This window comes from Sphaeramia orbicularis, chromosome 5 (assembly GCF_902148855.1).
Source record: "Sphaeramia orbicularis chromosome 5, fSphaOr1.1, whole genome shotgun sequence".
NCBI classification, from domain to species: domain Eukaryota; kingdom Metazoa; phylum Chordata; class Actinopteri; order Kurtiformes; family Apogonidae; genus Sphaeramia; species Sphaeramia orbicularis.
Genome location: NC_043961.1, coordinates 43,316,053 through 43,460,231, shown reverse-complemented (window position 1 = coordinate 43,460,231; position 144,179 = coordinate 43,316,053). Strand labels below are relative to the sequence as shown.

Here is a 144,179-nt window from a genome sequence, read left to right as displayed (position 1 = left end):
GGTGTCATCGGAGTTAGTTATAGAAATCTTATTTTGAAAGGCATATTGTGAACTTCCTGTTGGAGTTAGGTCATAAGTGTCAGTATATCATTTGTAGTGCTTCATCCAACAAACATTTTGGCACTGGTTCCATGTTTGTATGACAAACCTACTGGCCACTAGGGCCGTTAACGTTTTTTTTGACATAGGTGGCGCTAGCGAGCCCATTTTGGCACCTATGGGGTTAATTTTTTCATTGTATCAAATTTTTCGCCAGGCCTGACATGTGTGCCAAATTTGGTGAGTTTTGGAGCATGTTTAGGGGGTCAAAATCCAGTTGAAAGAGACGGAAGTATAATAATAATAATTAAAGCTGCAAGCAGCATTGGGCGGGACCTCGCACCGGGCGATCCGCCTCCCCCGCGATCCGCCACCCGTGACTGTCGACGCCTCAGCTCCACTCACACCTGTCCGTCCCCATACCAGTTCCCATCCTTTAGTGTCTGTCCTCCTTACATGTGTACAGAACACCAGTGACCCTCTGCTGAAACCACCATCACCTTTAAAATGAGACTTTTATTTTGGAAACCCTACTGTGTGTATGTGCATTTGTTTTTAATGTGAGAGAAAGAATCAGTTTGAAAAATGAATTGAAATTGTATGAATAAGTGAGTATAAAAGTGATGATTTACCACATTTAAGGCTTTTATTTTGGAAAAACCCTATTGTGTGAGGATGTGTGTCTGTGAGAAAGAGTACTTTTGAATGAAGAAACATTGTACAAACAGTTGAGTGTTTGGTCATAAAAATGAAAAGAAGTTATGTAATAGACATTTTGTATTATTCTTAATTTTGGTTTTATTTTGAAAAAATGTACTCCGTGTACTTTTGAATGTGTGCAAAATTTCCAATATCCACAATACAATGCAGTAAAACCTGTTTTAAAATAAAATAAAAAAAAAAAAAAAATTTTTGGATTACCTGGGACTTGAACCAGGGTCTTTCGGCTCTATAGGCAGCTACATGAACCACTGCACTACAGAGAGACATGTGAAAATGTGCACCAGCAAGACTTTTATAGGGATTTTGCCATTTGGAAAAGTGAAACTAAACATAGTCTTCAAAAAATCGCTATAATTCCATAACCGTAGGTCGTATCTGAAAAATTCTTTCACTTTTGGATTCTGCAGACTTGTGGGAATTCAATGAGGTATAACTTTTATGTCAAAACTCTGAAATGAATAAGCAGTAATTGCAGAAACGTAGAGTAACTTTCAAAGGCAGATTGCCAACTTCCTGTTGGAGTTAGCTCATGAGTGTCAGTGTATGATTTGTCGGGCTCAATCAGACCAACATTTTGGCATTTGTTTCATGTTTCTGTGACATTCCTACTGGCTGCTAGGGCAGATTTTGTGTGTTTTTTAGTACATAGGTGGCGCTACAGAGTCCATTTTGGCACCCAAGGGGTTAATTTTTGATATTGTATGAAAGTGTTCACCAGCCATGACATACATGGCAAATTTGGTGAGTTTTGGAGCATGTTAAGGGGGTCAAATGGCAGTCTAAAGTGGAAAAAGTATGAAAATAAAAGAATTGTTATAAATCAACAACCGTACATCCTATCTCAAAAATTTTTGCATGTGAGCATTGTGCTGAGTCCCATGAATGTGTAGATATGTCACATGTCAGGAAAAACTGCAAAGTGAAAAATGAGTTCCAAACATCACAACTTTGCGGGCTTGTAAAAAAAAAACTAAGACAGTTCCGGAAAAAGTGAGAGATCACTTTTTTGAGGAGGTTTCACTCTATCTTTTGATGCTATTTAGAAGTCAATATGACAAACGGTGTCATCGGAGTTAGTTTTAGAAATTTTATTTTGAAAGGCATATTGCGAACTTCCTGTTGGAGTTAGGTCATAAGTGTCAGTGGATGATTTGTAGTGCTTCATCCAACAAGAATTTTGGCACTGGTTTCATGTCTGTACGACATTCCTAGTGGCCACTAGGGCTTTTCCCATTTTTTTCACATAGGTGGCGCTAGAGAGGCCATTTTGGCACCTATGGGGTTAATTTTTACATTTTATCAAATTTTTCGCCAGGCCTGACATGTGTGCCAAATTTGGTGAGTTTTTGAGCATGTTTAGGGGGGCAAATTCCAGTTTAAAGCGTCACGGAAAAATAATAATAATAATAATAATAATAATATAAAAACGAACGAAAAACAATAGGGCCTTGCTTGCAGGCAAGGCCTCTCACTGTGTGAGAGGGCCTTACCTTTCGGCTCGGTCCCTAATTAAAGCTGCAAGCAGCATTGGGCGGGACCTCGCACCGGGCGCTCCGCCTCCCCCGCGATCCGCCTCCCGTGACCGTCCACACCTCAGCTCCACTCACACCTCTCCGTCCCCATACCAGTTCCCACCCTTTAGTGTCTGTCCTCCTTACATCTGTACAGAACACCAGCGACCCTCTGCTGAAACCACCATCACCTATAAAATGAGACTTTTAATTTGGAAACCCTACTGTGTGTATGTGCATTTGTTTTGTATGTGAGAGAAAGAATCAGTTTGAAAAATGAATTGAAATTGTGTGAATAATTGAGCATTAAAGTGATGATTTGTCACATTTAAGGCTTCTATTTTGGAAAAACCCTGTTGTGTGAGCATGTGTGTCTGTGAGAAAGAGTACTTTTGAATGAAGAAACATTGTACAAACAGTTGAGCGTTTGGTCATAAAAATGAAAAGTAGTTATGTAATAGAAATTATGTATTATTTTTAATAGAGGTTTTATTTTTTAAAAAAATTTACTCTGTGTACTTTGTAATGTGTGCAAAATGTCCAATATCCACAATACAATGCAGAAAAAACAGTTTTAAAATGAAAAAGAAAAAAAAAAAAAAATTCTTGGAATGCCTGGGACTTGAACCAGGGTCCTCTTGTTCCATAGGCAGCTACATGAACCACTGCACTAAGGACAGACACATACAGCTGTGCACCAGGAAGATTTTTATAGGGAGTTTGCCATTGTGAAACGTGAAAGTAAACATAGTCTTCAAAAAATCGCCATAATTCCATAACCGTAGGTCGTATCTGAAAAATTCTTTCAGTTTTGGATTCTGCAGACTTTTGGAAATTTAACGAGGTATAAGTTTTTACTCAAAAGTCTGAAATGAATAAGCAGTAATTGCAGAAACGTAGAGTAACTTTCAAAGGCAGATTGCCAACTCCCTGTTGGAGTTAGCTCATGAGTGTCAGTGTATGATTTGTCGGGCTCAATCAGACCAACATTTTGGCATTTGTTTCATGTTTCTGTGACATTCCTACTGGCCGCTAGGGCACATTTTGTGTGTTTTTTAGTACATAGGTGGCGCTCCAGAGTCCATTTTGGCACCCAAGGGGTTAAATTTGATATTGTATGAAAGTGTTTACCAGCCATGACATACATGGCAAATTTGGTGAGTTTTGGAGCATGTTAAGGGGGTCAAATGGTAGTCTAAAGTGGAAAAAGTATGAAAATAAACAAATAGTCATAAATCAATAACCGTACATGCTATCTGAAAATTTTTTGCATGTGAGCGTTGTGCTGAGTCCCGTGAACGCGTAGATATGTCATATGTAGGGAAAAACTGCAAAGTGAAAAATGAGTTCCAAACATGGCAACTTTGCGGGCTTGTAAAAAAAAAAATAAGACAGTTAAGACTTAGCTACGAGATCACTTTTGTGAGGAGGGTTCACTCTATCTTTTGGTGCTATTTAGAAGTCAATACAACAAACGGTGTCATCCGAGTAAGTTTTAGAAATTTTATTTTGAAAGGCATATTGCGAACTTCCTGTTGGAGTTAGGTCATAAGTGTCAGTGGATGATTTTTAGTGCTTTTTGCAACCAACATTTTGTTACTGGTTCTATGTCTGTACGACATTCCTACTGGCCACTAGGACATTTGCCATTTTTTTCACATAGGTGGCGCTATAGAGCCCATTTTGGCACCTATGGGGTTAATTTTTTCATTTTATTAAATTTTTCGCCAGGCCTGACATGTGTGCCAAATTTGCTGAGTTTTTGAGCATGTTCAGGGGGTCAAAATCCAGTTTAAAGTGACGATAGTATAATAATAATAATAATAATAATAATAATAAAAAACGAACGAATAACAATAGGGCCTTGCTTGCAGGCAAGGCCTCTCACTGTGTGAGAGGGCCTTACCTTTCGGCTCGGTCCCTAATAATAATAATATAAAAACGAACGAATAACAATAGGGCCTTGCTTGCAGGCAAGGCCTCTCACTGTGTGAGAGGGCCTTACCTTTCGGCTCGGTCCCTAAAAACGAACGAATAACAATAGGGCCTTGCTTGCAGGCAAGGCCTCTCACTGTGTGAGAGGGCCTTACCTTTCGGCTCGGTCCCTAATAATATTAAAGCTGCAAGCAGCATTGGGCGGGACCTCGCACCGGGCGTTCCGCCTCCCCCGCGATCTGCGTCCCGGGAATGTCCACACCTCAGCTCCACTCACACCTCTCCGTCCCCATACCAGTTCCCACCCTTTAGTGTCTGTCCTCCTTACATCTGTACAGAACACCAGCGACCCTCTGCTGAAACCACCATCACCTTTAAAATGACACTTTTATTTTGGAAACCCTACTGTGTGCATGTGCATTTGTTTTGTATGTGAGAGAAAGAATCAGTTTGAAAAATGAATTGAAATTGTATAAATAATTGAGCATTAAAGTGATGATTTCTCACATTTAAGGCTTTTATTTTGGAAAAACCCTATTGTGTGAGCATGTGTGTTTGTGAGAAAGAGTACTTTTGAATGAAGAAACATTGTACAAACAGTTGAGCGTTTGGTCATAAAAATGAAAAGAAGTTATGTAATAGAAATTTTGTATTATTGGTAATTAGGGTTTTATTTAGAAAAAATGTACTCAGTGTACTTTTGAATGTGTGCAAAATTTCCAATATCCAAAATACAATCCAGTAAACCCTGTTTTAAAATGGAGAAAGAAGAAAAAAAAAAAAAAAAAAAAAATTGGATTGTCATGGCAAATTTGGTGAGTTTTGGAGCATGTTAAGGGGGTCAAATGGCAGTCTAAAGCCGAAAAATTATGAAAATAAACAAATTGTTATAAATCAATAACCATACATCCTATCTCAAAATGTTTTGCATGTGAGCATTGTGGTGAGTCCTGTGAACGTGTAGATATGTCACATGTGGGGAAAAACTGCAAAATGAAAAATGAGTTTCAAACATCGCAACTTTGCTGGCTTGTAAAAAAGAAACTAAGACAGTTATGGAAAAGGTGTGAAATCGTTGTATTAAGGAGGGATCACTCTATCTTTTGGCGCTATTTAGAAGTCAATACCAAAAACGGTGTCATCAGAGTTAGTTTTAGAAATTTTATATTGAAAGGCATATTGTGAAGTTCCTGTTGCAGATAGGTCATGAGTGTCAGTGGATGATTTGTAGAGCATGATCCAACAAAAATTTTGGCACTGGTTTCATGTCTGTACGACATTCCTACTGGCCACTAGGGCAGTTGCCGTTTTTTTTCACATAGGTGGCGCTAGAGAGCCCATTTTGGCACCTATGGGGTTAATTTTTTCATTTTATCAAATTTTTCGCCAGGCCTGACATGTGTGCCAAATTTGGTGAGTTTTCGTGCATGTTCAGGGGGTCAAAATCCAGGTCAAAGTGGTGTGTGAATAATAATAATAATAATAATAATATAAAAACGAACGAAAAACAATAGGGCCTTGCTTGCAGGCAAGGCCTCTCACTGCGTGAGAGGGCCTTACCTTTCGGCTCGGTCCCTAATAAAAAAAAATTAAAGCCGCAAGCGGCATCTAAAGGCCCTCACCACGGGCACATCCAGTAGAAGTATGTCCATCGTTCAGCAGGTGGCACTCTAGCACCAAATTTCAATGTCTTCTGATGAATGGGTGTAGGCCTGGGAGATTGACAACTGATTCAAATTTGAGGGAAATCATTGCTCGTATGTCCGAAGTAAGGAAATTTTTGTATAAGTAAATCTGTAGGGGGCGCTATGCAGCAAAAATTAAATTTCTTCAGTTGAATGGGTGTAGGCCTGCAAGATGTACCACTGAGTCAAATTTGAGCCAAATCAGTGGTCGTATGTCCGAACTGATGCATTTTTGCCAAGGTAAATTTGAAGGGGGCGCTATTGCGCAAAATGGCAATTTCCTTTGATAAATGGGTGTAGGCTTGGGAGATTGACAACTGATTCAAATTTGAGTCAAATCGGTGATCGTATGTCCGAATTGATGCAATTTTCATAAAGGTAAATTTGCAGGGGGCGCTACAGAGCGAAATGGCAATTTCTTTTGATAAATGGATGTAGGCTTGGGAGATTGACAACTGAGTCAAATTTGAGCCAAATCGGTGATCGTATGTCCGAACTAATGTCATTTTTGTAAAAGTATATTTGTAGGGGGCGCTAAAGTGCAAAATTTCAATTTCTTTTAATAAATGGGTTTAGGCCTGGGAGATGGACGTCTGAATCAAATTTGAGCCAAATTGGTGTTCGCATGTCTGAGCTGAAGCAAGTTTTGTAATGGTAAATTTTCGAAGAAACGTCATGAAGTTTGCGATATCATCACACAAAAACGGTGTGACCGATCCCAAAAATTCGGCTAACTTTGTGTGCCCCACTCCTCTAGATACTGTACACTGATTTTGAGCTCATTCGGCCAAACGGCCTAGGAGGAGATAGTTAAAATACGATGTCAGCTAAAATGCTGACTCTGCATTTTGGAAATTTCAATCCAATATGGCCGACTAAGGGTTGGTTTAGGGGCGTGGCCATAATAATATTTTTTGTTCGTCTCCTCATGATGAATCTGTGTACTGATTTTCGTGGCTCTACGACAAACTTTACATTGGACGTGCTCCCATTGGCGTAATGTATTTCCACTTTTCAAGGGGGCGCTGCAGCAACATTTCTTTACTGACATCTACGAAACCTATATGTAAATTAAATTTCTCGCACTTCTGAATTTTGGGCAAAATTTGGTGAGTTTTCGTAAATGTTCAGGGGGTCAAATTTGAGCTCAAAGAGCAGGAGAAGAAAAATAAATAAAAATTTTTAAAAAATTAAAGCCGCAAGCGGCATCTAAAGGCCCTCACCATGGGAACATCCAGTAGAAGTATGTCCATTGTTCAGCAGGTGGCACTCTAGCACCAAATTTCAATGTCTTCTGATGAATGGGTGTAGGCCTGGGAGATCGACAACTGATTCAAATTTGAGGCAAATCTTTGTTTGTATGTCCGAACTAAAGAAAGTTTTGTATAAGTAAATCTGTAGGGGGCGCTAATGAGCGAAGTGGCAATTTCTTTTGATAAATGGGTGTAGGCCTGGGAGACTGAACACTGATTCAAATTTGAGCCAAATTGGTATTCGTATGTCTAACGTAAAGTAATTTTAGTGAAAGAAAAATTGTAGGGGGCGCTATGGCACCGAATTTCAAATATTTCTGATAAATGGGTGTAGGCCTGGGAGATAGACATCTGAGTCAAATTTGAGCTAAATCGGTGTTCGTATGTCCGAACTGAAGAAATTTTAATAAAAAATATTAAAAATTTGTTGTAGGGGGGCGCTGGAGTGCAAAATTTCAGTTTCTTTTGACAACTAGGTGTAGGCCGGGGAGACAGATGTCTGAGTCAAATTTGAGCCAAATTGGTGCTCGTATGTCCGAACTGATTTCTTTTTTATAAATGTACATTTGTAGGGGGCGCTATAGTGCGAAATTTCAATTTCTTTTAATAAATGGGTGTAGGCCAGGTAGATAGATGTCTGAGTCAAATTTCAGCCACATCGGTGTTCGTATGTCTGAGCTGAAGAAATTTTTGTAATGGTAAATTCACGAAGAAACTTTGAAAAGTTTGCGACGTCGTCACACAAAAACGGTGACACCTATCCAAAAAATTTGGCTAACTTTTGATGCCCCACTTCTCTAGATACTGTACACCGATTTTGAGCTCATTCGGCAAAACGGCCAAGGAGGAGATAGTTAAAATACGACGTCAGCGAAAACGCTGACTCAGCATTTTGGAAAATTCAGTCCAATATGGCCGACTGAGGGTGGGTTTAGGGGCGTGGCCACAATAATATTTTTTGTTTGTCTCCTCATGATGAATCTGTGTACCGATTTTCGTGGTTCTACGACAAACTTTATGTTGGACATGCTCCCATTGACATAATGCATTTCCACTTTTCAAGGGGGTGCTGCAGCAACATTTCTTTACCGACATCTACGAAACCTATATGTAAATTCAATTTTGCACATTTCTGAATTTTGTGCAAAATTTGGTGAGTTTTCATAAATGTTCAGGGGGTTAAATTGAGGTCTAAGCGCAGGAGAAAGAAAAATAAATAAATTAATAAATAAAAATAATAATTAAAGCCGTAAGCGGCATCTAAAGGCCCTCGCCAAGGGCACGTCCAGTAGAAGTATGCTCATCATTCAGCAGGTGGCGCTCTAGCACCAAATTTCAATGTCTTCTGATGAATGGGTGTAGGCCTGGGAGATTGACAATTGACTCAAATTTGAGACAAATCACTGTTTATAAGTCCGAACTGAACAAATTTTTATATAAATAAATCTGTAGGGGGCGCTGTGGAGCCAGAATTCAATTTGTTCCATTGAATGGGTGTAGGCCTGCAAGATGTACCACTGAGTCAAATTTGAGCCAAATTGGTGTTCGTATGTCAGAACTGTTACAATTTTCGTCAAGATAAATTTGTAGGGGGCGCTATTGTCTGAATTTTCAGTGTCTTCTGACAAATGGGTGTAGGCCTAGGAGATTGACAATTGATTTGAGACAAATCAGTGTTCGTATGTCCGAACTGAAAAAAAATTTTGTATAAACAAATCTGTAGGGGGCACTTTGAGCCAAAATTCAATTTGTTCCATTGAATGGGTGTAGGCCTGTGAGATGTACCACTTAGTGAAATTTGAGCCAAATCGGTGTTCGTATGTCTGAACTGATGCAATTTTCGTGAAGGTAAATTTGTAGGGGGCGCTACTGAGCGAAGTGGCAATTTCTTTTGATAAATGGGTGTAGGCCTGGGAGATTGACAACTGATTCAAATTTGAGCCAAATTGGTGTTTGCATGTCTAACTTGAAGTAATTTTCGTAAAGGTAACATTGTAGGGGGCGCTATGGTGCCGAATTTCAAATTTTTCTGATAAATGGGTGTAAGCCTGGGATATAGACGTCTGAGTCAAATTTGAGCCAAATTGGTGTTCGTATGTCTGAACTGAAGCTATTTTAATAAAAAATATTGAAAATTTTTGTAGGGGGCGCTGTAGTGCAAAATTTCAGTTTCTTTTGATAAATAGGTGTAGGCCTTTGAGACAGATGTCTGAGTCAAATTTGAGCCAAATCGGTGTTTGTATGTCCGAACTGATGTCATTTTTGTAAATGTACATTTGTAGGGGGCGCTATAGTGCGAAATTTCAATTTATTTTAATGAATGGGTGAAGGCCTGGGAGATAGATGTCTGAGTCAAATTTCAGCCAAATCAGTGTTTGTATGTCTGAGCTGAAGCAATTTTTGTGATGGTAAATTTTCGAAAAAACTTCGCAAAGTTTGCAACCTCGTCACACAAAAACGGTGATGCCGATTCAAAAAAATTCAGCTAACTTTTGATGCCCCACTTCTCTAGATACTGTACACCGATTTTGAGCTCATTCGGCCAAACGGCTTAGTAGGAGATAGTTAAAATACGATGTCAGCTAAAACGCTGACTCTGCATTTTGGAAATTTCAATCCAATATGGCCGATAAAAGGGTTGGTTTAGGGGCGTGGCCAAAATAATATTTTTTGTTTGTCTCCTCATGATGAATCTGTCTACCGATTTTCGTGGCTCTACGACAAACTTTATGTTTGACACACTCCCATTGGCGCAATGCATTTCCACTTTTCAAGGGGGCGCTGCCGCAACATTTCTTTACCGACATCTACGAAACCTATATGTAAATTCAATTTCTCGCACTTCTGAATTTTAGGCAAAATTTGGTGAGTTTTCGTAAATGTTCAGAGGGTCAAAACTGAGCTCAAAGCGCAGGAGAAAGAAAAATAAGACAAAAAAAAAAAAAAAAAAAAAAAAAAAAAATTAAAGCCGCAAGCAGCATCTAAAGGCCCTCGCCAAGGGCACGTCCAGTGGAAGTATGCTCATCGTTCAGCAGGTGGCACTGTAGCCCCAAATTTTGTGTCTTCTAATGAATGGGTGTAGGCCTGGGACATTGACAATTGATTTGAGACAAATCAGTGTTCGTATGTCCGAACTGAACAAAATTTTGTATATATAAATCTGTAGGGGGCGCTATGAGCAAAAATTCAATTTGTTCCATTGAATGGGTGTAGGCCTGTGAGATGTACCACTGAGTCAAATTTGAGGCAAATCGGTGTTCGTATGTCTGAACTGATGCAATTTTCGTGAAGGTAAATTTGTAGGGGGCGCTACTGAGCGAAGTGGCAATTTCTTTTGATAAATGGGTGTAGGCCTGGGAGATTGACAACTGATTCAAATTTGAGCCAAATTGGTGTTCGCATGTCTAACGTGAAGTAATTTTCGTAAAGGTAACATTGTAGGGGGCGCTATGGCGCCGAATTTAAAATTTTTCTGATAAATGGGTGTAGGCCTGGGATATAGACGCCTGAGTCAAATTTGAGCCAAATTGGTGTTCGTATGTCCTAACTGAAGAAATTTTAATAAAAAATATTAAAAATTTTTGAAGGGGGCGCTGTAGTGCAAAATTTCAGTTTCTTTTGATAAATAGGTGTAGGCCTTTGAGACAGATGTCTGAGTCAAATTTGAGCCAAATCGGTGTTCGTATGTCCGACCTGATGTCATTTTTGTAAATGTACATTTGTAGGGGGCGCTATAGTGCGAAATTTCAATTTCTTTTAATAAATGGGTGTAGGCCTGGGAGATGGACGTCTGAGTCAAATTTCAGCCAAATCGCAGTTCGTATGTCTGAGCTGAAGCAATTTTTATGATGGTAAATTTTCGAAAAAACTTCGCAAAGTTTGCAACCTTGTCACACAAAAACGGTGATGCCGATTCACAAAATTCGGCTAACTTTTGATGCCCCACTTCTCTAGATACTGTACACCGATTTTGAGCTTATTTGGCCAAACGGCTTAGTAGGAGATAGTTAAAATACAACTTCAGCGAAAACGCTGACTCAACATTTTGGAAATTTCAATCCAATATGGCCGACTAAGGGTTGGTTTAGGGGCGTGGCCATAATAATATTTTTTGTTTGTCTCCTCATGATGAATCTGTCTACTAATTTTCGTGGCTCTACGACAAACTTCATGTTGGACGCGCTCCCATTGGCGCAATGTATTTCCACTTTTCAAGGGGGCGCTGCTGCAACATTTCTTTACCGGCATCTACGAACCCTATATGTAAATTCAATTTCTCACACTTCTGAATTTTAGGCAAAATTTGGTGAGTTTTGGTAAATTTTCAGAGGGTCAAAATTGAGCTCAAAGCGCAGGAGAAAGAAAAATAAGACCAAAAAAAATAAATAATTAAAGCCGCAAGCGGCATCTAAAGGCCCTCGCCAAGGGCACGTCCAGTGGAAGTATGCTCATCGTTCAGCAGGTGGCGCTGTAGCCCCAGATTTTGTGTCTTCTAATGAATGGGTTTAGGCCTGGGACATTGACAATTGATTTGAGACAAATCAGTGTTCGTATGTCCGAACTGAACAAAATTTTATATATATAAATCTGTAGGGGGCGCTATGAGCAAAATTTCAATTTGTTCCATTGAATGGGTGTAGGCCTGTGAGATGTACCACTGAGTCAAATTTGAGCCAAATCGGTGTTCGTATGTCTGAACTGATGCAATTTTCGTGAAGGTAAATTTGTAGGGGGCGCTACTGAGCGAAGTGGCAATTTCTTTTGATAAATGAGTGTAGGCCGGGGAGATTGACAACTGATTCAAATTTGAAACAAATTGATGTTCGCATGTCTAACGTGAACTAATTTTCGTAAAGGTAACATTGTAGGGGGCGCTAGGGCGCCGAATTTAAAATTTTTCTGATAAATGGGTGTAGGCCTTGGATATAGACGTCTGAGTCAAATTTGAGCCAAATTGGTGTTCGTATTTCTGAACTGAAGCAATTTTAATAAAAAATATTAAAAATTTTTGTAGGGGGCGCTGTAGTGCAAAATTTCAGTTTCTTTTGATAAATAGGTGTAGGCCTTTGAGACAGATGTCTGAGTCAAATTTGAGCCAAATCGGTGTTCATATGTCCGAACTGATGTCATTTTTGTAAATGTACATTTGTAGGGGGCGCCATAGTGCAAAATTTCAATTTCTTTTAATAAATGGGTGTAGGCCTTGGAGATAGACGTCTGAGTCAAATTTCAGCCAAATCGCTGTTCGTATGTCTGAGCTGAAGCAATTTTTATGATGGTAAATTTTCGAAAAAACTTCGCAAAGTTTGCAACCTTGTCACACAAAAACGGTGATGCCGATTCACAAAATTCGGCTAACTTTTGATTCCCCACTTCTCTAGATACTGTACACCAATTTTGAGGTCATTCGGCCAAACGGCTTAGTAGAAGATAGTTAAAATAATACTTCGGCGAAAACGCTGACTCAGCATTTTGGAAATTTTAATCCAATATGGCCGACTAAGGGTTGGTTTAGGGGCGTGGCCATAATAATATTTTTTGTTTTTCTCCTCATGATGAATCTGTCTACCGATTTTCGTGGCTCTACGACAAACTTTATGTTGGACGCGCTCCCATTGGCGCAATGCATTTCCAATTTTCAAGGGGGCGCTGCCGCAACATTTCTTTACCGACATCTACGAAACCTATATGTAAATTCAATTTCTCTCACTTCTGAATTTTAGGCAAAATTTGGTGAGTTTTCGTAAATGTTCAGAGGGTCAAAATTGAGCTCAAAGCGCAGGAGAAAGAAAAATAAGACAAAAAAAAAAAAAAAAATTAAAGCCGCAAGCGGCATCTAAAGGCCCTCACCGAGGGCACGTCCAGTGGAAGTATGCTCATCGTTCAGCAGGTGGCGCTGTAGCCCCAAATTTTGTGTCTTCTAATGAATGGGTTTAGGCCTGGGACATTGACAATTGATTTGAGACAAATCAGTGTTCGTATGTCCGAACTGAACAAAATTTTGTATATATAAATCTGTAGGGGGCGCTATGAGCAAAAATTCAATTTGTTCCATTGAATGGGTGTAGGCCTGTGAGATGTACCACTGAGTCAAATTTGAGCCAAATCGGTGTTCGTATGTCTGAACTGATGCAATTTTCGTGAAGGTAAATTTGTAGGGGGCGCTAATGAGCGGAGTGGCAATTTCATTTGATAAATGGGTGTAGGCCTGGGAGATTGAAAACTGATTCAAATTTGAGCCAAATTGGTGTTCGCATGTCTAACGTGAAGTAATTTTCGTAAAGGTAACATTGTAGGGGGCGCTATGGTGCTGAATTTCAAATATTTCTGATAAATGGGTGTAGGCCTGGGAGATAGACGTCTGAGTCAAATTTGAGCCAAATTGGTGTTCGTATGTCCGAACTGAAGCAATTTTAATAAAAAATATTAAAAATTTTTGTAGGGGGCGCTGTAGTGCAAAATTTCAGTTTCTTTTGATAATTAGGTGTAGGCCTGGGAGACAGATGTCTGAGTCAAATTTGAGCCAAATCGGTGTTCGTATGTCCGAACTGATGTCATTTTTGTAAATGTACATTTGTAAGGGGCGCTATAGTGCGAAATTTCAATTTCTTTTAATAAATGGGTGTAGGCCTTGGAGATGGACGTCTGAGTCAAATTTCAGCCAAATCGCTGTTCGTATGTCTTAGCTGAAGCAATTTTTATGATGGTAAATTTTCGAAAAAACTTTGCAAAGTTTGCAACCTTGTCACACAAAAACGGTGATGCCGATTCAAAAAATTTGGCTAACTTTTCATGCCCCACTTCTCTAGATACTGTACACCGATTTTGAGCTCATTCGGCCAAACGGCTTAGTAGGAGATAGTTAAAATACAACTTCAGCGAAAACGCTGACTCAGCATTTTGGAAATTTCAATCCAATATGGCCGACTAAGGGTTGGTTTTGGGGCGTAGCCATAATAATATTTTTTGTTTGTCTCCTCATGTTGAATCTGTCTTCCGATTTTCGTGGCTCTACGACAAACTTTATTTTGGACGCGCTCCCATTGGCGCAATGCATTTCCACTTTTCAAGGGGGCGCTGCCGCAACATTTCTTTACCGACATCTACGAAACCTATATGTAAATTCAATTTCTCACACATCTGAATTTTAGGCAAAATTTGGTGAGTTTTTGTAAATGTTCAGGGGGTCAAATTTGAGCTCAAAGCGCAGGAGAAAGAAAAAAAAAAAAAAAATAATAATAATAATAATTAAAGTCGCAAGCGGCATCTAAAGGCCCTCGCCACGGGCACATCCAGTAGAAGTATGTCTATCGTTCAGAAGGTGGCGCTCTTGCACCAAATTTCAATGTCTTCTGATGAATGGGTGTAGGCCTGGGAGATTGACAACTGATTCAAATTTGAGGCACATCTTTGTTCGTATGTCCAAACTAAAGAAATTTTTGTATGAGTAAATCTGTAGGGGGCGCTATGAAGCTAACATTAAATTTCTTCCATTGAATGGGTGTAGGCCTGCGAGATGTACCACTGAGTCAAATTTGAGCCAAATCGGTGTTCGTATGTCCGAATTAATGCAATTTTCGTGAAGGTAAATTTGTAGGGGGCGCTACTGAGTGAAGTGGCAATTTCTTTTGATAAATGGGTGTAGGCCTGGGAGATTGAAAATGATTCAAATTTGAGCCAAATTGGTGTTCGCATGTCTAACGTGAAGTAATTTTCGTAAGGGAAAATTGTAGGGGGCGCTATGGCACCGAATTTAAATTTTTTCTGATTAATGGGTGTAGGCCTGAGAGATAGACGTCTGAGTCAAATTTGAGCCAAATCGGTGTTCGTATGTCCGAACTGAAGCAATTTTAATGAAAAAATATATATATATTAAAAATTTTTGTAGGGGGCGCTGTGGTGCAAAATTTCAGTTTCTTTTGACAAATAGGTGTAGGCCTGGGAAACAGATGTCTGAGTCAAATTTGAGCCAAATCGGTGTTCATATGTCCGAACTAATGTCATTTTTGTAAATGTACATTTGTAGGGGGCGCTATAGTGCGAAATTTCAATTTCTTTTAATAAATGGGTGTAGGCCTGGGCGATGGACGTCTGAGTCAAATTTCGGCCAAATCGGTGTTTTTATGTCTGAGCTGAAGCAATTTTTGTGATTGTAAATTTTCGAAAAAACTTCGCAAAGTTTGCAACCTCGTCGCACAAAAACGGTGACACCGATTCAAAAAATTCGGCTAACTTTTGATGCCTCTCTTCTCTAGATACTGTACTCCGATTTTGAGCTCATTTGGCCAAACAGCCAAGGAGAAGATAGTTAAAATACAACGTCAGCGAAAACGCTGACTCAGCATTTTGGAAATTTCAATCCAATATGGCCAACTAAGGGTTGGTTTTGGGGCGTGGCCATAATTATATATTTTTTTTGGCTCCTCACGGTGAATCTGTCTACCGATTTTCGTGGCTCTACAACAAACTTTATGTTGGACGTGCTCCCATGGCGCAATGCATTTCCACTTTTCAAGGGGGCGCTGCCGCAACATTTCTTTACCGACATCTACGAAACCTATATGTAAATTAAATTTTGCACATTTCTGAATTTTGTGCAAAATTTGGTGAGTTTTCGTAAATGTTCAGGGGGTCAAAATTGAGCTCAAAGCGCAGGAGAAAGAAAAATAATTTAAAAAAATAATAATAATAATCTGAGAAAGAACAATATAGCCGTTTCTATGGCAACCACATATTTGGCGTTATTTGAAAGCTCTCGAGCTCCCCCACATGTCTGTGGGGTCAGATGTCACCTGTCGTGCACTTACACCCACATGACTGACCCCGAGTGGGCGTGTCACATTGACTCCCATTCATTCTGAGCAGGTGTAAATATGCGATTTGTGCACATGTCATGTACATCGTCGGAAAGGTCTCAGTGCCGTGAATGTGAATATGTGTGAGAGTGGCAACAGTGGCGAAAGGCGACCGCGTCACTGGCGATTTCGCCCCCATGCGCCCACTGCAGACTCAATAGGCCCTGCGCCGGCTTTACTCGGCTCGGGCCTAATGATAATCTGAGCAAGAACAATATAGCCGTTTCTATGGCAACCACATATTTGGCCTTTTTTTGAAAGTTCTCGAGGTCCCCCACATGTGTGTGGGGTCAGATGTCACCTGTCGTGCACTTACACACATGTGACTGACCCCGAGTGGGCGTGTTCCATTGACTCCCATTCATTCTGAGCAGGTGTAAATATGCGATTTTCGCACATGTCATATACATCATCGGAAAGGTCTTAGTGCCGTGAATGTGAATATGTGTGAGAGTGGCGACAGTGGCGAAAGGCGACCGCGTCACTGGCGATTTCGTCCCCATGCGCCCACTGCAGACTCAATAGGCCCTGCGCCGGCTTTACTCGGCTCGGGCCTAAAAATTAAAGCCGCAAGCGGCATCTAAAGGCCCTCGCCACGGGCACGTCAAGTTGAAGTATGTCCATCGTTCAGCAGGTGGCACTCTAGCACCAAATTTCAATGTCTTCTGATGAATGGGTGTAGGCCTGGGAGATCGACAACTGATTCAAATTTGAGGCAAATCTTTGTTTGTATGTCCGAAATAAAGAAAGTTTTCGATAAGTAAATCTGTAGGGGGCGCTATGCAGCTAAAAATAAATTTCTACCATTGAATGGGTGTAGGTTTGCGAGATGTACCACTGAGTCAAATTTGAGCTAAATCAGTGTTCGTATGTCCGAATTGATGCAATTTTCGTGAAGGTAAATTTGTAGGGGGCGCTACTGAGTGAAGTTGAAATTTCTTTTGAAAAATAGGTGTAGGCTTGGGAGACTGACAACTCATTCAAATTTGAGCCAAATTGGTATTCGTATGTCTAACGAGAAGTAATTTATGTAAAGGTAAAATGGTAGGGGGCGCTATGGCACCGAATTTCAAATATTTCTGATAAATGGGTGTAGGCCTGGGAGATAGACGTCTGAGTCAAATTTGAGCCAAATCGGTGTTCGTATGTCCGAACTGAAGAAATTTTAATAAAAAAATATTAAATATTTTTGAAGGGGGCGCTGTAGTGCAAAATTTCAGTTTCTTTTCACAAATAGGTGTAGGCCGGGGAGACAGATGTCTTAGTCAAATTTGAACCAAATTGGTGCTCGTATGTCCGAACTGATTTCATTTTTGTAAATGTACATTTGTATGGGGCGCTATAGTGCGAAATTTCAATTTCTTTTAATAAATGGGTGTAGGCCTTGGAGATAGACGTCTGAGTCAAATTTCAGCCAAATCGGTGTTCGTATGTCTGAGCTGAAGCAATTTTTGTAATGGTAAATTCACGAAGAAACTTTGCAAAGTTTGCGACGTTGTCACACAAAAATGGTGACACCTATCCAAACAATTAGGCTAACTTTTGATGCCCCACTTCTCTAGATACTGTACACCGATTTTGAGCTCATTAGGCAAAACGGCCAAGGAGGAGATAGTTAAAGTACGACTCAGCATTTTGGAAATTTCAATCAAATATGGCCGACTAAGGGTTGGTTTTGGGGCGTGGCCATAATAAAATTTTTATTTTGTCTCATCATGATGAATCTGTGTACCGATTTTCGTGGCTCTACAACAAACTTTACGTTGGACATGCTCCCATTGGCGTAATGCATTTCCACTTTTCAAGGGGGCGCTGCGGTAACATTTCTTTACTGACATCTACGAAACCTATATGTAAATTTAATTTCTCGCACTTCTGAATTTTAGGTAAAATTTGGTGAGTTTTCGTAAATGTTCAGGGGGTCAAATATGAGCTCAAATAGCAGGAGAAGAAAAAAAAAATTAAAGCCGCAAGCGGCATCTAAAGGCCCTCGCCAAGGGCACGTCCAGTGGAAGTATGCACATCATTGAGCAGGTGGCGCTCTAGCACCAAATTTCAGTGTCTTATGATGAATGGGTGTCGGCCAGGGAGATTGACAACTGATTCAAATTTGAGGGAAATAATTGCTTGTATTTCTGAACTTAGGAAATTTTTGTATAAGTAAATCTGTAGGGGGCGCTATGCAGCTAAAATTAAATTTCTTCAATTGAATAGGTGTAGGCCTGCAAGATGTTCCACTGAGTCTAATTTGAGCCAAATCGGTGTTCATAATTCCCAGGTGATGCAATTTTCGTGAAGGTGAATTTTTAGGGGGCGTTAGTGAGCGAAATGGATATTTCTTTTGATAAATGGGTGTAGGCCTGGGAGATTGAAAACTGATTCAAATTTGAGCCAAACTGGTGTTCGTTTGTCTGAAGTGAAGTAATTTTCGTAAAGGTAAAATTGTAGGGCGCCCTACAGCTCCAAATTTCAAATTTTTCTTATAAATGGGTGTAGGCCTGAGAGATAGACGTCTGAGTCAAATTTGAGCCAAATTGGTGGTCGTATGTCCGAACTGAAGCAATTTTAATTTAAAAAAAAAAAAAACTTGTAGGGGGCGCTGTAGTGTGAAATTTCACTTTCTTTTGACAAGTAGATGTAGGCCTGGGAGACAGATGTCTGAGTCAAATTTGAGCCAAATCGGTGTTCGTATCTCCAAACTGATGTCATTTTTGTAAATGTACATTTGTAGGGGGCGCTCTAGAGCGAAATTTCAAATTCTTTTAATAAATGGGTGTAGGCCTGGGAGATGGACGTCTGAGTGTAATTTGAGCCAAATCGGTGTTCGTGTGTCTGAGCTGCAGCAATTTTTGTAATGGTAAATTCTCGAAGAAACTTTTCAAAGTTTGCGACGTGTTCACACAAAAATGGTGACACCAATCCAAAAAATTCGGCTAACTTTTGATGCCCCACTTCTCTTGATACTGTACCCCAATTTTGAGCTCATCTGGCCAAATCACCAAGGAGGAGATAGTTAAAATACGACGTCAGTGAAAACGCTGACTCAGCATTTTGGAAATTTCAATCAGATATGTCCGACTTCCGGTTGGTTAAGGGGCGATGGTAAATTTTCGAAAAAACTTTGCAAAGTTTGCAACCTCGTCGCACAAAAACGGTGACACCGATTCAAAAAATTCGGCTAACTTTTGATGCCCCACTTGTCTAGATACTGTACACCGATTTTGAGCTCATTCGGCCAAACGGCTTAGTAGGAGATAGTTTAAATACAACTGCAGTGAAAACGCTGACTCAGCATTTTGGAAATTTCAATCCAATATGGCCGACTAAGGGTTGGTTTAGGGGCATGGCCATAATAATATTTTTTGTTTGTCTCCTCATGATGAATCTGTCTACCGATTTTCGTGGCTCTACGACAAACTTTATGTTGGACGTGCTCCCATTTGCGCAATGCATTTCCACTTTTCAAGGGGGCGCTGCCGCAACATTTCTTTACCGACATCTACGAAACCTATATGTAAATTCAATTTCTCACACTTCTGAATTTTAGGCAAAATTTGGTGAGTTTTCATAAATGTTCAGGGGGTCAAACTTGAGCTCAAAGAGCAGGAGAAGAAAAAAAAAAAAAAAAATTAAAGCCACAAGCGGCATCTAAAGGTCCTCGCCACGGGCACGTCCAGTAGAAGTATGTCCATTGTTCAGCAGGTGGCGGTCTAGAACCAAATTTCAATGTCTTCTAATGAATGGGTGTAGGCCTGGGAGATTGACAACTGATTCAAATGTGAGGAAGATCTTTGTTCGTATGTTCAAACGAAAGACATTTTTTTATAAGTAAATTTGTAGGGGGTGCTATGCAGCTAAAATAGAATTTCTTCCTTTGAATGGGTGTATACCTGCGAGATGTACCACTGAGTCAAATTCGAGCCAAATCAGTGTTCGTATGTCTGAAGTAATGCAATTTTCGTGAAGGTAAATTTGTAGGGGGCGCTATTGAGCGAAATGTCATTTTCTTTTGATAAATGGGTTTAGGCCTGGGAGATTGACAACTGATTAAAATTTGAGCGAAATTGGTGTTTGTATGTCTAACGTGAAGTAATTTTCGTAAAGGTAAAATTGTAGGGGGCGCTATGGCACCGAATTTAAAATTTTTCTGATAAATGGGTTTAGGCCTTGGAGATAGACATCTGAGTCAAATTTGAGCCAAATCGGTGTTCGTATGTCCGAACTGAAACAATTTTAATAAAAAATATTAAAAATTTTTGTAGGGGGCGCTGTAGTGCAAAATTTCAGTTTCTTTTGAAAAATAGGTGTAGGCCTGGGAGACAGATGTCTGAGTCAAATTTAAGTTAAATCGGTGTTCGTATGTCCGAACTGATGTCATTTTTGTAAATGTACATTTGTAGGGGGCGCTATAGTGCGAAATTTCAATTTCTTTTAATAAATGGGTGTAGGCCTGGGAGATGGACGTCTGAGTCAAATTTCAGCCAAATCGCTGTTCGTATGTCTGAGCTGAAGTAATTTTTATGATGGTAAATTTTCAAAAAAACTTCGCAAAGTTTGCAACCTCGTCACACAAAAACGGTGATGCTGATTCAAAAATTTCGGCTAACTTTTGATGCCCCACTTCTCTAGATACTGTACACCGATTTTGAGCTCATTCGGCCAAACGGCTTAGTAGGAGATAGTTTAAATACAACTTCAGTGAAAACACTGACTCAGCATTTTGGAAATTTCAATCCAATATGGCCGACTAAGGGTTGGTTTAGGGGCGTGGCCATAATAATATTTTTTGTTTCTCTCCTCATGATGAATCTGTCTACCGATTTTCGTGGCTCTACGACAAACTTTATGTTGGACGTGCTCCCATTGGCGCAATGCATTTCCACTTTTCAAGGGGGCGCTGCCGCAACATTTCTTTACCGACATCTACAAAACCTATATGTAAATTCAATTTCTCACACTTCTGAATTTTAGGCAAAATTTGGTGAGTTTTCGTAAATGTTCAGAGGGTCAAAATTGAGCTCAAAGCGCAGGAGAAAGAAAAATAAGACAAAAATAAAATAAAATAAAATAAAAATAATAATCTGAGCAAGAACAATATAGCCGTTTCTATGGCAACCACGTATTTGCCCTTTTTTGAAAGTTCTCGAGGCCCCCCACATGTGTGTGGGGTCAGATGTCACCTGTCGTGCACTTACACACATGTGACTGACCCCGAGTGGGCGTGTCCCATTGACTCCCATTCATTCTGAGCAGGTGTAAATATGCGATTTGTGCACATGTCATATACATCGTCGGAAAGGTCTCAGTGCCATGAATGTGAATATGTGTGAGAGTGGCGACAGTGGCGAAAGGCGACCGCGTCACTGGCGATTTTGTCCCCATGCGCCCACTGCAGACTCAATAGGCCCTGCGCCGGCTTTACTCGGCTCGGGCCTAAAAATAAAAAAATAATAATCTGAGCAAGAACAATATAGCCGTTTCTATGGCAACCACATATTTGCCCTTTTTTGAAAGTTCTCGAGGTCCCCCACATGTCTGTGGGGTCAGATGTCACGTGTCGTGCACTTACACCCATGTGACTAACCCGAGTGCGCGTGTCCCATTGACTCCCATTCATTCTGAGCAGGTGTAAATATGCGATTTGTGCACATGTCATATACATTGTCGGAAAGGTCTCAGTGCCGTGAATGTGAATATGTGTGAGAGTGGCGACAATGGCGAAAGGCGACCGCATCACTGGCAATTTCGTCCCCATGCGCCCACTGCAGACTCAATAGGCCCTGCGCCGGTTTTACTTGGCTCGGGCCTAATAAAAAAAAAATTAAAGCCGCAAGCGGCATCTAAAGACCCTCGCCAAGGGCACGTGCAGTAGAAGTATGCTCATCATTCAGCAGGTGGCGCTCTAGCACCAAATTTCAATGTCTTCTGATGAATGGGTGAAGGCCTTGGAGACTGACAACTGACTGAAATTTGAGACAAATCACTGTTTATAAATCCGAACTGAACAAATGTCAGATGGTCACGTGTCGTGCACTTACACCCATGTGACTGACCCCGAGTGCCCTTTTCCCATTGACTCCCATTCATTCTGAGCAGGTGTAAATATGCGATTTGTGCACATGTCATATACATCGTCGGAAAGGTCTCAGCGCCGTGAATGTGAATATGTGTGAGAGTGGCGAAAGGCGACCGCGTCACTGGCGATTTTGTCCCCATGCGCCCACTCCAGACTCAATAGGCCCTGCGCCGGCTTTACTCGGCTCGGGCCTAAAAATAAAAATAATATAATAATCTCAGGACAAGAACAATATAGCCGTTTCTATGGCAACCACATATTTGGCCTTATTTGAAAGCTGTTGAGGTCCCCCACATGTCTGTGGGGTCAGATGTCACGTGTCGTGCACTTACACCCACATGACTGACTGCGACCGGGCGTGTCCCATTGACTCCCATTGATTCTGAGCAGGTGTAAATATGCGATGTGTGCACATGTCATATACATCGTCGGAAAGGTCTCAGTGCCGTGAATGTGAATATGTGTGAGAGTGGTGACAGTGGCGAAAGGCGAACGCGTCATTGGCGATTTCATCCCCATGCGCCCACTGCAGTCTCAATAGGCCCTGCGCCGGCTTTACTCGGCTCGGGCCTAATAAAAAAAAAATAATAATAATAATCTGAGCAAGAACAATATAGCCGTTTCCGTGGCAACCATGTATTTGTCCTTATTTGAAAGCTCTCGAGCTCCCCCACATGTCTGATGGGTCAGATGTCACGTGTCGTGCACTTACATCCATGTGACTGACCCCGAGTGGGCATGTCCCATTGACTCCCATTCATTCTGAGCAGGTGTAAATATGCGATTTGTGCACATGTCATATACATCTTCGGAAAGGTCTCAGTGCCGTGAATGTGAATATGTGTGAGAGTGGCGACAGTGGTGAAAGGCGACCGTGTCACTGGCGATTTCGTCCCCATGCGCCCACTGCAGACTCAATAGGCCCTGCGCCGGCTTTACTCGGCTCGGGCCTAATAATAAGAATCTGAGCATGAACAATATAGCCGTTTCTATGGCAACCACATATTTGGCCTTATTTGAAAGCTCTCGAGCTCCCCCACATGTCTTTGGGGTCGGAGATCACGTGTCGGGCACTTACACCCACGTCACTGATCCCGACTCGGCGTGGCCCATTGACTCCATTTCATTATGAGCAGGTGTAAACATGCGACTTGTGCACATGTCATGTACATCTTCGGAAAGGTCTCAGTGCCGTGAATGTGAATATGTGTGAGTGTGGCGACAGTGGCGAAAGGCGACCGCGTCACTGGCAAATTCGTCCCCATGCGCCCACTGCAGACTCAATAGGCCCTGCGCTGGCTTTACTCGGCTTGGGTCTAATAAAAAAAATAATAATACTAATCTGAACAAGAACAATATAGCCGTTTCTATGGCAACCACATATTTGTCCTTATTTGAAAGCTCTCGAGGTCCCCCACTTGTCTGTGAGGTCAGATGTCACCTGTCGTGCACTTACACACATGTGACTGACCACGAGTGGGCGTGTCCCATTGACTCCCATTCATTCTGAGCAGGTGTAAATATGAGATTTGTGCACATGTCATATACATCTTCGGAAAGGTCTGAGTGCTGTGAATGTGAATATGTGTGAGAGTGGCGACAGTGGCGAAAGGCGACCACGTCACTGGCGATTTCGTCCCCATGCGCCCACTGCAGACTCAATAGTCCCTGCGCCTGCTTTACTCGGCTCGGGCCTAATAAGAATCTGAGGAAGAACAATATAGCCGTTCCTATGGAAACCACATATCTGGCCTTATTTGAAAGCTCTCGAGCTCCCCCACATGTCTGTGGGGTCAGATGTCACGTGTCGTGCACTTACACACACGTGACTGACCCCGACTGGGCGTGGCCCATTGACTCCCATTCATTCTGAGCAGGTGTAAATATGCGATTTGTGCACATGTCATGCACATCTTCGGAAAGGTCTCAGTGCCGTGAATGTGAATATGTCTGAGAGTGGTGACAGTGGCGAAAGGCGACCGCGTCACTGGCGATTTCGTCCCCATGCACCCACTGCAGACTCAGTAGGCCCTGCGCCGGCTTTACACGGCTCGGGTCTAAATAATCTGAGCAAGAACAATATAGCCGTTTCTTTGGTAACCACGTATTTGACTTTATTTGAAAGCTCTCAAGCTCCCCCACATGTCTGTGGGGTCACATGTCACGTGTCGTGCACTTACACCCACGTGATTGACCCCGAGTGGGCGTGTCCCATTGACTCCCATTCATTATGAGCAGGTGTAAATATGCGATTTGTGCACATGTCATGTACATCTTCGGAAAGGTCTCAGTGCCGTGAATGTGAATGTGTGTGAGAGTGGCGACAGTGGCGAAAGGCAACCGCGTCACTGGCGATTTCGTCCCCATGCGCCCACTGCAGACTCAATAGGCCCTGCGCCGGCTTTACTCGGCTCGGGCCTAATTAAAGCTGTAAGCGGCATCTAAAGGCCCTCGCCAAGCGCACGTCCAGTGGAAGTATGCCCATCGTTCAGCAGGTGGCGCTCTAGCACCAAATTTCAGTTTCTTCTTATGAATGGGTGTAGGCCTTGGAGATTGACAACTGATTCAAATTTGAGGGAAATCATTGCTCGTATGTCCGAAGTAAGGAAATTTTTGAATAAGTATATCTGTTAAGGGGCGCTATGCAGCTAAAATTAAAATTCTTCAATTGAATGGGTGTAGGCCTGCAAGATGTAACACTGAGTGAAATTTGAGCCAAATCGGTGGTCGTATGTCCGAAGTAATGCAATTTTCGTGAAGGTAAATTTGTAGGGGGCGCTAGTGAGCGAAATGTCATTTTCTTTTGATAAATGGGTGTAGGCCTGGGAGATTGACAACTGATTCAAATTTGAGCCAAATTGGTGTTTGTATGTCTAACGTGAAGTAATTTTCGTAAAGGTAAAATTGTAGTGGGCGCTATGGCACCGAATTTCAAATGTTTCTGATAAATGGGTGTAGGCCTGAGAGATAGACGTCTGAGTCAAATTTTAGCCAAATCGGTGTTCATATGTCCGAAGTGAAGCAATTTCAATTAAAAAATAAAATAAAAAATTTGTAGGGGGCGCTGTAGTGCATCATTTCAGTTTCTTTTGACAAATAGGTGTAGGCCGGGGAGACAGATGTCTGAGTCAAATTTAAGCCAAATCGGTGTTCGTATGTCCGAACTGAATTCATTTTTGTAAATGTACATTTGTAGGGGGCGCTATAGTGTGAAATTTCAATTTCTTTCAATAAATGGGTGTAGGCCTGGGAGATAGACGTCTGAGTCAAATTTCAGCCAAATCGGTGTTTGTATGTCTGAGCTGAAGCAATTTTTGTGATGGAAAATTTTTGATAAAACTTTGCAAAGTTTGTAACCTCGTTGCACAAAAACGGTGACACCGATTCAAAAAAGTCGGCTAACTTTTTATATCCCACTTCTCTAGATACTGTACACCGATTTTGAGCTCATTCGGCCAAACGGCTTAGTAGGAGATAGTTAAAATACGTCAGCCAAAACGCTGACTCAGCATTTTGGAAATTTCAATCCAATATGGCCGACTAAGGGTTGGTTTAGGGGCGTGGCCATAATAATATTTTTTGTTTGTCTCCTCATGATGAATCTGTGTACCGATTTTCGTGGCTCTACGACAAACTTTATGTTGGACGATCTCCCATTGGCGCAATGCATTTCCACTTTTCAAGGGGGCGCTGCTGCAACATTTCTTTACCGACCTCTACGAAACCTATATGTAAATTCAATTTCTCGCAAATCTGAATTTTAGGCAAAATTTGGTGAGTTTTCGTAAATTTTCAGAGGGTCGAAATTGAGCTCAATGAGCAGGAGAAAAATAAGAATCTGAGCAAGAACAATATAACCGTTTCTATGGCAACCACATATTTGGCCTTATTTGAAAGCTCTTGAGCTCCCCCACATGTCTGTCTCAGTGCCGTGAATGTGAATATGTGTGAGAGTGGCAACAGTGGCGAAAAGCAACCGCGTCACTGGCGATTTTGTCCCCATGCGCCCACTGCAGACTCAATAGGCCCTTCGCCGGCTTTACTCGGCTCGGGCCTAATAAATAAAAAATAAAGAAAGAAGGAAAAAAATACTACGAATCTGAGCAAGAACAATATAGCTGTTTCTATGGCAACCACATATTTGGCCTTATGTGAAAGCTCTCAAGGTCCCCCACATGTATGTGGGGTCAGATGTCACGTGTCGTGCACTTACACCCACATGACTAACCCCGAGTGGGCGTGTCCCATTGACTCCCATTCATTCTGAGCAGGTGTAAATGTGCGACTTGTGCACATGTCATGTACATCTTCGGAAAGGTCTCAGTGCCGTGAATGTGAATATGTGTGAGAGTGGCGACAGTGGAGAAAGGCGACCGCGTCACTGGCGATTTCGTCCCCATGCACCCACTGCAGACTCAATGGGCCCTGCGCCGGCTTTACTCGGCGTGGGCCTAAAAAAGGGATTGATTTCCGGCAGATTAAGAGCAACAGTACTTTTTACTCTAGCAGCAGGGTGCCGCCATCTTAGATCCCACACCGTCTCGCGGTAGTTCCTCACAGCAGCATGTTACGCCTCCTCATCAGCCCATGGGTTACATTTCCTTCAGGAAATGTGTGGAAGTCTGTATGGACTGTAATGATGGTGGAGGGCCATCAGTCTCTTCATTCCAGGTTGACATCATATTTGTTGTGGGGTTTTTTTACCCTATGACAGCTGCTATTTCGTATTTCGGGTAAATGTGCACTCCTTCAATATGTCCGTGTGGAACTTGTACAAATTTAAAGTTCTGCATTGACCAACATCTTGTGTTCCTTTTTAGCTTACTGGCTGAGAGACTGTAAGCTATTGTCGTCATTTGGCGTCCGGCGCCGTTGTCTGTTGTTGTCTGTCGTCCGTTACAAAACTTTCAATCGTCTTCTTCTCTGAAACTACAATTCCGATTGACTTCAAACTTCGTATACAGCTTCTTTATGATGATGTCAACAAAAGTTAGTCAAATTATTTAGATCCGGCTCTGATTTTGGATTTGTTGCGACTTTGAAAAATTTCTCCATTATAAGACATAGGAAGTGGATCCATGCAGTAACTGAGTAAATATAAATCATATCAAGTTGGTAGGCAACAGGGCCATTGGTCATTACACTACCCTAGCGTAAACCTTTATTTTTATTTCAGTTAAATAATCTTTCCTTTTTTTTTTTTTTTTTTTTTTAAATCCCCACCCTGCTTTCATATGATGCAGATTTGTTTGGACTGCTTATATGAACACATAACTGTTCCCTGAATATAAAAACGACATTAATATTCACAGTGACACACTTTACTGACTTATACTGAAACTTAAAAACTACTTTAATTATGAAAAAAAAAGAGGGGGGGGGGGACACATAGAAAACATACACATATTTAAGTTCCATCATCCTCTGCTCCTGGTCAAAAGTTCCATTGAAATGTTGATATTGCAGAGCAATGTTTCATGAATGTTGTCTGCTGTTTTCTGATTAAAACAGCAGACAACATCAGAAAACATCAGCACAAATGACAAATCCAATCATTCTGAGGCTCATCCAGGTCTCACACACTGAAAACACACATCCAGACCAGAATCAGGCTGGAGAAGGAAAACATGAATTGAACAAACAAACTTCAATGGAAAACTGGAGAACTCTTTATTTTCCTCAACACAAACATTTCCTGTCACACAGACATGAGTTATTCATGTAACACATTCACTACAGACTTTATGTATAAATGAAACATTTCATTCACAAACTGAAACATCATGAAGTATCCAGCAGTCCATTGAACCTGGAATCACACACACACACACACACACAGACATTGTGTGTGTGTCTGTATAACATGTGTAAGTGTGGATCCTGTATATAAGGCACTATGGTGGGCCCCAGTGGGCTCCACAGGGTAGCTCCATGGGGGAGGTCCATGGTGGACTCCACTGTGGACAGTCTGAGTGGCGGAAAGCTTCTGATCATCATGGGTCCATCATCGTCTTTACTCAGCCTTGTCTTTCCTCTTTGAGGTAAACGGGACTTTACTGGCAACAGTCGAACCCACTGTGGAGACGCTGCCCGCCATAGCTGACACGCTCCCCTTCACCAGCTCCACCCCCACTGACGGCACTGTGGTCACAGCAGACTTGGTGATTTCCAAGCTCTTTCCACCCATCCAGGCTACACCACCCACTGCTGCACCCACCACGCCTTTAGTGACATTGAAGAGGCCTCCGGTCACCCTCCACACCACGCTGGGTGGGGGGGCCACATGGTCTTTCCCAGAGTCTGAGAACAAATCAAACAGACACACAAGAAAAGGTAAAGCAAGATAAGATGAGGTGATTAACAAAAATGTCACACAAATGTAGGAACATTCAAAGACAAAATGTCCTATAAATGTAGAAAAAGTGTCAGGCATTTTCAAAAAATTTGAATGAATTCACTGGATGGACACTGAGTGATTGGTTAAGTTGTCATTTTCACTAGCTAAAGACTGATGAATAACGGCCAATGGATAAAGGCTACAGACTGATGGATAAAAGCTAATAGATAAAGGCTAAAGGCTAATGGATGAAGGCTAATGACTAAAGGCTGATGGCTAACGGTTAATGGGTGACTGCTAACAGCTAATGGTTAAAGGCTAAAGGAGAATGGATAAAGGCTAAAGTCTAATGGCCAAAGGCTAAAGGGTGATTGCTAATGGCTAAATTAATCTTAGGTTTCCTGCCATTCCAAAATAAAATCTAATATGCTTAATTGATCAATTTAATATAGTAGGAATTTAAATTCACAAATACCACAGATGTGGTATATAATATTTTAGGAAGGACTGTCATCTTGATCAAATTAATTCAAACATACACTACTGGTCAAAAGTTTTAGAACACCCCAATTTTTCCAGTTTTGTATTGAAATTCAAGCAGTTCAAGTCCAATGAGCAGCTTGAAATGGAACAAAGATAAGCAGTGAACTACCAGAGGTTAAAAAAATGGTAAGGTTAAATAAAACTGAAAAATAATGTACATTTCAGAATTATACCAAAAGGCGAACAAGAAATGGGTTAACAACTTAAAGCAGTTCTGCAGCAATGGAGGTTGATCAAGCCTCGAAAGTTGGTGCTACCAATTCCTACAGGTGTCCCAATGTTTCTTAATTACTTACAACCCCCTCTGTCTGCATGAAAGTAGTGTTGGAACACACTTTGGTACCATACCATTGTGAGCATTATTTGAACAGTATTGTACTGCAGAAAGTAGTGTGTTACCATAAAAATGGCGAGGAAAAGGCAATTAACGATAGAAGAGACAGACCATCATAACACTTAAAAATGTAGGTCTTTCCTACAGAGAAATTGCCAAGAAAGTCAAGGTGTCAATAAGTCCAGTTTCCTTCACCATCAAAAGGCACTCAGAAACTGGGGGAAATGCTACCAGGAAGAGGTCTGGCAGACCCAAAGCCACAACAGAATCAGAAGACAAGTTTCTGAGAGTCAACAGCTTGCGTGATAGGCGACTCACAGGACAACAGCTTCAAGCACAGCTCAATAGTGGTCGTAGTAAGCAAGTCTCAGTTTCAACTGTGAAGAGAAGACTTCAGGTTGCAGGTTTGATCAGTCCACAACGCCTTCTTCCAGTCTTCAGTAGTCCACTGGCGTTGTTTCATGGCTGAGGCGAGCCTCTTTTTCTTATTTTGAAGTCTCAGCAATGGCTTTCTTGCTGCAACTTGACCCATCAAACCCATTGTTAACCCATTTCTTGTTCACCTTTTTGTATAATTCTGAAATGTACATTATTTTTCAGTTTTGTTTAACCTTACCTTTTTTTTTTCTTTAACTTTTTTTTTTTTTTTTTTTTTTTTACCTCTGGCAGTTCACCGCTTACCTTTGTACCATTTCAAGCTGTTCATTGGACTTGAACGGCTTGAATTTCAATACAAAACTGGAAAAATTGGGGTGTTCTAAAACTTTTGACCGGTAGTGTATATTCCCACTCAATTCTATCAAATGCCTTTTCAGTATCCATAGAAACAATAACACCAGGCTTTTTTTTCAAAATTAAGGTGATGAATAATATGAAAAAAGCGTCTTGTATTGTGATAAGAATTTCGACCCTTAATAAATCCTGTTTGATCTGTCTCTACAATTGAGGTCACCACTCTCTGTAGCCTAAGAGCAAGTATCTTTGATAGCATTTTGTTATCAACATTCAGGAGGCTAACAGGGCAGAAGGACGAACAAAGTTCTGGGTTCCTATTTTTCCTTGCAATTAAGGTTATATTGATTCTATACAAAGAGTCAGGTAGTCTAAAGTCCTCAAATGATTTATTGAAAACCCTTAGCAGGAGGTCATTAATCTTCCCCTTCACTGACTTAAAAAACTCAACCGGGAAGCCATCTTTTCCAGGACATTCCCCTGATTGAAGTGTGGAGATAGCTTGATCTATTTCTAATATGGAGATAGGGGATTTCAGTGAGTTTGACTGATCCTGTGGCAATTGTGGAATATGCAGATGATTCAAAAACCACCTGCCCTAAGATTCTTTATATCAATCTCCGAGCTGTACAAATTGGCAAAGAATCTTTTAAAATGGTCATTAATTTGATGATTATTAATCTGTGTTTGGTTGTTCTCATCCAATACAGCTGATATATGAGATTTAATGGGGGCATTCCTTACTAGCCATGAAAGCAGACGATTTGGTTTATTAGCTAATTCAAAAAATTTCTGTTTAGTGAATAAAGTATCAATTTCTGCCTTTCTCTTGATCATGTTATATAGTGGTGTTATAGTTGATTTTAGTTCAATAACAGCTGCATCTGATTTTGTTGTATAGAACATTTCCTCTAATTGCTTTTTTTTTTCAATTTCGACTTGTTTGGCAGCTTGCTCTTTTTTCCGCTAGCTTGTATACGATATAATCATACCCCTCATATAAACTTTGTAAGTATCCTACACTATTTTTGGATCAGCTCTATTTTTGTCATTTGTTTCTAAAAATAAATCTGTTTGGTCTGTCAGGTATTTTATGAATTTGTCATTTGTTAACAAAGTTGTATTCATTCTCCAGGAGAATAAACGATCATTGGGTCTTAAAAGTTGCATTCCCATGATTACAGGAGCGTGGTCTGAGAGGGTGATGTGTCCAATATCTGCAAGTGTGACAGACATCAGGAGACAAAAATATAATCAGTGCATGAAGCAGAGTGATAGGGGTGAGAATGAAAAGTATATTGTTTTGAAGTTGGACTATAATGCCTCCAAATGTCTCTAAGATCAAATTCTTTGTTGATATTTAAAACCGCCTTGGCATTTTTGGACTTGCTCGTTTGAGAAGGAAGTCTATTCATCACTGAGCATAAAGCACAGTTAAAGTCATCCCCAATTATCATGTTTGGGGAGTCCATATTAGCCAATTGACTAAACAGAGATGCATAGAATGCTTCATCCTGAATATTAGGAGCATAAACATTACCTAAAATAATATTTTCACCATGTAGAATCTCTTTAACCAGGACATATCTACCTTCAGTATCTTTAAAAGAGGCTGTGGCAGTAAATGGAAGGTTTTTATGCAAATGAATTATCAAATCTCTTTTACTTGTTGAATGTGAGGAGAAAAAAATGTGACCAACCCACTCCCTACAATATTTTTTGTGCTCCTCTACATTTAAATGTGTCTCCTGGAGATAGGCTATTTGAATCTTGTTTCTTTTAAGAGAATTTATGACAGATTTTCTCTTTGCCATGTTATTAGAGCTCTGAAAATTCCATATACTTATCTTAATAGTCAACGTCAAAATTTATTTTAAATTGTCTACCACAATCAGACTTGTTTGTTTTACATGAGATGGACCAGTCTGTAGCCTTCAATGTAAAGTAAACTTTGTAAATGTTAAAAAAATGTGAGCAAAACCTAAACAAGCCCGGAAACACTGCTAACATTGGAACATAAAAACAGAGCATTGCAAATGCGCACGCTCATTCACAAAATTCTATTCAAAATTTACCTTGTTGTACTATTAACTCCTAATAAGTACAGCTATGAGGATCAGAACAGAGAAGCACACTTCCCCATGCTGGATTGCAACTGTAAGATAAAAACCAGCGTGTTATAATAGAACAGAAAGAAAAAGATACAAAACTTTAAGCAGGAGGCCTGTATATGAGAGCGCAATGTTTCACATGGACACATTATTTTCAGACTATTATTCATTTAACAGTCATACCTGGAGCTGTCCTCATATGTTTTGTCTACATGGGCAAACGATTATTTTGATGCAATCATTTTGTGAACATAGTCACTGATTTCCTTGGTGGTGGTGAATGAGGAGCAGGTGCCATTGGGATGAAAGACTTTGAATGACAGAGTACAGAAAAGAGTACCTATTTCAGGGGTTTCAGTAATTTTCAGAGTAGCTGGTTATTTGTTAAAAGTAGGTTGCTCTTCCCAGATGGCAGGGGTGGGGTCCAGGGGCAAAGCCCTGGTATACACGTATACGCTGAAGCCTCCCTATGCCACATTAAAGCAAAATGACTGTTTTACATACCTCATTTTTACCTAATTTTATGACCAGTTTTAAAGCTGAAAAGAGAACTATGCCTGTATTGCAAAAGGCAGTGTAGACTTCATAACAGGTAAAGACTAAAAAAAAGAGTGACCTTGCTCCAAACTATGTCTAGTGATCTCCATTTACATTATTCTTTGTTCATTTATTATTCACATATATTTGTACATTTAATATTTGTTGAAGGTCAAATCAACTTTAAAATGAGTCATTTGATGAAAAGACACATGCTCCTCGATCTTGTATAAATCTGATGGTCAAATTAATTCAGACTGGGAGATCTGATCACCAAATGGGCCCTGGAAGATTGGAGAAAGTGTCTGTTGCAAATGAAAATGTAAAATTATGCTGATAACTACTACTCCAGACATATAGGTTTAATAAGGGGTACTAGCTGGTTTTGGATTTTTGCCAGTCCATGTATAAATTTGCAATAAAGTTTCCTGAAGCTGGTTTGTTCTGTTTAAATGTGAGTATTTCATATTCTATTTCCAACCACCATCATTCATTACGTATTTTGGTAAATTTTTTTACATAGAAACTATTAGTTTACACCTTACAAAGATCTGTTATAATTTACAAAATCCATATTTTGCTCCCCCCCCCCATTCTCCTCGCATGAGATCTTGTCTATGAAGGTGAAGGATCTCTGCTCCCGCTCGTGCGCAAGGCACTAATTTTAGTCGAACGACAGACATATTCCGAGGCAAATGAAAACTACAATTATAAAGCCAATGGATCATATATAGAACGCACACTGACAACATTCATTTTAAATAAAATGGTTAGAAATAATATAATTGTCTGTTTGTTACCTCCGCCAGGAGGTATTGTGATCACTTTGCTTTGTGTGCATGCGTGCGTATTTGTTTGTTAGCAAAATAACTCAAAAAGTTATGGACGGATTTTCATGAAATTTTCAGGAAATGTTGATACTGGCACAAGGAAGAAATTATTAAATTTTGGTGGTGATCAGGGGGGGCAGATCTGTCTTGGCGGAGGTCTGCGCTCTCCGAGTGCTTTTCTTGTTTTTCAAATGTTGCAAAACTCGGGGAACTACATTGCGGCACGTTATCAGTGACGTGGTGGTGTAAATGTATACAAACAATAGCACATGCCACACAGTTTATGCATGTGTTGGGTAAATGGGCACGATTCTGGGGTCCCAGGTGACGTCAAGGTGCATGTGCTCAGCCATGTTTGTATTAGGACATTAGTGACTTCAGATTTTTTCAGATCGACTTATTTGTCAATAAAGTCGAAGTTGAGTTGACTGGTCGTGTGATGACGTCATCACATTGACAACGGAGGAACAACACAGACACACAGCCATTCAACAACGAGCAACTTGTACTAACGTTCACTGTAACATTAATAATGTACAGTAAAGAGCAGAATAAAAAACTTGCTATATACAAGCATCAACAGTCCTTCTCAGACATTTTAACCAAAACAAAACATAGATTGACACCTTGAATTTTCTTTTAAATTTAAGTGAACAACATAAGTGGCAAAAGGTTAAGACTGCGGCAGTCAAGACACACAGCATGTCAGAGAAAATAGTGCATTGTCTTTATGAAATAAATGAACAGAATAATTCAAACACAATGGCTGTCCAAATTATTATTCAATATTAGTCGTGCTTGCGTGGTTCAGAGATCATTACTTGCTGGGCTGGGCCGGATCTGATGCTGGGCCGAATCTACTAAGATCCCAATTTGCGTGTACTAATTTGCGTGGGCAATCTAGAATTTTGCGTGTGGAGTTGAACCGCGGTTTGCAGGTGAGCAACTAAGATTGTTTCCACAAATGTCAACAAGTGCAAAGTCTTGCAGACCGCCCTATTTAAATGAGGATTTTGCATGTGCTAAACTGCTCTGGGATCCACGAGCACTAATGGTAACAGTGCGCCGAATGATCCAGACACACGGAAATGTAACGTTGGAGGAGTTTAGTCATAGAAGGTATTGCATGACTCATTCATTCATTTATTTTCATTTTAAAGGTGTGTGTGTGTGTGTGTGTGTGTGGGGGGGGGTGGTCACTCCAAAAATGTTCACACGAGGGTGAAAAATATGTTCTCTGCATCTCGTTTCATCATTCCAATGTCTCCTAACCTCTTCCATGTGTGCACAATTACGCATCCAACCTCCTCCTTTTGAGACGTGTTAAATATAGACGCAGTTTCTAGGAGCAAAATTTCTTTCGGGTTTGATAAATCACTTTGTGTCTGCTAAAATAATATATTCTCCTCCCACCACATGCACAACTACGTGTAAATGCCCCATATTTCATATTCATTGTGCCAAATGTACTAACTGGATCAGACGCGCTCTTTTGCACCTTTGAAAGACACAACTCTTAGTGCGCACTGTTAGTAAATCAGTTTGTACATTTTTTGCGTGTACAATGAGTTTGCACATGCAAACCTTTAGTAGATCCGGCCCATTCTTTAGTAGATCATAATCAATTTAATAATCCTACTCTGAGTCGTCTTCTTCCTTCAGTCTTGGCCTTGTACTAGTGATGCACCGGTCGTTTTTTTTTTTTCCCCAACGGCTTTGTGGAATTATTTCACCCGCCCCACAGATAAAGTGACATTTTTTGGACCCGCACCAACCTGACCTGGGGCCGCAGATCTGCGCATCACTACCTTGTGCGCCATGTTTTCATGTAGAAAAATTAGAGTATTGACATGCACTGCATGAAGGCTCATGCGCTGTCGGGTGATGGAAGGGAAAGAGAGAATAACACATGACTAGTCGACTCCTCCAAAGTAACATCAACTTGTGCCACAGACGTCATTGCGTCGACAAACTGGTTTTTTGTTAATGCCCTAGTTTGTATACAGTGGGTGCCCCAGCAATCCAGGTCAAACCCGCTGTAGTTCAGTGTCGTCCGCACAGGGGATTGCAGGGTCACATTCATTGGCTCAACAGACCTTTGACCCTGTACAGAGGTTGACATTTCCCTGTGTGAACGAATGACGATATATCCGGCAGGGGTCACTAGTAATAGTAATCTGGTAATACAAGTAAAGCCCCGCGATCCATACGTAAATACATTTATTTTTTTTCACGATCAAGCGGGAGGTTTCTAATCTTGTGCTGGGTGGCAGAAAAGACCTGACCTGGGCTCCGGAGCGGAAAGTAGCCGGCGAAACATATTAAAATAGCCAGTGGTTATTGAAACCCCTGCTTATTCCAGCTTCTCTCAGTTGTTTTTGGGCATTTGCCAACTCCATCCTGTTTCTCACAAGCTCCATGGAGAAATCTTGGTAGAATGAGACATTGCTACCCTCGATGTTTAGTGCGCCTCTATTTCTGGCTGCTTGCAGGATTTTCTGTTTGTCGGTGTAATCATGCATCCTTACCAGGATGGCTCTTGATCCCTCTCTGTCGGTGAGTCTTGTTGATGGTCCTGTACTGCGGGCTCTGTCAAGCTTAATATGATCAGTTTGAATATTCAGAACTTCTGCAATCCACTTTTCATAGAAGGCCACTGGTGACTTGCCCTCCGTACCTTCTTTAAGACAAACAATTCTCCCATTTTGGCATCAACTTTGGTTTTTGAAGCTGTCCAGTCGATCTGTTACCGTTTGTAGTTGACCTTCCAGGGCTTTCACCCGGGGGGCTGTTGCTGCCGACTCATCCTCATGGTCTGAGACCCACTGTTCAACTTGTCCCCAGTCTTTGAATCAAGTTGTCGAGTTTCTCCGAGACTTTGTCAACTGGTTTAATTATGTTTGCTAGTTTGTTGTCCAGCATCCTCTGGATGTTTGCAGTAACACAAACAACAAAGTGTTTATCTCATTGTTCACTTAGCTCTCCAATGTTGGCAACGTCAGTCATATATTCTGCATCATCTTCCATTTCAAGCTCATTGTTTTGGCTAGCATTAGCCTTCATAGCATTAGCTTTACTCTCCTTCTTTTTACTCGAGCCAGGGTGCGCAAAAAAAGCATCCAGTGACATGATGAATCAAATGTGCATCCGCCAAGGTTTTCCACTGGTAGAAAATTAGTTTAAAAAAATAACGTTTCTACCAATACAGCCGGGAGCTGGCACTACCATGTCTACTCAGGTCGGTGCATCACATGATCCCCCCTACATTCATCATTTTGATAATAGTTTTGAGTCATTTTTCATGTAAAAATTCCAAAATGTCATGTATCCCCCTTTATTAAATGTTCTTCTTTCAGTCCTGATGTTCATTTGAAGGTTCTTTCATTGGACAAACCCTGACCTTATCCATGTGTTAGATTAATCTGTGTATGGGATAACGATTCATGATATAAAACAATTCAATGTCTTTGCACATTATGGGACATGGTTTAAAAATATTTGATGTCATTCCACCTGAGCTTTTACAGTTTTTTTAGAAAGTATTTATTGATTCTTTTCAGTTCTATAATGGCCCAAGGCTGTAATTTAAAGATGGAGTGTCCATCTGTGTTAAATAATCAGTATTTAATTTTTTAAACCATATTAACTGAATGTCAGTATTAGTATTAAAGGTCCAGATTAAGGAGGATTTAAGGTGGTCATTGGAAAAATAAACACAAAGTCTGTCTCATGACAATAATAATTAATTAGTGACATTGAGAGTCTGTTTAAAAATATGCATGTGAAATGATGTTTTTTTTTTCTGATTTACATTTTTACTTTTTAAATGTTATCTTAAGTTTGTATTCTGAAATGAGCAATATTCAACCAAACATGGACACTCACATTTCAACACTGCCCACAACAGTCACAATAAGATTAATTTTTAAAACACAAGTATTGAACTAGCTATACTTGTTTTATATCACTAGTTTAATTGTGTTTTAATGTAGTTTTCTTGTGATTTTTGGTATTTTTCATCCATCAATCACCTGTGTGTGTTTATTCTCATTTGGGTTTAATTTTAATTTAAAGATGTTTTCTGGTGCCTGTGTGAGAATTTATTCTCATTAACAGGTATATTATGTGACCTGTGTGAGGGTGTATTCTCATCTACAGGTGTTTTCTGTGACCTGTGTGAGGGTGCATTCTCATTTACAGGTGTTTTCTGTTACCTGGTGAGGGTTTAATCTCATTTACAGGTGTTTTCTGTTACCTGTGTGAGGATTTATTCTCATTTACAGGTATATTCTGTGACCTGTGTGAGGGTGTATTCTCATTTACAGGTGTTTTATGTTACTTGTGTGTGGGTTTATTCTCATTAACAGGTGTTTTCTGTTGCCCGTATGAGGGTTTATTTTCATTTACAGGTGTACTCTGTTACCTGTGTGTGGGTTTATTCTCATTTACAGGTGTTTTCTGTTACCTGTGTGTGGGTTTATTCTCATTTACAGGTGTTTTCTGTTACCTGTGTGTGGGTTTATTCTCATTTACAGGTGTTTTCTGTTAACTGTGTGTGGATTTATTCTCATGTACAGGTGCTTTCTGTTTCCTGTATATAGGTTTATTCTCATTTACAGGTGTTTTCTGTTACCTGCGTGTTGTTTTATTCTCATTTACAGGTGTTTTCTGTTAACTGTGTGTGGATTTATTCTCATGTACAGGTGCTTTCTGTTTCCTGTATATAGGTTTATTCTCATTTACAGGTGTTTTCTGTGACCTGTGCGTGGGTTTATTCTAATGTACAGGTGTACTTGGACTGTTACCTGTGTCTAATACAAACACCCATATTCCCCAGACAAAGTTGGCGGTTCTGAAATAGCAGAACGTAACATGTGAGCAGAGATTGCAGCATGTTCCCAGGTGGCGAAGGCTTACCCTCGGCTGACAGACTCAAGGGTTGGGCTTGGTCTGAGGATGCTGCAGCGCCCAGCAGGGACTCGGCGTTAACACTGTTCACATTCTGGAAAAGACAAAAAAAAAACAGATAAAGACACGTACTAATTACATGCATCACCTGGACAAAAAGACATACAGCAAGAAATCAGTCAGTCAAAAAAACCAAATAAACTAATAAATAAATAATTAAATAAATATCCCATCTGGGTTTCACTAAACAGACAGTTCATTACTTCTATTGGACAATTGATGTTTCAGCTAAACAAACATTAATGACAACTCACACACTGGACACACTCTGAACTGTTACCATCAAATGATAAATAACAATAAAGATGAGGACAAACAGATTTAAGAAAAGTTTTTACCAGTCCATAAATACACATGTGGAACATGTTCTTTAATAGATCCGTGTAATAACTGAACACTGTTTATCTGTGTGCCAGTGATAGGTTTCTGCTTGTGTTTTTCAAGTTTTACCTATTTATTTGACCCTAACCTTTAATTTAGCTGCTTTTATTATTATTATTATTATTATTATTATTATTTATTTTTATTTTTTGGGAGTTTTATACATGATAAACAGATTGTATGGCACTTTAATTTCATTGTAGGCGTTACAATGACAAATAACGATATTCTATTCTATTCTGTTCTATTCTATTCTGTTCTATTCTATTCTATATCCCGCGGTTGTGGAGAAGACGTAACTCTCCATCCAGCAAAACGATTAAGGAGAAAAGTGACCAAAACAAAACAAAAAATAAGAATTAAAAATATTTCCCAATCAGCAGCTGCTCCTGTGAAGTCAGAAGTTCAAACGTCTGCAGATGAAACTGAAATGACCCAAATCCTTGTAAAGTATGTTTTAATGACAGCGAATACAGTGGTGATCCTGAATGCTCATATCATTAGTTCGCGTTAGTGTTTCCAGATCATGTGGACGGTTCATCATTTCTGCCCTGTTGTTGTTGGTCTTACCTTCACCATTGTTCCACTGGTTCCACACCTGAGTCCGTGGATCTGCCTCCCGATAGATGATAACCTACTTTATCCCTGAGAGTCTTAGGGGGTGGGGGGTGGGCTCGGTTCTGTTCAGTCAGGTCCACGCAGATCCACGCAAGACTTGCTTCAACCGCAGCATCTGCCGACGTGGCGCCTTTAGTCCGACATCAAAGCACCGTCCACGGACACGCGCGGCACATCCGCCATGGACCTGCAAAATAAAACCACTTACTGTTGTTGTACTGCCCTGATCCGGAAATCACAATAACTCACATCCTGTGACTAAAGTTTGTGTCGCTGATGGTTCAGTGATGAAGAGTCGTATTCTGATCTCTGAATTTATACAGTAAATATAAATATTTACTGTCAAACATTTACCTTCTACTTTCTCTGCCTTCCCCTCCCTGCGACTTGCACCCTCTACTGGTCACTGATGGTATTACAGCTAAATCAACATGTTTTAACATACAGAAATGATATTGATGTTCTAACCATAAAAACTCACAATTTTCAACATAACCCTAGGCCCTAAAATAGTCATTCCTTGGGTTAGGGTAATTGATTGGGTTAGGGTCATTCATTTGGTTAGGGTCATTTATAGGGTTAGGGTTGTCCCCTCCCTGGAACATCCACCATCTACTGGCCACTGATGGTATTACAGCTGAATCAACACATGCTTTAGCGTGCAGAAATTATATTGATGTCCTAAACATAAAACTTCACATTTTAAACATAACCTTATCCCCTAAAATAGTCATTCATTGGGTTAGGGTCACTGATTGGGTTAGGGTCATTCACAGGGTTGGGGTCATTGATTGGGTTATGGTTAGGGTCATTGATTGGGTTAGGGTCATTGATTGGGTTAGGGTCATTGACTGGGTTAGGGTCATTCATAGGGTTAGGGTCATTTGTAGGGTTAGGGTCATTCATTGGGTTAGGATCCCCAGTCCTCTGTCCTCCTGTCCCTATCCTCTGTCCTTTGTCCTGTGTTCTCCTGTCCTCTGTCCTCCCCTCCTGTCCTCTGTCCTCCTTTCCCTATCCTGTGTCCTCTGTCCTTTAGAAATATTTTGATATGTGTTACTTATCCATAATGTATAGAAACACGTTCTGATAGTGGTTGTAATGAAATCCCTTAAACTGTAGTCTATAATTGTTGTCATTTTAGTCCAACATTTAGTGGAAAGTATCATTTCCATCATATCTATCTATCTATCTATCTATCTATCTATCTATCTATCTATCTATCTATCTATCTATCTATCTATCTATCTATGCATTAGTTAAAATGACTGATGATTGGCTAATAGGAATTGATAATTGTTTGCTATCGGGAGCGATTTTATTAGATTTTACCTGGCTTTTGACCTTATAGACCATAAGTTGTTGATTGATGAACTGAGGTGTTATGGTTTTGGTTCTATGGCTGTCTCATGGCTTAAGAGCTATTTATCTGACAGAACTCAATCTGTATATCTAAATGGTACACTAACAGCAAAAGTTTAACCTGTGGGATGCCACAAGGCAGTTGTTTGGGACCACTTTTATTTTCTATTTTCACAAATGATCTTTTTCTTGTGTCCCAAAAATCCAGTTTGATAATGTATGCTGATAACACCACATATTATTATTCTGCATCCAAAATTGGAGAACTTCACTCTGTCCTCTCAAAGGACATGGATGCAGTGTTTAAATGGGCTGCAAGCAATAGACTGGTGTTACTGGGAACTGATGCGGTTGCAAATATACAAACGTTTCCAAAAAAAAAAAAAAAAAAAAAAAATCTGTAAATTTCCATTTTATAGTGTGTGATGGAAATGACAGTGACCTTTAGGGACAGGTGTTCTTTTTATGAAAAATACATGCAATACTAATATATCTTTAAACACATGCATTTCATTAAGATCAGAAATTTATGTGTCATTTGTTCACAAACTTATTATTAAAGCAAAATTAAATCAGTATTATGAGGGTTGAATTTCCAAAATCTGAGCCAGGGACGAAGGAAATATAGCAAAACCAGTTACAAAAAGCATGTTTTGTGTTCTAAAAATAATACATGAGCTATGATTTAATTTTTCAGTGTTCATCTCAGTGCCAAGTATAAGTGGCTATATATATTATAATATATATATATATATATATATATATATATATATATATATATATATATATATATATACATATGTACATATATATACAGGGTTGGACAAAATAATGGAAACACCTTAAAAAATCACAAAATATATTTAATATGGTGTAGGTCCGCCTTTGCGGCAATTACAGCTCAATTCTCTGAGGTATTGATTCATACAACTTGTGAATTGTTTCCAAAGGAATTTTAAGCCATTCTTCAGTTAGAATACCCTCCAACTCTTTTAGAGACGATGGCGGTGGAAATCAACGTCTTACTTGAATCTCTAAAACTGACCATAAATGCTCAATAATGTTGAGGTCTGGGGACTGTACCGGCCATACAAGATGCTCAACTTCATTAGAATGTTCCTCATGCCATTCTTTAACAATTCTAGCTGTATGGATTGGGGCATTATCATCTTGAGGTGAAGGTGTTTCCATTATTTTGTCCAACCCCTGTATGTGTGTGTGTGTGTGTGTGTGTGTGTGTGTGTGTGTGTGTATTTGTTTTTCTTATTTTCTGCCTGGGACACAAACTCTTCAGTAGTTGGAGAATCACCCACATACATACTTTTATTTATTTACTGTATGTTTCCGAACATGCACATTGTACACATATAAATAAGGCGTCGGATTGTATTTCAGTCAGGCGCTCTGGAGCGCCACAGTTTGGGGTCCTCACAAGAGGCTCGGCGGCGCCAGGCTCCGGTTGGGTGAAGTCGATAAAGGGAATTTATTGAGCTGCAATATTAAGTGAAATTGGCTCGTTAAACAGCTTTGGATTAGCACAACTACCACAATGAATCTGGAGTTGCTCGGTAGGTCCTGAAATATATTCCTCTTTGTGCTTAAATGAAGACAGCAGCTCATCGGCGGGGATAGCATTTGCAGTTAGCCTAGCATGCTAACAAACAATTCAAAAATGAATGTTTCTCAGAAAGTGAAGTTCTGTTAAACTTCAAATTTTTAGCTGGTTTATAATATATTGTCTGAATCACACAGATGTTATATCCATGTATTTTTACAGACAGAAAACGAGGCGTCAGTTAACTTTAGCTTTGCTGTTTTTCACCATCGATGCAATAATACGAATAAAGTCTATTTTATTAAAGTTACATATTTATCAAAATAATACTTCATCGCAGCTCTAATGGTTTGTTATGTCTTCGTGCGGATAAAACTACATACTAGGTCAGGCTGTCATTCTGGAAAAAAATACTGAAGAGTAGATGAATAAAGGTATGTATAAACGAACGTAAACGTCTCTATGATGAAAGATGAGGTTTGATCAAATATATGCATTTGTCCAAGATTCTCTGAGGTTAACAAAGTCTTATTTAGAGTTTAAGTTAGGGCAATAGAACATACTAAAGCCAAGTGGTCCCACAAGGAAAAATTAAGTACACTTCATATAGGACGTAAATGTACTTAGACGTACAAAGCTGCTGAATACTATTAAATAATTCAGCAGTATTACACAAGGTGCATCTGGTAAATACAGAGGTAAAGCAGGTTTACAATAAGTTCACCTTTTGGTAAGTTCACCACTTATATATTAATATAATCAAAGACAGCCAGAACCTTCTACTTCGATTTGCTTCAGTCAGAACATAGTTTGAACAAATCCAAATGTTACTGGACAAAGTCGCATGCATTTGATTAGTATTAGGCTAATTACCAACACTGATGTGCCAATCATTTCTTATTGAGGTTAAACAGGTTAAAAGCCCCCGATGACCCCCCAGCACCCCAAACAAACCTACAGATTAGTTATTTAACCAACCAATAGGGATGGGTATCTTTTTGAGATTTCATCGATATTACTACTCTTTTCAATAGTGCTTATTGATCCAGTGCTCTAATTGTATTCTCATCGGTTCTTTTTTAAATTTTTAAATTTTATTTTTTTTTAGATTAGGGTTACAATGTCAATTGTGATCAGAATTATTTGCTATTTTCTAATGTGTAGTATATGCTTGTGTAGCTATATATTAGGAAAATGCAAAAGCATTGCTTTGTTTTCTAATCACTATTATATGTTCAGCTTTTTTTCATGATAGTGTGGAACAAATATCGTATATAATGATTTAGTGCAGAAGGAAACAGTCTTCCGTTCATCATGTGCAAGTATTAAGCTGAATACAGGTTTATTAGTATTTTGACTGTGATGGTTTTCCTGCAGTAACATTGCAGTCCCGGTTTGACAGTTGAATTAATAATGAATCTGTGTTTGCCCACCAGAGTCGTTTGGGCAGAACTATCCAGAGGTAATTATGTTCACAGATGACTATTCACTATTAGACACTGCATCACATCCACTGTGTGTTGACAGTGTGTGTGTGTTTTCTAGGAGGCAGATGGAACTCTGGACTGCATCAGCATGGCCCTCACCTGCACCTTTAACCGCTGGGGCACCCTGCTGGCTGTGGGCTGTAACGATGGGCGCATTGTCATCTGGGACTTCCTGACCAGAGGCATCGCCAAGATCATCAGTGCACACATCCACCCAGTCTGTTCATTATGGTGAGGACCAGTATCACTGCAAGAGGATGGAATTAAAGATCTGAAAAATAAGGTTACAAAATGGAAACAAAATAACTCTTATTCAATGATGTTTTAATAACTGATCGCTATGTTTGCCTTGAATTTACCAAAAAATGTAGCTACATGATACTGTCACCTATTTTTCCTTTTCAATCAATCAAGTCAATCAAATTTTATTTATATAGTGCCAAATCATAACAAAAGTTATCTTATGACACTTTACATATCTAGTCGAAACCAGACTCTCAGGCCAATTTATAGAAACCCAACAGAATCCTGCAGGAGCAAGCACTTTTGACTGGTGACAGTGGCGAGGAAAAACTTCCTTTTAACAAGCAGGAACCTCGAGCAGACCCTGACTCCTGGAGGATTGCTGTCTGCCTTGACCAGTAGGGTGAAAGAGAGAGGATAAAGGAGGGGAAAAAGAGAGAGAGGCTGGGGGAGAAGGGGGGAAGTAGGGGGAGACACATGGATTTCTCCTCTCCTCGTGAATTTAGTCAATTATAAAGGAATTTAAAATCCTTATGGAACAACTGAAATGTTCACCTCAGTACCTTTTGGACCATCCTGCATGTTTCCCTGATTTAAATCCAACTGAGAACATTTAGGGATGGATGGCAAGGGAAGTTAACAAAAATGGATATCAGTTCTAGACAGTAGATTCAAAATGACTGTCTTACTGCGTCCAACCTCCGCACCAATGGTGTGTTGCGAGAGGCTTTGCTTATGCAGCTCAACAAACTGACCACATTCAAAGAGAGAAAGCCTTTTTTTTGCCTTTGCCATCAGGAGGTCATGACAGTATGAATACCTGACAGAAAATGACATTGGGCCTCATTCACAAACAATGCGTTTGCACTATGGATGGGAAGATTATCTGGTACGTATCGATATGCCGATACGCACCTGCATGATCCGAGTGCACCGATGGAGAAGCTGCGAGTGAATGAAAAGTTTGGAATGATATTGCGATGCATCGGTTACTGAATCTTTGAATTGATAAAATGTTCAATAGAATATATTTTTACTAGCATTTAAAAGTGTTACTATTTATTTGGGTAAACTTTTTCTTTTCTTCAGACCCACGTTAACGTGCGCCGCATGCACACACCCGTATGAGCTCCGCAGATGCACTATGGCACGAGCTCCATGGATGAATCCTGTAATGTCTGTATCTGAATCTGACAAGACTGAGAAGGGAGGTGACGATGTGTACTTTTTTACTATATCAGCTATATTGAATACTGTCATAAATACTGGAGATACTTCCCTAAACAGTGACATATCTAACGATGCATCCCAGAATACCTTGCGCAGGTGTCTCTTAAAGTGACAGAACCTTTTTCTGTATTACCTACATTACAAATTGATTTGGTGAGGGAGCAAGAAGTTGAGTGTGAGAAACATGCCGAGAAATGACTTTGGAAACAAAGTCCAAAATCCACTTTGTGAAAAGTCATGGTCTTATATGATAAATAAATAATCAAGCTCATTGAATTGTACTCCATATTTTTTTTACCAGAATGAATGTGTTGAATCAGAATGTGCTCTGTATTGTGATTTGGATGTGAATCGTATCGCATTGTGAGGTGCCACACATGTATCTTTAATATATTGGATCGGAGATACTGTATTGAGATGCACGTCGTATCGGCCTTACAACTAAGATTCCCATCCCTAGTATGCACAAATCTGTGCTTACACACTGTGTATGATTATTTGATGCACAAATCCGGGATTCATCAATATTTTCTTACCCAAATGTTTTCTTACTCCATGAGCAAATTTAGAACTGCCTCAGACCCTGTGTACGCACAAATGAGAAAGGCAGAACTGACTTAGAAAATGCAAACGCATACCTTTTAAGTACATGCAGATCATATAAAACCGCATGCATTAAAAAGATTTCATTAACATTTTTTAATATCATTTATTTACTAAGATATTGGCCAAATGTATTAATCAATCATGAAACTGACACACTTTCATCATTGTGACAATTAAAATATTCAATGTTAATAACAGTTCTAGTTTACAAAGGAATATATGAGAATGTAAATTTCAAAATGTAGGCCTAACAGTTTTGGCTTTCATTTAATTGTTTTGGCCTATAATGATCACCCACTCCCAACAATTTCTTGTGCCATGAAATTCTGATTTACCTGAGCAAGGGTTAAGATGGCATATCTAGCCTTGCTAGAGGATATTGCAGCACGTGCCCTGTGGAGGGAGCACGTATTCAAGTTTTGACTACCCTCACGTAACCGCTTCCTTTATTCACAAATCTACTCTAGGCAAGCAGCTTCCTTATATGGCGAAATGGAGTCGTGGTAGTAAGCTAATCACAGAGTGCGAGCATACGCCTGTCAATGTAGAATGATTTTGATTGACACATGTTACCAAGGTGGTGAGAACAAAATTGGCTGGTGTGCAGGTGTCATGAATCCCACGGTGATTTTGTGTATTCGCTTATTTTGTGTGCAAAGTAAAAACATTTCCACGCACATATAGTGAATGAGGCCCATTGAAATCAAATTTTTGCACAGATTTTGGCTTTTAAAGGCTGTGGTCTTAAACTTTGGTCAGCTGATGAACAGCCTATTTCAGTTTAATTGTTTTCAAAAACTGCTTACTCAGTTTTTTTTCTGTCTCACTCCCATTTCTTTTTTTGCATTTTGAAACTACTTTGAACCTTCTTAAGATCCAACTGTGCAAAATGTAAATTCTTGCAATTTTTCAACTGGTCTTAAAATTTTGATCAGGAGTGTAGTAGTTTTAAGTGGTTTCATATATAAATGCAGTGGAGCAGAGGAGTCTAGGCCATGATTGTTTTTATGATGATGGACTGGACCCCATAGACCCAATACTGGACACAATTGACCCAGTACTGGACCCCATGGTCCCAATACTCGACTCCATATACCCAGTAATTCACCTCAGTTTGTACTCATGATTGTCAGGGTCTAGGACTGTGTGTAACAACAGGGAGTAGTTTATGTCAGTCACATCTACGTCAGTAGTAAATATTTAACATGAATTGAAAGTGACCAGTTTAAAAATGAAATATGTTTTCCTTATACTTTATATAATGAAAATTAGAGGTTGACCGGTTATCGGCCAGGCCGATTATCGACGCAGATATTTGGAAATTTGACGTATATCGGTATCGGCCTTTTTTAATCCGACGGGCCGATATTAAGAAATCAATTTAAAACTGGGTTATTTCCGCTCAGATGCAGCCGCGCCCCTCTCTCTCTCTCTCTCTCTCTCTCTCTCTCTCTCGCTCTCTCTCTCTCGCTCGCTCGCTCGGTCTCTCTCTCATCTCATCTCACACATCAGGAGGTAATATGAGTTAGCAGAGCTGCTGCTAATGTTAACTCTGCTCTGACGTTATTCTGAAACATTTGTTGTGAGATGTAGTGCACAGGGATGTTTATTAGTTTCAGAAGAGTTTTCTGCATTTACCTTTGACATGTGTTTTCTCTCCAGAGCTTCTCACACGAGAAAACTTTCCCTCTCCGCGGTGGGTACCCCTTCCGCGTTGGATTTTGACGTGGAAGGGGTATCCCCTGCGTCAAATAGTGCCTCTATGGGGCTCTGACCGCATGCGTTGATTTCTGACTATTTGGGGTGAGACTGTGTTGGTATGTAATGTAATAGTGTGTGTTTGCGTTCAAGTCACGTGAAGAACTGTACAACTCACAACTACTAATGTTGCTGTGCGCTAACACTAGAAAAGTCCTATGATCTGAAAATTAAAGTGAAGATGAGAGAGAGTAAAATTCAGAAGTGATTTATCTGAACATGGTGGAACATTTTAAATCCTGTGTGAGCTCATTAAAGCCCTAAAGGCTGTTTGTGTTCTGTCAGGAGTTTAATTACACTCATAGCAACTATTAGACTTTTTTATGTAGCTTTTGTCATATTAATCATTAATAATGTAGCAACATAGTTTTGAGTGACAGGGTCCCTGCTATCGCATGGTAAAATATAAAATTCAATAATGAAATCAACGTAAGGCCTCCCAAATGCTGTAATAAATTAAGCATGATGAGTTGAGCATATGTCAAGCATGTGGCCCAAGAGTTTACAAGAGTCTCCCTGTATTTTTGTTGTGTTTGAACTTAAAACAAAGATAAGTCATTATAGTTATATTTAAATTTTACTTTATTTACTGTGGAAAAATTCCAGGGAGCTATTTATTTAAGCTTTTATTCAACTTTATAACAGATGCTTCTGAGTCTAGGAAATCCATGCACTTCTGAAGCTATTATTTTCTATTTGTTTGATTAAATAAACATGCTTTAGGCATTTAAACAAAGTTCAGTGTTTGCATTATTCAAAATTTTTCACACCAATTTTTACACTTTTACTGCAAATGAATATCGGCTCCAAATGTCGGTTATCGGCCTCCTCTAACTACTAATAATCGGTATCGGCCCTGAAAAACCCATATCGGTCGATCTCTAATGAAAATGTACAGTATCCTAATTGTCAGTACATTCTATGATGTCCAGGAACAGGTGAAGTTCAATTCACAATACATCAAATAAATGAAAAAACAAACAAACATTGAAAATCTAATGTTCAAAAGCTTTTATCTTTTTTGGTCCAGGAATCCTATTCGTATCCCATTTAAAATCCTTTTTTTTTTTTTTTTTTTTTTTTTAAACTTCTTTGACTGACATTAAACAATAAGAATGTGTGTTTTAATGATAAACCCCTGTGTTAATGTGTCCTCTTCTGTAAATCCTGTAGTAGGTTTTGTTGTGTTTTTCCTGAATGACCTGAAAACTTGTTGCAATCATTTGCTTGCATGTTTTTGTGCACTTGTGGTTTTCTGTTCAGTTGGAGTAGAGATGGCACAAACTAGTGAGCGCATCCACAGATAACATTGTGTCTCAGTGGGACGTCCTCACCGGGGACTGTGACCAGAGGTTTCGCTTCCCGTCCCCCATCCTGAAGCTGCAATACCACCCCCGAGACATGTGAGTGAAGGGGCTAGCCATCAATTCCCAGTCTACACACTTAAAGATAATCAGCTGATTTATGTTCTCTGGTCGTTTTAGGGACAAGGTTCTGGTTTGTCCCATGAAATCAGCCCCCGTCTTATTAACTCTGTCAGACTCCAAACATGTGGTCCTTCCTGTGGATGACGACTCTGACTTAAATGTGGTGGCAGCGTTTGACAGGCGGGGCGAGTACATCTACACTGGTAACGCCAAAGGAAAGGTCAGTTCATTGATAATAATCTGCAACAGAATTTCATTATGAACTCAATATAAATTCAAAGGTTCTCTGCATTATTGTTATTTAAAATCATTTAAATTGGCATTTAATGCGTGTCGCAACAAAATTCTGAAGATGCCCGACTTGCCTACATGCTCTCTTTGTAAACAAATGGTTTGTTTATGGTGGAATACACTTCGAAATTGTTCACCGTGAGGCAAGAGATTCAGGTGAGTAATCAGGGAAAGGCTTACCGATCTGTGATACTTAGGCTATGACTCGGGTTTTCCAGATTTTTTTTTTTTTTGCAGTCTTTTTTTTTTTTTTTTTTTTTTTTTATGCAGAGACTCTACAGACACTGTGTTACAGACATGAATCAATACAAACAAGAACAGTCCCCACCCCCCGCTTCCCACCCATGCTCCAGCAGAACCCCACCCCTAACAAAATTTTTTTTTTATAAATTTGATGAAAAATTGGTGATGAAAGTCTCCTGCAGCTTAACATGGACACCCATGTCTCTTCACAGGTCGTTAGTGGTTATCAGGTGCATTTGCCATGTTTCTCCTCCCCTAGCAACCCTGTAGAGTCCATAGCAACTGTGTGTGTGTGTGTGTGTGTGTGTGTGTGTGTGTGAGAAACTACTACTACTGTTACTGATCCGACCTGTATGATAGAAAAAAATGATTGAAACTCTTTCTCTCTGTCTCACTCACTCACTAATACACACACACACACACACACACACACACACACACACGGAGAGCATTATTACCACGTTAACGCGTTCATTAAATAACGCTGACAATTTTTTTTAAATCTCCCGTTAATGCCGTTCTACCTTTAAAGCAAGTCTTAGTTCATTTATACATATGGACTCTTATTTTGAAACTCATGCTTTTATTTTGGTGCTCCACACGCTGGTGCTCTGTGTGAACTGTGCACGTAGCTGAGAGGAGATAAGTGAGGACCTTTTCCGAGTAATGCTGAATCAAACTTTGTGTCACTCCTACAGAAGCAACGCCTGTATGTATCAATCATTCTGTTGTTTGCTAAATAATTTCACATGCAAACGTGCCGTTAGAAACATGTTTATGACGTTATTTTATATATATATATATATATATATATATATATATATATATATATATATATATATACAGTGAACCCTTATTTTTCGCGGTTAATGGGGACCAGCGCCCCCCGTGAAAATCGAAAATCCGCGAACTGGAGCCGGAGACCCCCGAGCCTATCCTTGACCTAGGTACATGTATGTATGTATCTATGAATGGTATATAAGTACTGCAAATGTAATAATTATGAAATAAATGAGATATATATAAAAGAAAACAATAATTAGTACATGCATATATATAGATCGGATACATGTACATGTACGTACTGTAAAACATCTGAAAGAAAAGAATGTAGAAAGTAAACAAAACACACACACGTGCATACGTACTAACAGCTGATACGTACTCTCTCCTCTCTTCATTCGTGACGCTCATCCATCGTATACGTACACACGAACACACGCACATCTACTCCCAGCTCTCTTTTCCTCTCATACACACAAGAAATGAATCAGTTCTCTCTCTCTCTCTCTCTCTCTTTGGTCTCGAGCATCAACACACACAAACACACGTACATGGGCATGCATGAACTGACATTTCTAGATTTTCTCTCTCTCTCTCTCTCTCGCTCGGGGTAAGCGGTTGCTGGGCCGTCTGCGTTTCTCGTGTTGCTTACAGGAGGCTGTGAGTCATCGATTGACGTTTCGCTGGCAGCTGTGGCCTCTCGTCTGCTGTGGGGTGGATTTTCGCGGAATTTCCGCAATTTTTTCTTGATTTTTTTTATTTTTTGATGAATATTTCTGAAAAATCCGCGAATAACTAAAACCGCGGAACTTAAAGCACGAATTGGCAAGGGATCACTGTATGTATATGTATATATATATATATATGCACATATACATATATACCTACATGACTGCCGAAAAAACAAGAACGGGAGGAGGGATGGGCAGAGGGATGGGAGGCGGAACCAGCCCAGAGCACAAGCTCCCAACAAATGCTGCTTGCAGTTTTAGTTATTATTATTTATGATAACTTATTATTTACTCAGAATTTACAAAAACCTCAGCACATTTGCACCAAAATTTCCTCAAAAAACCTTCCTTCAACCCCCCTCAAAAGTTCCTTAACACTTTCAGTGCCATGGGCCGATTAAATCGGCTCTACGAAAACAACCTGTAAAGTGCCACGGGCCGATCAGATCGGCTTTGGAGAACACGCCACATTTGTGTACAAACAAACCATCCACCCCCATTTCTTTCTCACATTTCGATGACGTTCTTTCCGTGTCCCCCTTTTGAGACCAAGCAGACGGGAATTTGAGGTCACGCGACCGAATAATATTTTTATATCTTTTTAATGTTTCTTATTCTCCGGTGTTTCATCAGAGGGAGCCCTCCATGCCGGGGGGCGGCTGTGGACTCCGGGGGCTGTGGCGGCACCTTCTCTCACTGGGGTCCGCTCCTTTCTGGTGGGTGGGGGTCCCAGTTGGCCCTCTCCCACTAGTTGGGATGCGGGGCTGTGTTGCTGGTGCCTGGTCGCCGGGGTCGGCGGCTGCATCCTGGTGCGGATGGCTCCCTGAGACAGCGCCTCCTAAATTGATGTTTTACTTTTACTTGTACATTTTTGTTCTGGTCTACCCGTGCTCAGTCAGTCTTCTTAAGTATGTGTGAGCTTGTGGGTTTGCATGTTTATGTGGGTTTGCATGTATATGTGTGTGCGGGTGAGTGGGTGGGTGTGGGTGGGGGGCGGTACTGATTTTTAAACTGATATGTAAAGCACTTTGTGCTACAGTTTTTAATGTATGAAAAGTGCTATATAAATAAAGATTATTATTATTATTATTATTATTATAAATTATGCAAATTACGATCAATAATGATTCGGCTGCGTCCGGTGCGTTTTGGATCTAATCAGCAATCGGTCGGATGTTACCGAGCGGTTTCCTGCAGGATTCTTCAAATATTATGAAAACGACGCGAAATACTGAAAAACGGCCAAATTCTGTGGCACTTTTAAGGCTTATTATCCCCTTAACTGTCTGGCACTTAAAGAGTTAAAGGGGACTTTACAGATTCACTGGAATTCTTGGGGGTGGGGAAGTGTGTTGAACAATGTTGATTGGCAGAACACACTTGCATCAAACTTCTTTCTTTAATTTCTACGAGCTTCACGTCTTTTGGGATTAGATCATTTGGGTCTGTTATTCTACTTTTTTTTTTTAATGAGTCCAGGGCTGGAGGTTCAGGGTTTAGTCTGTCGGGGGGGTTTTTTGTGAATCACTCCTGTAACCATTCAAAATCCATGAGTTCTGTTTTATTTCTTGTTTAGATTCTGGTGTTGAACACAAACACTCAGGAGCTGGTGGCTTCGTTCAGAGTGACCACTGGAACCAGTAACACCACTGCCATCAAATCCATCGAATTTGCACGCAAGGGCAGGTGAGAGGACGCTGGAGGTGTGCTATATGTTTAAAACCTGCACTTCCTCCAGTTTACAACGGAATGAACATCATGTAAAGCATTGTGGAAACCAAGGGCATTAATATTAACCTAATCCATCCATGTCTCTAAGGCAGTGTTTCCCAACCAGTGTGCCGCGGCACATTAGTGTGCCGTAAAAAATCATCAGGTGTGCCGTGGAAGATGATCCAGTTTGACCTGACTGGTACTGGAAGAACAGCGTGATATAGATACATACGAGTGGACGCACTAATGATCCACTCAACCACAACAGTCTCCTGTTTGCCTTTCTAAAAATAAAAATAAAAGTGAAAGTGAACCAGCCCCGATGCGGTGCGTTCTGCAGATAAAGCCACCCCTCACTAGTGACGCACGGATTAGCGAGTAACCCCCAAACCCCAGGTATCAGGCTGGGGCAGGGGGGATATCCCTCCCATACTATTACACATCGGACTTCAATCCAGAGGTTCCTCTGAGGGGTCGCTGACGAACCGCTCTCAGCTTTCTTGTTCCAAACACTCCGTGACAATGTGCCCCGATGTGCCCTGCCCCCCCCCCCCCCCCCCCCCCCCCCCCGAAAAAAGAGAGAGACTCAGAGCTGTTGAGGAGTATTTGTGTGTGTCTTTCTTCAATTCCTGCAGGAATATGAGCTTTGTGTTCAACTGAACAGGTCCAGGTTTCACACCCAGTAAGTACATTGAGATTAGATTTGTATAATATTTCAGTAAATACACTTTTTGTGACATTTTTGTTTGGTGGTGTGCCTTGTGATTTTTCTAAAGTAAAATATGTGCCATGGCTCAAAAAAGGTTGGGAAACACTGCTCTAAGGCACAATTTCTTTGACTTGTTGACATGAGAACATAAAGACAAACGCAAGCATTCGGTCTTAAAATGGTCAAAATGGTTGTTGAATCCAATCTAGTGAAGTGTCTAAGAACAACTTATTAACTAAGAAGACTTATTCTGAAAAGTCTGTAAAGGTTTTCTGATGGTCCTTTAAATGTGCTTTACAGACTTTCTGCATGATCTTGAGAAAGTCTAATTTTTATATATATGCCTGATCGTAGTCCGCAATTTAAAATGAGATTATCAGCACCAAAATAGGTTATTTTGAAATGCTATTTCCAGCTTCCCTGGTTGGGTTGGACAAGACTAGACTGATTTATGACAGACTTGCGTCACTATGACAACATCATACCGACTGGCAGAGATTGACAGTAAGAAGGAAGGAGTGAGGAGTGAGATCTGTCCTTTTTCCTAAAGAAAGGGATTTCTTGGATTTATTTTGTTGTAATGGTGGACACTAAACTGGAGCTGGACTGGCAGAAAGAAAAAGAAAAAAATTAAACAGGAGAGTGATAGAGCATGGGCTAAAACACCGGTAAACCTCTGCATTGCTTTTAACCGATAGAGAGAACTAAGGGAGTTACAAGGAATGATAACAGACCTGGAGTTGGCCCTCTTCCTTCTAGACAGGTATAGAATGCTTCTGTTCTGTATACATATGCGTTTCAACATTGTATTTGATTATAGTGGCTGTTGGTAGCTCAGTCAAACACTTAGTAAAAGCTTCTGCATTAGCTGCACAGCTAACTCTTTGACATCGGTAGTATGTTTTATTTGGAGCATTGTTTCAGTCACAAACTAAGAGCTTTGTAAGGTGAGACTGAAATGGTTCTGTATGGAATTTAACGTTCATGCCAGGGCCTTGATACTAAACTGCCCTTCGGGAACATGACAGTTATAAAAGTAGAATACTGTGATGCAGAGGGCTGAAGCAGCTAGCGCTGAACTGCTAATGCAGAATGATGAAGATGTTGAATGACTGAAGTAATTTCTGAAAGTGCTTCAAAACTTTGTGGAAAAGCTGGTGCAAATGTATATTAAAGCCGCAAGCGGCATCTAAAGGCCCTCGCCAAGGGCACGTCCAGTGGAAGTATGCTCATCGTTCAGCAGGTGGCGCTGTAGCCCCAAATTTTGTGTCTTCTAATGAATGGGTTTAGGCCTGGGACATTGACAATTGATTTGAGACAAATCAGTGTTCGTATGTCCGAACTGAACAAAATTTTGTATAAATAAATCTGTAGGGGGCGCTATGAGCAAAAATTCAATTTGTTCCATTGAATGGGTGTAGACCTGCTAGATGTACCACTGAGTCAAATTTGAGCCAAATCGGTGTTCGTATGTCTGAACTGATGCAATTTTCGTGAAGGTAAATTTGTAGGGGGCGCTACTGAGTGAAGTGGCAATTTCTTTTGATAAATGGGTGTAGGCCTGGGAGATTGACAACTGATTCAAATTTGAGCCAAATTGGTGTTCGCATGTCTAACGTGAAGTAATTTTCGTAAAAGTAGCATTGTAGGGGGCGCTATGGCGCCGAATTTAAAATTTTTCTGATAAATGGGTGTAGGCCTGGGATATAGACGTCTGAGTCAAATTTGAGCCAAATTGGTGTTCGTATGTCAGAACTGATGTCATTTTTGTAAATGTACATTTGTAGGGGGCGCTATAGTGCGAAATTTCAATTTATTTTAATAAATGGGTGTAGGCCTGGGAGATGGACGTCTGAGTCAAATTTCAGCCAAATCGGTGTTCGTATGTCTGAGCTGAAGCAATTTTTATGATGGTAAATTTTCGAAAAAACTTCGCAAAGTTTGCAACCTTGTCACACAAAAACGGTGATGCCGATTCACAAAATTCGGCTAACTTTTGATTCCCCACTTCTCTAGATACTGTACACCGATTTTGAGCTCATTCGGCCAAACGGCTTAGTAGGAGATAGTTAAAATATGTCAGCAAAAACGCTGACTCAGCATTTTGGAAATTTCAATCCAATATGGCCGACTAAGGGTTGGTTTAGGGGCGTGGCCATAATAATATTTTTTGTTTGTCTCCTCATGATGAATCTGTCTACCGATTTTCGTGGCTCTACGACAAACTTTATGTTGGACGCGCTCCCATTGGCGCAATGCATTTCCACTTTTCAAGGGGGCGCTGCCGCAACATTTCTTTACCGACATCTACGAAACCTATATGTAAATTCAATTTCTCACACTTCTGAATTTTAGGCAAAATTTGGTGAGTTTTCGTAAATGTTCAGAGGGTCAAAATTGAGCTCAAAGCGCAGGAGAAAGAAAAATAAGACAAAAAAATAAAAAATAAAAATAAAAATAATTAAAGCCGCAAGCAGCATCTAAAGGCCCTCGCTAAGGGCATGTCCAGTGGAAGTATGCTCATCGTTCAGCAGGTGGCGCTGTAGCCCCAAATTTTGTGTCTTCTAATGAATGGGTTTAGGCCTGGGACATTGACAATTGATTTGAGACAAATCAGTGTTCGTATGTCCGAACTGAACAAAATTTTGTATAAATAAATCTGTAGGGGGCGCTATGAGCAAAAATTCAATTTGTTCCATTGAATGGGTGTAGGCCTGTGAGATGTACCACTGAGTCAAATTTGAGCCAAATCGGTGTTCGTATGTCTGAACTGATGCAATTTTCGTGAAGGTAAATTTGTAGGGGGCGCTACTGAGCGAAGTGGCAATTTCTTTTGATAAATGAATGTAGGCCTGGGAGATTGACAACTGATTCAAATTTGAAACAAATTGGTGTTCGCATGTCTAACGTGAACTAATTTTCGTAAAGGTAACATTGTAGGGGGCGCTATGGCGCCGAATTTAAAATTTTTCTGATAAATGGGTGTAGGCCTGGGAGATGTACCACTGAGTCAAATTTGAGCCAAATTGGTGTTCGTATGTCTGAACTGAAGCAATTTTAATAAAAAATATTAAAAATTTTTGTAGGGGGCGCTGTAGTGCAAAATTTCAGTTTCTTCTGATAAATAGGTGTAGGCCTTTGAGACAGATGTCTGAGTCAAATTTGAGCCAAATCGGTGTTCGTATGTCCGAACTGATGTCATTTTTGTAAATGTACATTTGTAGGGGGCGCTATAGTGCGAAATTTCAATTTCTTTTAATAAATGGGTGTAGGCCTGGGAGATGGACGTCTGAGTCAAATTTCAGCCAAATCGCTGTTCGTATGTCTGAGCTGAAGCAATTTTTATGATGGTAAATTTTCGAAAAAACTTCGCAAAGTTTGCAACCTTGTCACACAAAAACGGTGATGCCGATTCAAAAATTTCGGCTAACTTTTGATGCCCCACTTCTCTAGATACTGTACACCGATTTTGAGCTCATTCGGCCAAACGGCTTAGTAGGAGATAGTTAAAATACAACTTCAGCGAAAACGCTGACTCAGCATTTTGGAAATTTCAATCTAATATGGCCGACTAAGGGTTGGTTTAGGGGCGTGGCCATAATAATATTTTTTGTTTGTCTCCTCATGATGAATCTGTCTACCGATTTTCGTGGCTCTACGACAAACTTTATGTTGGACGCGCTCCCATTGGCGCAGTGCATTTCCAATTTTCAAGGGGGCGCTGCCGCAACCTTTCTTTACCGACATCTACGAAACCTATATGTAAATTCAATTTCTCACACTTCTGAATTTTAGGCAAAATTTGGTGAGTTTTCGTAAATGTTCAGAGGGTCAAAATTGAGCTCAAAGCGCAGGAGAAAGAAAAATAAGACAAAAAAAAAAAAAATAATAATAATCTGAGCAAGAACAATATAGCCGTTTCTATGGCAACCACGTATTTGCCTTTTTTTGAAAGTTCTCGAGGTCCCCCACATGTGTGTGGGGTCAGATGTCACCTGTCGTGCACTTACACACATGTGACTGACCCCGAGTGGGCGTGTCCCATTGACTCCCATTCATTCTGAGCAGGTGTAAATATGCGATTTGCGCACATGTCATATACATCGTCGGAAAGGTCTTAGTGCCGTGAATGTGAATATGTGTGAGAGTGGCGACAGTGGCGAAAGGCGACCGCGTCACTGGCGATTTCGTCCCCATGCGCCCACTGCAGACTCAATAGGCCCTGCGCCGGCTTTACTCGGCTCGGGCCTAATTATTGGGACACATCTTAGAGCACTGGTCTGTGAGTAACACTGCGGAGCCCTGAAGTAAAGGAGACATAGGAGGAGGAGTTGGACTTCCAAAGTTAGGTTTCATTTTCGTTTTCACGCCAGTTACTAAACTACACTACAAACAGACTTTATGAAGTTTGCTTGTTGTCTCATTTCAAACGTCACTTTGCACTCTGCAATTTGCTCTCTTGAAAAAAAAAAAATGCAGAGATGTAAAGAGGATGGCTTCAAATCAAATGCAGCCTTGGCCAGAGTTATGCCCTTACGACAGTAGGTGTTAGTGCTCATGGGAAGTGGAGTCTTTGTCCCTTAACTCTTTAAGTGCCAGACAGTTAAGGGGTTAATAAGCCTTAAAAGTGCCACAGAATTTGGCCGTTTTTCAGTATTTCACGTCGTTTTTATAATATTTGAAGAATCCTGCAGGAAACCGCTCGGTAACATCCGACCGATTGCTAATTAGATTCAAAACGCACCGGACGCCGATTCATTATTGATCGTAATTTGCATAATTCATAATAATAATAATAATAATAATCTTTATTTATATAGCACTTTTCATACATTAAAAACACAAGCAGCACAAAGTGTTTTACATATCAGTTTAAAAATCAGTACCGCCCCCCACCCACACCCACCCACTCACCCGCGCACACACACACACACACACACACATATACATGCAAACCCACAAGCTCACACATACTTAAGAAGACTGACTGAGCACGGGTAGACCAGAACAAAAATGTACAAGTAAAAGTAAAACATCAATTTAGGAGGCGCTGTCTCAGGGAGCCATCCGCACCAGGAGGCAGCCGCCGACCCCGGCGACCAGGCACCAGCAACACAGCCCCGCATCCCAACTAGTGGGAGAGGGCCAACTGGGACCCCCACCCACCAGAAAGGAGCGGACCCCGGTGAGAGAAGGCGCCACAGCCCCCGGAGTCCACAGCCGCCCCCCGGCATGGAGGGCTCCCTCTGATGAAACACTGGAGAATAAGAAACATTAAAAAGATATAAAAATATTATTCGGTCGTGTGACCTCAAATTCCCGTCTGCTTGGTCTCAAAAGGGGGACACGGAAAGAACGTCATCGAAATGTGAGAAAGAAATGGGGGTGGATGGTTTGTTTGTGCACAAATATGGCGTGTTCTCCAAAGCCGATCTGATCGGCCCGTGGCACTTTACAGGTCGTTTTCGTAAAGCCGATTTAATCGGCCCATGGCACTGAAAGTGTTAAAAACACCATTGATTCCGGCTGAAGTTGTTGCAATCCACTTAAAACGAATTATCTGTACAGGACCTTTGAAAAAAAAAAAAGCCTTAAAATGTTCAAGATCAAATAATCTGAAGTTGATACTTGTACATTTTAATAGCGTTTCTCTTAATGCTACTTTGATCTGATGTGGATTTTCGTTCATTTACTTGGTTCTGGTGTGATGTGGTGTGGCTGGGAGGGGAGTGAATTAGTGGGATTTAGAGAGAGATAGACAGTGATGCATATAGACACGTAACTGGGAGTTGATGGAGAGCCTTACTCAGAACTGGATCTGAGGTCCGAGGGGCTCTGCCCAGTTGTGAGCTGCTGGCCAGGGCTGTGCCAGTCTGCGTTCTTGGGGGGGGGGCGGGGTGCCCCCCTAATACAATTGTAGGGGAAACACTGATTTATTCACAGCTGTATTGCTCTTAGATATGGAACTATTGAGTTGCAGTTGTACAAGTGTTTAAAAACTCCTTAATTTAAATTAAACTTTAACCCAACGGGTTGATAATGCATTTATAGTACAGACCCACTCCATTAAGTATCCTCAGTTCTCTTCTTGTTTCTTTCATTCTTTTTTCTTTCTTTGTATTTTTAAATGTTTTTCTGTGTTTCTGCAGCTGTTTCCTCATAAACACTGCAGATCGGATTATTAGGGTTTATGATGGCAGAGAGATACTGACCTGTGGCCGAGACGGTGAACCTGAGCCCATGCAGAAACTACAGGACTTGGTCAACAGGTACACACAACACACAGCTGAGACGGAGAACCTGAATGCATGCAGAAACTACAGGACCTGCATAAAACTAGGATAAGGGATTAAGGGTTATACTGGTCATCCTGGCTCAACTTATTTGTGATCGGGTTGCACAAAAGCAGTATAGTGGAAAGCGGGATATGTTGTGACATAAGTTACCATGGAGTCATTCCATCCAAAATCAACCAGATTTCAGAAAGTGCCCGCTTGACCCCTCAGAAAATTCTGAAAAAATTCGCACTTGTTCACCAACCAGATAAACGAACATATCCAAAATTTTAATGTCATATCTGTAATAGTTTAGGAGATACAGCCCTTTGAAAATTAATGGGGTTTTTTTCTTAATTTTGCAAATTTGCTTTCGGCCAACTTTGAGGAGCTATATCTCCTTAGGTATTCAAGCCACACTGCTGAAACTTACTGTCTGGGGTGAAAACCCCTGAAAAGACCATATTTTCCATCAAAATAATTGCAGGTGCCTTCATGTTTGGTCCTTGAGGCCTTGAAATCTGGCGAAAAGGATAATTCTTCAAAATGTCCTCTCTCTTCAGGCTTGCACTGTGCCATAATGGATGAATGTAGAGACCTAATTTTTTTTTGCATGGATTCTTATGGTCAAGATCCAACAATATACTGCAAAAAGACTACATTTCAATGAAAAGTGTTGCTGTGAGGCAATGAATAAAATGGGTCGATTTCAGTTTTTCACAAAAATACTCTTTACTTCAGCACCCAAATTACTATGTGGCCAGTTAATGAAAATTTTGAAATTTTTACCGTGTCTTCATATATGTTTCAAGATGTTGTGCACAAAATTTTAGCTTTGGGATAGAACTGGTTATATTTTTAATATTTTTTTTTTTTACTGGATGACTATATTTTCTTCAAATTGTATACAAACGTAGGTGTAAATGGCATTTTTAACAGTATAATGTCATTGATTATTGCACAAGTTATGATAATACTTTAGATATTTGAACTAGGGTGTGGAACTGCATGATGGTTCAGATAGAATAATTATAGATTTCCCAGAACTGGCTCAGGTTGATACCTGTAGTAGAGACTTCTTGGAATTGGATGGAGCTGGTCAGTTGGCCCAGTTTCACCAGGGTCAATGACATAAATGTAGCAAAGATTTCCCAAAATTTTTATGATGCTGGCCAGCCCTCTAAGTCAGACTGAGTGGCAAAAACCAACCTGCTCAACATGACGGAGTATAGCCATAAACACAGCGAGACCGGGAAAATGTGAAATATGAAATTAAATTAAGGACAGTTGGACTGGACATGGATCCGTACCTGTTACCAAAGACCAAGTGGTCCACGAACATTGACATGTGGCCCAAAATCGCGTATCCTGACATCGAGGGTGTAGCGGATCATCGCTATTTTTACCTGAAACAAATATACATGGTTTCATCAGTATTGACAACCAGGGTCCAAAACTAGGCAGAGAATCAACTGATCCAAAGTCCATTTACAGTAGACAGTGTACTGATCCCAGTGAATATATGCATAATCTACTGGTACTGAGGATATTTACGTCTAGTTAATATCAAGTACTTTATACAACACAGATACTACTGCTTTGTACGAGCAGGGTACGACATTATTCTTCTAAATTATGATATTTTTCCCACCTGTTTTAAATTACGACATTATTCTTGTAATATTATGGCTTTATTGTTGGAATATGACGACTTTAATCTCATGAACAAATGATATTTTTTTTTAATTATGAGTTTTTTTCATAACTACGACTTTATTCTCATAACATTGGGATTCTTTTTGCATTCCACTTTATTATCATAAAATTATGGGTTCCCCTCTGTCTGCATAAAAGTAGTGTTGAAACGCACTTTGTTACCATACCGTTGTGAGCATTATTTCAACAGTATTGTATTGCAGAAAGTAGTGTGTTACCATAAAAATGGCGAGGAAAAGGCAATTAACGATAGAAGAGAGACAGACCATCATCATCATAACACTTAAAAATGTAGGTCTTTCCTACAGAGAAATTGCCAAGAAAGTCAGTACGTCCAGTTTCCTTCACCATCGAAAGGCACTCAGAAACTGGGGGAAATGCTGACAGGAAGAAGTCTGGCAGACCCAACGCCACAACAGAATCAGAAGACAAGTTTCTGAGTGTCAACCGCTTGCGTGATGGGCGACTCACAGGACAACAGCTTCTAGCACAGCTCAGTAGTGGTCGTAGTAATCAAGTCTCAGTTTCACCTGTGAAGAGAAGACTTCGAGTTGGAGGTTTGATCAGTCCATAACACCTTCTTCCAGTCTTCAGTAGTACACTGGCGGTGTTTCATGGCTCAGGCAAGCCTCTTTTTCTTATTCTGAAGTCTCAGCAATAGCTTTCTTGCTGCAACTCGACCCATCAAACCTGCAACTCAAAGTCTTCTCTTCACAGTTGAAACTGAGACTTGCTTACTTACATATAGGGTGTCCCAAAAGAATTATACACACTTAATTAAAACACTTAATTTAAATTCATTTAATTTTCAAAATGTAATAGAATTTACAAACATAATTTTTGTCACCGCCTGCTCTCAAACTGACATCTGTTCTGGTCCAGACACTGCTGACAACACGGAACAGTGGAATTGCGCACATCACGAAACAATTCCCTTGGTATTTGCATGCATTCATGTTCAATGGCTGCTCTCAATTCAGCAACTGTTGCAGGTCTCATAGCGTAGACTATATCTTTTAGGTATCCCCATAAAAAAAAGTCTAGTGGTGTGAGGTTTGGTGAACGCAGAGCGTATTCAGCAAAACCCCTCTATCCATTCCACCTGTCTGGCAAGTTCACCAGACCTCACACCACTAGACTTCCAGTGTCTGGACTCTAAATAACTTTAGTGTAATTTTTGCACTTTCCAAATTCATACTGTAGGACAAATTAGAAACTTTGGAGGGCCGTATTTGGCCAGCGGGCCATATGTTTACCACTGCTTTAGCCAGTCTATGGAAAGGGCCATCCAGGTATTATATGGGGGTGCCTTCTATTATATGTATGTTAGTAATGCGCACATCAGTGGGTTACTCACAGGTCGGGTTGGGGCAGGTCAAAAGAATGTCAGTTTATTTGCGGAGCAGGTTGGGTCGGGTCAAACAATTCCACAAAAGCCCCACGGGTTAAAAAAAACCTTGACTCACACTTCACATTGAAGTGAAAGTGAAACCTATAGACGTTTTACTAATTCCTCTAAACCTCCTGCTATTGTGCAGCTAATTTTCCTTTTCCCTCCCTTCAGAAACATTAATGTGAGGGAGCAGAACGTGTGTTTTCCCCCGCCCCAGAACCGGATCCGGATGGGCCTGGTCTTGTAACTAAATCCGATCCAATCTTCTAAAAAATGCCAGATCGGCAGTCGATACCAATCTGTAGATCAGATTGGGTCATCCCTACAAGGAATGGTACTGGACAAGTGTGACGGTCAGAGAAAGAATCTGCACTGCAATTTTAGCATGTTTTCAGGCCAAGGGGGGTCCTGCTCTGCTCTGGTTCATATTAACATCCATTGAATCATTTTGTCTGAAAGATGCCACATAAAATCCTTGGATTAACCCCCAGCCTGTTGATGTGGTCCCTGTTCAGGACTCCATGGAAGCGCTGCTGTTTCTCTGGTGATGGCGAATACATCGTGGCTGGATCGGCCCGGCAGCATGCGCTCTACATCTGGGAGAAGAGCATCGGAAATCTGGTCAAGATCCTGCATGGTACCAGAGGAGAGCTGCTGCTGGATGTTGCTGTAAGAAAACTCTCAGATTTGTGTCTGTTTTAATGTTCCATGAGATCGTCTGCTCACTGGACATGTCCTCCCTCTAGTGGCATCCTGTCCGTCCCATCATCGCCTCCATCTCCAGTGGGGTTGTGTCCATCTGGGCTCAGAACCAAGTGGTGAGTTAACACTTTTCAGCTCATTCTTGAATGTCCCGAGCAAATAAAGATGACCAGACAAAACATGTTAGACTTAGTGTTCATACTATCTACAGTGAAACGCAAGGTAAAGAGCATTTACCACTTTTAAACTGCAGTTTTAATATTTTCCCAAAAAAAACTAAACTTTCTAAATTTTGTTGGAAATGAGGCCAACACATCTTTTAGTGCAGTTATTAATGTTTCTTATTGATCTGGTAAGCCTACATTGAACATGTTTTTGAACGTTTAAAAATCATGCCAGTCACATGTGTTCTTTGTAATGTTGTGTCCTCTGTATAATGTCAACATGTGGACATAAGTCATCCACACGGAGTTCTACAACCAGTCTCAGAAACTGTACTGTTGACACACCAGTTCTGACAAACCACTTCTCCTTGTCTTTGGCACAGTGCACTGACTGAGCAGTAGGGGTGTCCAATCCTGGTCCTCGATATCTACTACCCTGCATATTTTAGATGTATCCCTCTTCCAACACGCCTGATTCAAATTATAAGCCTATTATCAAGCTCTGCAGAAGCCTGATAACAACTGTCAGGTGTGCTGGAAGAGAGAAACATCTAAAACATGCAGGAAAGTAGCTCTCGAGGACCAGGATTGAACACCCCTGCTCAACAGTAAATGTCTGGTACCTAACAGTCCCAGACAGTACCAAGTCTAAAGTGGACGTCTGTAACGTCAGTGGCTACAGGACAGTTGGTCTGACAACAACAGACATATGAGGACAGACTGATCCTAAAGCATGTTTAGATGCACTTCCACTGCAGATCTGTTCCCACACCTGGACTCCACGCAACAGCTCCACCTACAACTGCTCTGTGCACCTGTGTGTGCAGTTCAGCTTATAACACAAATACAATCTGTAAATTCTCCCATGATGCAACAGCGTTGGGATGGATTGCCGGTGGAGATGAGTGTACTCACAGTGCCTAGATAGTCCAGATGTTGGAAGGGCTGATGACAACCTGAACAACTCTTCTATTCCAGAAGACGTGGTATTTTAATCTGTCTGTCCTCAGAGTTCTTGTCCACTTTGTTCTCGGTCTGTTTGAATCAGCCTTGGCCCAGAGAAGACAACGGCAGATCATGTCCACATACTGTTTTTCCTTAGTATAATAGAGGTTTAACCTGCAACTGTGCATGGAATGTCCAACTGTTCAAAGACGGCAATCTGTAAAACTGTCTCCATGACACAATCATGTGTAGTTTTACTGCAGCTCTACCCACCTATCCCTAACCCACCTTACTCTTACTCTAACCCGAACCCACCTTACTCCAACCCTAACCCACCTAACCCTAACCCACGTTACTCTAACCCTAACCTATCCTGTTCTAACTCTATTCCTAACCCACCTTACTCTAACCCTGACCCACATGGACCTTACACACAGATCTATTCAGGTTCACAATCTATTGATAATATCATGTACTGTAGTTAATGAGATTCACAATCTTCAGTTTTACATGAAGAAACAGTATTCTGACATCTTTACACAGTTCATAAATGTAGTTTGTCACGTTGAATACCTGCCCATCTTTACCTCTGACAGACTCCGCCTCCTTGACATCCTCTTTTTATACACATTCATGTTACTGATCTGTTGCTAAATAACTTGAAAAGTTATGAAATTTATCTCCAGCTGTTTATCTTTAATCACGCATACTTTTCCAGTGTTTTGTTACCCCTACCCTAAACAACATCATTGCATTATGTATATACTTGCACTACCAGTCAAAAGTTTGGACTCGCCTTCTCATTTAACTCTTTCAGTGCCATGGGCCGATTAAATCGGCTTTACGAATACAACCTTTAAAGTGCCACGGGCCGATCAGATCGGCTTTGGAGAACACACCACATTTGTGTACAAACAAACCATCCACCCCCATTCCTTTCTCACATTTCGATGACGTTCTTTCTGTGTGACCAATCAGACGGGAATTTGAGGTCACGCGACCGAATAATATTTTTATATCTTTTTAATGTTTCTTATTCTCTGGTGTTTCATCAGAGGGAGCCCTCCATGCCGGGGGGCGGCTGTGGACTCCGGGGGCTGTGGCGCCTTCTCTCACTGGGGTCCGCTCCTTTCTGGTGGGTGGGGGTCCCAGTTGGCCCTCTCCCACTAGTTGGGATGCGGGGCTGTGTTGCTGGTGCCTGGTCGCCGGGGTCGGCGGCTGCCTCCTGGTGCGGATGGCTCCCTGAGACAGCGCCTCCTAAATTGATGTTTTACTTTTACTTGTACATTTTTGTTCTGGTCTACCCGTGCTCAGTCAGTCTTCTTAAGTATGTGTGAGCTTGTGGGTTTGCGCGTGTGTGTGTGTGTGTGTGCACGGGTGAGTGGGTGGGTGTGGGTGGGGGGCGGTACTGATTTTTAAACTGATATGTAAAGCACTTTGTGCTACAGTTTTTAATGTATGAAAAGTGCTATATAAATAAAGATTATTATTATATTATTATTATTATTATTATTATTAATATTATGAATTATGCAAATTACGATCAATAATGAATCGGCTGCGTCCGGTGCGTTTTGAATCTAATTAGCAATCGGTCGGATGTTACCGAGCGGTTTCCTGCAGGATTCTTCAAATATTATAAAAACGACGCGAAATACTGAAAAACGGCCAAAATCTGTGGCACTTTTAAGGCTTATTAGCCCCTTAACTGTCTGGCACCGAAAGAGTTAAATGGCATGAGATGGACTGCAGATGGCCAACAAGTGTTCAGCATCACTGGGAACTCCTTCAAGAATGTTGGAAAACATTTCAGGTGACTGCCTCATGAAGCTCACCGAGACAATGCCAAGAATGTGCAAAGCAGTAATAAAAGCAAAATGTGGCTATTTTGAAGAATCTAAAATATAAAACGTGCTTTGAGTTATGTTACACTTTTTTTAACTACACAATTCCATATGTGTTCATTCATAGTTTTGATGCTTTCAGTGAGAATCTACAATGTAAATAGTTATGAAAATAAAGAAAAACCAGGTGAGTCCAAACTTTTGACTTGTAGTGCAGATTGGACATACTGTCCCACATATACAGTGTAAGTTTCCACTGGACAGGTGGGAGACCACATTAGACGCTGCCTATCACAGAGGCTGAGACCTACAATGAACTACCAGAAACCATCACTATGTGGATCATGATGTTACTGGGCTCTGAGTTTGTTGGATGAACTCCTTTCTGAAACAGGGACGTAGGGGTTTTGATGTTCTCATGCGATGGATGTTTGTTTCTCTGCAGGAAAACTGGAGTGCTTTTGCTCCAGACTTCAAAGAGCTAGATGAGAATGTGGAATACGAAGAGCGAGAGTCTGAGTTTGACATTGAGGACGAGGATAAAAGTGAACCTGAGCAGACAGGTAGGCGTCACGTACCGCTGACACACCAATAACACACCGTTGACACATTGGTGACACTCTGATATAACCACTGGGTTAAGGTTACCAGTAGGGTTAAGCATAGGGTTAGTGTTAGTTTTATGATTGCCAGTGGGGTTAGGGTTAGGGTTACCAGTAGGGTTGGGTTTACCAGTAAGGATAGGGTTAGGATTACCAGTAGGGTTAGGGTTTGGATTAGGTTTACCAGTAGGGTTAGGGTCCGTGTTAGTACACCTGACGGTCGTTATCAGGCTTCTGCAGAGCTTGATGATAGGCTTATCATTTGAGTCAGGTGTGTTGGAAGAGGGATAAATCTAAAACATGCAAGATTGTGGCTCTCCAGGACCAGGGTTGGCCACCCCTGGGTTAGGGTTACTAGCAGGCTTTGTTGTTTTTTTTTTTGTTGTTGTTGTTTTTTTTTTAATATATTTTTATGTTTTATACTTGTTGTGACGCACATTGAGTCTGCCTTGTGCATGAAATGTGCTCTATAAATAAAGTTGAATTGAATTGGTTGGGGTTACTAGTAGGGTTTGGGTTAGGGTTACCAGTAGGATGGAAATCGAGAACTGATTCTTTTTGAGAACCGGATTCCAGTAGCTCGATTCCTTGGAATCGTTTATCTGCCTGCTTAATGATTCTGCTTATCGATTCCGCCTTCGTTGCACATGCACAATGATGTCACGCATACGCTGCCTTGTTTTGGTCAGAACGTAGCCAACATGGTGTTGAGGCAGAAACGGTCTAAAAAGACCACACCAGGTCCACTTGGAACACTTGCAAAGCTTCCATGTCTTCAAAAGGGTGGAATCCCTCCAATATGCTCAAACATTTGTCCACAGCATGTGATTCATTTACAGGAATGTCATGTATTTGATACACTACTTAGCGACGCTTGTGAATGTAGCAGCAGAGTGAACGCCGGGCCCAGTTCCAGGTCTGGTGTTGGCAACAAACGTCGTACCCTGTCAAATACGCGTTTCCGAAGGTAGGGGAAAGGAATTGAGGTGCACAACAACAGGAGCCGACCCGAGCCAAACTGGCAGTATGTGGCAATAGAGGAATTAGTAGTGTCTTAAGTTGCACTTTCACTCCACCCCCCACCCCCCGAACCGGGCCTGGCGTCATCCGTTACTATTTGTACATACTGTATATGGTATATTTTCTGTGCAGAGATGGAAATATAAAAGACAGTTAATACAAACACACCCCTTTGTACTCTTTTATTCCTTCACCCAATGAGAATCAATAAGAGAATCAATAAGGAATCGGATCAATAAGCAAAATCAATATTTGAATTGGAATCGTTAAATTCTTATCGATTCCCATCCCTAGTTACCAGTAGGGTTAGAGTTAGATTTACCAGTAGGGTAAAGTTTAGGGTTTGGGTTAGGGTTACAAGTAGAGTAAGATTTAGGGTTGGGGTTAGGGTTACAAGTAGGGCAAGGTTTGGGTTAGGGTTACCAGTAGGGTAAGGTTTAGGGTTTGGGTTTAGGTTAGGGTTAAGTCAGCTTATCTCAACCATATGGCGACACCATACGTTTTCAACAGCAGGCTGATGTGAACTGCAGTGTTCAAACTGCTGCAGCCTCGATACCATATACAGTCAGGTCCATAACTATTGGGACATCAACACAATTCTCGTCTTTTTGGTTGTAAACACCACCACAATGGATTTGAAATGAAATGAACAAGATGTGCTTTAACTGCAGACTTTCAGCTTTAATTTGAGGGTATTTACATCCAAATCAGGTGAATGGTGTGGGAATTACAACAGTTTGTATATGTGCCACCCACTTTTTAAGGGACCAAAAGTAATGGGACAAATTAACAATCATATGTCAAACCTTCACTTTTTAATACTTGGTTGCAAATCCTTTGCAGTCAATTACAACCTAAAGTCTGGAATGCATAGACATCACCAGACGCTGGGTTTCATCCCTGGTGATGCCCTGCCAGGCCTCTACTGCAACTGCCTTCAGTTCCTGCTTTTTCTTGGGGCATTTTCCCTTCAGTTTTGTCTTCAGGAAGTGAAATGCATGCTCAATCAGGTTCAGGTCAGGTGATTGACTTGGCCATTGCTAGGGATGTCCCGATCCGATCACGTGATCGGAAATCGGGGTCGATCACGTGATTTTCAAATGATCGGAATCGGGTGAAAATAATCGGATTTAACCTTATAAAACAACAAGCATGGCCATGTTCACGTTTTAAATTCATCCTGAGGTACAAAGAGATTGCCAAACGGAATGACAATGGCTTAGTTTTAATTTTGATAAGTTTCACAATATCAATGTCAGGCGGGGAATTCAGACAACGTAATAGTCGTGAGCCGGTAGTTAGTAGGCTAATGCAGGGCAAGTGTGTCACCTCGGGACAGAGAAAATGTCTGCAGTTTGGAGGTATTTTAAACTGGACAGCGAAGGCAGTGCAACAGCCACTTGTAATGTGTGCAAATTGGGCATTTCGCGTGGTGGAAAGGACAGAGCTGCATTCAACACTACGAATATGATACGCCACCTGAAAAACAAACATCCTGCCCAATACTCCAAGTTCACTGTGGCAACTCAGACAAAGACTCTGAACCAGCCGACACTGAAAGAGACGTTGAAAAATAAAGAGAAATTGCCTGCGGACAGCGAAAAGGCTAAAAAGATCACAGCCAAGATAGCTGAATTTATTGCGTTGGATGACCATCAGCTGTCTGTGGTTACAAACGTCAGATTTCGCAGTCTCCTGGAGCACCTGGAGCCACGGTATGAGCTGCCTTCTCGTCACTACTTTACCAACACAGCTCTGCCGGCCATTCATCGGATCGGGACTCTGTATCGGCAGATACTCAAAATCAAATGACTCGGACTCGGGGGCAAAAAAAATGTGATCGGGACATCCCTAGCCATTGCATAACATTCCACTTCTTTGCCTAAAAAAAAACTCTTTGGTTGCTTTCACAGTATGCTTTGGGTGATTGTCTATCTGCACTGTGAAGCACCGTCCAATGAGTTCTGAAGCATTTGGCTGAATATGAGCAGATAATTGCCTGAAACACTTCAGAATTCATCTTGCTGCTTTTGTCAGCAGTCACATTATCAATGAATACAAGGGAACCAGTTCCATTGGCAGCCATACATGCCCATGCCATGACACTACCACCACCATGCTTCACTGATGAGGTGGTATGTTTTGGATCATGAGCAGTTCCTTTCCTTCTCCATACTCTTCTCTTCCCATCACTCTAGTACAAGTTGATCTTTGTCTCATCTTTCCATAGGATGTAGAAATATTATTTTAATTTAGATAGTTGAATTCTTAAGTTTAATCACATATTAGTCAGTATTAGTTAGGATTCCTTTGTGTCACTAGATTTTTTTATCACTGGTTAGTGTTAAAGTTCTTAGGATAGGTCACATCTCAGGGCTCGTGACTGCGACTGAATTACGGTCGCATGTGCCTGAGAATTTCGGTAGTGCGACTGTTTTTGAGATTACGATCGCACGGTGCGCCAATAAAAAAATGAGCGAAAATTAATACGTGCGCCTAGAATAATGGCTGCAGAAGTAACTCGTCAGCTGAAAATAAACAAGCTCCACGCCCCGCTGACTGAAGCGGAAAATCTAGTCCCCGCCCCCTCGCGTGCGCAGGCGGCATAAACAAAGGGATCAAATAACTCCACCGACGTTTGAAACAATCTCCCGCCAAACCCGGTTAGTAGCGCTGGCGTTGTTCCAAGTATTTTCCCATGACGTAATGTATCCTGCAAGTCAGATGATCATGTTGCGCGAATCAACTTGCTACACGATTAGCTGACCATAACCAGCGAATCGAGGGGCTAATGAATAAACAACAAGCGGTATCCAGACGTGTACATGATTCGTCAAAAGTTTACTAAGGGGCACCAGGTCAAGGAGACCTGACTTCAGGCGTGGTGTAGACCACAGTGACTAAGGGCCTTTAGGCCATGAAATAAAAAAGTTGGTTGTTGCAAATAATGGTGTGATTCGTCTTTCTTCTCCAAGAACCAACTAAAGTATATACCACACATTGACAATTGTTTTGCACCTGTGTCAATGTAAGCTTTTTCTTTCATACTCTATTCAAATACTTTATTCTAGGTTGTTAACATTGCTTAAATACATATAGGAATATTACTTGGTATGGCCAAGAGTTTTGCTTGTTCTCCAAATTTTTTATATAATAGTGGTGCGCCTAGATTTTAGCCTGTGCTCCTAACTTTTTAGGGTTAGGAGCACAGTGCTCCTAGGTCAAAAAGTTAATTTTGAGCCCTGCATCTTGGTCACATACTAAACTGACAGATTTATGACCACAGGACTTAGGTTTTACCTTAGGCACACTTTTAAATACACATGCCCACAGACAATTGTAAACAACAACGGATAAGAGGTAAACACTGTCAAGATGGGGTTTTACATATAGTTGAGGTATCACATCTGCCTGACTTTAGAGTCAGATGACACCAGTCCATTTTCTGTGACCCAGCCCACCTAAGCACAAGGGGTTCAGCCCATAGTTTGGAGATCAGTTTACAAGGATTATAAAAGTGATGTGCATTGGAATGTCTGGATCAGTTTCCCTGCTTGGGGTGTGGATCCTCAGCTGAGTTCTATTTTGTTTGTGATCAGATCAAGTTAATAATTAAATTTATAAAAATGAGACCAAAAAGAATCCGGACTTATTTTTGGAGCTTCCAACAAAAGAACACGTCAACATGATGAAGCCTCTGTATTCACTCTGGTGAAGTTTTCTCTTGATTGCTGACTCTGACACACACCCACCTCCTGGAGAGTGTTCTTGATCTGGCCACCTGTTGTGAAAGGGTTTTTCTTCACCAGGCAAAGAACTCTGCTGTCATTTACCACAGTAGTTTTACATGGTCTTCCGGGTCTTTTGGTGTTGCTGAGCTCACCGGTGTGTTCTTTCTGTTTAAGAATGTTCCAAACAGTTGATGTGGCCACACCTAATGTTCTTGCCATATCTCTGATGGGTTTATTTTGATTTTTCAGCCTAATGATGGCTTGTTTCACTGAAAGTAACAGCTCTTTGGATCTCATCTTGAGTGTTGACAGCAACAGGTTCCAAATGCAAATAGCACACTTGTAATGAGCTGTAGTCTTTTTATCTGTGCCTTGTAAATGGGATAATGAGGGAATAACACACCTGGCCATGGAACAGCTGAGCAGCCAATTGTCCCATTACTTTTGGTCCCTTTAAAAAGTGGGAGGCACATATACAAACTGCTGTAATTCCTACACAGTTTACCTGATTTGGATGTAAAGACCCTCAAATTAAAGCTGAAAGTCTGCAGCTAAAGCACATCTTGTTCGTTTAATTTCAAATCCATTGTGGTGGTGTTTGCAGCCAAAAAGATGAGAATTGTGTCAATGTCCCAATAGTTATGGACCTGACTGTAGATTAGCCTTAAAACCAGGGGATAAACCAGATTGTGACTGAAGCATGATCACTGCCTTGTCTTTAGTTTGTGTTCAGTGGTTTCACTGGTGCTCTGTGAATGTCTTCATTATGCAGGTGCTGATGCTGCTGAGGACGAGGAGGTTGATGTTACCACTGTTGACCCCATAGTTGCTTTTTGCAGCAGGTAACAAAACAAGAGGATTTTATGTGTTGTGTTAAAATGTGTTAAAAGTGGCTGAAATGACCTATATGCAAGACTATGAAAAGCTATGTGAGCTCTAATTATATAATCTTTGGTCTGAATTGTTTTTTTTAAAAGTGACAGTGTCCTGTTTTTGGTGACGTGGTCCTGAATCTGTTCTATTTGCACTATTCTGTCATTTGGCCTCTGTTCACCACCACTGGATTTGAAAAGAACAAATCAAGATGTGATTGAAATGTGGAATTTTAGCTTTAATTCAAGAGGTTTAACAAAAGTACAGGGTGGGGAAGCAAAATTTACAATGAACATTTAGTTGTTTTTTCTCAGCAGGCACTACGTCAATTGTTTTGAAACCAAACATATATTGATGTCATAATCATACCTAACACTATTATCCATACCTTTTCAGAAACTTTTGCCCATATGAGTAATCAGGAAAGCAAACGTCAAAGAGTGTGTGATTTGCTGAATGCACTTGTCACACCAAAGGAGATTTCAAAAATAATTGGAGTGTCCATAAAGACTGTTTATAATGTAAAGAAGAGAATGACTATGAGCAAAACTATTACGAGAAAGTCTGGAAGATACTATTAAAGAAGAATGGGAGAAGTTGTCACCCAAATATTTGAGGAACACTTGCGCAAGTTTCAGGAAGCGTGTGAGGGCAGTTATTGAGAAAGAAGGAGGACACATAGAATAAAAACATTTTCTATTATGTAAATTTTCTTGTGGCAAATAAATTCTCATGACTTTCAATAAACTAATTGGTCATACACTGTCTTTCAATCCCTGCCTCAAAATATTGTACATTTTGCTTCCCCACCCTGTATTACATTAACTGACCCAGCAACAATTAATAATTTTCTGTCTTGTCTTGATTTGCTATCCAGAGGAACAGAATACTGCACTAAGACATTAACAGTGGAATAACTCATAAAAAAAATTTCAGAGCTGAAAGGGAATAAGACACAGGGTACAGACACTCATCTGTCTGGATTGTGCAGGTGCTGTAGACCTCTAATAATCCCATTATTTAAAGAATGCTTTAACCAAGTTCTAGATGGTGAGTAATCCCCAAACCAGGTGAAGATCAATCAATCAACCAATCAAATTTTATTTATATAGCACCAAATCATAACAAAAGTTATCTCATGACACTTTACATATAGAGCAGGTCCAACACCAGACTGTCAAGCCAATTTACAGAACCCAACAGAATCCTCCAGGAGCCAACACTTCTGACTGGTGACAGTGGTGAGGAAAAACTTCCTTCAAACTGGCAGAAACCTCGAGCAGACCCTGACTCCTGGAGGATGGTCTTCTGCCTTGACCAGTTGGGGTTTGAGAGAGAGGGAGAGAAGGGGGTAAGTAGGGGGAGAAACATGGATGCCCACCAAACTGAACCTGAACTGTTAAAAAATGGAAGTACACCTGACAGTCATTATCTGGCTTCTGCAGAACTTGATGACTGGCTTATCATGTGAATCAGGTGTGTTAAGGCTGGTTTATGCTTGCCGCACGAACGTGACGTGTGGAAAATAGATGTGGGGAGTCGGCACGAGAGTACGTGTGATACTTTTATACTCCGGGCAGCTCCGCGCGGCGTCTTTTCCCAAACTGCAGGGGGCAGGGTGCCACAAACGCACGTCTATCACAGTAAAAAACTAAAGAAGAAAATTATCAATAAACGTACCTCCTCCGGAGGGAAATTTGTGTCTGTTTCCCTGTGTTTAATAAAATTCAAGAGCCAGCTCAACTCTATCACAAGCTGTGGGACGTTTGGGCTCCCCCCTGGGTCTCCACTTCTCCCTTTGGCGTTCTTTTTTGCCTTCACATATCTGTCCTGAATGTTTTTCCAGTTTGTTTTTTTTTTTTTTTACCCATTCCTCTTTGCCGACTGTAGCTGCAATTTCCCTCCATGAATTGTTCACCACTCGGCTGTCGCGGTGGTCCCGGTGTGACGAATCATACAAGTGCCTGTACTTCTGTACTTCTACCACCAGGAGGTCCTGAATGTCGGCCATGTTGTCCGTGTGTCTCTTACAAATTTTCTGAGGTGCGCAACACGGAAAGTTTCCGCTTGAGATGAGCCACGCAAAGGGGCGTGGCTGTGAAAATGACGTCAATTGACTGCGTGAAGCCACGTGGAGCTCGCTGTCGCGGTAAGCATAAATCAGCCTTAAGAAGAGGGATACATTTAAAACGTGCAGGATACCGGCCCTTGAGGACCAGAATTGGACACCCCTGATTTAGATGAAGAGACTATTGAAATTAGCTGACTGATCTCTATGGGTGAAAAGCTATCCATTAAACCAAATGGTTCAATAGTCAACTCTGTAGTTTCTGGGTCTGAAGGATTTAAAGGTGGACTAGAGTTTGTGGAGGACAGGAGGAAATTAATTTTATCTTTAATGAGCCAAATCTTATCATTGAAGAAGTTCATAGAACTATTGCTATGAAGGGTTGCAGGAATACTATGCTCATATGCACTGTGGTTCTTTGTCAGTCTGGCTACAGTACTGAAAAGAAACCTGTGATTGTTCTTATTTTCCTCTATTAATGATGAACAATAAGCTGCTCTAGTAGAACGAAGTGCCTTCCTGTATTTATTTAGACTGTCCTGCTAGGCTGAATGGTGTTCTATCAGTTTAGTAGAACGCCACTTTCTCTCAAATTTTTGGGTATGCTACTTAAGTTGGTGAGTATGAGAATTAGGGCTGCAACTAACGATAATTTTGATAATCCATTAATCTGTAGATTATTTTAATAACTAATCGATTCATCTGATAAACACAAAAGACTCAATTCTCAACAATCGGTATTTAACCCAAAGCAATACAGGCTGCAGACAAGTCACTAATGATAACGTCTCCGCAATGGCTTTGGGTATAGTTAGCAAGCACCAGCCCACTACCTAGACTTGTTATGGCTAGAGACCATGTATAAAGTGTGCGTATGCACAAAAACGTGGTGTACGCCCTTTTCCACTCTCACGTTCAGATGTATAAAGAATGAAATGACCGTGGAAATCTGCGGTCCTTTCACACCAAGTCCATAGCTGACATACGCACATTTCTAGTGCTTTTGAACTGTTGGCGACACTTAGAGGTGATACTGGGAAACTGTTAGTAATGTGAAAAAAAGAGTGTTCCTCTGTCTGTATTATAATGGTCTATATTTGGTTTGGAGAAGGCATGGCTTTACTACCCATATAAATGGATGACTCCACTTCAGCATGGATTAAATAGATGCTTGTTTGTCCAATATGGTGTTATTATAAAGGGGTTGTCAGCAGGGATGTCCCTGGAGAACACTTAAGTATCACTGGAACATATTTACCATCAGTGAAACCACTTAACATCTGTGTCCTGAGGACATTCTCCAATGCTGGAATGTTAGTCGACCTACGCTAATGTCTAAGCTGAAATAATTTGGCTCACATTCGGGGAACTTGTTCAATCTACATAAAACTCAAATCCTCTCATTTAGGTGTGACACATCTAACAACATTTAAAGGAAGTGGAAGAACAATAGTATTAACTATCTAAGGGTACAAATAGATAAAGATTTACCTTATCTTTATGAACACAGCTACAACCTCTAACCTGAGCTGCAGGTCACTACTACAACAAAACTGACATAAAATGACCCTGACTCCTTTACCTGGGTCAATACAGGTTGTTCCATTCAATGAATGGAACTGGACCATTTCAACCTTTATGTGGGGGAAGAAAAACACCAAGAAAGCCATTTGAGACATTACAGCTGTAAAGGTGGTTAGGGTCAGGGTTCTACTGTGCTGAGGAAATGAGTGGAGGTCTACACAACTATGAATTTGAATTGGTTGTTCCATCCATCCAATGTGTGAGGCAGAATGTAAACAGATTAAACCTACTGTGAAACATGTCCTCATCAGGGCTGAGACATGAACATGTCCTGCAGAGACTTCAAACACAGCCTTACTACTGTATGACTTAACATCTGCCCCAAGTCCACACTTCAGTCACATCTTAACAGCTTCATTTTAGATCCACGGTGGTAGTGAACCGAGGCAAAATACACAAAATGCTTAAATACTGACAGACCTGATGGTGTGAGTTGTTGGTTTTGTCCCATATCTACATATGAATGAGATTATTTCATCACCACTGTTGTGACAGATTTTGGTCTGGTTTTGTGATTTGATTGTTGTCTGTGGTCAGTGATGAGGAGTTGGAGGACTACAAAGCCCTGCTGTACCTGCCCATCGCCCCAGAGGTAGAGGACCCAGAGGAAAACCCCTTTGGCCCCCCTCCAGACGCCTCGGCCCAGGCGGGGGCTCTGGAGGATGCAGCAGGTGGCGGAGACAAAAAGCAGAGGCAGCCATCATCTGAAGGAGGCCCTGCCAAGAAGAAGGCCCGCACTACCACTATTGAACTGCAGGGGGTGCCGAGTGATGGTGAGGCACCAACACACTGTGGATGCATCTGCTTTTATGGGATGGGGGGTCTGTTTACCAGTCATGCCACATTCTCCGTTCCACTTGTGAACTCAGAAGTTCAAACCATTCTGTCCTGTTTTAGAAAATGAATTAAATCAATGTGTTAAATGAAAACCTGCTCTAAAATCTCTGAAAAAGGATTTAGACATGATTTCAAATGTGACATTAATGTTAAAATGGTAAAAATATATTCCTTATCAGCACTGAAACTGCAGTTTTTACTTCAACAATACTTTGATCTAAAAATCATCACCCAGTGTTGTTCTGTATTTATATCAGGTACGTTAGAGAAATCCAAGTCGTAATGGTCATAAATATAAAAGTCCTGGTGTCAGATTTAACTTAACACCTGCAGAAACTCAGGTTTTTCGACAGAGTGATATCAGCAGTGAAATGAGTCATTAGGCCCGAGCTGAGTAAAGCCGGCGCAGGGCCTATTGAGTCTGCAGTGGGCGCATGGGGATGAAATTGCCAGTGACGCGGTCACCTTTCGCCACTGTCGCGACTCTCACTCATATTCACATTCACGGAACTGAGACCTTTCCGAAGATGTACATGACATGTGCACAAATCGCATATTTACACCTGCTCAGAATGAATGGGAGTCAATGGGCCACGCCCAGTCGGGGTCAGTCATGTGAGTGTAAGTGCACAACACGTGACCTCTGACCCAAAAGACATGTGGGGGACCTCGAGAGCTTTGAAATAAGGCCAAATATGTGGTTGCCATAGAAACGGCTATATTGTTCTTGCTCAGATTATTATTATTAGGCCCGAGCCCAGTAAAGCCGGTGCAGGGCCTATTGAGTCTGCAGTGGGTGCATGGGGATGAAATCACCAGTGACGCAGTCGCCTTTCGCCACTGTCGCCACTCTCACACATATTCACGGCACTGAGACCTTTCTGAAGATGTATATGACGTGCAAAAATCGCATATTTACACCTGCTCTGAATGAATGGGAGTCAATGGGACACACCCACTCGGGGTGAGTCATGTGAGTGTAAGTGCACAACACGTGACATCTGACCCCACAGACATGTGTGGGAGCTCGACAGCTTTCAAATAAGGCCAAATACGTGGTTGCCACGAAAACGGCTATATTGTTCTTGCTCAGATTATTAGTATTATTGTTTTAAAATTTATTTGTTTTTTAGGCCTGAGCCGAGTAAAGCCGGCGCAGGGCCTATTGAGTCTGCAGTGGGCGCATGGGGACGAAATTGCCAGTGACGCGGTCGCCTTTCGCCGCTGTCGCCACTCTCACACATATTCACATTCACGGCACGAGAAGTGCACGACACGTGACATCTGACCTCACAGACATGTGGGGGAGCTCGAGAACTTTCAAATAAGGTCAAATATGTGATTGCCATAGAAACGGCTATATTGTTCTTGCTCAGTTTATTTATTTATTTATTTTTTATTAGGCCCGAGCCGAGTAAAGCCGGTGCAGGGCCTATTGAGTCTGCAGTGGGTGCATGGGGACAAAATCGCCAGTGACGCGGTTGCCTTTCGCCACTGTTGCCACTCTCACACATATTCACATTCACGGCACTGAGACCTTTCCGAAGATGTATATAACGTGCACAAATCGCATATTTACACCTGCTCGGAATGAATGGGAGTCAATGGGCCACGCCCACTCGGGGTCAGTCACGTGTGTAAGTGCACGACACGTGACATCTGACCCCACAGACATGTGGGGGAGCTCGAGAGCTTTCAAATAAGGCCAAATATGTGGTTGCCATGGAAACGGCTATATTGTTCTTGCTCAGATTCTTATTAGGCCAGAGCTGGGTAAAGCCGGCGCAGGGCCTATTGAGTCTGCAGTGAAGCCGGCGCAGGGCCTACTGAGTCTGCAGTGGGCGCATGGGGACAAAATCGCCAGTGACGCGGTCGCCTTTCGCCACTGTCGCCACTCTCACACATATTCACATTCACGGCACTGAGACCTTTCCGAAGATGTACATGACGTGCACAAATCGCATATTTACACCTGCTCTGAATGAATGGGAGTCAATAAGACACGCCCACTCGGGGTCAGTCACGTGGGTGTAAGTGCACGACACGTGACATCTGACCCCATAGACATGTGGGGGACCTCGAGAGCTTTCAAACAGGGCCAAATACGTGGTTGCCACGGAAACGACTATGTTGTTCTTGCTCAGATTATTATTTTTATTTTTTTATTTTTTATTAGGCCTGAGCCGAGTAAAGCCGGCACAGGGCCTATTGAGTCTGCAGTGGGCGCATGGGGACGAAATCGCCAGTGACGCGGTCGCCTTTCGCCACTGTCGCCACTCTCACACATATTCACATTCACAGCACTGAGACCTTTCCGATGATGTACATGACATGTGCACAAGTCGCATATTTACACCCACTCAGAATGAATGGGAGTCAATGGGACACGCACACTCGGGGTTAGTCACATGTGTGTAAGTGCACGACACATGACATCTGACCCCACAGACATGTGGGGGAGCTCGAGAGCTTTCAAATAAGGCCAAATATGTGGTTGCCATAGAAACGGCTATATTGTTCTTGCTCAGATTATTATTATTTTTATTTATTTTATTTATTTATTTTTTTGGTCTTATTTTTCTTTCTCCTGTGCTTTCAGCTCAATTTTGACCCTCTGAACATTTACGAAAACTCACCAAATTTTGCCTAAAATTCAGAAGTGCGAGAAATTGAATTTACATACAGGTTTCGTAGATGTTGGTAAAGAAATGTTGCCACAGCGCCCCCTTGAAAAGTGGAAATGCATTGCGCCAATGGGAGCGCGTCCATCATAAAGTTTTTTGTAGAGCCACGAAAATCGGTACACAGATTCATCATGAGGAGACAAAAAATATTACTATGGCCACGCCCCAAAACCAACCCTTAGTCGGCCATATTGGATTGAAATTTCCAAAATGCTGAGTCAGCGTTTTCGCTGACGTCGTATTTTAACTATCTCCTCCTTGGCCGTTTGGCCGAATGAGCTCAAAATCGGTGTACAGTATCTAGAGAAGTGGGGCATCAAAAGTTAGCCGAATTTTTTGAATAGGTGTCACCGTTTTTGTATGACGATGTCGCAAACATTGCAAAGTTTCTTCGTGAATTTACCATTACAAAAATTGCTTCAGCTCAGATATACGAACACCGATTTGGCTCAAATTTGACTCAGACGTCTATCTCCAAGGCCTACACCCATTTATTAAAAGAAATTGAAATTTTGCACTATAGCGCCCCCTCCAAATGTACGTTTACAAAAATGAAATCAGTTTGGAGATACGAACACCGATTTGGCTCAAATTTTACTCAGACATCTGTCTCCGAGGCCTACACCTACTTGTCAAAAGAAACTTAAATTTCACACTACAGCTCCCCCTACACGTTTTTTTTTTATTTTTTTTTTTATTAAAATTGCTTCAGTTCGGACATAAGAACACCAATATGGCTCAAATTTGACTCAGACATCTATCTCTCAGGCCTACACCCATTTATCAGAAAAATTTGAAATTTGGAGCTGTAGCGCCCCCTACAATTTTACCTTTACGAAAATTACTTCACTTCCGACATAAGATCACCAATTTGGCTCAAATTTGAATCAGTTGTCAATCTCCCAGGCCTACACCCATTTATCAAAAGGAATTGCCATTTCGCTCACTAGCTCCCCCTACAAATTCACCTTCACGAAAATTGCATCACCTCGGACATATTGAACACCGATTTGGTTCAAAATTGACTCAGTGGTACATCTTGCAGGCCTACACTCATTCAATTGAAGAAATTTTATTTCAGCTGCATAGCGCCCCCTACAGATTTACTTAAACAAAAATTTCCTTAGTTTGGACATACGAGCAATGATTACCCTCAAATTTGAATCAGTTGTCAATCTCCCAGGCCTACACCCATTAATCAGAAGAAAGTGAAATTTGGTGCTAGACCGCCACCTTCTGAACGATGTGCATACTTCCACTGGACGTGCCCTTGGCGAGGGCCTTTAGATGCTGCTATCGGCTTTAATTAGGCCCGTGTAAGTGCACGACACGTGATATCTGACCCCACAGACATATGGGGGAGCTCCAGAGCTTTCAAATAAGGCAAAATACGTGGTTGCCACGGAAACTGTTATATTGTTCTTGTTGCTCAGATTGTTATTGTTTTTTTTTATTTGTTTTTTTTTGTCTCATTAGGCCTGAACTTTGTAAAGCCGGCGCAGGGCCTATTGAGTCTGCAGTGGGCGCATGGGGACAAAATCGCCAGTGACGCGTTCGCCTTTCGCCACTGTCGCCACTCTCACACATATTCACATTCACGGCACTGAGACCTTTCTGAAGATGTACATGACATGTGCACAAATCGCATATTTACACCTGCTAAGAATGAATGAGAGTCAATGGGACACGCCCACTCGGGGTCAGTCACGTGGGTGTAAGTGCACAACACGTGACCTCTGACCCCACAGACATGTGGGGGAGTTCGAGAACTTTCAAATAAGGCCAAATACGTGGTTGCCACGGAAACGGCTATATTGTTCTTGCTCAGATTATTATTATCTCGAGTCTGCAGTGGTCGCATGGGGACGAAATCGCCAGTGACGCGGTCGCCTTTCGCCACTGTCGCCACTCTCACATATATTCACATTCACGGCACTGAGACCTTTCCGAAGATGTACATGACATGTGCACAAATCGCATATTTACACCTGCTCAGAATGAATGGGAGTCAAAGGGACACACCCACTCGGGGTCAGTCACATGTGTTTAAGTGCACGACACGTGACATCTGACCCCACAGACATGTGGGGGAGCTCGACAACTTTCAAATAAGGTCAAATACGTGGTTGCCAAAGAAACGGCTATATTGTTCTTGCTCAGATTATTATTATTATTATTTTTTTATTTTTATTTTTTAATTTAATGTTTATTTTTCTTTCTCCTGCGCTTTGAGCTCAAATTTGACCCCTAAACATTTACGAAAACTCACCAAATTTTGCCTAAAATTCAGAAATGTGCAAAATTGAATTTACATATAGGTTTCGTAGATGTTGGTAAAGAAATGTTGCTGCAGCGCCTCCTTGAAAAGTGGAAATGCATTGCGCCAATGGGAGCGTGTCCAACATAAAGTTTGTCGTAGAGCCACGAAAATCAGTACACACATTCATCATGAGGAGACAAACAAAAAATATTATTATGGCCACGCCCCTAAACCAACCCTTAGTCAGCCATATTGGATTGAAATTTCCAAAATGCTGAGTCAGCGTTTTTGCTGACGTCGTATTTTAAATATCTCCTACTCAGCCGTATGGCCAAATGAGCTCAAAATCGGTATACAGTATCTAGAGAAGTGGGGCATCAAAAGTTAGCCAAATTTTTTGAATCAGTGTCAACTTTTTTGTGCGACGAGGTTGCAAACGTTGCGAAGATTTTTCGAAAATTTGGCATGACAAAAATTGCTTCAGCTAAGACATACAAACACCGATTTTGCTCAAATTTGACTCAGACGTCTATCTCGCAGGCCTACACCCATTTATTAAAAGAAACTAAAATTTCGCACTACAGCGCCTCCTACAAATGTACATTTACAAAAATGACATCAGTTCGGACATACGAACACCGATTTGGCTTAAATTTGACTCAGACATCTGTCTCCCAGGCCTACACCTATTTGTCAAAAGAAACTGAAATTTTGTGCTACAGCGCCCCCTACAAGTTTTTTAAAAAATTCTTATTAAAATTTCTTCAGTTCGGACATACGAACACCAATTTGGCTCAAATTTGACTCAGATGTTTATCTCTCAGGCCTACACCCATTTATCAGAAAAAATTGAAATTTGGCGCTATAGCGCCCCCTCTAATTTTACCTTTACGAAAATTACTTTACTTCAGACATACGAACACAAATTTGGCTCAAATTTGAAGCAGCTGCCAGTCTCCCAGGCCAACACCCATTCAGCTAAAGAAATTGCCATTTCGCTCAGTGGCGCCCCCTACAAATTTATCTTCACAATAATTGCATCAATTCGGACTTACGAACACCGATTTGGCTCAAATTTGAATCATTTGTCAATCTCCCAGGCCTACACCCATTTATCAAAAGAAAATGCCATTTTGCAAAATAGCACCCCCTATAAATTTACCTTCACGAAAATTTCATCAAAACATCAAAAGTTAGCCGAATTTTTTTGATCGGTGTCACCGTTTTTGTGTGACGATGTCGCAAACTTTGCAAAGTTTCTTGGGTAATTTACCATTACAAAAATTGCTTCAGCTTAGACATACAAACACTGATTTGGCTCAAATTTGAAGGAGTCATCTATCTCCCAGGCCTACACCCATTTATTAAAAGAAATTGAAATTTTGCACTATAGCGCCCCCTACAAATGTACATTTACAAAAATGACATCAGTTCGGACATACGAACACCGATTTTCCTCAAATTTGACTCAGACATCAGTCTCCCAGGCCTACAACTATTTGTAAAAAGAAACTGAAATTTCGCACTACAGCACCCCCTACAAGTTTATTGTATATTGTATATATTGTAATAGTTTGGAAATATGAACACTAATTTGGCTCAAATTTGACTCAGACGTCTATCGCCCAGACCTACACCCATTTATCAGAAAAATGTTACATTTGGTGCTATAGCGCCCCCTACAACTTTACCTTTACGATAATTGCTTCAGTTTGGACATACGAACACCAATTTGGATCAAATTTGAATCAGTTGTCAATCTCCCAGGCCTCCACCCATTTATCAAAAGAAAATGACATTTCGCTCAATAGCGCCCCCTGCAAATGTACCTTCACGAAAATTACATTAATTCAGACATACGACCACCGATTTGGCTCAAATTTGACTCAGATGTCTATCTCTCAGGCCTACACCCATATATAAGAAAAAATTGAAATTTGGAGCTATAGCGCCCCCTACAATTTTACCTTTACAAAAATTACTTTACTTCAGATATTTGAACACCAATTTGGCTCAAATTTGAATCAGTTTTCAATCTCCCAGGCCTACACCCATTTATCATAAGAAAATTCCATTTCATGCAATAGTGCCCCCTACAAATTTACCTTCAAAAAAATTGCATCAGTTCGGACATACGAACACCGATTTGGCTCAAATTTGACTCAGTGGTACTCAGTGGTGGAGTAAATTGTCAATCTCCCAGGCCTACACCCATTCATTAGAAGACATTTAAATTTTGTGCTAGAGCGCCACCTGCTGAACGATGAGCATACTTGTACTGGGCATGCCCTTGGCGAGGGCCTTTAGATAACGCTTGCGGCTTTAATTTTTATATTTATTTTTTCTTTTATTTTGTCTTATTTTTCCTTCTCCTGCGCTTTGAGCTCAATTTTGACCCTCTGAACATTTACGAAAACTCACCAAATTTTGCCTAAAATTCAGATTTGCTAGAAATTGAATTAACATATAGGTTTCATAGATGTCGGTAAAGAAATGTTGCGGCAGCGCCCCCTTGAAAAGTGGAAATGCATTGCGCCAATGGGAGCGCGTCCAACATAAAGTTTGTGGTAGAGCCACGAAAATCGGTACACACATTCATCATTAGGAGACAAACAAAAAATATTATGGCCACGCCCCAAAACCAACCCTTAGTCGGCCATATTGGATTGAAATTTCCAAAATGCTGAGTCAGCATTTTAGCTGACGTTGTATTTGAACTATCTCCTCCTTGGCTGTTTGGCCAAATGAGCTCAAAATCGGTGTACAGTATCTAGAGACATGGGGCATCAAAAGTTAGCCAAATTCTTGGGATCGGTGTCACCGTTTTTGTGTGACGACATCGCAAACTTTGCAAAGTTTCTTCGGGAATTTACCATTACAAAAATTGCTTCAGCTCAGACATTCGAACACCGATTTTGCTCAAATTTGACTCAGACGTCCATCTCCCAGGTCTACACCCATTAATTAAAAGAAATTGAAATTTTGCACAATAACGCCCCCTACAAATGTACATTTACAAAAATGACATCAGTTCGGACATACAAACACCGATTTTCCTCAAATTTGACTCAGATATCTGTCTCCCAGGCCTACACCTATTTGTTAAAAGAAACTTAAATTTTACACTACAGAGCCCCCTACAAGTTTTTTTTATACATTTTTTTTATTAAAATTGCTTCAGTTCGGACATACGAACACCAATTTGGCTCAAATTTTACTCAGACGTCTATCTTTCAAGCCTACACCCATTTATCAGAAAAAAATTAAATTTGGCACTATAGCGCCCCCTACAATTTTACTTTTTGTAAAATGACTTTACTCCAGACGTATGACCACCAGTTTGGCTCAAATTTTAAGCACTTTTCAATCTCCCAGGCCTACTGCCATTTATCAAAATAAATTGCCATTTCGCTCAGTAGCGCCCCCTACAAATTTACCTTCACGAAAATTGCATCAATTTGGACGTCCCAACACCGATTTGGCTCAAATTTGAATCAGTTGTCAATCTCCCAGGCCTACACCCATTTATCAATAGGAATTGCCATTTCACTCAGTAGCGCCCCCTACAAATTCACCATCATGAAAATTGCATCAGTTCGGACATACGAACACCGATTCTCCTCAAATTTGACTCAGTTGTACATCTCGCAGGCCTACACCCATTCAATGGAAGAAATTTAATTTTGCTTCCTTCGTGCCCCCTACAGATTCATTTATACAAAATTTTGTTCAGTTTAGACATGCGAACACTGATTTGTCTCAAATTTGAGTCAATTGTCAATCTCCCAAGCCTACAACCATTCATCAGAAGAAACAAAATTTGGGGCTAGAGCGCCACCAGCTGAACGATGAGCATACTTCTACTGGACGTTCCCTTGGCGAGGGCCTTTAGATGCCGCTTGCGGCTTTAATTTTTATTTATTTTTCCTCTCCTGCTCTTTGAGCTCAAATTTGACCCCCTGAACATGAAACTCACCAAATTTTGCCCAAAATTCAGAAGTGTGAGAAATTGAATTTACATATAGGTTTCGTAGATGTCGGTAAAGAAATGTTGCGGCAGCGCCCCCTTGAAAAGTGGAAATGCATTACACCAATGGGGGCGCGTCCAACAAAGTTTATCGTAGAGCCACGAAAATCGGTACACAGATTCATCATGAGGAGACAAACAAAAAATATTATTATGGCCATGCCCCAAAACCAATCCTTAATCGGCCATATTGGATTGAAATTTTCAAAAATCTGAGTCAGCGTTTCTGCTGACGTCGTATTTTAACTATCTCCTCCTTGGGCATTTGGCTGAATGAGCTCAAAATTGGTGTACAGTATCTAGAGATGTGGGGCATCAAAAGTTAGCCGAATTTTTTGAATCGGTGTCACCGTTTTTTTTGCGACGAGGTTTCAAACTTTGTGAAGTTTTTTCGAAAATTTACCATCACAAAAATTGCTTCAGCTCATACATAGAAACATTGATTTGGCTTAAATTTCAATCAGACTTCTATCTCCTAGGCCTACACCCATTTATTAAAAGAAATTGAAATTTTGCACTAGAGCGCCCCCTACAATGTACACTTACAAAAAAGACATCAGTTTGGACATACGAACACCGATTTGGGTCAAATTTTACTCAGACGTCTATCACCCAGACCTACACCCATTTATCAGAAAAATTTTACATTTGGTGCTATAGCGCCCCCTACAAATTTACCTTCACAAAAATTGCATCACCTCGGACATACGAACACTGATTTGGCTCAAATTTCACTCAGTGGTACATCTCGCAGGCCTACACCTATTCAATGGGAGAAATTTTATTTTAGCTGCCTAGCGCCCCCTACACATTTACTTGTACAAAAATGTCTTTAGTTTGGACATACGAACACAGATCTGCCTCAATTTTGAATCAGTTGTCAATCTCCCAGGTCTACACCCATTCATCAGAAGACATTGAAATTTTGTGCTAGAGGGCCACCTGCTGAACGATGGACATACTTCTACTGGACGTGCCCGTGGCGAGGGCCTTTAGATTCTGCTTGCGGCTTTAATTTGTATTTATTTTCTTCTCCTGCTCTTTGAGCTCAAATTTGACCCCCTGAACATTTACGAAAACTCACCAAATTTTTCCCAAAATTCAGAAGTGCAAGAAATTGAATTTACATATAGGTTTCGTAGATGGTGGTAAAGACATGCTGCGGCAGCTCCCCCTTGAAAAGTGGAAATACATTACGCCAATGGGAGCACGTTCGACGTAAAGTTTGTCGTAGAGCCACGAAAATCGGTACGCAGATTCATCATGAGGAGACAAACAAAAAATGTTATTATGGCCATGCCCCTAAACCATCTCTTAGTCGGCCATATTGGATTGAAATTTACAAAATACTGAGTCAGCATTTTTTCTGACGTCGTATTTTAACTATCTCCTCCTATGGCGTTTTTCCAAATGAGCTCAAAATTGGTGTACAGTATCTTGAAAAATGGGGCATCAAAAGTTAGCCAAATTTTTGGGATCAGTTTTACTTTTTTTGTGCAAGGAGGTCGCAAAATTTGCTATGTTTTTTCAGAAATTTGCCTTTACCAATCTTGCTTCAGTTTGGTCATACAATCACCAATTTGGCTCAAATTTTAATCATTAGTCGACCTCCCCAGTCTACAGCCATTGATTGGAAGATATTAAAATTTTGCACTGTAGCGCCCCCTACAAATGTGCGTGTACAAAAATGACATCTGTTTAGACATATGAACCCCGATTTGGCTCAAATTTGACTCAGACATCTGTCTTCCAGGCCTACGCCCATTTATCAGAAAAATTTTTAATTTGGTGCTATAGCGCCCCCTACAAATTTAATTTTTCCAGAAGTGGTTCAGTTTGGACATACGATCACCTATTTTTCTCAAATTTGAATCAGTTGTCAATCTTCCACGCCTACACCCATTTACCAGAAGACATTTAAAATTCACACAATAGCGCCCCCTACAATTTACCTTTACAAAAATTGCATCAATTTGGACATACAAACACCGATTTGTCTCAAATTTGACTGAGGGGTACATCTCCCAGGCCTACACCTATTCAATGGAAGAAATTGAATTTTGGCTGCATAGCGCCCCCTACAGATTTACTTATACAAGAATGTCTTTAGTTCATTCATATGAATACTGATTTACCTCAAATTTGAGTCAATATTCAATCTCCCAGGCCTACACCCATTCATCAGAAGACATTAAAATTTCGTGCTAGAGCGCCACCTGCTGAACGATGGACATGCTTGTACTGGATGTGCCCATGGGAAGGGCCTTTAGATGCCGCTTGCGGCTTTAATTTTCAGTTGGTCTTTGAATACTGCTGTGTTGTTACTGACCTTTGACCTTTGCCCTATGTGTTGTGTCTTCAGAGGTACACCCCCTGCTGGGCGTGAAGGGGGACGGAAAATCCAAGAAGAAGACAGCGGGGCGGCCCAAAGGCTCCAAAGGTAAAGACAAAGACTTCCCCTTCAGGCCTAAGCCCTACATGGGCGACCGGCCCCCCTTTCCCATGGACACCCTGGGCAGCTCAGGCCCAGGAGGAGGAGGAGGAGGAGGAGGAGGAGGAGGAGGGATGAAGGCCAGGGCAGAGGGGGGCCTGGCCACAGGTAAGAACGCCACCAGCCCTGCTGTCTGACTGACATCTCAGCTCCCCTGGCTTGTGCTGTACCACCCCACCCCACCCCACCCCCCACCCCCAATCAGCCCACTGTCAGACAGGGATGGCCACAGTCTGGACTGACGTCACACCCTTGGGGGGGGGGTGGGCGGGGGACTTCACTCCCACCAATTACACTTTGTATTGAGATCAGAATACTAAAACATGCTTATACAACACCAGTATATTTATTATTTAAGGCATCTAAGGTCCATTATCTCACACTTGCATCCCAATATAAAATTAAAAGAATGAATCAACAATATAGACGAGTTTCAATGTTTACTAACAACAGTGATGCACGCACACCTCGGAGGCAAAAACACCAATACCAGCTACCAGCTGACTCACATACACCTCTAGGCTCTCCCCCGGAACTCGTGAACAAGCGAATATGTTAACTCAAAAACTGTCCATTAACTGTTTCTGTCCAAAAGCCAATCCCATCTTCTCTTTCACGGCCGCATGATGCAGCATGATGCAGCATGATGCAGCAGCTGTAGTTGCTGCTGGCTGATAAACCAATGTGGTATCACAACTCGCATAATTATATACACCACTTTTAATTGGTGTGTTATCTGTAGACATTCTAAGCTTTCCTTATGTATGTTTATGCAGTGTCAACACCATGCACTGAGGGTTAGGGTTCAGGTTATGTGAACCACAGATCTGGGCACAAACTGACTTGCCATAACACATGAAAAGTAGAAAATGCGTACATATAACACACCAAATGCCATAAGAACTGGCATATGACTTGCTTGTCCGTCATCCTTCACCACATCAGTCCCTCTTTTTTCATCGCGTTTGTCAATGCCATCATATTTACTGGGCTTTCTAAAATAACTAAGGAGACTCGGCTGTCTTCACAGTTTGCGCTAGCAAAGTAGCATCTAATTTTGGCTAAAGTTAGCTTAACAACAATTAACCTCAGTATTTTAATCTGTCAAAATGATGGACGGCCTTCAGAATTTTCCGTCATTTAAAAAAAAAACAAAAAAAACTGTCAATGGCGGAATATTTCCGGTTAACGCGACCTCTGTATGGTAGATTTCCAGTACTTACCAGATCTGAAGTGTGACCAGCATTCTGAATTCCCTCCTCAGACCAGTTCTTGCGTCTTAATGCCTGCAACCATAACTTTCGCCGATTTTTCTGGAAAGGATGTTTGCTTGCAGGAATTCTGTAGAAGGTTAAATCCTTCTGTGTGTTCTTTCTGTTCTGACAACCCACGGCACAGTAAGACTGCATTATTCACAATTACAGTCAGTGTTTTGGTACGTACTTGGTGTGTTTTCTGCCTCCAAGGTGCGCGAGCAGCATACGTCCTACATCATCATGAAACTGATCTATTAACATTTACTTTTGACAATATTTCATTGTAGGGTTTAGGTTATGAGTGCTAAATCAGGTATAATTAGGTTAATTAACCTGTCAGTGTCTTTGACCACAGTACTGATGATCTGGACTTGATCTGAGCACCTTTTTAATGGTGTTAATTAGCAAGGCAAGGCAAGTTTATTTGCATAGCACATTTCAGCAACAAGGCAATTCAAGGTGCTTCACACAGGACATTGAAATAAAAGAAACAAAAAGAAACACATTTAAAACATTATAAAAGAAACATATAAAAGGTGATTAAAAACAGCAAGTAAGAAAACAACACATAAAATCAAAAAAAAATAAAAAATAGAATAAAATAAAATAAAAATAAAAAGACACACATATAAAAGTTGCAGTGCAGAGTTTCAAAGAGAATATAAAATTTAAAAAGTCAAAAGCCTTTTAGTCAAAGGCAGCAGTGAACAGGTTAGTCTTTAACCTGGACTTAAAAGAACTCAGACTCTCAGCAGACCTGATATTTTCTGGTAGTTTGTTCCAGATATATGGAGCATAGAAACTGAACGCTGATTCTCCATGTTTAGTTCTGACTTTGGGAACACAGAGCAGACCTGTACCAGATGACCTGAGTGGTCTGGATAGTTCATACTGGACTAGAAGGTCTCTAATGTATTTTGGGCCTAAACCGTTCAGTGCTTTATATGCTAGTAAGAGAATTTTGAAGTCTATTCTCTGAGAGACAGGGAGCCAGTGTAGAGACCTCAGAACTGGGCTGATGTGGTCCACTCTCTTGGTCTTAGTGAGGACTCGAGCAGCAGCATTCTGGATCAGTTGCAGTCGTCGAATAGACTTTTTAGGCAGACCACAGAAGATGCTGTTACAGTAGTCAACTCGACTAAAGATGAATGCATGGACAAGTTTTTCAAGGTCCTGCTGCGACATCAGTCCTTTAATCCTAGAAATGTTCTTGAGGTGATAGTAAGCTGACTTTGTAATTGTTTGTATGTGGTTTTAGGCATTAGCTAATGCTAATCATAAACACTAATAGACATTGTGTCTGTTCAGATGGGGAGAGGCTGAATTTCCCTGTGGCAACAGTACAGTAAGTTAAGCTTTAACTTTGACCTTATTACTAAAAGAGGAAACTACAGGAAATGTAGCCAGGTCATGACTACAACTCATCTGTAGCAGAATGGGATGGACTCATGGGAAAAAAATCTACCAAACACTACCTGTCCATTGGTAACAGTTTACAAACTGATCAGACTAAATGGATCAGAGTCCTCCATGTTTGGACTAGACTTGTCATTCCATTCATCTGTCCACAGTCAAAGTGATCAGATCTGAGTAAATGCATAATTTTACCCATAGCTTCCACATGACTCTGCCCCTCATGACTCTTATTAATTCACTGGTCCACATACAGCAGCTGCATATTCTCTGGGATTTAGTGACTTGTGTAAAATCGTATGTCAGAATTTGTTTAACTATCTACCAGGCCTACACAATATGAGCCAAATCTGATGAGAGGAATATCCAGTGAACCAGTAAATCCAACCATAGCCAATGAGTGCCTGGGCTGATGCTGGTTGAATATATAAAAAAGACTGATCAAATCAAAATGATTTCAAAGTACTTATTTTAGGAACAGCTGTGCTGAAACATTCTGCCATAATTGCACCAATATGTCCCAGATAAGTCAGGTAATGGCTGCACAAATGTTCAAAGGACAGTTTCACTGCTGTCATTGCTTTGGACACTAACATGAGTAAAGAACTGGTTGTGTTTTATCCAGACTGTGGTTTTCTGTCTGACTCTTTCTCTGCTCACCTCATCCTCATGCTGTTAATGACATTGGGGTCAGCAGACATGTGGATGTAGCTGTGGGTTAGCTAATAGTGGGATGGTGGATGTAGCTGTGGGTTAGTTAACAGTGGGAGGGTGGGTGTAGCTTTGGGTTAGCTAACAGTGGAATGGTGGGTGTAGCCATGGGTTAGCTAACAGTGGAATGGTGGGTGTAGCCATGGGTTAGCTAACAGTGGGATAGTGGGTGTAGCCGTGGGTTAGCTAACACTGGGATGGGACGTGCTCCATCTACTTCCTGCTTGGCCTTTGACCCTCCTGCTGCCCCTACTCCTGCCTCGCTCCTTGGTCTTGTCATGTGACATGAATATTCGTCTATGGCGGCGCTGCTCAGGTCCTGTCTTCACTGTGTTTATATGGAACTGCTGGAAAAAAGCCATCATATGTGTCACTTCTAAGAACTATTCATGAGTATGATTGGCTGAAAAAGTCCAGAAGTGGTTTGTGATGGAATAAACAGGTTAAGGCAGTTTATTAGTGCTAAAGGAAAACTATGGCATCAAGATGAGGCCAGATAACATTGTAAACATATGTGAAGTATTGTAAGCACAAGTGAAGTTTTGTTAATCAAAAATATATATTTCTTTTAAAAATGCTCCTACAAAACTTATTTTGCTTCTACACACCTGTTTTTTTGCTTTTACAAAACGCTTTCTGTGTTTACAAAGCTTTTCTGTGCGATCACAAAACTTTTTTACATTTACAAAACATTGTGGGCTGTTGAGCTGCATTATGTAATAAATTCCCATTATGTAATAAAAGCTCAAAATGTAATAAGAATGTCACATCATCTTGTAATAAAGCCGCATTATGTAATAAGCTGACGCATTTTGTAATAAACTAAGTCAACTCATTATATAGTACATTTTTTCACATTATGTAGTAAGTTATTACAATTTGAGAAATTTATTACAAAATGCACTTGACACATTTTATTTTAAAAAATGTAATAACATGGTTCATTATGTAATAACAATCCAAATTAATATAATTTCAGATCAATTTAGAAGAAATTAGTCACAGGAGCTACAGGTAATGTAATGAGAACTTTAACCACACAGTTTAAAGATTAATTTAGCACATTGTTATTATATTGCCATGTCAGTTGTGTCTGATACAGTATCTTATGATCTTGGAAAAATGTTCCTTGACACCCTCAGATTGAACAGCAAACATTTATTGTGTGTTTTATCGATTTATGTCACATAGAAAAGCTCCAATCCATACGTGAATGGTCTTCCCCGTCTCTCTGCGCCTTCCAAAAATGTACTACATAACGCATTGAGGTAGTTTATTACATAGTGCAGCTTTATTACAAGATGACGTGACATTCTTATTACATTTTGAACTTTTATAATGGGAATTTATTACATAATGCAGCTCAACATAGCCTCTTTTTGAGGTGGGGCAATATTAGTGATGATGGAAAGACATCACCTCATTCACTACAATAGAGCGATTCCCAAGTACAAGCGTACTGTGTCTATTTCACCTTCAATAACATCACTAATTATTATTTGGCAGAGTGAAGTTGGTTCCATTGTCAAAACCTGTGCTGCCCGGCTTGCAGCCGTGCTACAAGCCCCAGTCACATTAAACATAACTGGGACTTACGTGCACAGTACTGCTGCAGCTCCGTTTTCTGTAACTGGGAGCTAATGGAGAGCCTTACTCGGAACTGGATCTGAGGTGCGTTTCAGTCAAACGGGTGCCATGCGCACAGCCGGGTTCTGCGTCCGGCTCACAGTCGTAGCTGTGGCTGACTGCGAGCTGGGGCTTGGAGCATAGCTTAGTTTCAAGTTCTGTAAACAAAACTGGTTTGATTTACAAATCTCGGAACTGGTTTTGAGAACGGAACCAACTTCACTCTGCCGGATAATAAGTGGTGTTATTTAAAGGTACTGTACATACTTTCTGCATGATCTTGAAATTTTTATATATATGCCTGGTCGTAGTCTGCGATTTAAAATGAGATTATCAGTACCAAAATAGGTTATTTGCAAATGCTATTTCTAGCTACCCTGGTTGGGTTGGACAAGACTGGATTGATTTACGGCAGACTTAGGTCACTTTGACAACACCATACCAATAGAATAGAATAGTCTTTATTTTCATTGTAACATGAAACACGTACAACGAAATTTAAAAAGTGTCAACCGGTCAGTGCATGATAAAAACAACAACACAGACACAAACATCACAATAGTAAATAAATAATTATAAAAACAAACACACACAGCCATTCATTCTATTATTGCACGGTCTCCATCACTGTATATATGTGTTGTGTTAAACATTGCTTTTTATGGCATTGAGGGTGGTTATTGCTGTTGGATAAAAGCTGTTTTTGACTAGTTATTCGTGATCTGATTGTCCTGTATCATCTGCCTGATGGCAGCAATTGGAATTTGGAGTGTCCAGGGTGAGAGGTGTCCTTCATGATGCTCTGCACTCTTTTGACACAGCGGGTACTGTGAAGGTCATCCAGTGAGGGGCGGGGGCAACCGATGATCTTCTGTGCTGTGTTAATGACCCTCTGGAGCACTTTCCTCTGGGCTGCTGTGCAGCTGGTGAATCACACACAGACACAGTATGTTAATATGCTTATATGGAGCACTGGTAGAATGACACCAGCAGTCTCTGTGTGATATTATTCTTCCTGAGCACCCTCAGGAAGTGCAGTCTCTGCTGGGCCTTCTTGAGCACCTTCGAGCTGTTCACACCCCAGGTCAGACCTTCCTCGATGTGGACACCCAGGAAGCAGTTGTCTGACACCCTCTCCACACAGTCCCCGTTGATGATGAGTGATGGGATGTCAGTTTTATTCCTCCTGTAGTCGATCACCAGCTCCTTGGTCTTTGATGTATTCAGGAGCAGGTTGTTCTTACTGTACCATGCTGCTATTCAACCTCATCTCCATAGGCAGACTCATCGCCCCCCAGAAATGAGCCCCACTACCGTAGTGTTGTCCGTGAACTTCACTATTACGTTGTTGTGATGAGCAGGGGTGCTGTCATGTGTGTAGAGATTATACAGCAGGGGGCTCAGCACGCTCCTGGGGGGAGCCAGTGCTGAGGCTGAGGGCCGTAGATGTATAATGGCCTTCTCTCACCCTCTGGTTTCGACCGGTGAGGAAGCTGTTGATCCACCAGCAGGTGAGGTGTGGAATGCCCAGATCCTCCAGTTCACTCACCAGTTTGTGAGGAAGGATGGTGTTGAATGCAGAGCTTTAGTCCACAAAGAGCATCTGCACATAGCTCCCCTGCTGCTGAAGGTGGGACAGTACAGCATGGAGGGCTGTAGCTAATGGCGTCCTTTGTGGATCTATTAGCCCTGTATGCAAACTGGTGTGAGTCCAAGCCTTTTTGTAGAAGTGCTGTAATGTGACCCAGGACCAGCTTTTTCAATACCCTTCATCACCACTGGGGTGAGAGCGACTGGCCGGTAGTCATTGAGGCTGGAGATGTGAGGTTTCTTGGGCAGGGGGACAGTGGTGGAGGACTTCAGGCAGGGTGGGACAGTGGACTGGGCCAGGGACTGGTTGAAAATCCTCGTGAAGACTCCAGCCAGCTGGTCCGCGCAGTCCTTCAATACATGCCCAGAGACGCCATCAGGTCCAGTCGCCTTCCTCGGGTCCACGGCTCGCAGTGTGCGCCTCACCTCATGCTCTGTGAGGGTGAAGTTGCTGTGGACCGTGGGGTGTGATGTGGTTGCCTCGGGTGGTTCCACTTCGTGGCGGGCAAAGAAAATGTTCAGCTCCTCTGCCAATGTGGCATCACCCTCAGCAGCTCCCAAGGTGGACCTGTAGTTGGTCAGATGTTGGACTCCCTGCCCCACCTGCCTGCTGTTGTTACTTTCCAGATGTTGAAGGTCTTGATGTATAAACACATCCCAGTTGGTACTGTCAAAACAGTCCTGCAGCTGATGAGAGGCTCCGTCAGGCCAAGTTGTTAGAGTTTTTGTGATGGTAGATGCAGTTTTCCTAAGAGCTGGGATTAACAGCAGAGACAAATGGTCAGACTGGCCCAGGTGAGGTAGTGGTTTGGCCCTGTAGCCTAGCTTGATGTTGGAATAGACCTTGTCCAGAGTGTTATTTCCTCTAGTAGCACACGCAGCATGTTGATAGAATTTAGGGAGTACTGATTTCAAGTCCACATGAGTGAAGTCCCCTGCTATAATGTGTACAGCGTCAGGATATATGTTCTGCTGGCTGCTAATGCTGCTATACAAATAACTACTTGCCACTTTAGCATTAGCGTCCGGTGGAATGTAAACGGCTGTTACCATGACGACAGTAAACTCTCTAGGGAGGTAGATAGGCCTGCATTTCAGACACATACTCCACGTCCGGGGAGCAGTGGCTGTCTAGAGTCACAGTATTAGTACACCAGCTGTTACTCACGTACACACACAATCCACCTCCTCTGCTCTTACCGGAGCTCTCTGTCCTGTCACATCGCTGTGAGGTGTAGCCTGTTAGCTCAATCGCTGAGTCCAGGATAAGTAGATCAATCCAGGTCTCCGTGATCAGCAGTATGCAGCTATCCCTCATGGTGACGCTAGTTGCAATCCGTAGCCTCAACTCATCCATCTTATTGGTGAGGGATCTGGCGTTTATGAGAAACAGGCTGGGAAGCGGAGGTTTGAGTTGCTGCCTCCGTAGCCTGGCTAGTGCACCAGCCCTGCAGCCCCGCTTTGGCCTCCTCTCTCTGCGCTGCCTTCGCCTCTTCTCTGCACCGATAGTAATCCACAGAGAGCCAGGTCGCCGTGCTATATCTGCCGGTATCTTGTGTGAGCGGAGAAACTCCAATGTAATACATCGCTTGTGACAAACTCCTATCTTAAGGAGATCGTGCTGGCTGTAGATGTTAATCGCCTGACAAATAATACTCAGGACACAAAACAACATGTATCCAAACACCCAAATGAAACACCAACTGGGAGAACACCAAGCTGCTGCAACTGTGTGCGCCGCCATATCAACTGGCAGGGGTTAGCAGTGAGAAGTTAGTTGAATGAGCGAGGAGAAAGATCTGTCCTTTTTTCTAAAGAAAGGGACTTCTTGGATTTATTTTGTTGTAATGGTAGACACTGGAACTGGAGCTGCACTGGCAAAAAGAAAAAGAAAGCTAAATGGGAGAGTGATAGAGCATGGGCTAAAACACCGGTAAACCTCTGCATTGCTTTGAACTGATGAAGAGAACTAAGGGAGTTAAAAGGAATGAAAACCTACCCGGAGTTGGCCCTCTTCCTTCTAGACAGGTATAGAATGCTTCTTTTCTTTATACATATGCATTGGAACATTGTATTTTACAATAGTGGCTGTTGGTAGCTCAGTCAAACACTTAGTAAACTCTTTTGTGTTAGCTACACAGCTAGCTCTTTGGCATTGGTAATATTTTTTATTTGGAGCATTGTTTCAGTCACAAACTAAAGGCTTTGAAAGGTGAGACTGAAATAATTTTGTATGGAGTTTAATGTTCATGCCGGGGCCTGGATACTAAACTGCCTTTCAGGAACAAGACAGTAATAAAAGTAGAATACTGTGAATGCAGAAGGCTGAAGCAGCTAGCGCTGAACTGCTAATGCAGAATGATGATGATGAATGACTGAAGTCATTTCTGAAAATGCTTGAATACTTTGTGGAAAAGCCAGTGCAAATGTATATTATTGGGACACGTCTTAGAGCACCTGTCTATGAGAAACACTTCGGAGCTCCAGAGTAAAAGAGAAGCTTAGATGCAGGAGTCAGACGTCCAAAGTTAGGTTTGATTTTTGTTTTCACGCCAGTTACTAAACTACGCTACAAATGGACTTCATGAAGTTTAACTGCAGAAAACTTTTGTGACCACGCAGAAACGTTTTGTAAATGCAGAAAGCATTCTGTAAACACAAAAAGCGGGTTTGTAGGAGTAAAATTAATTTTGCAGGTGCATTTTTAAAAAGCAATTTTTTGTTTTACAAAACTTCACTTGCACTTACAATAACATACATGTACAGTGTTATCCAGCCTCATCTTGATGCCATGGAAAACCAAGACAAACAAAAATGAAGTATTCAAACAATAAAATATGGGAATATATTTAAAACAAAGTTAAGAGTACATACTTACATAATAACAGAGTACATTAAATAATAAGGTCATGGTATAAGATACTTACTAAAATAAAATTAAAAGTGCAATAACTACAGTGCAGTAAGAGTAATACAATTATTGTTATTTTAATAGATGCATTGTATTTTAAATCCATGGAAAATCCAAAGGAAACCCATTACTCATTATTATTGTTATTTCTCATCTTACAGTGCCCATGACAAATATTCCCCACTTTGGATGATTGAATGTTTTCCCTTTTATTACTTTTATAACTTGAATCAGTTAATATAATTTGTATTTCTTTACAAGAATTTGCAAAAAAAAAAAAAACTGAAAATGAAAAATTTCTGCAAAGTAATGTCAATTAAGAATGTGCAGTTTAATGTAAACTAAATGATTTAGTATAAGTAAATCCCCTAGAAGGTCCAGATCCATCCAGTTGGTAGTCAAATGCCGCGTTTCCACTGCGTGGTACTGGCTTGACTTGAACTCAAGTCAGCTCGGCCTTTTTGCAGTTCCATTACGATAAAGGACCTGGAGTCTGGTACCTGGTACTAGTTTTTTGGTATCACCTCTGCCGAGGTTCCAAGTGATACTAGGAATACCGAGCCGAGTCGATTCAAGCTTGTTCCATGTAGTGGAAACGCGGCAAAAGTAATATTTGGAGGTCAGTTGAGCTGATCAACAGTAGACATGAAGACTAAGGCTTACATTCACACTGAAGGTTTTTTTGCCCATATGTGGCCTGTATCTGATCTGTTAAAGACAGTTTGAACAGCACAAATCCGATTTTTTCAAATCCGATAGAGGTGCATGATATATTGTTTGAGCATTGTCATCACGATGAACGTGTGCGCAATAGTCACACTGCAGCTCCTGTGATGTTGGAGGCAGAGGAACTCAACGTGTTCTCATCTAATTTCAAGGGTACCTGACACACACTGCACGCCGCAATCCACCAACCACATTCATTCTTAATCAGTTTGCCAAAGCAGACCATGCCCCTGCACATGCACTGAGTCGCTGGTAACAAAGTAGCATTTAAGCTATTAAGGTTTTGCCGTGGCGCAGTGCCACGTCTTGCCACCTCAAATGAAAGTTTGCAAAGTTTCAGGAGGTAGGGTAAAGATAAATGAGCGTTAGGCTTCACTTTCACTTCTGCGGGGCAGTGGTCTGTACCACCCTTTACCCCCATAGTATTATAAGTCCGATGGACACCGGTTGAGCCCCACCCCCCCCCAACATACCGAACGCAACCCGCGCAATATATATATTGCAGGGTTGAAAAAAATTGCAATGTCAGTTTTTTCCAGTATTGTGCAGCTCTAAAATCCGACCCAGACCACTTTTGTATGTGGTCCTAAGTAGAGCCCGACTGATTAATCAGCCGTCAGATTAATCGGGCCGATTATCGCTTATCACCGATTAATCAACATCAGCCAATATGTAACCGATTTATTAACTTTTTTGCTGCAGAGATTCTGTCGTTCGCTGCTCCTGTGCATGTGTACTGCCCGGAGAGTCAGAGGAACAGTCAGTTTCATTGTCAGTTTCACTTTCACTTCTGCTCGGACAATCATGCTATCACCCCCCTACACATACACGCACACACACACACACACACACAATCACAGAATCACGGACCGCTACCCCCCCCCTTCCGACAAGGATGGACTGCTAATCCCCCCACTAAGGGGGTGGATGTCTGACCAGAGGTCACACAAAGGTCAACTGGAAACAGACACAAATGGAGTGTTTCAGCCATTGGACCTGGAGACCAAACACAGTCATCATCCCCATCAGTGGACGGACCTGGATGGGTTGGACAGGCAAAGGTGACATGAGCACAGCAAAATGTGGGCAATTCCTGAAGGACAAACTACAAGATGACTTTGACTTGACCAAAGCAAAAAGAGGCAAAAGCTACACAGGAAATAAAGACAGAAGGAATTCAATTCAACACTTTAGTATCACTGTAGAAAACAACCAGGTTATATGCACCAATAGGAATGAGCTCCAGGGTACGGAGCCCCCACATTATTATTATTATTATTAGTAGTAGTAGTAGTAGTAGTATTGTTATTATTATTAACATTTATTAAACCAGGGTGAAAAAAACACTCATTGAGATTAAAAATCTGTTTTCCAGAGTGTTGTGACCAAAACAGCAGGAGTAGAAGGTACATAAGATGTAAATCACATCCATACATCCACACTAAAAACGTAATAAAACTCAGTGCTAAAAACATGCATAAAACACTAAACTAAAAAAAAACAAAAAACTACCTATAAACCAGCATCAATGAATTAAAAGGTTATATGTATAATAACAGTGTTCGTTTGAAACATCTAAAAGTAGGATCTGAGTCAGTCAGTCAGTTACAAAAACATCTACATCCACATTTATCCTTTTTTCATTGATTTAAAATGACTAACTGTACTTAAGGGGACCATCTCCTTCAGTTTTAGATCCTTCACTTTTGGGCCTGGTCAAGTGGTAACGGATTAAAATATTTGCTGTTCGAAAGAGTATAATGTTTCAACTAAATAACCTAAAGTAACTTATAAAACATATTTGGTAGGTATTTTGATATGGTAAGAATGATGATTTACTTAAATGATACATTTGTGGTTTAAAAAAAAAAGGCAACATAAGCCTGGTAACGGATCAAAAAACAAGAACATCAGTTTTGTTTTGTTTTTTACATACGCAAATGGCTAAAATACCCTGTTCCCAACAAAATGTCACATAAAATACAATTAAATATGTTAACTAATATGTGTTTCTGTAACACCAGTTAATGTTTTAGCAAAAATGTGCCATAATTAAAAATTTCATTAGGGGCAAAAGAAAAAAACAGCTCAAACTGCCTACTGAGTAACAGATCAAAACAGACTTATAGTCTCAAAAGGACACTGTTTTGTTTGAAGAAAACAAACAGGTAAGTTTCCAAAAACATTATTATATTCAACATAGCTAATATAAGGAACAAGTAACTGTACATAATTAAATTGAGTACCTTGATGTTATTCTTTTAGCATACATTGTTAACAAAAGATTACAGTATGTGCATTCTGCTGGAGGAAGGAACCCAAACACTCAGTTGATCAGATAAAGTCATACATAAAAGCCTCAACCCAATTCTCTACCTCGTTTGGTAGGAGTGTGAGGAAGCCACCACTCTGCATGGCAGGCTAATGACACCACTACCTCCTGTAGGTACCTAAAAGGCCATGAAATCCTATCACAGAATAAATCATATAGATATTCATGTGAGGACATTTTTAAGAAAACTGAATAAAAAAATTCTCGATAATTCACTTGAACCAAAATTTCCACTGGACAGGCGCCCAATGTTTTTGATGCATATACCTAAAAAGGGAATAAATTTTACTAATTCTGACACACCCTGTTCTTCATTAATACATGAGTTGATGTTAATTCATATTTGTGTACACGTGGTAAGCTTAAATGTTATGTAACCATGTACATGTGATGGCTTGTTACAATATTTAGTACAAGTAAGATAGTCGTCGGTAACGGATCAAAGAAAAAGACATGCAAAGTTCACATACTTATCTATAATTTATGAAAATTTTGTATAAGGTACCTTAAAGTAGGTATAAATATCTTTACTTTATGAAGTATTCATTATTCAGTTCCAAGTAAAACATTAAAATAAAACCCAAAAAAAAAACACTAATTTCATGGTAATGGATCAAATGCCTAAAATCTCCAGGCCCCAAAGTTTACATGCAATAAAAATTACCGTAATTGCCAGTCTATAAACCGCTACTTTATTCCACACACCGTGAACCCGCGGCTCTAAAATGACGCGGTTAACTTATGTTTTCTGGGCTATCAACCGATCCAGCTGACGAAGAAGGAAATAGAGCTGCTGCACATAAGCTTGGCATCAATGAAGCAATGGTGAGACGTTGGAGACGGGGTGAGTGTGGCTTATAGTCCGGTGCAGCTTATAGTCTGGAAAGTAAGGTACTTTTTGGAAAAAGGTGGTATAAAAATCTCACCAGAGTATATTGGATACACATTAAAAAAAAGTAAAATATGTAAAAAAAAGAACTTCATATATAAAATTTTACAAATTTTTACAGTATTTAAAAAAAATGAGAAAATTGCAATTCCCAGATGTGCTTTCACTGAGTAGATATGCCCGTCTCCAACAGGAATTTTTCAAAATCAAAAACAGATCCAGAAACTGGGCAAAATTTGCTAAAAAATATGAGCTCTAATAGGGTATTGGGGGACAATTAAAAATTTTTACCCTATATGTATACCTCCCCTTGACGAGGCCGTTTTACATTCTTCACTTTTAGATCCTCTAGTTTTAGCACCTTCGGTTTTAGATCCTCCAGTTTTAGCTTCTTGAGTTTTAGATCCTTCACTTTTAGCTCCTTCAGTTTTAGATCCTCCAGTTTTAGCTCCTTCAGTTTTAGGGGCCGTTTACACGGCGTAGGATTCAGTCGACTCCGGGAAGATTTCATCGTGGATTAGCCTTCTGTTAACATGGAAACGGTGCCTAGAGTGCCTGAATCCAGAAACTTTTGATACCAGGGTCCAGGGTGGAATGTTATCGATACGCTCCGCATTTCAGCTCCGTGTTAACGCGAATCGGAGCGTTCCGGGGTAAAATAGGACGTCATCGCATGCGCGCACAGCCAAGAACCGCCACTTAACCCACTCCAGGCCAGTTGGTGGCGGTAATGCGCCTCCAAGCTGGTTTGCCAGCCTCTATGACACAATAAAGCTGCAGAAAAAGAAGGAACAACCACAACAACAATGGCCGGTTTCAGAACAACATACGTGCTGCTGACTGTGCTCAGTTTGCTGTCGCTTCTCCACCAAAAGTTAGACTTACTACACTCTTACCAGCGGAGACGCATTTCTTATATTCACCAATGCCTGAGTCAATCCCTAACGTACCATCGAAGGAGGACAGTTAGGAGACGGTTTTGGACCAGACCAGATGGTTTTGGACATCGCCAGCTACTGGTCTGGCATGGCCACTACAGCGTATTCAGCCGTCCTTGCGGACTCATGTTAATGCAGATCGTTATCATAGCAGCTTCATCTTAACGCGGAATGATTTTATAACGCAAAGGAGAAATCTTTGCGGAATTAGATCCTAGTGTTGCCGTGTAAACGTACCCTTAGATCCTTCACTTCTACATCCTCCAGTTTTAGATCCTTCACTTTTACATTCTTTACTTTTGGATCATTCAGTTTTAGATCCTTCACGTCTAGATCCTCCAGTTTTAGCTCCTTCACTTTTACATTCTTTACTTATAGATCCCTCTGTTTTAGATCCTTCACTTTTACATTCTTCACTTTTAGATCCTCCACTTTTAGATCCTTCACTTTTACATTCTTCACTTTTAGATCCTCCACTTTTAGATCCTTCACTTCAACATTGCTCACTTTTGGATCCTCCAGTTTTAGCTACTTCAGTTTTACATTCTTTACTTTTAGATCCTTCCGTTTTAGATCCTTCACTTTTAGATCCTCTAGTTTTAGATCCTTCAGTTTTGGATCCTTCACTTTTAGATCCTTCACTTTTAGGTCCTCCAGTTGTAGATCCTTCTGTAGGTTGTTCATTTAATAACTTTTTTCCCCAATCCTGTTCTGACTTAATTATTGTTAGTAATAATAATAGTTTATTATTACAAACATTATTATCATTATTATTATTATTATTATTATTATTGATGATGACCAACAGACATACAGAGAAAGGACTGAAGCAGAGTCATGGGTTGAGGGGTGGGGCTAAGGGTGGTTGTGGGTTTTATTATTTGAGTGTGTCCTGATCATGAAGGCGGAAGGCTTCAATGTAATGATGGAACCGTTGTACCAGCCTTTGTCACTCGTACACCTTTTTTGTATCTGGACACAGTTCCACATTCATGCAGGTTTACAGCTGTTCCACAACTTTGAAAGTTCTTTAAAATTTTCCCAAAACTGTCTGTTGGATTGTTAAAGTTCTTGTGAATTCTCTTTTATCAAACAGTCCTGCAGGTGGAAATAAAAGGGTTAATTTCCATATGATTCTAGTTCTGAAATGAACAGCCCCTCTGTTTCCAGGTGAAACTGTCTAAACTGTAGAATTAATGCTGTCACAGTTAACAGTCAGGGCTTACTCCTGTCAACCCCCTCACAGGTCCATCTGAGCTGAGGACTTACCTCCTTCACAGTGGACATGTCTCCATCCTCTGTTCTTCAGTCCTTCAGAGGACACTTCCACTTGGACCTCATGTTTTAGTGACTGGTTGAACTCAGCTCCAGGTCCAGTGGTTTTCATGGTATAATAGTAATAATGGAGCTAATCCAGCCTGTCAACATTTACAGACAAAATCACACCTTAAACAACCTGGAAATCCTGAAAATGGAACCTTTGATTCATGGTGTAATAAAGGACACAAGTCCAGCGTCCATGCATTTACTGCCTGTTTCAGGGTTTTAGATTTGACGAGCTGTCGCTGTCTAACTGTAGTTTGATCAGATAAAGTTCCTATATTCTAGTCTGAGCCTCACAGACATTACAGAGCTAGCAGTAGTGGCTACGATGCTAGTGTTAGAGGCTACAACACTAGCATTAGAGGCTATGATGGCAGCCATGAAAATACACAGTTCAACAACTTCTAAAATAAAATATTAAGACTAAAGTTGTTTGGGTTTATTTTGTCTTAGTGTTGTTTATGATAATGTTGTTAATGGTGACATTTCTCCTAAAGCACGGGTGTCAAACATGCGGTCCACAGGCCAAAACGAGCCTATTGAAGGGTCCAATGCGTTCCATTTTTCACTCTAAAACAGGGAGACAAGTTTGTAGGTGTCATTTATATATTATTATGGTATTAATTTACTGTTCAGATCCACTTCTGATAATATTTGGCTGAATATGACCTGAACCTCTGTCCTACAGGTTTGGTTTGTGTCCATGTCCTCGTCTTGGTCACTTCTGTCAGTGTTCATTTCCTGCTGTTCTTGTCTTCCTTTCTGTTCTTTGCCAAACCTGATTGGTCCACTGCTGTGGATTCTATGTTCTGATGTGAAATATCAGTATGAAATTAAACACAATCAGGTAGTTTTTCATTTGCCAGCCCTTGTAGTGTTGTAAGACCTTTTTATTTACCAGAATAATTAATATTTTCAAAGTGTCCATTTCATTAAATGTCACCAGAGGTCTTTTGTATCTTCATACCATCATTGTCACATTATCAGAGTTTTTGTCTCATAACTTTACAACTAACTTTTCTCTAAAATTAACTGTTTACTCCATGAAATGGGAGAAGTGTTCTAATAAAGTGTCATACTTCTCACAGAATTTCCAGGGTTTTTTGATTTAGGTTTTCTTGTAAATATACTTCTAAAACAGTTTTTGTCACATATTTAATTTAATTTGACAGAATATCTGTTTTTTTAATGTATCACTTTAAACCGAGACTTTTTTTCTCAGAAATGTATGACTTTTCAGCCACAGAATTTTCCTCATTGATCTATGAGGTTGTCTGTCTGTCTGTCCACCCCCACCCCCGAAACAGTAACGGCACCTTTGATCTGAGACCTAACAGTTGTCATCTGTTATACGGTTTCAACTAATGTTTGTTTTGTCTGTAGGGAGTTTGATGTCGCAGTCATACAAACAGCATGACATCGGAGGGATGGAGTAACGGATCTACACAGACCTGTGCATATGGACATATAGACAAATGGACATGTGGACACATGGCCATATAGACAACCGGACATATAGACTCATGGACATATGGAAAAATGGAGACGTGGAGCTGGTGTTGTGTACAGACTCTGACCTGTGTGGATGAACGGTGTTTCCGGAACCTTTATCAGATCCTGAGTGTCTCGATAGAATGTGTGTTGTGTTTGTTTTTATACTAATTAAAACATCTTGATTTCTAAATAATGAGTTGCTGTGTTTGTCTCGTCTGGCTTTAAGACACCTTTTAAACTGTTTCCTCCTTTTTTTCAGGACTGATACTTATACAGGTCAAAGACATTTACATATGACATATAAATGTAAATGCACTATTTAATATTTCAACATTTTCACCTTAAATTGGAGAAATCACAAACTACCTACTGTAATAATACTTGTATATATGTATTTACTGAATTATCTATAGTCATATATGGTTGGACTCTAATCTAAATCCACTGTATTTATGTATTTTATTGATGTACTTCCTCATACGTTTCACTGTACTTTTACTTAAGTATTGGTTTGATTTGGGTGTAAATCTGGTTAGTTGGTAGTTGAATTTATCTACCTGAACAGGTGGAACCAATGTACTCAAGTGTAGAAATGTTTGTCTTTATGGCTGTTGACAAGTTTTCAAGTGATTTCACTGTTGAACAAAATATCCAGTGTCAGAGTAAAACCATACTTTTGTCCATGTGTTCTAAAAACTGAACATCTTTTTTTTAAAAAGATGTTATCAGTTACCGAAGTTGCTTAATTTTGTTGAAAATCTTGGCTCATGCAAATAGATAAATTCAATTAAAGGAATCTTTTGATCTTCCCTGGATGTGCTCCTCAACACTATTCTAAATCCAGTCCCCAGCGTCAGACTGAAACAGAAGGTATTCCTGCAGAACCAATAATAGAACCAGAACATAAATGTAGTATTATTTATTTACCAATTTAGCAAATACATCGATATTAGTTAAAAGTAGAAACAAATCAACATAAAACAAAAGCCACAAACTCTAAAAGAACGTAGTTGTATTCTTGTACATAGTTCCTGTGAGATCCTCCCATCCTTCATTAACCCTTAGAGTCTAAATACTAATATAAATAATAAATACTAATGAAACCCCATGAAGTATGATTTCATACGATTGGACATGATGTGATAAGAGGCTGTTTGACATATATTCGGTCTACATCACTATTACTGTTGCTTCTTAAAGACTAATTAGCGACTTGTTATGCCGATAATCTGCTTGTTAATATCCTGCATCTGTTGAACTGGTTGAAGTGCTTTATTCCTGTTTTATTCAACCCTCTGTTCCATTGCAGACGTGTTGTTCTTCTGTTGTTAGGGGGCGGAGACTAACGGCAGCTGGGGATCAGATTTCAGCTGCTAAAACTGAACCGGACTGAACCATCTTCCGGGGGAGGGGTCGTTCTCAATAAAACCACACTGAATGTCCTCAGGAACACAGACTTACATTTACATATGATTATACTTTACATGGATGCTAAGATGTATCTAATCAAGATATTAGAAAAATGTCGAAGACGGACTTCAGCAGAAACATGCAATCAGTGACCCCCCACCCCGGTTTACAGCCGTTAGTGATGTGGTCCAGTTGTTAACGGAGAATGACAGAGGAGGCAGACCCAGTGTACGGAACCAAAGAAACACGGCCCAAACCTGAGTCAAGAACAGGTTCAACCCAGTCTACGGACGGTCCAGGCCCACCCCCCCCTACACACACACATACCTGGACCTGAGAGCCGCCCGCGGGACTCTACGGAGGTGACAGGGTTCAGGCAGGCACAGAAGGGCGTGACGGCGATAAGAAGGCTGCACGCGCACTGACAGCGGGCTATGCACCCACCAAAGCACGAGAGCAAGAAAGAAAGACAAACAGTAGTGAAAAGGTAGAGTCACCACCAAAGGTGTGTGTGTGGGCGGGGGGGTCGTTTACAGTGTCAACCACAAACCCAGAAGCCTCTTTGTTGTCGCGAGTCCAGAGAAGGATGTGAAAGAGGCGGGAGGCGGAGACATGCTTTCACAGGTGATGATGTGCACTAAACTGCAGAGCAGCGCGAGGAAGCCCCGCTGGTCCAAGAGCCACAGGGGGTGCATGCAGGGCCCGAGGACAAGGGGAGGGGGGGGTCCGGGGGGGCGCCCGCTGCGTCACAGCCTGCGGTACCAACCCAAACCCGTGCACGGATCCATGACGTCACTACGACCCGTCAACGTAAAGGGAAACCGAGCGAAGGGGATGCGCGCGCCCCAAAACACCAACCAGTTCCTCATGCACGAGAAGTACCAGATGCTGCACCTTCGGTCGGATTCGGTGGGTTCCGACAGCGGCTCCGACAGTGACCCGGAACTCACCGACATGAACTCATACCTGGGTGTTCTAGAGAATGCCAGGGGGGCCCTGCTGGACTGTCCCGAATCGACTGACGGGGCCACAGTCCTGGTCCTGCAGGAGGACAGTCTGCAGTATTTCCCCTCTGAGGACGACTTGATCCAGAGCCAGAACTTCATGCAGAAGGACTTTGTGGAGTTCTGTAACATCCTTATGCCTTGAGGCAACACCGGGTCCAGTAGTCGTCAGAGAAATGGGTCAGTCTGGTTCTGGTTCATGTTCACGCAGGAGAACGACATAAAGCCTTAAAACCAGCCTCAGATTAAATGAACCCACTGATTTTTATTCCTGTTTTGGACTCAGATCTGTATTATTTTAACTGTTGGTTCTGTTCATAAAGTGTCTATCAGTTCTATTGGGCCCACTCTGATTTGGTCCAAAGATATAAGGGAGTCAAAAAATGTAAAGTATTAAAATTCAAGAAGCTGGAGAAACAAACAAATTTGTAGCTGATGTTTTATCCAGACCTTTTTCCACCTGATGATAGATGTGTGAAACTCAAAAACAGTGGATCCTGTTCATTTTGTTCAATCACAAACTGGGCCATAAATGCTGAGGTTCTGTTGGCTGTTTATTCTACTTCATGCTGCTGCAAAAATGCTTTTTTTGTTGTTCCACAAAGGGAAGGGGGCTGGATGGAGGTGTGACCCCCCACAGCCAATCAGCAGTCAGCTGGAGGGATAAGGCTGTGGATGATTGGCTGATCTACTGTCAACGAGGCAAAAAGCCTTTTACTGTTCACAATTAACAAAAAAAAAAATCCAATAAATGATGCTCCTGTTGTGATGTGGGTTGATTGTTGTAATAGATTAAAGTAGTTTTATTTGGATTAGATCATAATTTTTATTTATTTATTTTTTTTTATGACCTGATGAAACATCAACGTGTAAAGGGACAGAAATACTAAAAATACTAGAGACATTTGGACAGGGGGGACGTTTTAAAGATGAGGGTAATTAGTATAAATACATTCTGAAAAAGGGAAAACAAGGACAAACCAAAGTAAAAGTTTATTAAGTAAATACCTTATGAAATAGAAAAGGACAGTTTAAACATATAAAGGATTTTGGAGGTGAGATAAATATGATCTGAGTCCAGAACAAAGCAATGCAATCTGTAAAACTGCAATTAAAATCAATTGTTTCAGCTGCGAATGCTCTAACATCTGAAAACACAAGATTTTTTTTTTTTTTTTAAATAGTTTAAAATAAAATGACAGGGATCCTTTAGATTCATAAATTTGACATTCATTCTTGCATTCTTCCTTTACAAGCTTCTTAAATAAAACATTTTCCTCGTAATACCAGAAAAAAAACTAAAAGTTCATAAAAGTTATCTCAAATAATGTTAAAGATTAAAATTAAAACAATTAAATTTTACATTTATTAACTATAAAAAGTTTTAAATTATGGAAACACATACCAATGTTTACTTCCCCTTTTTGACACTTTAAAGGTCCTGTACAGAGAATTCATTTAAAGTGGAGTGCAGTGACACCTTCGGGCGGAATCGGTTGTGTTTTTAAGGGACTAAGACTCTGCTTCCCATGAGCACTAGCGCCTACTGTCGTAAGGGCATAACGCTGGCCAAGGCATTTTGAAGCTAATGACTGATCCTCTTTACAACTCTGCATTTCTTTTTTCAAGACAGCAACTTGCAGGGTGCAATGTGACATTTGAAACAAGACAACAAGCAAACTTCATAAAGTCTGTAGCATAGTTTAGTAACTGGCATCAGCAGCTGTAATAATAAATAAATAATACATCACACTTACATAGTGTTTTTTGGACACTCAAAGACGCAGCTGTAGCGGTGGACTGGAGGATTGGCCGACACCGGGAGGCTGGAGGAAGCCCCTGTGGGTCTGTGACACAAAGCTGGGACGGGACAGTCTAAAATGCTTTCTGTAAAAAAGATTAACATAGCTTAATGTCTGAAAACTATGATCAATCATCACCAATATCATGGTTTTGATTTTTGGAGAGGTGAAAGTGGATATGATTACAGATGTCCATGCATAATTTGGTGATTACTGATCACTGTTTTTGGACATTAAGCTATGTTAAACTATTTTACATTAAACATTTTAGACTGTTCCACGGGGACTGCGGCTCACCGTCTTCTCCTGCCTCCTAGTTTGCTGGAAAATAATAAATTGAGTGATTTACTCATTGGCTGTCAGCCATTTTCCGAGCAGAGAGCCCCGTACTGCCAGCGTTTTGGAGCATTTTGACTGATATTTCAAAGTCGACAGAATATTGAGTTCTATGACTACACAAACATTGAAACTATCAAAAGAAAGTGTAGAACCTCTTCTTTCATCAGGAAAAAAGTTAGTTTCTAGCCGTTTGGGTTCTTTAGTAATCGGCAGAACACAGGGTGGTTTCAGCATAAACCAAAAATCTGAGAAAATTAGGTTTTTGTGCAAAGAGGCATGTCAAGCAGACCAGTGACTTTGACACCAATGTTTGTAGCTTTAGTGACACCTCAAAGATCTGGGGCCTGTTCCAGAAAGCAGGGTCAACATACTCTGAGTCTAATTCTAAACTCTGAGTCTACTTACCCTGAGTTTAGAAACTCCGAGTATCCAGTTCCATAACGGCGGATCTGAGTTGGTTCAAAGGACTCTGAGTATGTTTACCCAGAGTTAGGCGCGTGCACAAACCACAACAAAAAGTCATCATCAATGGAGCCCTGATACCTGGATTCACCATGGCAACCGCTGACAACAAGAGTGCCAGTTATTTCGCTCCACTCAAACAAGAGGTTGTAATTCACACGTACACGGAATACAAAGCAGTATTCAGTAGAAAAGGCAACACTGCTACTGCTGCTAAAGAGGGAGAAACATCATGGGAGAACACTGAAGCCCGAGTCAATGTTTAACTTGGAATCCACTGACTGAACAGACTATTGGACTGAATAAAAACTATAGCATGCCAGTTTAAATATTATTGGATTGAATAAAAGTGGTGGAAAATATAAAATGTGAGTAGTTATTAGGTCCAGTCCCACTGGAGAAAAACACACATGGAGGAAACTGAATATGAAATATAAAAATATCATTCAGAAAGGTAATGGCATATTATTCTAGGCCTTGATTTTACATAATTTATTCCTGTTTGACACTGGTTAATATACAACGTAAATATTCAGTGGATATTAAACCCCTAAGAAATGCAGTTTTAGCACATATATGTCCTCTCACCTAATGTCCTGCCTAGTAGCAGTGGCGGCACCAAGAGGGGACGTGGGGGGCAAATGCCCCCCCGGTCACAACCTTTGCCCCCCCCACTTGCCCAGATTTGGCCAAATCTTTGGGAAAATTCAGGCAATGAAGAAATATTAAAAATACGGCAATGAAAGTGTACATAACACAGTTTGATACACTTATAATACAAGTTAGTGAACCTAAGTCTACAGATGTTGTCAGTGATTATATACATGTACATGTAGTGGAAGCCATTGTATACATACGTTTTGTTTGATTAGTTGGTTTGGCTATTAGTTTTATTTTCTTTTCAACATTTATAAACTTGCATACATTGGCATTGCTGTTTGTTTTTCTGATGTATTTAGAGAAATATGTGGAAGTAGATTGTACCTATTAAATAATCATAACAGAAAGTCTAAGTTGCTCATGCTGTAGTTTTTAACAAATACCTTGAATACATGAAGTATTACCTGATTTTACCTAAAATTGCCCTCTATATAAAGTGTAACGGATAGGCTATACATTATATATATATATATATATATATATATATATATATATATATACACACACACATACACACACACACATATATATATAGCAGCCGCTAAAGCACAAAGCATTAATTTCGCACTATGCATGAAATTTTTTTGTTCGCCACCCCCAGTTGCCCTCCAGTTGCCCCCCCACTTTTAAAATCCTGGTGCTGCCACTGCCAATAGATTAATATTTCAGTTCCACTCAGTCAACAGGAAGAAGACAGAGGCGGTAGAGAACCCTGCTGTTGTAAGTAACATACTCAATACTCAAATCTACCACATATGGTAGTTTAAAATATACTGAAGCAGACTGTTCTCCTTTATCACAGGAGGATGATTGTGAGGAGACACCGTCTGCTGCCTCAGAAGGTTCCAGAGGACCACACGGGTCACAGAAGTTTTTTTTTTAGTTTTTTTTTTTTTTTTTTTTTAATTATGTATAGCTAAGAGTAAATCTATATCCATTCACTTTGCATTCTTTTATGGAATTTTGATTTCAACATGAGTGTGTGACAAGTGATGAGAATAAATGATTGGATAAATAGCTTGTGCATTCTTATCCTTTTTACCAGACCACAACTGGAAAACAGCGAGAGAAGGATCCATCAACTTCCACAGCAGGTCAAAGGGACATTTATAATAAGTACCAGGTTAAGTCTTCATGTACAACTGTGGATTTTCAATGCTATATGTTACATGCTATATGTTTGAACAGTTATCAGAGCTTCATAGGAGGCATCTCCTTAAAAAAGATGCCAAAAATGGACAAAGACATGTTGTCTTTGGATGGACGGATTAGGTAGACCCACCTAGGAATTCAATTAGTGGAACACCAGGTGAGGGGGTGCATTGTCACAGGTAACAGGTGGTAATTGTTGGAACAATATTATAGATCCTAATTGTTGCATTTTTACTGTTAGAGAATAAAGAAGAAGAAGAAAATGTGAATTCTTTGTCTTTATTTGACTGGTGATGATTGTGGCAGTGGCTTATTCTGAAAAGTAATTCCTGCAAATTAAATCTGATGCCCTTTTATCCTGGATCCGAGCTCTAGTCCTGCAGTGGACCACATTAAAACACTTTTGGGGCCCTGGATCAGAGTCAGGGGTCAGCAGAAAATGCTGGCATGGATATCCTCTGTCTCCCATCAATCTGTCCTGTAAGTAAAGTGGATACATGTGGGTATGTTTATATCAGGGAGACAAAAATGATAATTGCAGTAGTGTTTAGCTACTTAACACATGCAAATCTGTCTCTCAGGCTGCACTCTGGGTGTATGTGAAGTAATGTACAGAGCCAGGACACTAGGCTCCTACATTTGTAATGTGTGCTGGATCATAAATGACCTTGATAGTGCAGAGAATACCTATAACTATTATTAGCAACTGTATTGTGACATATACTGTCATTTTCAACATATTAGTGACGATACCTGGACGTTGATGCTGTGGAAGGACTTCGTATGAACATAGTCCCTTGGTTTTGTGCAAGAGCAGTGATAAGAATGTGTGTTCCATCTACACACACTATTACATTTGGAAGACCAGCAAAATCAAGATTATCACTTGTCATGTCTGCCCCCAGACTGTGTCTGGATTTGTCTGTCTTTTATGTTGTCTGTCACTTCCTGTTTTATTTTGTTAAGTTTCCCTCATGTGTCTTGTCTGGTGTCTTTACTTCCCTTCCTTGATTGTTTCCACCTGTGCTGATTACCTGACTCCTCCCTGATTGTCTCCACCTGTGTCCAATTGTCTTCCCGCCTTCTTGTGTATTTAAACCCTGTGTCTTCCCCTGTTTCTCTGCCAGTTTGTGTTCTACATTTGTGTGCTCACTTACCAGTGTTTTTGGATAACTGTCAGTCTGTCTGCCCGTTTTGACGCGTTTTGCCTTCCGACCACCGATTCTGCCTGTTCCTCGTCTGCTTGCTCGTCTGGTTCTGACCTGGTTCGTTCATCCGACTTCTGATTGTGCCAGTTCCCTGTTTACCTCAGCCTCCAATGTGTTACCTTGTGTTTCGACCCTCGCCTGGACTTTGACCGTGAGTAGCCTATCCCTCATGTCCCGTTGCCTCCTTAATTGCCCTCCTGTGTATGACCTGGCTTGTTTTTTGACTATCCTCTGTTTTGCCCTAGTCGGGGTGTTGTCGGGAATCCTCCGGCTCGGCCGTGCTGACCATCCATATTCCCCGCTCACAGCCCGGACAAAGAGTCCTGAATCACACGCCTTCACAGACGTGTTAATTATTCTGTGCTGTGTTTTTCCTACTGTGATTGTGTTTAATAAACACTCTCAATTGGTCATCTGCGTTCTGGTCTTGCATTTGGGTTCAGCCTTTGTACTAGTCCCATTACATCACTGATCTCAGTCTGAGTTTACAGCAGAATGTCTCTAACATTATTTTTTAAAATATAATTTAGACTTCAATATGGAGTGTAAGATTGAAATTATAATAATAAACTTTATGTCCACTTTGTATCATTTCAAGGTGTTCTAAAACTCTTGACAGGTAGTGTGTGTGTGTGTGTTATATATATATATATATATATATATATATATATATATATATATATATATATATATATATATATATATATATATATATATATATATATATATATATATATAAATAAATAAACACACAGTAAAGGCCAATGGTTTGGACACACCTTCTTATTCTTTGCATTTTCTTTATTTGCATGACTATTTACATTGTAGATTCTCACTGAAGGCATCAAAACTATGAATGAACACATGTGGAATTATGTACTTAACAAAAAAGTGTGAAATAACTGAAAACATCTCTTATATTCTAGTTTCTTCAAAGTAGCCACCCTTAGCTCTGATGACTGTTTTGCACACCTTTGGCATTCTCTTGATGAGCTTCAAGAGGTAGTCACCTGAAATGGTTTCCTAACAGTCTTGAAGAAGTTCCCAGAGATGCTTAGCACTTGTTGGCCCTTTTGCCTTCACTCTGCGGTCCAGCTCACCCCAAACCATCTCGATTGGGTTCAGGTCCGGTGACTGTGGAGGCCAGGTCATCTGGCGCAGCACTCCATCACTCTCCTTCTTGGTCAAATATCCCTCACACAGCCTGGAGGTGTGTTTGGGGTCATTGTCCTGTTGAAAAATAAATGATGGTCCAACTAAACGCAAACCGGATGGAATGGCATGTCACTTCAGGATGCTGTGGTAGCCATGCTGATTCAGGTTGCCTTTAATCTTGAATAAATCCCCAACAGCGTCACCAGCAAAGCACCCCCACACCATCACACCTCCCCCCTCCATGCTTCACAGTGGGAACCAGGCATGTAGCATCCATCCGTTCACCTTTTCTGCATCGCACAAAGACACGGCGGTTGGATCCAAAGATCTCAAATTTGGACTCATCAGACCAAAGCACAGATTTCCACTGGTCTAATGTCCATTCCTTGGGTTTCTTGGCCCAAATAAATCTCTTCTGTTTGTTGCCTCTCCTGAGCAGTGGTTTCCTAGCAGCTATTTGACCATGAAGGCCTGATTCACGCAGTCTCCTCTTAACGGTTGTTGTAGAGATGTGTCTGCTGCTAGAGCTCTGTGTGGTATTCATCTGGTCTCTAATCTGAGCTGCTGTTAATTTGCGATTTCTGAGGCTGGTGACTCAGATGAACTTATCTTCAGCATCAGAGGTGACTCTTGGTCTTCCTTTCCTGGGGTGGTCCTCATGTGAGCCAGTTTCGTTGTAGCGCTTGATGGTTTTTGCGACTGCACTTGGGGACACATTCAAAGTTTTTGCAATTTTCCGGACTGACTGACCTTCATTTCTTAAAGTAATGATGGCCACTCGTTTGTCTTTACTTAGCTGATTGGTTCTCGCCATAATATGTATTCTAACAGTTGTCCAATAGGGCTGTCAGCTGTGCATCAACCTGACTTCTGCACAACACAACTGATGGTCCCAACCCCATCAATAAGGCAAGAAATTCCACTAAGTAACCCTGACAAGGCACAGCTATGAAGTGAAAACCATTTCAGGTGACTACCTCTTGATGCTCATCAAGAGAATGCCAAGGGTGTGCAAGGCAGCCATCAGAGCTAAGGGTGGCTACTTTGAAGAAACTAGAATATAAGAGATGTTTTCAGTTATTTCACACTTTTTTGTTAAGTACATAATTCCACATGTGTTCATTCATAGTTTTGATGCCTTCAGTGAGAATCTACAATGTAAATAGTCATGAAAGTAAAGAAAATGCGAAGAATGAGAAGGTGTGTCCAAACTTTTGGCCTGTACTGTATATATACATATATATATATATATATATATATATATATATATATATATATATATATATATATACATAGGGTGGGGAAGCAAAATTTACAATGAACATTTAGTTGTTTTTTCTCAGCAGGCACTACATCAATTGTTTTGAAACCAAACATATATTGATGTCATAATCATACCTAACACTATTATCCATACCTTTTCAGAAACTTTTGCCCATATGAGTAATCAGGAAAGCAAATCAAAGAGTGTGTGATTTGCTGAATGCACTCGTCACACCAAAGGAGATTTCAAAAATAGCTGGAGTGTCCATAAAGACTGTTTAAAATGTAAAGAAGAGAATGACTATGAGCAAAACTACTACGAGAAAGTCTGGAAGATACTATTAAAGATGAATGGGAGAAGTTGTCACCCGAATATTTGAGGAACACTTGCGCAAGTTTCAGGAAGCGTGTGAAGGCAGTTATTGAGACAGGAGGACACATAGAATAAAAACATTTTCTATTATGTAAATTTTCTTGTGGCAAATAAATTCTCATGACTTTCAATAACCTAATTGGTCATACACTGTCTTTCAATCCCTGCCTCAAAATATTGTAAATTTTGCTTCCCCACCCTGTATACATATATATATATATATATATATATATATATATATATATATATATATATATATATATATATATATATATGTACAGTACAGGCCAAAAGTTTGGACACACCTTCTCATTCTTCGCATTTTCTTTATTTTCATGACTATTTTAATTGTAGAGCCTCACTGAAGGCATCAAAACTATGAATGAACACATGTGGAATTATGTACTTACCAAAAAAGTGTGAAATAACTGACAACATCTCTTATATTCTAGTTTCTTCAAAGTAGCCACCCTTAGTTCTGATGACTGCTTTGCACACTCTTGACATTCTCTTGATGAGCTTCCAGAGGTAGTCACCTGAAATGGTTTCCACTTCACAGGTGTGCCTCATCAGGGTTACGTCGTGGAATTTCTTGCCTTATTGATGGGGTTGGGACCATCAGTTGTGTTGTGCAGAAGTCAGGTTGATGCACAGCTGACAGCCCTACTGGACAACTGTTAGAATACATATTATGGCGAGAACCAATCAGCTAAGTAAAGACAAACGAGTGGCCATCATTACTTTAAGAAATGAAGGTCAGTCAGTCCGGAAAATTGCAAAAACTTTGAATGTGTCCCCAAGGGCAGTCGCAAAAACCATCAAGCGCTCCAACGAAACTGGCTCACATGAGGACCACCCCAGGAAAGGAAGACCAAGAGTCACCTCTGATGCTGAAGATAAGTTCATGCGAGTCACCAGCCTCAGAAATCGCAAATTAAGAGCAGCTCAGATTAAAGACCAGATGAATGCCACACAGAGTTCTAGCAGCAGACACATCTCTACAACAACTGTTAAGAGGAGACTGCGCCAATCAGGTCTTCATGGTCAAACAGCTGCTAGGAAACCACTGCTAAGGAGAGGCAACAAACACAAGAGATTTATTTGGGCCAAGAAACACAAGGAATGGACATTAGACCAGTGGAAATCTGTGCTTTGGTCTGATGAGTCCAAATTTGAGATCTTTAGATCCAACCGCCATGTCTTTGTGCGACGCAGAAAAGGTGAACGGATGGATGCTACATGCCTGGTTCCCACCGTGAAGCATGGAGGAGGAGGTGTGATGGTGTGGGGGTGCTTTGCTGGTGACACTGTTGGGGATTTATTCAAGATTAAAGGCAACCTGAAGCAGCATGGCTACCACAGCATCCTGCAGTGACATGCCATTCCATCCGGTCTGCGTTTAGTTGGACCATCATTTATTTTTCAACAGGACAATGACCCCAAACACACCTCCAGGCTGTGTAAGGGATATCTGACCAAGAAGGAGAGTGATGGAGTGCTGCGCCAGATGACCTGGCCTCCACAGTCACCAGACTTGAACCCAACCGAGATGGTTTGGTTGAGCTGGACCGCAGAGTGAAGGCAAAAGGACCAACAAGTGCTAAGCATCTCTGAGAACTTCTTTAAGACTGTTGGGAAACCATTTCAGGTGACTACCTCTGGAAGCTCATCAAGAGAATGCCAAGAGTGTGCAAAGCAGTCATCAGAGCTAAGGGTGGCTACTTTGAAGAGACTAGAATATAAGAGATGTTTTCAGTTATTTCACACTTTTTTGTTAAGTACATAATTCCACATGTGTTCATTCATAGTTTTGATGCCTTCAGTGAGGATCTACAATGAAAATAGTCATGAAAATAAAGAAAATGCGAAGAATGAGAAGGTGTGTCCAAACTTTTGGCCTGTACTGTATATATATATATATATATATATATACACACACATATATTTATATATATGTATACACACACACACACATACATGATCAGAAATCTCAAAAATCTCAATGTGAAGTGGTATTAAAAAATTCACATACAGGAACAGCTTTCAAAGCTTATTTCCCCCCTTCCTTCCATAAACAAAATTCAAACTAAGCAGTATGGAGACTTTTAAGGTGTCATTGCTCCTACATCTCTGGTTAATATCACTAAGATACAACATTCATCTTACCCATAAATCTATAGAACACATGCGTTCCCTGGGTCCATGGTTTTACCATACAGACGTATTGGTAAGTTAGCCACGGTAGTCACCAAGTTAGTCAATGGATCTATTTCCATGCTAGTGGCAGTTAACTGCTAACAGCAGCTAGCAACCCGTACCAGTTTTATTATCTTACATTACCTCCCATCTTTTGAGATTAAGTTCTTGTGGACAAAGTTTATCACCTCAGTCGAGTCATCAAACCATTTGTCTTGTCCAGACAGTAGAGTGATACGGAGAACGGCGGGGTACAAGATCCCAAACTTTACCCCGTGGCAGCTCTGAAGTAGCCGTTTAACTTTGAGGAAGGCTGCCCTCTTCTTCACCACCTCAGCAGTGTAGTCAGGGAAAATACTAACTCTTTCACTATCGAATGATAGCGGGGCGAGGCGGATAGCTCTCCAAAAAACTTCTTCCCTCTCCTGGAAGTAATGAAACTTTACAATGATAACTCTTGAGAGTTCTCCCTTTTTCGCTGGTGGTCGTAGACTGTGATGCACCCAGTCCAGAGTTGGAATAAAGTTCAGGTTCAACAGGTCTTGCAGCAGCTTGGCAACAGTGTCAGTAGCTGGCACCCACTGGTCTCAAACCCCTCCTTGACTTCAACAATACGTGCATTACACCGGCGTTGTCATCCCTCCCGGTCATCTAGCTTTAGCTGCATTGAAGCCACCTCCTTTTAGCCTGCCAACATCACCTTCCATATCCATCGTCTTGTCTGAGTAAATATTTAGGCCACCCTTCAAGTCCGCCAGTCGCGTCTCATGTTTTGCCATGTCCCCTCTTATGGCATCTATTTTACATTAAGATCATCTGAGCATGCGTCAATACGTCTTACTTTCCCTGTGTGTAATAGCTGCCATCCCCTCTGACAGGTCCGCGGTTTCATCTGTAGAGCCTGAGGCTTTAGTGGCCTACTCACTCCCAGGTTTAGCCTTGGGTATATTATCTTCTTCGCCATTATTAACTGAGTTAGGAGTTGTAAATCTGATGTAGTATAGTACCAGTTACATATATCTTCGGAGAGACATATGATTAATTAACCACAGAAGTTATATTTATTACAAAAACCTTGCCCTAGTCAGGAGCTCCCTGAAGGTATGTCTTTACATGTTGATGCTCACTAGTCCCCCCCCCCACTTTATGTACGTACCTTGTTTAGTAGTTCAGACGCTCATGAGAGGAGGAAATAAACAGACTCACGTCGGCGTCAGCCTTACCTATAACCATAACAGCATTAGCTGCCTAGTAGCACACATTACGATGCACAGTGAACAATACCATTGCCAGACTACTGCAGCAAACACAGGAAGCATAGAACACCCGAACCAACAGTTGCCCTACAACACAACACAAATGCTATAGAATGTAAATGTCTTAAGCACAAGGACTGAATGGAGCAGCCAGCGCAGTGAAACAGTGTGCAGCCATACCTGTTGGCACCCAACCTCTGACCCGGAAGTTGTGCTGGACATACAGAGGAAAAACTTGTGGGCGGATTGCTGCTTTTATATCGGCAGAATCCATGGCAACTAATGTGTACACATGGAGGGGAAAGCCAAAGCAAACCACTCGTGGCTACACAGGGAATACAACAGCAACCACATACAGTGGTTAAAGCAATCCCCACCCCTACAGAAAGCATCAATAATTGTATCAGGCCCATCCATTTACCAAACCACCCCTCAAACATCATGGAAAAAGGGTTGCAAATGCCAGAGTTTTCAGCCAGTTCTTCAGAGAGGGTAGTCAGGCCCTCTAGGACCCTGGTGATGGTGCTGTCAGGTGCAGTGTTGTTTGGGATGAAGGTGCAACAGAATGAGTCAAACACTTCACACACCACCTTTCTCAGCTAGCAACATGTCCAGAGCCATTCAATTCTGCCACACCATTAGAGACATGGGTCAGAGCTATTCAGAGATTCCTCTCACAATGTCATGAATCTCTGCTGATACATAAAATTAATCAAATCTATATTCTTATTGATCATGACCCTCCAGAATAGAGAGGATTTAAACCCAGCAGCAATCGGATTCCTGGCTTTGAACTCATCTGGGACGCCCCATGGAATGCCCATGGTGTCGATGTAGACCTGGGGGCGGAAAGATCCCCCTGGGATGGTGGTGGATTGTCTGGAGTGAAAGAACACCTTCTGAGTTTCTCCTCCTGGCTCTCGGATGACCTTGAAGAGACATGTGACATTATTGACAAAAAACAGCTGGAAAGGCATCAGGAGCTGGCACAGCTCCCCCACCACTTGAGCCGTAGTTTAGGTATTCATTTGAAATCACCACAGAGCCTCCGGAGGTCAGCCCTGGCAGTGCTATGACTAGTGAACCACGTGGAAAAATAATTGCCATTGTCTGTAGCAACATCAACAAATTCAGTGCACCAATCATGTTTTATGGTGTCCATGTCACAGCCAACAGTATAATGAACAAACATGTAGTTTCCTCTAAAGGAAAGGGCAGAAGGTGGCACCACTGGCATCACAGCAGGAAATAACAGGGTCAACAATTTGCATTGGCTGTCTGCCGAAGCATAAGACTGATGAAACAGTTGTAATATTACAGTAAAGCCCTTTTCAGTCTGAAGCATTATTCAATTGGGAAGGGGTGGCGCCTTTGGCCTGGCTGTGGAGCATGCAAAACAATCAGAAACATTGATGGTCTTTTGGCTGTGTACATTATCCAATCAAGCCAAAAAAAATTTTCTGTAAACCCAGTCTCCAAAGTGCATTTATCAGCTCTGGTGAGGTTCATGACATAATGTATGAGAGGTTGGTTAATATCACTTCAGGTCGGAGCCTCCATAGTGGAGGTTATGATTGGGTCAGCGGGGCACTTCATGACTTCAACAAAAACATGCCCATTGGGTCACTGCTGGAAACGTAGGTGTTCAGAGTGTCCATGCACTGGTCAGGTGACAAAGCTTGCCTAAGAATGAAGACAAGAGAATAACTGTGTAATCGGTAAATCATTTATCTGTGGTACCAGTGGATCTACCGGTGGTAAGAGTGGATCAGATACCTGTTATACCAGCAGGTCTACCTGTGGTGCCAGTGGATCATTTACCTGTGTTACCAGTACATCTACCTGAGGTATTAATAGATCATTTACCTGTGGTACCAGAAGATCTACCTGTGGTACCCATGGATCTACCTGTGGTACCAGTGGATCATTTACCTCTGGTACCAGTAAATTATTTACCTGTGGTACCAGTGAATCTACCTGTGGTACCAGTGGATCATTTACCTGTGTTACCATTGATTCATTTACTTGTGGTACCAAAAGATCTACCTTTGATACCCACAGATCTACCTGTGGTACCAGAAGATCATTTACCTGTGGAACCTGTGGATCATTTGCCTGTGGTGTCAGTGGATCATTTACCTCTGGTACCAGTGGATCAATTACCTGTGGTACCACTTGTGGTAAGAGTGTTTCATTTACCTGTTTTACCAATCTATCTACCTGTGGTACCAGTCGATCATTTACCTGTAGTATCAGTAGATCTACTTGTAGTACAGTGGACCTACCTGTGGTACCATTGAATTATTTACCTGTGGTACCAGTAGATCTACCTGTGGTGCCAGTGGATCATTTACCTGTGTTACCAGTACATCTACCTGAGGTATTAATAGATCATTTACCTGTGATACCAGTAGATCTACCTGTGGTTACAGTGGATCAACCTGTGGTATCAGTACATCATTTGTCTGTGGTACCAGTAGATCTACCTGTTTCACCAGTGGATCACTTATCTGTGGTACCAGTGGATCTACCTGTGGTACCAGTCAATCATTTACCTGTGGTATCAGTAGATCTACTTGTAGTACCAGTGGATCTGCCTCTGGTAACAGTGGATCATTTACCTGTTGTACCAGAAGATCTACCTGTGGTACCCATGGATCTACCTGTGGTACCAGTGGATCATTTACCTCTGGTACCAGTAAATTATTTACCTGTGGTACCAGTGGATCATTTACCTGTGTTACCATTGATTCATTTACTTGTGGTACCAAAATATCTACCTTTGATACCCATGGATCTACCTGTGGTACCAGTGGATCATTTACCTGTAGTACCAGTAGATAACTTAACTATGCTCAATGAGCGCAGTCTGTCACTGAAGGTGCTCCTCTGCTGACTTAGGACACAGCATAGTGGGTGGTTGGCATTATTCATCACTGCCCTCAGTCTGGAGAGGATTCTCTGTTCTGTCACCTCTTCTACGGAGTCCAGCTTCAGGCCTACCACAGAGCGCGCCTTCTTGATGTACTTGTTTAGGCGCTGGATGTTCCTCTTGCTGCTACTACACCCCCAGCAGGTCACAGCATAAAAGACAACACTAACCACTGCAGAGTTATAACACATCTGTAGTAGCTTGGTGCAAATGTTGAATGATGCCAGCCTGTGCAGAAAGTAGAGCCTGCTTTGACTCTTCCTATAGATGTTGTCAATGTTCAGGGACCAGTCCAGTTTATTGTCTATCATCAAGCCAAGGTATTTGTAGGAGGGCACCATTTCGACCACCTCCCCCTCGATGTAAACAGGGAGGGTGAGGGGCTTGCGCCTGAAGTCCAGCATCATCTCCTTTGTTTATGTGTTCAGGAGCAGTTGGTTCTTCTGGCACCACCCTACAAAGTCACTCACCAGTCTCCTGTATTCTCCCTCCTCATTCCCCTTGATACATGCCACAACTGCTGTGTTATCTGAGTACTTCTGTAAATGGCAGACCCTGAGTTGTGTTGGAAGTTGGCAGTATACAAGGTGAAGAGGATGGAGGACAACACAGTCCCCTGTGGTGCTCCTGTACTGCTCTAGCTGGTGCTGGATACACAGCCACCAATCCTGACAAATTGTGGTCTGTCAGTCAGGTAGTCTGTTATCCAGGAGATGAGGAGTGTGTCCACCTGCATAGTGGCTAGTTTCTCCTGCAATAGAGGGGGCTGAATGGTGTTAAATGTGCTTGAAAAATAGAAAAAAAGGATCATCACAGCACGGCCTCCCTCCTCAAGGTAGGAATGAGTCCAGTGGAGCAGGTACAGGACAGCATCCTCCACCCCTATCCCCTCCCTATATGTGAACTGGAGTGGGTCTAGAGCAGGGGTGGCCAACCAGTCAAACTGCATGAAAAACCACATTATCGACCCCGTAAACGCCCGCCAACTTCAAAGATTCCCGGTAATTATCGTGAGTTTTCAGAGAAGTTGAGCTGTGCCAGAAACTGCTGCAAACGGAGCCAACGGGGGGCGGGGCGGGTGTGGGGGTTAACAGCTCACGAAGGTGTGAATGACCCTCATTTACATTTGAATGTCACTGGTGCCTGCCATGTCTGGAAACAGAGACACCCATTGGATGTTTTTTTTTTCTTTTTATAGCATCCCATTGGATGTTACCACAAAGGACAGCTCACATGTGATTGGTCATCTGTGCAGCATTATAATATGCCCCACCCATTAAAAACATTATTATTATTGTTTTTATTATTATTATTATCATTATTATTATTATGTTTATTATTCAGATATTTATTTACATATTTATTTATTGTTGCAGGGTAATAATTCACATACTGAAAACATTACCACCAATATCAATTAAGAAAGAACACGACTGCCAAGATCATGTTAAAAAATAAAGACAAGCTTTAATAAAATGCAGAATGCAAAAAGCACTTACATATTTAAGAAAACAGTGCCAACACTTTCAAATTAAAACAAACTTAGAATTTTAAAAGTCAGTCCCAGTCAGATGTGCTGTCCTCACAACATGTGACTGTGCAGCTACAGCCACAAACAACAGTACAGTACAGTCCAAATAAGGCTCTCTGCTCTGAGTTGGAGGTTCTCCTTTACTTGACGTTTTCTTTAACGTTTTTGTAACTGCAACATATAATATACATCCAACTTAAATTACTAACAGACAGTTATTATTAATTACGCTACACACGTAATGCACTCACATTGCTAGCTTGAATAGCATAAACGTTAGCTTCATTACACATTCACAGAACAGTTTCAATCAACCAACATCTAGAACCTAATGTCGTTTTCGGATATGTACACTTACAAAGAAGAAAATTTTCCAAGGCACACAGTGGTAGAGCACACTTAGCGAACATGAGTTTCTCTGAACTTTAACTGCAGAGAAAATAGCGAACGGGAAATATACGTCAAAGATCATCTCTAGCAAAAGAGCGCTCACTCTGTATACAACCTTAGCGCACAGCGAACACAAAGATCCTTAAGGAAACGACATCTCACTCCTATCAATTCATAAGCCAACTGCATTTTAACAGATTTTAACAGATTTATCTATTATCAACTTATTGTAACTTATGGAAGTAATTTATACAACTTATGAAATAAGTTTGATCTTTGACCTAAAAACATCACATCAGACAAGTGTTGGTGCCATCTTCTCTGAGGGTGGTCCAGTCCAGTCTTCTGTGGTGGGTAGAACATGTGTTGGTTCTGCTGTAGTGTCTGTGGTGGTAGAACATATGTTGGTTCTGCTGTAGTGTGTGTTGGAGTGCAGCTCAAAGGTTAGAGAGCTCCAGACACTGGAAGGATGGAGGCCTTACAGTCAACCCAGATGTCCCATCAGCAGTGCCATCTTCTTCATCAGACGTCATATCCATTGTGATCCCCCTCCACAAATCTCCTCCTTGTTGGCCAGTTCACCCTTCTTTTGCCTCCAGCTGCTGTAATGACAGAAGTACCATCAGTGCTGCACTGTGAGGCTAACAGAATAGTAGAATGTGGTGTTTGTGTCAGATTCAGATTAAACACAGATTCTTATAAATCTTACCGTCTTTCTTCTCTGCTGTGGGCTGAAATGTTCATGGCTTCTGCCTGGACTGTTAGATCTGGTTGGCTGTATGTGTAGTTCCATCAGACTGTTTCATTATGTCTTACAGGCTACTGGAATTAAAATATACAAGTTAGGAAGAGTAAAAAAATTGATGCATAAGATTATAACAATAGAGAAACAAACCACAAAAAACTGTTAAAGTTACTTAATCAACAGGATTCCACTTTCTACTCCATTCAAGCCTGGACTTGCAGCTGGAGCTGCCATTAAATGAGAAGTCACTGCTTCATTGTGGGTGAGCTCAGTCTGAAAACCAAATAGAAATAGTTCAGAAAAAGCATACATTAAAGGCATACATTTACTTCTATAGAGCAGAATGGATCCAGACTCTATAAGAGCTTACCCTTGCTCTGGTTCATACCATCTGTTGTTTCCTTCACTGTTTTGCAGACGGCGCACACCTTCCTAAAAAAATACAAGACTAAGTCACTTTGAGGAACAAACACCTCCAGGTTCAAGCAGGTCAATGTGACAGATTCATTACTTTAATCAGTTCCACAAGTCAAACCACACTATCATACACTGTGCAATTAACTAAGAAAGTCACACTAAGATAAAATTCCTACCCAAACAGCACACATGTAATAATTAATTAAATATATACTTACCACAATTTTTGGATTGTGCACAGGCCTTTTTCTGGTTCTTGTTCACAGTCTGGTCGGTCATCCAGCAGTGTCTGCCTGGTTCAAGTCAATGAGTTGTTGTCTCACCTCCACTGTAAACTGCTGTGTCATGTACGACACCATTTGCATTTGTATACCTCACAGCAGGACCATTTACATACGAAAACCTCACATAGCCCAAGGGGCTGGGGAGGGGTTATTGCCAAGGCTCTCTAACCAGAGGGTGGGAATTCCCGGCAATTCCCGGCAGTTAGAGAGAATTTTCTGTGGTGACTTCAAATTCCCACCAGTGGGCGTTAATTTGAAGTTCCACAGCAATTTACAGGGACGTTAACTGACGAAAACCCCACTTTTCATGCAGTGCAGAGGCTCAGAGCCACAGTTTTTACTGTGTTACTACAAAGAGCCACATCATACACATGGGCACAGATAAACTGCCTCAATCCCTTTTCCTCACTCTTGCTCTCTCTTACACACAGAGACCTCTGCTCTGCCAGATTCACTGTAAATGTCACACATCAACATGATAATGACAAAAACTGATTCCCACAGAACTAAGACCACATTTTTAACAATGAACATTGTGTGCACTGTCTCACAAACAAACTCTCAGTTCAATGTTCAGTTCATGTCTACAAACAAAAATGTAATAATTTACACTAGCATTTTTCTTCTTACCATGCATGTTGCTTAGTGGGACTTCTGGCAGTCCTTGCCCTCAACAGTCCTTTTCAAATCTGATTTATAGTCAGTTGTTGCCACTCAAAGCAATTCCTTCACATGTGTCTGTCAGAACAGATCGATGCTTTGATTTCACATGTTTCAAGGTAGAAAAAAGAGTCTTGCAGACGTATGTTGACCCAAACATTGACAGTATCTTAAGCGCATTTGGGTACTTTTCCATTGGCACACTTTTCCAGAATTCAATGGTCCCTTCTCTCAAAGTAGGTTTCAGTTGGTCCTCTTCACAAAGATTGTTGCATATCTGGCTGTTTGTTTATTCAGGATGGTGCCGGCAACTTGACCGCTGGCTTTTAGCGGAGTGGGAAAATGTGTTAAATCTCTCTTCTGAATATGCGTCTTGAACAGCTTCAGTTTGTTGGCAAATGCAAACACACTTTCCACCAGGTCAGGCAGTATTTTGGACTTACCCTGCAGGGTCAGGTTCAGTCTGTCCGAGTGGCACAGCATGTCGACCAAAAAAGCCAGATCCATAATCCACTTGAGGTCTGAGAGCTTGGGATAGTGCTTGTCCTTCTCTTCCATGAACAGTTTCACGGCATCCAAAAGCTCAAAGAAGCGACAAAGTACCTTTCCTTTTGACAGCCACCTCACAGTGCAGTGCAGTGGCAGGTCACCTGGGAGGCCTTGGTCCAGCTCAGCAATGTGATTTTGAATTGCCGGTGGTTTAGTGCATGTGTGCAGATGTAGTTGACAATTTCCATCACAGGCTTCATGACATTGTCTAAATTCAAAGATTTAGACACAAGTTGCTCCATGTGGATGATGCAGTGGAAATTTCAAAACTCTGAAAAAGTTGGGTCAGCTTTGCACAGCCCCACAAGCCCATTCACAGATCCAATCATGGCTGGCGCTCCATCCATGGCTATCACAGTGAGTTTCGATATGGGCAGATTTACTTTTACAAATGCAGCCATCATTGTTTCTTTCACATCTATGCCACAGGTTCTGTCTTTTAATGGCACAATATCAAGGAGTTCTTCTTTGATCACACAATCTTTTGACGCAGACCGTGCAAATATTGCAAGCTGAGGCTTGCCTTGTATGTCACAACACTCATCCAATGCGACACTAAAATACTCACAGGCTTGAAGGTCGGAGTGCAGCTGTGATTCAATAGCCATGTTAATGTCCGTTATTCTATGTTCAACGGTGTGGTGAGACAGTTGGATGTCTGATACCATTCGTTTTAGATTGTCGTTTTCAGGAGACAAGATTTCAAGTGTCACTGTGGCATGTTTTGACGAACTCCCCTTCATTGTATGGCTTTTTAGCCCTTGCAATGTTCCAAGCAAGTTTATATGATGCGAGCGTTACGGTCTCTGAGTGCTTCATACATTTTTGGAACAATTGTGTCTGCTTTTCTGCCTGACCTTTCAAAGTCACCAACTTGTGCTTGTGAAGTTCAGTCCCCTTTGGAAATTCCTGGTCGACGTTAGGATGGAGTGAACTGAAGTGCCGCTGAAGATTTGAAGCCTTGAAATGCGCTAATGATGCCTGACATATATGGCAGGATGGCTTGCCATTACATTTCACAAAAAAAAAAACTCTCCCACTCTGTTAAAAACGTCCTGTGTTAATCTTCATATTTTCGTTTTACTGTGCATTTTTTCTCTGCCATTTTGAGAGTGAACTTGATATGCCTACACTACTCAACGATTTTCCCTCCAAGTCATTTACGTCAACATGTGCATTTGCGTGCATATGCCTGTGATATGCATGTACTGTAAAAAACACGCAAACACAAAATATGACATGAACGTAAGAGCCGCGTGAAACTGGGCAAAGAGCCACATGTGGCTTTGGAGCCGCAGGTTGGCCAGGCCTGGTCTAGAGCATGCTGCACCTGTGACCTCAGACGATGCAGTACCAGCCTCTCCATCGACTGGGACGAAAGTCGTTGGAGTCCCTGGGATTTTTGCCTTGGGAACAGGGATAATACAGGATGTCTTCCATGATGAGGGGACCTTCCCCAGGTGCAGGCTCAGGTTGAAGACGTGCTGGAGAGGATCACTAAGCTCCTCAGCACAGACTCTAGGCCTTGGGCATATTAGGTCAGGGCCAACTGCTTTCCTGGGATTAAGCCTCCTCAGTACCCCTCTCACCTGGTGCACAGTGATGGGGGAAGGATGTGGGGCTGGTCTAGCGGGGGAGGTGCTCACGGGAGAAAGGGTGGGGGGGTCTGGTGATGGGGTAGAAGAGGTGGGCTGATGAGGGGAGGGGTCCTGCTGGGAGAGGAGGAGGAGAGAGGTCCAGTGGGTGGGGTGGGGGGTGGGTGGTGGGTGGTTTGGGGGCTGCGAACAGTTGGTGGACTGATGCAGCTGTGTTCAGCGTGGGGGCAGACAAGAGGGTAGGGACACCCGAGCTGAACCGGTTAAAAAAGGTATTCAGCTCATTTGCTCTCTCCTTACTTCCCTCCACATTTCCAACAGCAGTTTTTTGCACCCAGTGATGGTTTTCATACCTTCCCACACCTCTGATGTTGTTCTGTCTCAGCTTCCACTCCAGTTTCTTTTTGTGCACCTCCCTGGCCTCCCTTTTTTCCCCCATTTTTTCAGTTCTTTCTGTACTCTCCTTACCTCCTCTGGGTCTGCATCCCTAAATGCTCTCATTTTCCAGTTGAGGACTGCTTTCACCTCTCCAGTGATCCAGGGCTTGATGTTGGCAAAACAGCGAACTTCTCTGATGGGCACATCAAAATCTTTGTAGAAACTGTCGGCCACGCACTGTGTAGCCCCCTCAATGTCATCTCCATGAGGGTCAAGCAACACTCTCCAGTCAGTGCAGCTGAAGCAGTCCCTGAGAGCCTCCTCAGCCTCTGTAGTTAACCTCCTGACAGTGCATGTGGTGATGGGCTGCCTCCTCACCAGTGGTGTGTTTTTGGGCTGCAGATAGACAAGGTTGTGGTCGTACTTCCCCAGGTGAGAGAGGGGCGTGGCCGAGTAAGCATCCCTCACATTGGCGTATAACAGGTCAATGATCCTGTTCTTCTGGGTGGGACAGTCCACATACTGATGCAGGGCCGGCAGAGTAGAGTCCAGGGTGATGTGGTTAAAGTCCTCTGAGATGACTACAAGAGCCTCCGGATGTTGCATCTCTAACCCTGTCATGGTGGAATGTAAGGCCTCAAGCGCCTCCACATTAGCCCTTGGAGTAATGTAAACACAGACCAGAATGAACTGCGTGAACTCCCTCGGTAAGTAATATGGTCTTAGGCTAACAGCTAACAGCTCACAATTTCTGCAACACATGACAGCTTTTTTACTGCAATGATCAGGGTTACTCCATCTGTTGTTTACATACAACACGAGGCCCCCACCTTTACTCTTCCCGCTTGAATTAGTGTCTCTGTCCACTCTCACCATTTTAAAGTTGGGAAGCTCCACAATAGCATCCGGTATGTGGGCAGTTAGCCAGGTCGTACATTGGATAGAAATTTCAAAAATGCTGAGTCAACATTTTCGCTGACGTCATATTTTAACTATCTCCTCCTTGGGCGTTTGGCCGAATGAGATCAAAATCGGTGTACAGTATCTAAAGAAGTGGGGTATCAAAAGTTAGCCGAATTTTTTTAATCGGTGTCACATTTTTCGTGCAACGAGGTTGCAAACTTTGCGAAGTTTTTTCAAAAATTTACAATTACAAAAATTGCTTCAGCTCAGACATACAAACACCGATTTGGCTAAAATTTCAATCAGACGTCTATCTCCCAAGCCTACACCCATTTATAAAAATAAATTGAAATTTCGCACTATAGCGCCCCCTAAAAATGTACATCTAAAAAATTACATCAGTTCGGACATACGAGCACCGATTTGACTCAAATTTGAATCAGAAATCTGTCTCCCAGGCCTACACCTATTTGTCAAAAGAGACAGAAATTTTGCACTACAGCGCCCCCTACAGATTCTTTTTTTTTTTTTTTTTTTTTTTTTTTACATTTTTTAATTCAAATTGCTTCAGTTCGGACATACAAACACTGGTTTGGCTCAAATTTGACTCAGACATCTATCTCCCAGGCTGACACCCATTTATCAGAAAAATGTGAAATTTGGTGCTATAGTGCCCCCTACAATTTTACCTTTACGAAAATTACTTCACGTCAGATGTACGAACACCAATTTGGCTCAAACTTGAAACAGTTTTGAATCTCCCAGGCCTACACCCATTTATCAAAAGAAATTGCCATTTCGCTCTATAGCGCCCCGTACAAATTTACCTTCACGAAAATTGCATCAATTCGGACATACGAACACCGATTTGGCTCAAATTTGACTCAGTGGTATATCTCGCAAACCTACACCCATTCAATAGAAGAAATTTATTTTAGCTGCATAGCGCCCCCTACAGATTTACTTACACAAAAATTTCCTTAGTTTGGACATACGAACAAAGATTTGCCTCAAATTTGAATATGTTGTCAATCTCCCAGGCCTAAGCCCATTCATCAGAAGAAATTGAAATTTGGTGCTAGAGCGCCATCTGCTGAATGATGGACATACTTGTACTGGACGTGCCTGTGGGGAGGGCCTTTAGATGCCGCTTGCGGCTTTAATTTTATTTATTTTTCTTCTCCTGCTCTTTGAGCTCCAATTTGACCCCCTGAATATTTATGAAAACTCACCAAATTTTGCCAAAAATTAAGAAGTGTGAGAACTTGAATTTACATATAGGATTCGTAGATGTCGGTAAAGAAATGTTGCTGCAGCGCCCCCTTGAAAAGTGGAAATGCATTACGCCAATGGGAGCGCGTCCAACATAAAGTTTGGTGTAGAGCCACGAAAATTGGTACACAGATTAATCATTAGGAGACAAAAAAAAATATTATTGTGGCCATGCCCCAAAACGAACCCTTATCCGGCCATATTGGATTGAAATTTCCAAAATGCTGAGTCAGCGTTTTCGCTGACGTCATATTGTAAATATCTCCTCCTTGGGCTTTTGGCCCAATGTGCTCAAAATCGGTGTACAGTATCTAGAGAAGTGGGGCATCAAAAGTTAGCCGAATTTTTTGAATTGATGTCACCGTTTTGGTGCAACGAGGTTGCAAACTTTGCAAAGTTTTTTCGAAAATTTACCATCACAAAAATTGCCTCAGCTCAGACATACAAACACCGATTTGGCTTAAATTTCAATCAGACATCTATCTCCAAGGCCTACACCCATTTTTAAAAGAAATTTAAATTTCGCACTATGGCGCCCCCTACAAATGTACATTTACAAAAATGACATCAGTTCGTAGATACGAACACTGATTTGGCTCAAATTTGACTCAGACATCTGTCTCCCAGGCCTACACCTATTTGTCAAAAGAAACTGAAATTTTGCACTACAGCGCTCCCTAAAAATTTTTTAATTTTTTTAAAAATTAAAATTGGTTCAGTTCGGACATACGAACACCGATTTGGCTCAAAATTGACTCAGACATCTATCGCCCAGACCTACACCCATTTATCTGAATAATTTTACATTTGGTGCTATTGCACCCCCTACAACTTTACCTTTATGATAATTGCTTAAGTTTGGACATACGAACACCAATTTTACTAGAATTGGAATCAGTTTTAAATCTCCCAGGCCTACACCGATTTATCAAAAGAAAATGACATTTCGCTCAATAGCGCCCCCTACAAATTTACCTTTACGAAAATTGCATTAATTCGGACATACGAACACCAATTTGGCTCAAATTTTAAACAGTTGTGAATCTCCCAGGCCTACACCCATTTATCAAAAGAAATTGCCATTTCACTCTATTGCGCCCCGTACACATTTACCTTCACGAAAATTGCATCAATTCGAACATACGAAAACCATTTCGGCTCAAATTTGACTCAGTTGTACATCTCACAGGCCTACACCCATTCAAAGGAAGAAATTTAATTTTAGCTGCATAGCGTCCCCCCACAGATTTACTTATATGAAAATTTATTTCGTTTGGACATAAAAACAAAGATCTGCCTCAAATTTCAATCAGTTGTAAATGTCCCAGGCCTACACCCATTCATCAGAAGAAATTGAAATTTGGTGATAGAGCGCCACCTGCTGAAAGATGGACATACTTCTACTGGACGTGCCTGTGGTGAGGGCCTTTAAATGCCGCTCGTGGCTTTAATTTATTTTTCTTCTCCTGCTCTTTGAGCTCAAATTTTACCCCCTGAACATTTATGAAAACTCACCAAATTTTGTCCAAAATTCCGAAGTGCGAGAAATTGAATTTACATATAGGTTTCGTAGATGTCGGTAAAGAAATGTTGCGGCAGCGCTCCCTTGAAAAGTGGAAATGCTCAGACGTCTATCTCCCAGACCTACACCCATTAATCAGAAAAATTTTACATTTGGTGCTATAGCGCCCCCTACAACTTTACCTTTACAATAATTGCTTCAGTTTGGACATACGAACACCAATTTGACTCAAATTTTAATCAGTTTTCAATCTCCATGGCCTACACCCATTTATCAAAAGAAAATGACATTTCGCTCAATAATGCACCCTACAAATTTACCATCACGAAAATTGCATTAATTCGGACATACGAACACCGATTTGGCTAAAATTTGACTCAGTGGTACATCTCGCAGGCCTACACCCATTCAAAGGAAGAAATTTAATTTTAGCTGCATAGCGCCCCCTAGAGATTTACTTATACAAAAATTTCTTTAGTTTGGACATATAAACAAAGATCTGCCTCAAATTTGAATTAAAGCCGCAAGCGGAATCAAAAGGCCCTCGCCAAGGTCACGTCTAGTAGAAGTATGCTAATCGTTCAGCTGGTGACGCTCTAGCCCCAAATTTTGTGTCTTCTGATGAATGGGTGTAAGCCTGGGAGATTGACAATTGACTCAAATTTGACACAAATCAGTGTTCGTATGTCCGAACTGAAATTTTTTTTTTATAAATAAATCTGTGGAGGGCGCTATGGAGCCAAAATTCAATTTGTTCCATTGAATGGGTGTAGGCCTGTGAGATGTACCACTGAGTCAAATTTGAGCCAAATCGGTGTTCGTTTGTCCAAACTTATTCAATTTTCGTGAAGGTAAATTTGTAGGGGGCACTATTGCGTGAAATGGCATTTTCTTTATATAAATGTGTGTAGGCCTGGGAGATTGAAAACTGATTCAAATTTGAGCCAGATTGGTTTTCATATGTCTGAAGTAAAGTAATGTTCGTAAAAGTAAAATTGGTGGGGGCGCAATAGCGCCAAATTTCAATTTTTTCTGACAAAATGGGTGTAGGCCTGAGAGATAGATGTCTGAGTCAAATTTGAGCCAAATTGGTGTTCGTATGTCCGAACTGAAGCAATTTTAATAAAAAAAAATTTAAAAAAACTTGTAGGGGGTGCTGTAGAGAGAAATTTCTGTGTCTTTTGTCAAGTAGGTGTAGGCCTGGGAGACAGATGTCTGAGTCAAATTTGAGCAAAATCGGTGTTCGTATGTCCGAACTGATGTCATTTTTGTAAATGTACATTTGAAGGGGGCGCTATAGTGCAAAATTTCAATTTCTTTTAATAAATGGGTGTAGGCCTGGGAGATAGACGTCTGAGTCAAATTTGAGCAAAATTAGTGTTCGTATGTCTGAGCTGAAGCAATTTTTGTAATGGTAAATTCCTGAAGAAACTTTGCAAAGTTTGCGATGTTGTCACACAACAACGGTGACACCGATCCCAAGAATTTGGCTAACTTTTGATACCCCACTTCTCTAGATACTGTACACCGATTTTGAGCTCATTTGGCAAAACGGCCAAGGAGGAGATGGTTAAAATACAATGTCAGCGAAAACGCTGACTAAGATTTTTTGACATTTCAATCCAAAATGGCCGGCTAAGGGTTGGTTTTGGGGCATAATAATAGGTTTTATTTGTCTCCTCATGATGAATCTGTGCACTGATTTTCGTGGATCTACGAAAAACTTTATGTTGGACGTGCTCCCATTGCTGTAATGCATTTCCACTTTTCAAGGGGGCACTGCAGCAACATTTCTTTACCGACATCTACGAAACCTATATGTAAATTCAATTTCTCGCACTTCTGAATTTTGGGTAAAATTTGGTGAGTTTTTGTAAATGTTCAGGGGGTCAAATTTGAGCTCAAACAGCAGGAGAAGAAAAATTAAAAAAAAAAAAAAAGGAAAAAATTAAAGCCGCAAACGGCATCTAAAGGCCCTCACCATGGGCACATCCAGTGGAAATATGTCCATCGTTCAGAAGGTGGCGCTCTTGCCCAAAATTTTGTGTCTTCTAATGAACCGGTGTAGGCCTGGGAGATTGAAAACTGATTCAAATTTGAGTGAAATCTTTGTTTGTAGGTCGGAACTAAAGAAAGTTTTGTATAAGTAAATCTGTAGGGGGCGCTATGCAGCTGAAATAAAATTTCTTCTGTTGAAATGGTGTAGGCCTGCAAGATGTACCACTGATTCAAATTTGAGCCAAATCAGTTTTCGTATATCCGAATTGATGCAATTTTGGTGAAGGTAAATTTGTAGGGGGCACTACTGAGCGAAGTGGCAATTTCTTTTGATAAATGGATGTAGGCCTGGGAGATTGACAACTGATTCAAATTTGAGCCAAATTGGTGTTCGTATGTCTAACGTGAAGTAATTTTCGTAAAGGTAAAATTGTAGGGGGCGCTATGGCACCGAATTTCACATTTTTCTGATAAATGGGTGTAGAACTGGGAGATAGATGTCTGAGTCAAATTTGAGCCAAATCGGTGTTCGTATGTCTGAACTGAAGCAATTTTAATTAAAAAAAAATACTACAAATTTTTGTACGGGACGCTGTAGTGCAAAATTTCAGTTTCTTTTGAAAAATAGATTTAGGCCGGGGAGACAGATGTCTGAGTCAAATTTGAGCAAAATCGGTGTTCGTATGTCCGAACTGATGTCATTTTTGTAAATGTACATTTGTAGGGGGCACTATAGTGCAAAATTTCAATTTCTTTTAATAAATGGGTGTAGTTCTGGGAGATAGATGTCTGAATCAAATTTGAGCAAAATCGGTGTTTGTATGGTTAAGCTGAAGGAATTTTTGTGATGGAAAATTTTAGAAAAAACTTAGCAAAGTTTGCAACCTCGTCGCACAAAAACGGTGACACTGATTCAAAAAATCCGGCTAACTTTTAATGCCCCACTTCTCTAGATACTGTATACCAATTTTGAGCTCATTTGCCCAAATGCCCAAGGAGGAGATAGTTAAAATACAACGTTAGCGAAAACGCTGACTCAGCATTTTGGAAATTTCAATCCAATATTGCCAACTAAGGGTTGGTTTAGGGGCATGACCATAATAATATTTTTTGTTTGTCTCCTCATGATGAATCTGTGTACTGATTTTCGTGGCTCTATGACAAACTTTATATTGGACACGCTCCCATTGGTGCAATGCATTTCCACTTTTCAAGGGGGCGCTGCCGCAACATTTCTTTACCGACATGTACGAAACCCATATGTAAATTCAATTTTGATCATTTCTGAATTTTAGGTAAACTGTGGTGAGTTTTCGTAAATGTTCAGGGGGTCAAAATTGAGCTCAAAGAGCAGGATAAAGAAAAATATGACAAAAAAATAATAAGAAATTAAAGCCGCAAGCGGCATCTAAAGGCCCTCGCCCAGGGCACGTCCAGTGGAAGTATGCTCATCGTTCAGCAGGTGGCGCTCTAGCCCAAAATTTTGTGTCTTCTGATGAATGGGTGTAGGCCTGGGACATTGACAATTGATTTGAGACAAATCAGTGTTCGTATGTCCGAACTGAAAAAAATTTTGTGTAAATAAATCTGTAGGGGGCGCTATAAGCCGAAATTCAATTTGTTCCATTGAATGGGTGTAGGCCTGTGAGATGTACCACTGAGTCAAATTTGAGCCAAATCGGTGTTCGTATGTCTGAACTGATGCAATTTTTGTGAAGGTAAATTTGTAGGGGGCGCTACTGAGCGAAGTGGCAATTTGTTTTGATAAATGGGTGTAGGCCTGGGAGATTGACAACTGATTCAAATTTGAGCCAAATTGGTGTTCGCATGTCTAACATGAAGTAATTTTCGTAAAGGTAACATTGTAGGGGGCGCTATGGTGCTGAATTTAAAATTTTTCTGATAAATGGGTGTAGGCCTGGGATATAGATGTCTGAGTCAAATTTGAGCCAAATTGGTGTTCGTATGTCCGAAGTGAAGCAATTTTAATAAAAAAAATATAAAATTTTTTTGTAGGGGGCGCTGTATTGCAAAATTTCAGTTTCTTTTGATAAATAGGTGTAGGCCTTTGAGACAGATGTCTGAGTCAAATTTGAGCAAAATCGGTGTTCGTATGTCCGAACTGATGTCATTTTTGTAAATGTAATTTAAGGGGGCGCTATAGTGCAAAATTTCAATTTCTTTTAATAAATGGGTGTAGGCCTGGGAGATAGATGTCTGAGTCAAATTTCAGCCAAATCAGTGTTCGTATGTCTGAGCTGAAGCAATTTTTGTGATAGTAAATTATCGAAAAAACTTCGCAAAGTTTGCAACCTTGTCACACAAAAACGGTTATGCCGATTAAAAAAAGTCGGCTAACTTTTGATGCCCCACTTCTCTAGATACGGTACACTGATTTTGAGCTCATTCGGCCAAACGGCTTAGTAGGAGATAGTTAAAATACAACTTCAGCGAAAACGCTGACTCAGCATTTTGGAAATTTCAATCCAATATGGCCGACAAAGGGTTGGTTTAGGGGTGTGGCCATAATAATATTTTTTGTTTGTCTCCTCATGATGAATCTGTCTACCGATTTTCGTGGCTCTACGACAAACTTTATGTTGGACGTGGTCCCATTGGCGCAATGCATTACCACTTTTCAAGGGGGCGCTGCGGCAACATTTCTTTACCGACATCTACGAAACCTATATGTAAATTCAATTTCTCGCACTTCTGAATTTTAGGCAAAATTTGGAGAGTTTTTGTAAATGTTCAGGGGGTCAAAATTGAGCTCAAAGCGCAGGAGAAAGAAAAATAAGACAGAAAAAAAAAAAAAAAAGATAATTAAAGCCGCAAGCGGCGTCTAAAGGCCCTCGCCACAAGCATGTCCAGTGGAAGTATGTCCATCGTTCAGTAGGTGGCGCTCTAGCACCAAATTTCAGTGTCTTCTGATGAATTGGTGTAGGTCTGGGAGATTGACAACTCATTCAAATTTGAGGCAGATCTTTTTTCGTATGTCCAAACTAAAGAAATTTTTATGTAAGTAAATCTGTAGGGGGCACTATGCAGCTAAATTTAAATTTCTTCTGTTGAATGGGGGTAGGCCTGCGAGATGTACCACTGAGTCAAATTTGAGCCAAATCGGTGTTCATATGTCCGAATTAATGCAATTTTTGTGAAGGTAAATTTGTAGGGGGCGCTACTGAGCGAAGTGGCATTTTCTTTTGATCAATGGGTGTAGGCCTGGGAGATTGACAACTGATTCAAATTTGAGCCAAATTGGTGTTCGCATGTCTAATATGAAGTAATGTTAGTATAGGTAAAATTGTAGGGGGCGCTATGGCACCGAATTTCAAATTTTTCTGATAAATGGGTGTAGGACTAGGAGATGGACATCTGAGTGAAATTTGAGCCAAATCGGTGTTCGTATGTCCGAACTGAAGCAATTTTAATAAAAAAATATTAAAAATTTTTGTAGGGGGCACTATAGTGCAAAATTTCAGTTTCTTTTGACAAGTACGTGTAGGCCTGGGAGACAGATGTCTGAGTCAAATTTGAGCCAAATCGGTGTTCTTATTTCCGAACTGATGTCATTTTTGTAAATCTACATTTGTAGGGGGCGCTATAGTGCAAAATTTCAATTTATTTCAATAAATGGGTGTAGGCCAGGGAGATGGACGTCTGAGTCAAATTTCAGCCAAATCGGTGTTTGTATGTGTAAGCTGAAGCAATTCTTGTGATGGTAAATTTTCGAAAAAACTTCGAAAAACTTTGAAACCTCGTCACACAAAAGCGGTGATGCCAATTCCAAAAATTCGGCTAACTTTTGATGCCCCACTTCTCTAGATACTGTACACCGATTTTGAGCTCATTTGGCCAAACGGTTTAGTAGGAGATAGTTAAAATACAACGTTAGCGAAAACGCTGACTCAGCATTTTGGAAAATTCAATCCAATATGGCCGACAAAGGGTTCGTTTAGGGGCGTGGCCATAAAGATATTTTTTGTTTGTCTCCTCATGATGAATCTGTGTACCGATTTTCGTGGCTCTACGAAAAACTTTATGTTGGATGCGCTCCCATTGGCGCAATGCATTTCCGCTTTTCAAGGGGGTGCTGCCGCAACATTTCTTTACTGACATCTACGAAATCTATATGTAAATTAAATTTCTCGCACTTCTGAATTTTAGGCAAAATTTGGTGAGTTTTCGTAAATGTTCAGAGGGTCAAAATTGAGCTCAAAGCGCAGGAGAAAGAAAAATAAGACAAAAAAAATAAAATAAAAATAATAATAATCTGAGCAAGAACAATATAGCCGTTTCTATGGTAAACCACGTATTTGGCCTGATTTGAAAGCTCTCGAGGTCCCCCACATGTCTGTGGGGTCAGATGTCACGTGTCGTGCACTTATACACGCGTGACTGACCCCGACTGCGCGTGTCCCATTGACTCCCATTCATTCTGAGCAGGTGTAAATATGCGATTTGTGCACATGTCATATACATCGTTGGAAAGGTCTCAGTGCCGTGAATGTGAATGTGTGTGAGAGTGGCGACAGTGGCGAAAGGCGACCGCGTCACTGGCGTTTTCGTCCCCATGCACCCACTGCAGACTCAATAGGCCCTGCGCCGGCTTTACTCGGCTCGGGCCTAATAATAAAAATAAAAATAATAATAATCTGAGCAAGAACAATATAGCCGTTTCTATGGCAACCACGTATTTGCCCTTTTTTGAAAGTTCTCGAGGTCCCCCACATGTCTGTGGGGTCAGATATCACGTGTCGTGCACTTACAACCATATGACTGACCGTGACTGGGCGTGTCCCATTGACTCGCATTCATTCTGAGCAGGTGTAAATATGCGATTTGTGCACATGTCATATACATCGTCGGAAAGGTCTCAGTGCCGTGAATGTGAATATGTGTGAGAGTGGCGACAGTGGCGAAAGGCGACCACGTCACTGGCAATTTCGTCCCCATGCGCCCACTGCAGACTCAATAGGCCCTGCGCCGGCTTTACTCGGCTCGGGCCTAATTAAAGCTGCAAGCGGCATCTAAAGGCCCTCGCCACGGGCATGTCCAGTAGAAGTATTTCCATCGTTCAGCAGGTGGCGCTCTTGCACCAAATTTCAATGTCTTCTGATGAATGGGTGTAGGCCTGGGAGATTGACAAATGATTCAAATTTGAGGCAAATCATTGCTCGTATGTCTGAAGAAAGGAAATTTTTGTATAAGTAAATCTGTAGGGGGCGCTATGTAGCTAAAAATAAATTTCTTCCATTGAATGGGTGTAGGCCTGCGAGATGTACCACTGAGTCCGATTTGAGCCAAATCGGTGGTCGTATGTCTGAATTAATGCAATTTTCGTGACGGTAAATTTGTAGGGGGCGCTACTGAGTGAAGTGGCAATTTCTTTTGATAAATGACTGTAGGCCTGGGAGATTGACCACTGATTCAAATTTGAGCCAAATTGGTATTCGTATGTCTAGCGTGAAGTAATTTTTGTAAAGGTAAAATTGTAGGGGGTGCTATGGCACCGAATTTAAAATTTTTCAGATAAATGGGTGTAGGCCTGGGAGATAGACATCTGAGTCAAATTTGAGCCAAATCGGTGTTCGTATGTCTGAACTGAAGATATTTTAACAAAAAAAATTAAAACATTTCTTAGGGGGCGCTGTAGTGCAAAATTTCAGTTTCTTTTTTACAAATAGGACATCTATGCCTGGGAGACAGATGTCTGAGTCAAATTTGAGCCAAATCGGTTTTCGTATTTCCGAACTGATGTCATTTTTGTAAATGTACATTTGTAGAGGGCGCTATAGTTCGAAATTTCAATTTCTTTTAATAAATGGGTGTAGGCCTGGGAGATAGACGTCTCAGTCAAATTTTAGCCAAATGGTGTTTGTATGTCTAAGCTGAAGCCAATTTTTATGATGGTAAATTTTCAAAAAATCTTCGCAAAGTTTGCAACCTCGTTGCACAAAAACGGTGACACCGATTCAAAAAATTCGGGCAACTTTTGATGCCCCACTTCTCTAGATACTGTACACTGATTTTGAGCTCATTTGGCCAAACGGCTTTGTAGGAGATAGTTAAAATACAACGTCAGCGAAAACGCTGACTCAGCATTTTGGAAATTTCAATCCAATATAGCCGACTAAGGATTGGTTAAGGGGCGTGGCCATAATAATATTTTTTGTTTGTCTCCTCATGGTGAATCTGTGTACCGATTTTCATGGCTCTATGAGAAACTTTATGTTGGACACGCTCCCATTGGCGCAATGCATTTCCCCTTTTCAAGGGGGCGCTTCCGCAACATTTCTTTACCGACATCTTCGAAACCTATATGTAAATTCAATTTCTCGCACTTCTGAATTTTAGGCAAAATTTGGTGAGTTTTCGTAAATGTTCAGGGGGTCAAATTTGAGCTCAAAGAGCAGGAGAAGAAAAATAAATAAAAATTAAAGCTGCAAGCAGCATTGGGCGGGACCTCGCACCGGGCGATCCGCCTCCCCCGTGATTCGCCCCCCGCGTGATCCACCTCCCCCATGATCCGCCTCCCGTGACCGTCGAAACCTCAGCTACACTCACACCTCTCCGTCCTGATACCAGTTCCCACCCTAAACTGTCTGTCCTCCTTACATCTGTACAGAACACCAGCGACCCTCTGCTTAAACCACCATCACCTTTAAAATGATACTTTTATTTTGGAAACCCTACTGTGTGTAAGTGCATTTGTTTTATATGTGAGAGAAAGAATCAGTTTGAAAAATGATTTGAAATTGTATGAATAAGTGAGTATAAAAGTGATGATTTATCACATTTAAGGCTTTTATTTTGGAAAAACCCTATTGTGTGAGCATGTGTGTCTGTGAGAAAGAGTACTATTGAATGAAGAAACATTGTACAAACAGTTGAGCATTTGGTCATAAAAATGAAAAGAAGTTATGTAATAGACATTTTGTATTTTTTTTTTAAATTGGGGTTTTATTCTGAAAAAATGTACTCCGTGTACTTTTGAATGTGTGCAAAATTTCCAATATCCACAATACAATGCAGTAAAACCTGTTTTAAAATTAAAAAAAAAATAAAACAATTTTTTGGATTACCTGGGTCTTGAACCAGGGTCATCTTGTTCCATAGGGTGCAACATGAACCACTGCACTATAGACAGACACTTACAAGTGTGCACCAGGAAGAATTTTATCGGGATTTTGTCATTGTTAAAAGTGAAACCAAACATAGTCTTCAAAAAATCACCATTATTCCATAACCGTAGGTCGTATCTGAAAAATTCTTTCACTTTTGGATTCTGCAGACTTGTGGAAATTTAATGAGGTGTAACTGTTTTATCAAAAGTCTGAAATGAATAAGCAGTAATTGCTGAAACGTAGAGTAACTTTCAAAAGCTGATTGCAAACTTCCTGTTGGAGTTAGCTCATGAGTGTCAGTGTATGATTTGTCGGGCTCAATCAGACCAACATTTTGGCATTTGTTTCATGCTTCTGTGACATTCCTACTGGCCGCTAGGGCAGATTTTGTGTGTTTTTAAGTACAAAGGTGGCGCTACAGAGTCCATTTTGGCACCCAAGGGGTTATTTTTGATATTAAATCAAAGTGTTCATGAACCATGACATACATGGCAAATTTGGTGAATTTTGGAACATATTAAGGGGGTCAAATGGCAGTCAAAAGTACAAAAAGTATGAAAATAAACAAATTGCTATAAATGAAGAACCGTACATGCTATCTCAAAATTTTTTGCATGTGAGTGTTGTGGTGAGTCCCGTGAATGCATAGATATGTCACATGTGGGGAAAAACTCCAAAGTGAAAAATGAGTTCCGAACATCACAACTTTGCGGGCTTGTAACAAAAAAACTAAGACAGTTATGGAAAAGGTGTGAAATCATTTTATTAAGGAGGTTTCACTCTATCTTTTGGTGCTATTTAGAAGTTAATATGACAAATGGTGTCATGGGAGTTAGTTTTAGAAATTTTATTTTGAAAGGCAAATTGCGAACTTCCTGTTGGAGTTAGGTTAGGGGCCTCCATGTATTATTTGTAGTGCTTGATCCAACAAATATTTTGGCAGTGGTTCCATGTCTCTACGACATTCCTACTGGCCACTAGGGCTGTTTCAGTTTTTTTTCATATAGGTGGCACTAGAGAGCCCATTTCGGCACCTATGGGGTTAATTTTTTCATTTTATGAAATTTTTCCTCAGGCCTGACATGTATGCCAAATTTGGTGAGTTTTCGAGCATGTTTAGGGGGTCAAAATCAAGGTCAAAGTGGTGTGTGAATAACAATAATAATATCATAACGAACGAAAAACAATAGGGCCTTGCTTGCAGGCAAGGCCTCTCACTGTGTGAGAGGGCCTTACCTTTTGGCTCGGTCCCTAATTAAAGCCGCAAGCGGCATCTAAAGGCCCTCGCCAAGGGCACGTCCAGTGGAAGTATGCTCATCGTTCAGCAGGTGGCGCTCTAGCACCAAATTTTGTGTCTTCTGATGAATGGGTGTAGGCCTGGGAGATTGAAAATTGACTAAAATTTGAGACAAATCAGTGTTCGTATGTCCGAACTGAACAAAATTTTGTATAAATAAATCTGTAGGGAGCGCTATGAGCCAAAATTCAATGTGTTCCATTGAATGGGTGTAGGCCTGCGAGATGTACCACTAAGACAAATTTGAGCCAAATCAGTGTTCATATGTCTG

General features: G+C 41.0%; 3 protein-coding genes across 3 annotated transcripts; 2 read left to right on the top strand and 1 right to left on the bottom strand.

The window, feature by feature from the left end:
• Positions 1–27,733: 27,733 nt before the first annotated feature.
• On the bottom strand, positions 27,734–39,838 carry LOC115418952 (transmembrane protein 263). The gene is made up of 4 exons (XM_030133517.1): positions 39,823–39,838; positions 39,421–39,655; positions 38,419–38,503; positions 27,734–28,377 (listed from the first exon to the last, which is right to left on the bottom strand). Exons 2-4 carry the CDS (start codon positions 39,427–39,429, stop codon positions 28,091–28,093), a joined length of 381 nt encoding a protein of 126 aa, XP_029989377.1. The 5' UTR covers positions 39,430–39,655; positions 39,823–39,838; the 3' UTR covers positions 27,734–28,090.
• A 2,416-nt stretch (positions 39,839–42,254) lies between these two features.
• rbbp5 (retinoblastoma binding protein 5) lies at positions 42,255–106,224 on the top strand. The gene is given in 15 exon segments (XM_030133497.1): positions 42,255–42,395; positions 43,819–43,844; positions 43,928–44,100; positions 48,970–48,980; positions 48,983–49,109; positions 49,191–49,353; positions 52,758–52,867; positions 59,753–59,872; positions 63,503–63,656; positions 63,734–63,805; positions 67,088–67,205; positions 72,768–72,837; positions 77,058–77,293; positions 88,691–88,927; positions 105,918–106,224. Coding segments are annotated over 15 exon segments (1,689 nt in total). The 5' UTR covers positions 42,255–42,376; the 3' UTR covers positions 105,971–106,224.
• Positions 106,225–107,658: 1,434 nt separating this feature from the next.
• On the top strand, positions 107,659–109,170 carry LOC115418951 (coiled-coil domain-containing glutamate-rich protein 1). Its single transcript, XM_030133516.1, has one exon. The coding sequence runs from the start codon at positions 108,051–108,053 to the stop codon at positions 108,585–108,587; it is 537 nt and encodes a 178-aa protein (XP_029989376.1). The 5' UTR covers positions 107,659–108,050; the 3' UTR covers positions 108,588–109,170.
• Positions 109,171–144,179: the final 35,009 nt, after the last annotated feature.

What these genes read in the sequence shown, in the direction of transcription:
- LOC115418952 (XM_030133517.1), bottom strand. An exon ending in CTTGAGTCTGTCAGCCGAGG is followed by an intron (nt 28,378 to 38,418) that starts GTAAGCCTTCGC and finishes ATTTGTTCTCAG; the next exon opens with ACTCTGGGAAAGACCATGTG.
- LOC115418951 (XM_030133516.1), top strand. Translation starts at nt 108,051, where the DNA reads ATGCTTTCACAGGTGATGATGTGCACTAAACTGCAGAGCAGCGCGAGG.